The sequence below is a fragment of the Saccopteryx leptura genome, chromosome X, assembly GCF_036850995.1.
Source record: "Saccopteryx leptura isolate mSacLep1 chromosome X, mSacLep1_pri_phased_curated, whole genome shotgun sequence".
NCBI classification, from domain to species: Eukaryota; Metazoa; Chordata; class Mammalia; order Chiroptera; family Emballonuridae; genus Saccopteryx; species Saccopteryx leptura.
Window position 1 is genome coordinate 49,344,454 of NC_089516.1, and position 144,179 is coordinate 49,488,632.

The following is a 144,179-nucleotide window of genomic DNA, read 5'->3' on the forward strand; positions in this document are numbered from 1 at the left end:
TCCAATGGAGCCTTGGCTGTGGGAGGGGTAGAAAGAGACAGAGAGGAAGGAGAGGGGGAGGGGTGGAGAAGCAGATGGGCACTTCTCCTGTGTGCCCTGGCTGGAAATCGAACCCGGGACTCCTGCACACCAGGCCGACGCTCTACCACTGAGCCAACCAGCCAGGGCCTCTTTTGTCATTTAAGATGATATCAATCATTAAAACTGAGAAAAATGTCTATAATGCGCTAAATACTATTGAAGAGTTTTATATTTATTAACTTATTTAGTACTATAACTGTAACTTCTGAACCAGCTCAAAATGCTCCTGTCAATGTTTACAACAAGACACTGAGTGGCTTTTCAGAGGCAACAGACCAAAACCATATGCCATGCATGGAAGTGTTATTAGAGGAAAACACTTTGACCTCCACTTATACCTGGAACTAAAGTCTTGCACCACTCAAAGGGAACTAAAGGACCTGGACACAGAGGTGGATTAAGGTTGGTTGAGTCCCCAGGTGTAGATAAAAATATTGGGCCCCTTAAAAATAAGAGAGAGACAGGGAATATAAAAAAGTATATGTTAACCATATATTTAAATAAATAAAAATAATTTGTACTATTAATGTTAAAATTGCACATATGAAACCAAACTTGGTGTCATTAGAATAAAAAAAAAAGTATAAAGTTGGACTTTTGCAGGGCCCTTCAGAAGTCAGGGCCCAGGGCGCGTGCCCTGTTTGCCCGCCATTAAATCCACCTCTGCCTGAACATAAGCAAAACTTGAACATCGGAAATCTTTCATAAAGAAAGAGTCTGTTGTCCAGGAGAATCTGGTGCTGCAGCACCTTATCATATCTTACTATAAATGGTCAAGTCCGAAAGCTCTCCACTCAAAACATAGTTTGCTAACACTTCTTCAGGCCAGACTGTTCCCACTAATACTTTTAAAACTTTCCCTGAATCCTGGATTAGGGAGACAGATTTGAGCAGTGCATACTATCTCCTGGAAGTTGACTCAATATTAAGTAGCTCTTCCATTTCTCAAAGGCTGGTGTCATAGCTTTGACTCCTATGCACATTAGAGAGGTGGTCCTTGCTAGGTAACATAACAAACATACAAGGACAGTCTTATCCCAGTTTCACAGATGAAGATACTGGAGCACAGAGAAGTGAAGTAATTTACCCATGGTCACACAGCTAGTAAGAGGTAAAGCTGGGACTCAACACCAGCTTTCTCCAGTCTTGAGGCCATGCCACAGCAGATGTTAAATCTATTTCCTATCACACATATAAGATTATTTGTGTGTGTGTGTATATACATATGCAAAGATAAAGGCAAACTTAAGAAAAATTAAGTGTTGAAGGTTTTGGGAGTTTTTCCCCTGTAAAATTGGTATAACCAACATGGAAACAGTACTGAGAAGATAGTTGTTTAAATTTTACTCCACTTAATGTGTATAGTATTTTGATGCTGATGAGTGTGCTGCCTTAGTTTCCACATGGCCAATGAAAACTCAAAGCTTCTATGGATATATTTTTCTCTACCGCTCCCCAGACCTTGAATAGTTGTTCTTAGGCTAATGAAGCTAGATGCAAAGTATAGCTAATCAATTACAACAGCCAGAAAGAATGTACATTCATGAGTACAACACTGTTCTTTAACCCACAAAACAAGACCATTTTAGAGTATAGAAAACCAAAGCATGCAGCTCAACCTCAACTTTCACCCTGATCTTCCATCCTCAGCAGCGCTAGAAAAATCATTTTCAGCTTAGTCACTTGCTGCTAATCATCTCTGTCATGGAACTGTTCCTCGACATGCACCTTCATACTTAACTGAATGTGTTCTGAGCCTGATAACCAAGACTGCTGGGGAGCTGAGTTAATAGGGAGATTCAATTGCATTTTACCTGAAAGGGAACTGCTTACAGGTCACTGCTGAGATAATCAGCCAAGCAGTTTATGCCTAAGCCATCTGTGCTGCTGCTGCTAGTTTTCATTCTTACCCTTGAGTCTTTTCTCTTTTTTCTTTAGTGAGTGTAGCCAGTGGTTGGTCAATTTTATTACTTTTTTCAAAGAACCAGCTCTTTGTTGTATTAATTTTTCTATAGTTTTTATTCTCTATTTCATTAGTTTTGTTCTAATTTTTATATTTCCTTTCTTCTACTGACTTTGAGTTTTCTTTGTTAATTTTTTCCCCATTCTTTAAGAAGTGATATTAGATTATTTACTTGGGGTCTCTCTTGTTTCTTAATATAAACCTGTAATAATATAAACTTCTATCTTATTACTGCTTTTGCTACATCCCAGAAGTTTTGGTATGTTTTGTTGTCATTCTTAATTGTCTATATATATCTTTTGATCTCTGCTTTTATTTCTCCTTTGATTATGCCATTATTTAAAACTATGTTGTTTAATTTCCACATTTTTGTGAGTTTCTTTACTTTCTTACTGCAGTTGAATTCTCATTTTAAAGCCTTATGGTCAGAGAATATGCTTGGTATAATTTCACTGTTCTTGAATATGTTGAGTTTAGTTTTTTGGTTTTTGCCCAATATATGGTCTACCTTAAGAATGCTTCATGCACACAGGAAAAACTGTATAATCTGATGTTTTGCAATTAAATGTTCTGTAAACCTCTATTATGTTCATTTGATCTAATGTGGTAATTAAGGATGATGTTTATTCATTGATATTCTGTTTGGATGATCTATTTAAAGTGGTCAATAGGGTGTTGTGATTTCCAAGTATAATAGTAGTTCTGTCTGTTTCTATTCTCAGATCATTTAGTAGAAGTTTTATAAATTTGGTGCTCTCTGAATTAATACATATATATTAAGGAGTGTTATGTCTTTCTTGATATAGTGTCCCTTTACCATTATGAAGTGTCCATCATTGTTTCTTGTTACCTTTGTTGTCTTGAAGTCAGCATTGTCAGATGTGATTATGGCTACACTTGCTTTTCTATGGGTATTATTTGCTTTGAGAATCATTTTCCAACCTTTCACTTTGAGTCTACTTTTGTTCTTGCATCTTAGATGTATCTCTTTAAGGCAGCATAATGTTGAGATTTGCTTTTTGATCTAATCTCCTACTCTGTGCCTATGTACTGGTGAGTTCAGTCTATACATTTAGGGTGATTATTGATACATGAGGATTTCCTATAGCCATTTTATATTTTGTTTTCTGGTATCTCTGTGTCTCATTTTGTTTTTCTCTATTGTGTTTCTGTCATTAGTTTTTGTTTGGTTTTATTCCCTAGTTCTTTCCTCTATTAATTTTTAAGTGATGTGTTTCAGTAGTGGCTTTTTCATGGTTGGTTACCAGTAGTAGGTGATTAAGAGAAAAAATGTCATATATAAAAGATTTATTTTCCTTGTGAGTGCTTTTACAGTTCAACTTCATTGGCCGCTGCATATTTTTAGCCTTTCTCATTTTGTATTATTGTCATGACATATATCCTTGTTTTTATTGTAACTTTGTTGAAGCTTTTACTTGTAGTTTTGTTTTGTTTTGTTCTTTGCATCCAGTAGAATAACCCTTGAGTATTACCTGCAGTGAGTGTTTTCTGGTAATAATTTTCCTCAGTTTTTGCATGTCTAGAAAAGTTTTTATTTGAAGGATAACTTTGATAGATATACTATTCTTTGCTGGTAATTCCTCTCTTTTAATACTTTGAAAATTTGGGTCTACTTTCGTCTGTCTTGTAGAGTTTCTGCTGAGAAGTCTGATGATAACTTGATGGGCCTTTCTTCATATGCCATGTTCTCCTTTTCCCTGGCTTCCTTGAGGATTATTTCTTTTTCATTGATTTCTGAAAATTTTATTATGATGTACATTTGAGGAGGTTTCTTTGGGTTGAGGTATCTCAGCATTCTGCTTCATTCTTAGATTGGGGGATCCACCACTTTTCATATGGTTGGGAAGTTCTCATCAATTATTTGTTTGAATAAGCTCTCCATTCCATTCTCTCTCTTCTTCTTCTTCTGATATACCCATTATTTTTATATTGCTTTTTTAATGGAGTCAGATAATTCTTCTAGAACTTAATCATTTATTTTTAAATTTGTGAATCTCTTCTCTCTGTAGCATCTCTAGTTGCCTGCCTTTGATGTCACTGATGCTCTCCTCTATATAGGCTGTTCTATTAGCTTAACTTGCTAACTAATTTTTCAATTTATGTATTGAGTTTTTATGTCTGTTTGGGGTTTTTTAAAGTTTTAATATGTTTGTTGAAGTAATCATTTTGTTCATTAATTTGCTTTTTGAGATCATCAAATTGTCTATCATTGTTTTCTTTCATCTCATTGAGTATTTTCAAAACTTCAGTTTTAAATTCTTTATCATTTAACTCCAAGCTTTCCATGTGATTGAGAATGCTTTATGGAGATATTTCATTTTCTTTCTGAAGTATGTCTCTTTCTTATGTAGCCATAGTATTCATTTTCTTCTTTATGGTGGCATTTGAGAATTGTATTTTTAGGAAACCTAACCAAAAAAAAAAAAAACTACAAAAAAATTAAAAATAAGTAATAAAAATAAAATTTTAATAAAAAGTGTAATATTTTAAAAATAGTAAAATGTAAGAGAAAAACCACCATAAACCAAAGAGAAAAAAGCAAAAATAATCAAAAACAAATAAAACACCCACAAAAACTAAAGTAGAAATTTTTAAAAAATTAAAGAAAATAAAATTCAAAGCAAACAAAAAAAATTAGTTTTGAGAAGTTTATTAGTTTTCTTCTAGGAATTGATGCTGTATTACACATTTTTGCTCTGTAAAATTTCTCAGCTAACCTCTACTAAGTTGTTACTATAACAATGATAGAGGCAAGGCTGTAGTCTCATGTATCAACAGAGCAGTGGTACAGACACACAGTACCTCTGTTCTTCAGGGGAGAGAGAAGCTCTTTAGAATTAGCTATGGTGTATGTCTCTGCCACTCTCCCTATGCACAAGGTGAAGGAGGCAGGATGTTGAAGGCTGAGGGACACATGTTGTTTGTCTCTGTCTCTGTGCTGAGTGTGAGCTGTTGGCAGACTGTAGGAACACTGGTAGTGACTCCTTGTTCTGCCGCCACTTTGTTTTGATATCTACCCCACTTCTCCTCAATCTCACCACTCTTCTCAGCAGAAGAAGACCCAGTCACTACAAGTTTCTCCCCTCTCCAGAGCCCCAGAAGACAAAAAGCCACATAGTCTATGCATTTTCCCTGTCCAGAGCCAACTCTAAGTGTGTTTTATCTTCTGCCACCATTGTCAACCTTTCCCACCTTTAGTCTATTCCTCAGTGGATCTTTTCTGGCAAGTGTACAAGCTCAACTGGTGTTCTTCTGTTGTATTATAACTGTTCAATTTTTTGAAATTTCAAGAAGAGAGATTAATGGTATCTCTCATGCTGCCATTTCTCTAGCACCTATATTTAAAATAGAAAGATAACATAAATGCCCATTAATAGATGAATGGATTAACAAATTGGGATTTAACAACTTACATTTAAGTCTTTTATCCATTTTGAGTTTATTTTTGTGAATGGTGTAAGTTGTTGGTCTAGTTTCATTTTTTTGCATGTACCTGTCCAATTTTCCCAACACCATTTATTAAAGAGAATGTCTTTACTCCATTGTGTGCTTTTACTTCCTTGGTCAAATATCAATTGACCATAAAGGCATGGGTTTATTTCTAGGTTCTGGGTTCTGTTCCATTGATCTCACGTATATGTGGAATCTAATGAACAAAGTGAACTGAGGAACAAAATAGAGGCAGAGACAGGGTCACAAGGATTAGAGGGAAAGCAGTCAGAGGGAAGGGGGATGAGGAGATGGGATCAGAAAAGATAAAGGGATGAGTGAAACTATATACATGTAACACAGAGATAGAGATAACAAGACAGAAAATTCTAGAGGGAAGGGGGGAGATGGTAAGAGGGAGAGGGGCAAATGGGGTATAAATAGGGACACAGTGGTGGGGGTGAGGGAGTTATATTCCGTGGGACACTTGAATCCATGTAAACACAATAAATTCAAAATTCAAAAATTGTGATATATACATATAATGATATACTATCTAATAATAGAAAGGATTGACTATTAAAACACAAAATGTTTGAAATCTGAAAATTGTTATGTTAATGAGAGAAGCCAGAAAAAAGAGTATGTATTATATAATTTTACTTATTTACATTTCTTGAAAGTTTACTAACAGAAAGAAATCAGTGGTGGATTAGGAAAGAGCAAGAGTGAGGGGTTACTTGAGGAAATTTTAGGGCAATGGGTATGTTATTTTCTTAACTGTGGTGATGATTTTATAGTTGTATACATATGCCAAATTTTTTTAATTGTGAATTTTAGATGTTCTATTGTATGTCAATCATATCACAAAAATGCCTTCTAAGATATAAAAAGATGCATAACTAAATGAAATAACTAAGTGGAACAGGTTGATGCTTCTCCCTCTTTATTCCCATCTTTCTTTTCCTCTCTCTCTTCATCTCAAATCAAGAGAAAAGTTAAAATAAATAAGTAAATATATATATATAAAGATGTAGTCTGTAAAACTCTGTTGTCATCAGCAAAAATGGAGATTTGAAATTTGGCACATCAGTGTTGCTGAGTTGTAAGTTCCATAAATTTACTTCTAAACAAACTGTTAACATAAATAAAATTAATAATTAAAAAGCAGCCTTAGAATTAATATGAAATTATAAATAAGTGTGTAGTGGTGTTTCTGGGAATTAAAGTGTTGAGAGTCCTACAACTAGACCCCCACTATTCACTCTCTTCAATGGTTGTCAACACCATTGTTGTGGTCCGCACTAACCTAGAATGCATGAGTCTAAGAGTTGGGGTAAGTGCAACAGCATTACGGGTGCTCTTGGGCCAGGATTTTATAAGGGAGGTAGCAGTAAGTTCTAGGGTATGTGTTTTATAGGAGTTTTTGGCCAAGAATTCAAATGAGAAGAACCTTTTCTTAAAACAATGTTCCAGGTAATTATTTTTTGGTTATATAAGTAATTCTTGCTCATTGTAAAACAAGAAAGAATTAAATAATATACAGAAGAAAGGTATTTACCTTCATGCTCTTAACCCTTCCCTCCAAAGGTGACTATGGTTAATAGTTTTATTGTGTATGCATATTTTGCCAACTATTATGCATCATAAACACACTTTTCAATTTCATTTTAATTTTTACAATAATGCGATCATAAGTTTATGCTCTTTTCCAAGTTGCTTTAGTCATTAACTAATATATCAAAAAAAGCTTTCTAGCTACTCAATTAGATCTATCTCATTCTTTTAACTAGATGCTTTAAATTTATAATTTCAATATAACATAACTTCTTATCATCCCTTTACTGATATAAATTTTTGATTGTTTGAAATTTTTGTACTCATCAGTAGCTCTTTAACTATAATTCTGTTCAGTAATTTTTACTTATGCATGTATTTTGCTGGGTTAGTAGATGCATGAAATTTTATGTTGCTGTTTATTCCCAAAATGCTTCCAGAGAGGTACCTATTCACACTTTTTTCTTTCCTCCATAGCTGTGCTAATACAGGATTTTATCCATCTTTTAATTTTGTTTCCAATTTTAGAGTTATATAAAACTTCCTCAGGTTATGACAGTCTCAATATAAGATATTTTGAGTTTACAATGCTCACTTCCATAAAAACTTAAGAAAAATTGAGATGTGAGTCTTTTGGCTTATGCTGTTAGTGTTGCACTTACAGACTAGCATGGAATAATTCTTTAAAAAGTTAGAGAGTCCTGAAACAAATCCTGTACCCTCTACATCAGCTGCTTCTTGAGATGAAATACCTATAGTATGGGTAGAATCACCTCCAGTGTTTCCTGCATATTCCTTAGGTAATCCTGATTCACCTGACCCAGTATCTCCAGCACCTTCTGCAGGTTCTCCTGCCTCTCCAGCTTCCTCCTTCAAATAGGTAACTTTCTCCCACCTTGCAATGCTGCTTGCAGGGTGCAAGCCAACCACAGGAATTAATATAAGAAATTTTTACACTAATTTTTTGTCATTTTTTTCTGTTACTATACTACAGTGTTTTATGTCCTTATCCTTTTTCTGTGACTTAGTTGTGTTTTTATGTTCTAGATAATCTAGATTATAATTTTATAACTGTGTTAGGTTAGGTAAGTGACTTAGGATAGGGCATGTTTTGACTTACACCAAAATTCAGGTTATGTCACTGTAATAGAAACAGAACTGTGTCTTAACCTGAGGACACCCTGTAATTTTTTTCTAGGGCTGACATAGCATAGTACTACAAATTGAATGGTTTAAAAAAATAAATTTATTATTCTATGTTCTGCATGCCAGATATCCAAGATCAAGATGTCAGAGGGTTTGATTCTTCCCTAGAGCTCTTAGAAATACCCTACTCCATGCCTCTCCCTTAGCTTCTGGTGGTTTGCTGGCAATCTTTGGCATTTCTTGGCTTATAGAAGCATCTCCATATTTATATTCATATGGCATTTTTCTTGTGTGTGCTTGTGATCAAACTTTCTCTTCAAACTAATACAACAAGCATAAAATAATGTATTATTATTAAAATGCTATATTAGTCAGGGTTCAAAAGAGAGAAGAGAAAAATTTGTTATAAAGTATTAGCTCACACAGTTACAAAGAGAGAGAAGTTCCAAGATCTGCATCCAGCAAGCTGGATATCCAGCAGAGCCAATGGTGTAAATTACAATCTAAAAACAGGGTGGAGAATCAAGAAAAACCAAAATTGCAGTTCAAGTCCAAAAGCTAAAAAAGATAGAGATTTCCCTACAGAATAGGCATGCAGGAGAAAGTTTCTCTAACTTTTTTGTTCTACTCAGGTTTTTCATTGGATAAGGCTGACTCACATTAAAAAGGGCAGTCTGCTTCACTCACTCTACTGATTCAAATATTAAGATAATCTATAAACACTCCAAAACAGACATACCCAGAATGTTTGGCCAAATGTCTGGATACCACTGGGGAACAAAAATTTTGTTGCATCCACAAAAACACTTGCTCTTACCTAATTCGAGTGTGCTGATCTCAAACCTGACATTAGTTTTTCTCTGTAAGCTGTAGTTTTTTTGCAATTCAAGATTTTAGGTTTTCATCTTATTGTAAAATTTTCAACATTTAGTTTAATATAATGAAGTAGAATGTCTTCTTGGGCATCATCTATGTGAAAATATATATAATAATTTATATAATGCAGTAAATACATTAATACACTAAAAGATATGATTACATCAGAATTTGTCTACAATTTCAAAATAGAACATATTAAAACACTTATTTTAATCATAAAATTTGCGCAAAATTTATTTAAATTTTATTCAGGCAAAAATTTGCATTTGTAGCTCTTGCGTTTGTGTACTTGTTGAGGACAATCTCGCTTGATGGTCCAGAAGTAGTCTGCTCATCACTAACAGCTCCAAGATTTTCGGGAAACTTATAAAGGTGATTGTTCAGGAAGTGAATCTTAATGCTCGTGTTACATCCAATTTCACAGAAAGCTAACAGCATCCTTTGAACCAGAAGTTCATAGTTTTCTGCTTTTTGTTGCCAAGGAAGTACTTTGTAACTGCCACAAAAGACTGCCATGCTGCTTTCTCCTCCTTATTCATCTTCCTGGCAAATTCTTCATCACGTATGAGGGTTCAAATTTGAGGTTCATTAAATACACCTGCTTTTATCTTCTCAAAAGACAAGGCAGGAAAAGCAGAAATAATAAAATATATTGAGAGCATTCACTTTCTCTATTCAAAGCCTGAACAAACTGCTTTATTAAGCCAAGTTTGATGTGAAGTGGGGGAAAAATGATCCTGTCTCAATGAACTATGAGTTCATTCACAATATTTTGCATCCCTACTTCCAGAGCTTCATGTTTCAGCCATTCCTTCTATGTCCAGTGTTTCTCCTGAGCTCGGCTGTCCCACAAACACAGAAAGCAAGGATATTTCATGAAACCTCTCTGTTGTCCTAGCAGGAAATTTACCATTTTAAGATCCACACAAATGATCCAGTTATGCTTCTCATACTTCAGAAAGTCGAGGACAATTTTTATGTCATAATCTTCTCGCAGATGAGTTGAATAATCAATTGAAACTGCTGCATAAACATTACCGTTGTGTAGGAAAACACATTTCAGACTCCATTTAGAGCTGTCAATAAATTGCCGCCATTCTGTTGGACTGTAAGTGGTAACACCTAGCTATTTGTTTCAGTAGTGGCTTTTTTTGTGGATGGTTATCATTATGTTATTAACAGAAACATTGTCATATGTACAAGAATCCTTTGTGTGAAGACTGTTTCTGCACTCCATGTACTTTGCTACTGCAAGTCTTTAATCTCTCCCCTTTTAAGTTATTGTTGTGAAATATTATCTTTGTTTTTATTGTAACCTTGTTGAAGCTTTTAGTTGTAGCTTTGTGTTGTTTTTTTTCTTTGTATCTGGTCAAATAACTCCCTTGAGTATTTCCTGCAGTGGGCTCTTTCTGGTGATAAATTCCCTCAGCTTTTATATATCTACAAATTTTTTGTTTCTCCTTCATATTTGAATGATAACTTTGATGGATATAGTATTGTTGGCTGGTAATTTCTCTCTCAGTATTCTGAATGTTTGGACCTACTCTCTTCTCACTTTTACAGTTTCTGCTGAGAAATATGATAACTTAATTTGCCTTCCTTTATATGATATGTTCTTTTTCTTAGCTGCTTTGAGGATTTTTTCTTTGTTATTGATTTTTTTTTTCTGAAGTTGGAAACGGGGAGGCAGTCAGACAGACTCCTACATGCGCCCAACTGGGATCCACCCGGCATGCCCACCAGGGGGCGATGCTCTGCCCATCTGGGGCATTGCTCTATTGCAACCAGGGCCATTCTAGCACCTGAGGCGGAGGCCATGGAGCCATCCTCAGCTCCCGGGCCAACTTTGCTCCAAAGGAGCTTTGGCTGCAGGAGGGGAGAGAGAGATGGAGAGGGGGAGGGGTGGAGAAGCAGATGGATGCTTCTCCTGTGTGCCCTGGCCGGGAATCAAACCTGGGACTCCTGCATGCCAGGCTGATGCTCTACCACTGAGCCAACCGGCCAGGGCCTGTTATTGATTTTTGACAACTTGATTACTATGTGCCTTGGAGAATGCCTGTTTGGGTTTGGTTAATTAGGTGTTTTGTTTGCTTCTTGGATTCAGAGATCTAAACCTTTCCATAGACTAGGGAAATTTCTAGCAATTATTTCTTTGAATAGGCTTTCCATTCACTTCTCTTTCTCTTCTGATATTCTTATATTGCTCTTTCTGATGGAATAAGACAATTCTTGTAGAGCTCTCATTTTTAAAAAACTCATGAGTCTTTCTCCTCTTTACTTTGTAGCATTATTAGTTGCCTGTCTTTGATATCACAGATTCTCTCCTCTAGCTGGCCTGTTCTATTAGCTACCTTTGCTACCTCAATTTTTAATTTATGCATTGAGCTCTTCATCTCTGTATTCTTTTTTATCTTTAACAATTTTACTTTTTTGTCAGGTATTATTTAATATTTTTTCATTAATATTTTAAAACTCTCTTAGAACATAATCTAGCTTTTTGTACCTCTTTCATTCTTTTTTAATTTATTGTGTTTACATAGACTCTAGTGTTCCCTCAGATGCATTCTCTCACCCCTGTGTTCCCCAAAACATTCTCCTTTTTTCCCTACCCACAATGCCCTCCCCCTTTCCCTGCAGAATTTGCTTTTCTGCTCTCTATAACATTGTGTTATATGTGTGTAATTTCACCAATCTTTTTCCCTTTTCTGTTCCCTTCCTATCATCCCTTTTCCCTCTGTTTGCTTTCCTCTGGTCCCTTTGATCCCGCCTTTGACTTTATTCCGTTCCTCAGTTCATATTGTTCATTTGATTACTCAAATGAGTGAGGTCATATGATATTTTTCTTTCTCTACCTAGCTTATTTCACTTAACATAATAGTTTCCAGGTCCATCCACGTTGTTGCAAAAGGTAAGATTTCTTTCTTTTTCATGGCCCCATAGTATTCCATTGTGTATATGTACCATGGCTTTTTAATCCACCTGTTCACTGATGGGCACTAGGGCTGTTTTCATATCTTGGCTATTGTAAACAATGCTGCCATAAACATGGGCGTGCATATGTTCTTTTGAATCATTGATGTGGTGTTCTTGGAATATATTCCTAAAAGTAGGATGGCTGGCTCAAAGGCAGTTTCATTTTTAATTTTTTGAGGAATCTCCATACTGTTTTCCACAGTGGCTAAACCAGTCTGCATTCCCACCAGCAGTGCAGGAGGGTTCTCTTTTCTCCACATCCTCACCAGCACTTATTCTATGTTGTTTTGTTGATGGGCGCCATTTTGACTGGTGTGAGGTTATAATTTGGATTTCTCTAATGATTAGTGATGTTGAGCACTTTTTCATATGCCTATTAGCCATCTGTTTGTCCTCTTTGGAGAAGTGACTATTCATTTTTTTTGCCCATTTTTGATTAGATTGTTTGTCTTGCTGGTGTTGAGTTTTACAAGTCCTTTATAAATTTTGGTTATTAACCCCTTATCAGACGTATTGTTGAATGTATTCTGCCATTGTGTGGTTTGTCTTTTTGTTCTGTTTATATTGTCTTTAGCTGTATAAAAGCTTTTTAGTTTGATATAGTCCCATTTGTTTATACTGTCCTTATTTCCCTTAACTGTGGAGATAAATAAGCAAATATATTGCTGCCAGTGATGTCAGAGAGCTGATTGCCTATGTTTTTTTTCTAGGATGCTTATGGTTTAACGACTTACATTTAAGTCTTTTATCCATTTTGAGTTTATTTTTGTGAATGGTGTAAGTTGGTGGTCTAGTTTCATTTTTTGCAGGTAGCTGTCCAATTTTTCTAACACCATTTATTAAGGAGACTGTCTTTACTCCATTGCATGCTATTACCTCCTTTGTCAAATATCAATTGTCCATAAAGGTGTGGGTTTATTTCTGGGTTCTCTGTTCTGTTCCACTGATCTATATGCCTGGTTTTATGCCAGTACCAAGCTGTTTTGAATACAATGGCCTTGTAGTATAACTTCATATCAGGAAGTGTGATACCAGCACTTTATTCTTCTTTTTCAAGATTGCTGAAGCTATTCGTGTTCTTTTTCAGTTTCCTGTCAATTTTTGGAATATTTGTTCTATGTTTTTGAAGTATATCATCGGTATTTTAATAAGAATTGCATTGAATTTATACATTGCTTTAGGAAATACGAACATTTTAATGGTGTTTATTCTTCATAACCATGAATATGGTATATGCTTGCACTTGTTTGTATTATCCTTCATTTTTTAAATCAATGTTTTATAATTTTCTGAGTACAAGACTTTAACCTCCTTGGTTAAATTTACTCCTAGGTACTTTATTTTTTGTTGTTGTTGAAGTAGTGAAGGGAATGGCTTTCTTAATTTCTCTTTCAGACAGGTCATTGTTGTTGTTTAAAAAGGCTTCTAATTTCTGCGTATTACTTTTATATCGTGTCACCTTGCTGAATTCATTTATCAGGTCCAGTAGTTTTTAGACTGTGACTTTAGGGTTTTCAATGTACAGTATCATATCATCAGCAAATAATGACAGTTTTATTTCTTCTTTTCTAATTTGGATGACTTTTATTTCTTCTCCTTGTCTGATTGCTGTGGTTAGGACTTCCAGAACTATGTTGAAAAAGAGTGGTGAAAGGAGGCACCTCTGCCTTATTCTTGTTCTTAAGGGGATTGCTTTTAACATTTGTCCATTGAGTATGATGTTGGCTATGGGTTGTCATAAATGGCCTTTATTATGTTGAGGTTTGTTCCCTGTATTCCCACTTTGCTGAGAGTTTTGATCATAAATGGGTGCTTTATTTTATCATATGCTTTTTCTGTATCTATTGATATTATGACATGGTTTTTCTCCTTCCTTTTGTTTATGTGATGAATCACATTGATTGATTTGTGAATATTGTACCAACCTTGCCCCCTGGAATGAATCCTACTTGATCATGATGTATGACTTTTTTCATGTATTGCTGGATCCAGTTTGCTAATATTTTGTTGAGAATTTTAGTATCTAAATTAATCAAGAATGTTGGTCTATAATTTTTTCTTTCTTTGTGTTGTCTTTGCCTGGTTTTGAAATCAGAATTATGCTCTCCTCATTAAAGGAGCTTGGAAGTCTTCCCTCCTCTTGAATTTTTTGAAATAACTTGAGAAGCATAGGAGTTAGTTCTTCTTTGAATATTTGTTAGAATTCACCTGTGAAGCCATCTGTCCCAGAGCTTCTGTTTGTTGGAAGTTTTTTGGTAACTGTTTCAATCTCATTTGCTGTAATCAGTCTATTTAAGTTTCCTAATTCTTTCAGATTGATTTTTGAGAAATTATATTTTTCAAGGAATTTGTCCATTTTACCTATGTTGTGTAAGTTTTTGGCATACAGTTTTCCATAGTATTTTCTTAGAATCTTTTGTATTTCTGCTATGTCAGTTTTTACTTCTCCACTCTCATTTTAATTTTATTTATTTGAGTTCTCTCTTTTTTTTTCTTGGTGACTCTGGTTAAAATTTCATCTATTTTATTTACCTTTTCAAAGAACCAGCTCTTGGTTTCATTGATTCTCTTTATTGTTTTTTTAGACTCTATGTCATTTATTTTCGCTCTGATCTTTATTATTTTCTTCCTTCTACTTCCTCTGGGTTTTACTTGCTGTTCTTTTTTTAGTTCTTTTAGTTGCAGGCTTAGGTTGTTTACTTGAACTTTTTATAGCTTCTTAAGGTATGCCTGTAATGTTATGAACTAACTTCTTAGGACTGATTTTGCTGTGACCCATAAATTTTAAGTTGTTGTATGCTCATTTTCATTTGTTTCATTAAAATTTTTGATTTCTTCCTTGATCTCCTGGTTGACCCATTTGGTATTTAATAACATGCTGTTTAGTTTTTAAGTGTTTAAGTGTTTTTCAGTTTTCCTATTGTAGTTGATTTTTAGTTTCATGCCATTTTGGTCAGAGAAGATGCTTAATATAATTTCAATCTTCTTAAATTTATTGAAGCTTGTTTTATGCCCTAACATGTGGTCTATCCTAGAGAATGTACCATGAGCAATTAAAAAGAATGTATATTCTTTTGATTTTTGGTGAAAGATTCTGAACATATCTATTAAATCCAGTTGATCTAGTGTGTCCCTTAATTCTGCTGTTTCTTTATTAATTTTCTTTCTTGAGGATCTATCTAGTGATGTTAGGGGGTATTAAAATCCCCCACTATTATAGTATTGCAGTTGATCTCGCCCTTTATGTCCATCAAAGTCTGCTTTATATATTTAGGTGCTCCTATATTAGGTGCATAGATATTTATAATGGTTATTTTTTTCCTGTTGGATTGCTCTCTTTATTATTATGTAGTGACCTTCTTTATCCTATATTATAGTCTTTGTTTTAAAGTCTATTTTGTCAGATATAAGTATTACTAGTCCAGTTACTTTTTTCATTTCCATTTGCATGAAATATTTTTTCCATCCTTTTACTTTCAGTCTATGTGTATCTTTTGTTTTAATGGGTCTTCTGTAGACAGCACATGTACAGGTCCTGTTTGTTTTTCCATTCAGCTACCCTATGTCTTTTTATGGCAGCATTTATTCTATTTATATTTAAGGTTACTATTGATATGTAGTTGTTTATTGTTATTTTTTTCTTTAAATCTACATTCCTTTTATACTAGATTATTTTCCCACTTTGTTCTGTCTACAGCAGGCCCCTTAACTTTTCTGAAAGCATTGGTTTGTTTGTGATGAATTCCTTAAGTTTTTTTTTTTTTTTCTGGGAAGCTTTTTATTTCTTCTTCAATTTTAAAAAATAGCCTTGCTGCATAGGGGAGTCTTGGTTGTAGGTTCTTGTTCTGCATTACTTTGAATATTTTTGCCATTTCCTTCTGGCCTCAAGTGTTTCTGTTGAAAAGTTGGATGTCATCCTTATGGGGGCCCCTTAATAAATGATTGACTGTTTTTCTTTTCAGCTTTTAGTATTCTTTATTTTGTCTCTTAGCTTTGATATTTTGATTATGATGTGTCTAGTGTAGGTCTCTTTGGGTTCTTTTTTAATGGTGTTCTTTGCTTCTTGAACCTGTATGACTCTTTCCTGCATCAATTTAGGGAAATTTTCAACTATAATTTTTTCAATCAGCTTCTCTATCCCTTGTTCTTTCTCTTCTCCTTCAGGAACCTCTACTATGTGGATATTGTTTTGTTGTCACAGAGCTCTCTTAGAGTTTCCTCAGACTTTTTGATCCTCTTTTCTTTTTGTTGTTCTGGTTTCGAGCTTTCACTTATCCTGTCCTCTAAGTCACTGATTCAATTCTCTGCTTCATCCAGACTGCTTTTAATTCTTGTTAGTGTGGTCTTCATTTCTGATATTGTGTTTGTCATTTCTGTCTGTTTCTTTTTTATGATTTCAGTTTCCTTTTTGATGCTTACAATTGTTTTATTTAGGTGCTCATTAAGTCCATGCATTGTAGCTTTGATATCCTTAAGAATCCTAACAATCAGTATTTTAAACTCTGCATCCGGTAATTTGATTACTTACATTTTATCCAGTTTTTTTTCTGGAGATTTTTCTTGTTGATTCATAGGGCTTACATTCCTCTGTCTTCTCATTGTTTCTGTTTGTGGTTTGCAGGCTTGTTTGAGTTGTGGCATTCTTAACTAATATCTTCCATTTTATATATATTTACTGGGTCAGGTATGAGGAGCCTTTCCTTAAGATGTCACTCTAACAAGGGTTGTTAGGTCCTGAACTGATGTTCTGTGTATCTGGCCTCTGGATGTGCCCTCCCTGGATCTTCCTAGCCAGAGCCTGGCACAAACCAGTGGGGGTCGCTGCCTATGGCTGGCCTTTATCTATTCTTTTGGAGCAACAGGCAGTCCAGATCCTGTGGCTGACTCTGCTGAGCCCAGGTGCTGTTGTTAATATCAACTTAGGCTGGATTTTATCTACTTTTAGCCTGGAGGATGTTCATTTAAATATTCAGGTTCCCCTGAGTTCCATTTTCTGCTATCTCTTATTGGTTGCTACATGTTGGCTCAGTACTATAAATCAGGGGTTAGGTAAGGTATTGGATGTGGTTTTCCCCTTAGCCTCAGGTGTCATTCTATTCAATCTTTTTATTTTATTTTATTTTATTATATTTTATATTTTTCTTTCTTTTCTTCCCTCAGAATGGTGTGGCCACAGGAGTCAATGGGTGTGGCCTTTGTGTTCCTGAGATGTGGTCTGTCTGCTGGCCTGCCACCACCACTGTTGCCACCTTGGGCATTAAGCCATGGCCATTGCTGGTGCCGACCACCCACTGCAGTACCTGAGGCTTCTGCCTCACCTTCATGAGTGGGACTGCAAATGTGTGCCCGAACTTCAAGCCCTGGCCAGCCCCTAGCCTCTACCCCATCCCTGCAGGCAGGATTACATTCATTCATCTGAGCTGCAAGCCTTGGCCGACCCCCCACCTCTTCTTTGCCCTGTGTGCAGGACTGCTTTGACATAGCCCAGGCTTCAAGCCCGGGCAGTTTCCCCAGCTTCCGCCTTGTCCCCATGGACAGGACTGCATTCAGGTGCTTGGGCTGCAGATGTGGATAGCTTCCAGCTTCTGCCCCCACCCATGGGACCATGCTCCTGTGTTCTGCTACCACCCACCCACCCATGAGCACTCAGCAGTGTGAGGGTGGTGATGCAGCTCAGACCTTAGCACTTAATACGTATCCCCAATGGCTCCCTGTTTCTAAATGATTCTTTGCTCTGATTGCAACAGGAGAGCTTCCATTTGGCTTGTGACCTGCTTCCTTTTGCTGGTATTACTGGTTCCAGGAAAATATTCACTTTAGATTTAGGGAGTGACTCAACTCAGCATTAGGGTGGCTTTCCCTCAAAATGTTTCTCCCTGTGCCTCCTAGATTACACTCTTTTCCTGCTACTCTGGTCCTCTCAGCTCTCCCAGTCCCCTGGATCCCCAGGTGAGTGGTTGTGAAACAGGTTTTCTGTGCAGTCCCTTTCAGACAAATCCTGGGTCTGAGAAATCTGGCTCTTTCTCACAAACAGTATCCTGACTTGTTTTGTAGCTCAATACTGTCCATATGCCTCTTCTAGGCTCCGGGGCTGCAGGCTGGGGCTTCCGTCCTGGGGCCTAGGACCCACCCCTCTGGAAAACCCCACCACCACACGAGTCCCTCTGGGCTCATGCTCACTCCCAGGAGCTGTGCTTTTCCTACCAGTGTCAGAGTGGCTTCTTCAGTGATCTTTGTTTATAGATTCTTCTTGGTTTAGTCCAAAGTCGGTTTTGACCAGATGATTGTTCTTAAAATTAAGTTGTAATCCACTTTGGTTCTGGGAGGTAGAAGTTAGAACATCTGCCTACTCCATTGTTATCTTGTTGACTCCTTCTCTTCATCTCTGTTTTTAAATTTTAATCTCCTTGGTTAGGTATTTGTTTTATGTTTTGAGCTCATTAAGTTGCCTATTGCTGTTTTCTTGCATCTTATTGAATATTTTCAAAGGTTAATTTTTGAATTTTCTATTGTTAAAGTCAAAGGTTTCCATACAGTTCAGATTTTTTAAAATTTTTTGTCTGAACTATCTCTTTTTCTTGTGTAACCATGGTATTCAATTTATTCTTTCTTGATGGCATTTGAGAGTGGTATTGTTCAACACTCAAACAAAAAATAAAAGAATGAAAAATAAATATATTCTATAAAAATATAAAAAAATTAAAATAATGAAAATAGAAAAGAAAGCCCACAAAAAATTATGAGCAGAAAGCAAATGAAATAATAAAAAACACCCACAGAATTTAAAAATAAAAATATAAAATTAAAGAAAATGTACTTAAAACTGACCAGACAGTGATGTAGTTGATAGAACACTGACCTGGGATGCTAAGGACTCAGGTTCTAAACCCTAAGGTTGCTAACTTGAGCATAAGCTCAACTTGTTGTGCACAGGTTCTCCAGCTTGTGCTTGTGGTTACTGGCTTGAATATGGGATCATAGTCATGGTCTCATGGTCGCTGGTTTGAGCCCCAAAATTGCTGGTTTGTTTCCCAATATTGCTGGCTTAAGCCAATGGTCAGTTACTGGCTCAACTGGAGCCCTCTGGTCAGGGCACTTAGGAGAAAGCAATCAAGAAAAAACTGAAGTGCTGCAACTATGAGTTGATGCTTCTCATCTCTCTCCCTCTTATCTCTCTGTCCCTCTCTTTGTCTTTATCTTGCTAAGAAATAAAATAATATAAATTTCAAAGAGAATAAGAGAAAAAAAATTCAGGTTTTTGAGGTTGTTCTGTTTCTTTTCTATTTTACAAGTTTTAGCTCTGGATTTCTTGGGCTGACCTCCACTGATATGTTGCTGTCTCGATGATGTGGCCAAGGCTGCAGTCACATTGTTGGGTGGGATGTGTTATAAGGACTTACATCTTTATGGCTTTACAATGTTAGCAATGGTGACCTTAGGCCTTTAAGCACTCTTCCTCATATTTTACTAGACCAGGGAATCAGACCCAGAGCACCTCTGGTCTTCAGGGCAGAGAGTGGCTCTAAAGTGTTAACTTTCATCTGCCTCTGCTACTCTCTATACCTTGGCAGGATCTGGGAGTTAGGGAGCTGCATTTTTTTTTTGGTTTGTTTCTGCACTTAGTTTAAGCTATAGGCAGACTACAGGAACACTAATCATGAACCTTCATTTTGCCACAACTTTGGTTTAGTGTCTCCCCCTCTGCCCCTCAATATGTTTGTTCTTCCTGTCAGATGGATACCCAGTCACTCCAGACTTCTCTCCTATCTGCAGCTCTTTTAGAGAGAAATTCATTCCAGGCTTCTCCCCTCTCCATTGCTCTGGCAGAAAAACAAACAAACAAACTAACTAACAAAAAGAACCACCAAAAAATGGTCACTCTGAGTTTCTCTCCTCTCCAGAGACCCAGTAGACAAAATCCTGGACAGTTCAGGCCTCTCCTCTTGCCAGAGCCAACCACAGGTGCATTTTATTTTTCATCACCCTTCTCAAACTTTCCCACCTTTAAACCATTATGTATGTAGATCATTCAGGCAAGCCCATCTGGGATTGCTTCACTTCATGATAGTAGTTCATTTAGTTAAAGTTTCAAGGGGAGAGATCAAGAGTATCTGTCACATCACCATAATTCTGACATCATCTTAAGTAACATTTTAAAAGGCACAAACCAGAAGAATTATGCTAATAGGAAAGGACATGACAGTAACAGAATTTTAGAAGCTGGAAAGCTGATGAGCAAGCAAAGGCAAAGAATTTTAGGAGTCACAAAAACACTAATTATTAAGTCATCAGTGAAGAAGTAACACAAAGTATATCAACTCACACAAAATCCCCAATGATAGTATTATGTACCTCTATACGCAGGAAGAGTGAGGAAAAATCTAAAATAAGAAAGATGAGTTTAAAATATATTTAGGCAGCAATTAGGTCTCCAAATTCACTCCTTTACTCCTTGTAACTTCTACTGACCACAGAACACTATTGGAGATTAATTCTCCAGAAAAAGCAAAAGTAGGGTCTTTATGCCTGGTGTCCTCCAGTTTAGTAAAGATGAAAACACATGAAATGATCAAATATATAAATATTAAATGGTGAGCTCTCCCCAAACCTCTTCCCTATTCTGTTCCTAGAATACTCGTCATAATAACTTTACCTTCAAAGAAAGTTAGTGGAAAAGCCTTCTCTAAGGAACATGACCAGCATAAGTAAAAAAACAAATCAAAGTTTCCCTCAAAGAAATAGCTCAGCCAGATAACTTTACACTGACATTTATAGTTGACAAATACCACTCTTGGTACAAGCTTCCAATCAGCTATTTAGTGTCCCCCTTATAAATGTAAATGAACAACAAAGCATCACCAGATAAGCAGAAAAAAATTAAATGGAACAGGTATTTTGTCTAACTTATTTTCTTCTTAAATAAATAACCAACTTTTCAGAGAGCTAAGACGATATTGCAACCATGAAAAAAGAGTAAGACAAAGAGAAACACAGATTTTAAAGATTTTATTTTGTGACAGAAACAGAGACAGGGAGAGGGACAGATAGGGACAGACACACAGAAAAGGAGAGAGATGAGAAGTATCAATTTCTTGTTGCTGCACATTAGTTGTTCATTGATTGCTTTCTCATATGTGTCTTGACCAGGGGGCTACCGCAGACTGAGTGAACCCTTGCTGAAGCAAACGACTTTGGGATCAAGCTGGTGAGCCTTGCTCAAACCAGATGAGCCCGTGCTCAAGCTGGTGACCTCAGGGTTTTGAACCTGGGTCTACCGCATACTAGTTTGATGCTCTATCCATGGCGCCACTGCCTGGCCATGCTTAAACATTTTTAAAAATCAATTATATATGTCCATGAGTCTCAATTTTGTGTCCCACCTATGTGTGTAATCATACAGTTCTTAGATTTTTCTGATTTACTTATTTCACTCAGTATAATGTTACCAGTATTCATCCATGTTGTGGTAAATGATACTATGTCATTATTTCTTATAGCTGAGTAGTATTCCATTGTATATTTGCACCACATCTTCTTTATCCAATTCTCTATTGAAGGGTATTTCAGTTGTTTACATGTTTTGGCCATCATAAATAATGCTGCAATGAACATGGGGGTGCATGTGTCTTTATGTACCAATGTTTATGAGTTTTTGGGTTTATACCCAGTAGCAGGATTGCTGGCTCATATGGTAATTCTATTCTTAATTTTTTGAGAAACCACCATACTTTCTTTCATAATGGTTGTAGGTTGTACTAATTTACATTTCCACCAATAGTGAATGAGGGTTCCTTTTTCTTTGCAGTCTCTCCAGCACTTATTACCTGTCTTGTTGATAATAGCTAATCTAACAGGTGTGAGGTGGTATCTCATTGTAGTTTTGACTTACATTTATCTAATAGCTAGTGAAAATGAGCATCCTTTCATATATCTATTGGCCATTTGTATTTCTTCTTGGGAGAAGTAAAGTGGTTACCAGTGGTAAGGGAGGAGAGAAAGGTGGTTGGGACAAGGCGGGGCATAAAGAGAAACAAATATAGTGTGATGGAGAATGATTTGACTTTGGGTGATTGCTATACAGCATAATAAACTGTTCAAATAATGTGGAAGTTTTTTCTAAATCTATGTACTCTGAATGACCAATGTCACCCTGTTAAATTTAATTGTCTAAATAAAAAAATTAATAATATAGGTAACTGTATGTTTTGCATTATTAGTATATACATAAATCCATGTTTAATCATCCTATATACATGCAATATTTCCCTCTAATTTGTTCTTGTAGTCCATGCCCAATGACTACTGTGTGACTAATTTTTTTTGAAAAATTTTTTAAAAATTTTATTTGTTGATTTTAGAGAAGAAGGTTAGAGAGAGAGAAAGAGGGGGAATGAGGAGCGGGAAGCATCAACTAATAGTTGGTTGTTACTTCTATGTGCCATCTGTGAGCAAACCTAGTGTTTTGAAACAGCAACTTCAGCATTCCAGGTCAACACTTTATCCACTGCACTGCCACAAGTCAAGCTGTATGATTAATTTCTTTAGGCACTTCAGAAACTTTGGCTGCTTATACAAAATGCCAAGATGTAACCTGTGTATATTAAATTATACTCCATGAAAATTGTTTTCTTATAACAATTGCTATAATGTACACTATGGATTAACACATAATTTTTGACTTTCTTAAAACTTAAGTAGTCATCTCTCAGTCTCTGTAGAAGATTGATTCCAGGACCTCCAGGGCATAACAAAATTCATAGGTGCCCAAAAGCCTTATATAAAATGTCATACAACAATGTATACACTAGGCTCTTCATATCTACAGACTGAAATAATGTTTTTAATCCATGGTTGGTTTAATCTGTGGCTGTGAACCCCAGGCACACAGAAAGCCAGCTATATATTTATTAAGAAAAAAACAACAACCATATATGTAAGTGGACTCATGCAGTTCAAATCTGTGTTGTTCAAGGATCAACTGCATTTCTCTTCTCCCCCAGGGATTTCTTTTCCTCAACTGTGTCTGGATACCCACGGCTAACATGCTCTGGCATGATTTTAGAACTTAATACTTAGAGCCTAGGGTTGTCATCCTTTTTGCTTAGCTCTCTATTCTGGTTTAGTAATTGTTTGCCTTTTTAAATTGGAAAGTTGTTGTCAGAGAGACCTGGCCCTGCTGTCAGCCTTGTAGTGGAAACAGAAAGTCCAGGTTAGAATATCTGTTCTGCCAAGATAAAGGCTATTGACAATTAATGGTTAATTCAACTGAATATTTAAGACTGGTATAGTGTTCTCAATGACAAACTTCTCGCAGGCTATTAACCTACTGGTCTTCCCACCTCTTGGTTACTTCAGGAACTTAAAAAGACCTTGCTTCATTGAAGGGATGGCATCATATTCCCCACAACTTTACTAGTACAAAAACGAGTCTTTTTCAGTATACAAAGTCAGTGAGGCTTTTAGAATTTTGTCACATTGACCCATATACCAACTATCTTCTGAAGACAGACAGTGTTACCCCAGTATCTGCATACTTGTTAGCTTCTGTCACAGAAGGTTGTTTACTCCTAATTCTGAGATTAACTATGGTTTTGGACTTCTGTTTATATAGTTTCTGACTTTAGGATCTCTTTAACTTGCAAACATTTAAACTATGATTTTATCCCATTCTGTTTTGGAGAAAATTTTGGAGAAATTTTCAAAAGTTTGTTCATAGATTTCTAACATTATTACCTGGGAAGATTCGATCATAGGTCAGTGTCTATCAAAAGCAAATATTTTGATACAGGTAATTTATTTGAGATGTGAACTCAGGAAGCAAGAGTTAGGATTTAAAGAAATTAAAGGGAAAGAGGAAAAAATAACACAAGAATGCATTATCAAGTTGGGCACTGCTACTGATGATTGGTCGTTGATTTTTGAGAGATCTCTAAAGACACTAATAAAATGAAATAAGTGTCAGACTTGTTTACCTAAGGATGAAAGACAGAAGCTCTAATTCATTGGATTTCATTCCCTATTCATCAAGGGTTACCTATGAGGTGCTAATTTTTCCATAAATCTGAATATTCATGTGTCACTGCTGATTGGACATTCAATGCTATTTTGTTAGAGAAACCTGGGGCAAGAAGTATAAGATGCTGACTGGGGCTAAAATACTGTTCAAGTACACCTGCATGAAATCAGTCAAAATCTGCTTAGAACTGGTTAGCATCAGGTTACTGAAATCCAAGATAAAACCAAAATTATAATCAACAGTTCAAGAAGTTTCTAATACAGCATGTAAAAAACATCAGTTTCTGGCACAGTGGATAGAGCTTCAGACTGGGACGCAGAATACTCATGTTTGAAACACTGAGGTTGCCAGGTTGAGTGCAGGCTCATCTGGCTTGAGTTCAGGCTCAACAGCTTGAGCACGAGGTTGCTGGCTTGAGTATGGAATCATAGACATGACCCTGTAGTCACTGGCTTGAGCTCAAAGGTAGCTTGCTTGAAGCCCAAGGTTGCTGGCCTGAAGCCTAAGGTCTCTGGCTTGAGCAAAGGCTTACTTGCTGTGCTGTAGTTCCCCAGTCAAGGCACATATGAGAAAGCAATCAATGAAGAACTAAAGGGATGCAACAAAGAATTGATGCTTCTTTTCCTGCCTATCTGTTCCTATTTGTCTCTCTCTCTCTCTCTCTCTCTCTCTCTCTCTCTGTCATACACACACACACACACACACACACACACACACACAAATATCAGTTTCTGTTCATCCACCTATGATTATGGGTTGAATTGTGCCACCTTCATAATTCATATTTTGAAGTCCCAACTCCCAGTTCCTTAGAATGCCACCTAGTTGGAAAATAGGGTCATTGCAGACGTGATTAGTTAATTCTTAACTTACTTAAGTTAGTTTTTGGTGAGCCTATAATCCAATATAACTTTCACCCTTATAAAAAGGACAAATTTGGACACAAATTTGAGAGCTTGACTTGTGCAAACTATTTCCATCTATTCCTTGTCCTTTAGTTTTCAGTTAGCTTTGTCTAATGAAGACCCTTGGATGAATATGAGGAAGAAAATTAAGTGAGGTCAAGGTAATTATTTCCATATCTCCCCCCTGCCAATTTGCCTTGAGCTGGTTGGTTTCTGCAACCAAAGGCAACCTTCTCTACAAAACTCTGGATTCCAATAAGTGCTTTCTTATCTCCTTTCAGGCTGAGCAATAATAATATCTTTCCTGTTACCAACACTAAACTCTGTGATTCCTGCATAATCTTTTAGCAGGAATCCCACCCACATCTTTATAAATAGTATTTTTATTAATTCCTCCTTAAATTATTCTAATTCAAGAACATCATCTGTTTCCTGTTAGGGCCCTGACTAATACAAGAAATATTCAAATTAGCTCATTTCCAAAATAATCCCTCCAATATATGTCTTAGCCTCTGAAAATGACAGCTCATTGAAAATAGATTTATTTGAAATAACCTATGTGCAGCAGGCAAATATTTATATGAGAAGGAAGATTACGCTTTATGGAAGAAATTCTTCTGCAGATGTATCTGATGGCTCTACAAAAACAAACCATTTACCGATATTTTTGCAAACCTTTCCTTTTACATGCATGGTCAATCTATCCAAAGCATTCTACTCTGAAGAAGATCACTAACTTATAAACCTGAGAAAGATGTAAAAATCTATAATAACCTTATTTGTTCTTTGCATGGAGCCACTTGTAACATTTTTTCTTCTTGTGTCTATAATGAATATGTGGTGTTAGAGATATGAGTTGGAGAAATCGAGAAATTATTTATGCAGAATTGTTTGGTTTTGTACATGCTGAAATTAGTCTGATTATTTAATTCATCTTTTTAGAAGCATTTTAAATGAATAGAGCCTTATTTTCAGGTTCTATATCCCAGGAAACTGATTTTTTTAAAAGAACATCAGAGGGTTTACAAGCATGCGAGAAATACCGTTTCACATAACATATATCAGAAGACTGGGTTATTCCTCTGTACATGGCAGAAGCTATTCTATCTAAGCCAATTATCAGTTACAATGGCCAGGATTTAAACATTAGCTAGACCTTGAAGCAAGAATCAAGTTTATCTTGCTTTTATCTTTATGGTTAAGTGCCATATAGAAAACAATAAATATTTGTTGAAAGAATTAATTAGTCACCAAACTGTTACAGAAAGGTGATATGAAGAAACCAAACACGAGAAACATGGAGCTTCCTTTAACTAACATTTCATTTAGATGAAGACAGTTCTTTGGTTAGACCTGAAAAATTGGGCTACTAGAATTTAGTTTAGTTTTGCATGTAATTATCTACATACAAAATGTTCAGTACTAAATCATAAGAGAGAAACAAAAATCATGGCTTCTGCTTTCACAGAGATTATAAGATTTTTATAGCCTTTTATCTTGGTTTTCTCTTTTGTTTTATGGCCTTAAGATCCTTTGGAAAACTATTTGATATGCATCATAACCAGGGTTTCCATGTCTTCTATATGCACCTTGAACTACCCATTCCTCCAAAATGTGACCTGGATCAATTGTCAGATTTACCTAATGCCTTCCTTGTTTCTATCTTTTGTTTCTTATCTTTATGACTCTATTAAAATTGAGTGGTTTGCCTGACCTATTGTAATGCAATGAATAAAGCATCAACCTGGAATACTGAGGTTGCAGGTTTGAAACCCTGGGCTTTTCTGGTCAAAGCACATATGGGAAGCAATCAATGAGCAACTAATGTGAAGCAACTACACTCCCTTCCTCTCTAAATAAAATATTTTAAAAAATGAGTAGTTAATGAACACACCAAAAGTGAAAGAAAAGAGAAGCCACTGGGAAATGTGCATATCCTCCCAATGGAAAGGTGAGATGAGGTACAGTTAATAGCAACAAAAAGATATGAAGCCTGGCACAACAGCACTGTGATTGTGTACTTGAAGTGCTTCAGCTCTGGCAAAGGTCTTGACAGTTTTCTTAGCATTTCAAAAGTAATTTCAAAAAAGATTTAATAAAAGGCTGAAGCAGGGGCAGAATGTTAGAGATAACTGAAACTTAGCTTTAGTCTTGGTATTTATGTAATATTCTATTTATATTGCAACCTTTGAAATGTTGAATTACCAAATACTTACATCAATATCATTTTCAAAATCCTTGGGTCATATCCATAGTATTAAAAAGGCATATCATTCTTTCAGATTTATCATTAACATCTGAATATTTGTTTTAAATATATGTAAATAATCTATTACACAATGAAAATTGACTTAAGAAATTTATAATGTTGAAATTCTATCAGTCTATTGAAATATAAATACATATTATTTTAAGAGCAAAATGTAATATAATATTTTAAAGATTTGATTGTTATATTTTAGCTATTATTTCAGCATTCATAAAACTGAATTATCTCAAAATAAGTTGTTTTGCATAGCCACTATTTTTCTTTTTTGACAGAGACAGAGAGAGAGTCAGAGGGAGGGACTGATAGGGACAGATAGACAGGAAGGGAGATGGATGAGATGCATCAATTCTTTGTTGCAGCATCTTAGTTGTTCATTGATTGTTTGTTCATTGATTGCTTTCTCATAAGTGCTTTTTCCGGGGGCTAGAGCAAAGCAAGTGTCCGCTTGCTCAAGCCAGCGACCTTGAGCTCTACACAGTGACCTTGGGCTTCCAGCCAGTGACCTTGGACTTTAAGCCAGCAACCTTTGGGCTCAAGCTTGCAACCATGGGGTCATGTCTATAATTCCACATTCAAGCCAGCAACCCAGTGCTCAATCTGTATGAGCCCACGCTCAAGCCAAGGACCTCAGGGTTTCAAACCTGGGTCTTCTGCATCCCCATTCTATGCTCAATCCGCTGTGCTACCACCTGGTCAGGCTCACATAGACATTATTTTTTACCATTATTTTCTCATTTAAAACCTTGAAATAATAGAAAGAACCATAAGTGACTAAAAAAAGTAAAATGGGATAGAATGTTGTAATCTTAGAGAAGATCAGATTTCTGTAGATAAGAACTGAGTAAGTGTTGTACCTTGGCCTAAGCCCACTTAAAGAGTTCCAACATGAGGAAAATGAATCTCAAAGAGCATGGGGTGATAGTTCTGCAGTTATTTTATGGTGATTTAGACTAGTCTTTTTCCCCTTGGAAACAATCTAATTTGAAATTTTAAAGTCCTTTCCCATACAGACCAAGGAACAATGAGTGCAACATCACTCTCCTTTCACAAGTGACAAAATTAGATACATGTTAATTATGTGACATATTTATTGTCACAGAGCTGAATTAAAGCCAAAGTATATTACTTCAAGAAATAAAGATGAGAAAATCAAATAAGGAGAAATTGATCTCTATTATGTGAATTTACTTAACCAAAATATATTTGAATTAAATAAACATAGATGAAAGTATGTCTTACTGATATATTTAGTCAGCACACTGAGCAGGTGTTATATCAATAATACATAAACAAATATTTCCTATTAACATTGCACAACCTTCATGAATAACTAAAATCCCATGCCCTTTGAAAATACACCTTCATCTTCCATTTAGTATAGTGTTTTCACATTGTGCAACTCAGAGCCCTCTCAAGGCTACAGCATGGAGATAATGGGAATTTGGGAAACGAACTTCCTTTTGCTTCAAACAGAACATTCTCTTATCACCATTTTCATCATCTCATATAATGCAGGGATATAAAATTACTTTAGCAAACACACCAAAACACATATACACACACCACATTTTTTTTCACTGTAATATAAATACAGGTGGAAATAGCTATATAACAGGTCTCCTGACATGATGTATTAAGAAGAACATAGCATCTTCATTGGCATTCCTAACAAAAATATATAGCCTATTGTATTTGTGAGAAAACAAGCAGACAAACCCAAACTGAAGCACATTCTTTAATGTGCTAAAGTTGGCTCATGCATACAGCTCATGAGAACTGACTGCACAGTTCTTTCTTATGGCACATTCACCATTATTACATTGGTAGCTTAACCTCAGCCACTGGAATATTTATATCATGGAAATTAGCAAATGCTCTTTAAGAGATCTTTTTTCAGAAAAATATTTGTTAAACATTTACCAGATCACTGATAGATATTCTACAAAATAATTAGCCATACTCTCCAAAAATGTCAGTATCATAGAAGAAAAGTAATGCTGAAAAAAATGTTTCTTATTAAAAAAATAAACAAACAGAAATAAAACTAAAGGAACACAATAGTTAAATGCATGTATACACATGAATTGGATCTTGGACAGGAAAGAATTTTGTTCTTAAGTATATTAAAATAATCTGTAAAATTGAATATGAATTTTACATGATATTAAACTTAAACGTGTCTTTCCTAAGAATAAGGACACGTTTTTACATAACAATGGTGTAATTATCAAATTTAAGAAACATAAAATAATACAACTTTGCTAATAGATAAAGGGGTATTATATATTTAGCATATATTGAAATGGTTCATGAGAAGTATTACTTATAAATGTATATAGACCAGAAATGATTAGACATTTTGGCAAGATGTTTCCAATTGCTGCATTAGGGTAAAGGTGTACAAAAAATATTTTTATTGTACCTGCAACTTCTTGTAAAATTGTTACACACATATTCTTTTAAATTTGATTTTGAGTAAATTTCAAACATATGGAGAACCCATTAAATCTTTCCAATCCTTAAAAAAATTGTGCATGATAAAACAGTTAAGTCACATTTTACACCATTAAAATAATAAAATTATTTAAAATGATAAAACCCAATGCTAGCAAGTGAGGTGATAATGCTTGGTGGATTTTAACTTGCCATAAATATTTTGGAAAGCAATCCACCAATATATCAAAAGCTATCTAAACATTTATAACCTTTTGACCAAGTAGTTACTTTTCTCAAATTTGAGACTGCTCTGGAGTGTAAAAATTACAAACCAGTAAAATTGCTCTATAGTAATATAATTGAGTAATACATGGCACAGAAATCTATGAAACACTATAATTATCTAGACTATGTAACAACATGGAATTTTTTTTCTATAAAAGATTAAAATAGAAAATATTCTATAATTACAATTTTTTTACAGTATGTATAAGAACAGATATGGGAAGGGGACCCAGAAAATGAAAGTGTTCAATTAGTATGGTGGAAATAAGGTAGAGATAGTTTCTACTTTAAACATCTTTTAACTTATGGTTTATAATTACATGGTTATAAACAATATAGCTTTTACTTTGTGGCTTATGTTTATAAATATTATAACATTAAACTATAAAAAGTAAGTTCAGGTTGAGATTTGAACTCCTAAAACTGACTTCACCAGATTATTTTCCCATAGCCTAGAATCTGCATGGAAAAATAGGAAGTGCAGATCCTTTCAGACAACTGTTGAGCTTTTTCTCTCTTTTTGGCACCCTACTTTCTAATGTCTCACATCTCAGGTGAATGCTTAGTTTTCTCAAATATCTAAGAAAACACATGTCACATGTAGTCATTTTCCACTAAACATAAAATTCCATACTTCTACTCCTAAGCAGACTCACATTTTCAAAATAATCAGAAAGTGTTTATAGAATACAGCCACAAAGTTAAGGTTCATCCTAAGTGCTGTAAGTTTCAAAACACAATTATAGGTAAAAGAACACATAATAAAGTAATTTCTAACAGCGAATTTCAAAGATACCTGGAGGTAGCAAGAAGAGAAGATAAGATAAATTTTCCTAGGGCCTATGGAATGATGTCATAGGAATAGCCAACTTCATATAGCATTCCTGTTCTGAGGCAGTGTGTCTCACACAGACTTTTCACATACACTAGTTTTCTTCCTCCATGCTCCAGTCAGCTCAGGCACCAGCAAATTTGATATCATTCTTCATTCTGAGTTTTTTATTCTCCCAGTCACTTGTTCATAAATTTTCCTCACTGCACCATTTGATATCTGTCACAGCATTCTTGTTAAATTTCTCATACTCTTACCTCCTGTCATCCACAACATTATTTCCCTCTTTTCTAGGGATTTACTTGATATTAAGCTTCAAAAACTTCAGCCAGTGTTTCTCACTGTTTATTTTATAAATGCTAAAAAATATTTTTTTCCAGATCTCCAACTAATTGGACCATCTCTATGCATTTTTATGGAAGGGTGCAAAATGGTTAAGCATGCTTTCAATAAGTTTTCAAGACATCTCTTCAGCTGTTTTTCTAAACTTCATCCCCTTGCTCTTCCTCATTAGCTTGTATTTCTTCCCCTGAAAAGCTGAAGAGTCAGGGTTGGGAGAGAGGATGTAGGACAGGTTGTTTTAACAAGTGCAATTACAATACAAAGGAGATGTTCACTGGAGCCATAAAGTAGCTGTTTTGAAAGCTTTTCCTCTGAAATCGTTTGGGAAATGGAGAACACTTAATGCAATCATATTGCTTCCAGTTAGTTGGTAAGAAGAATGAGCATAAATATTGCTATTTAAATTATCTGATTATGCTTAAGATGAGCTTGCAAAGCAGGAAAATACAGATACCTAATCATTTGATTTGGGGAATACTCCTTATGCCATGGGATTAGCCAATGTAAAGACTGGTCAAGTGTATTCTAGTTACCAAAAAGGAGCTGACCTTAAAATAGGGCATCATCTCTTCATCAACTGTGCTGACTCATTCTCCCTAACACCCTCTTTCCTTTCACTTCCCTCTCCTAGAAGATATGATTTATGAATAGTCCAAATTCTACTAGAAGACTGAAAGACTTCTTCTCCAGTTGCCGGGAGTGTTGATGGTGGATGGTTCCCCACTTTCAGCTCCATATAGGGATTGCTTCAGCTAAAAAAGAGAGCTCTTATGCAAGGAGATTCCATCCTACCAGTTCAATAACTGATTAACATAGGAATATAAAGGCCAAGTCCACTCCCCACATCTTGGAACAAGACTGAACGACCATTTCAGCTTCAGAGCTTCATGTGGAGTTGACCAAGACTTTGGTTAAGATTGCATTGCAGCCAAACTTTTCCATCTGCCCAATACTGCTTCCATTCTTTCCCTGCATATCCTAACTATTTCTATGTATGTTAATTTCTATTTTAGCCATCTCCCATTCCCCAGTCCATGCTCACTCTGATAAATGGCTCCAAGTTCCCTGGAGGAAGATTTAGAGGCAAGTTTACAGCACATGTATAACAATGTTACACAAATTCTCCTTCTAAGAAAGACAATATCCCTTTTGTTCAAAGTGTTCTGCTTTTGTGACCTGGCTCAGTCAGGTTTGGGGACAGGGTGTGAAACTATGATTCTCACTATAATTCAAGTCAGTTCTTTCTTTAATGGACCTAGATTTTTTCCCCTAGTAATATAGATTCTATAATACTTCAGTAGGTTTTTTTGGGTACTTTGAGGCACTTCTTGAAAGCCCACCCCCAATGTTTAAGACTAGGGCACTCATTACCCTAGTTGTTGAGAGTGTTGGCAGTCAACATTTCTCAACTAAGTCCTTCTTTGAAGCTTGTCTAGGCTTGAAGACAGAGCTCCTTACCCAAGATCATGTTCCTTCTTAGGCACAGCCTATATTCAATGACTGGTCAGTGGAGGGACATAAAGGCCAGGCAGATTTTGCACCAAATCAGAACTCTCTGCTTTTGTGAATGCATTATAGTTCAGTTTATCTCTCTGTCTAATCCTGCTTCCTTTATTCTTCCAAGAGCATTCCCCAATAAATCTCAACCTGCAAATCCTGCCTCATAGTTTGGTCCTGAGGAAGTTAAACTGTGACAATAAGTTGATAACTATTTTTTCAGTCCTATCGACACTGACATATATTAGACATACCCAAAGATCCCTACATGACAAAATGTACTGACTGATACTCTGACTCTGCTGCTTATTACAACAATCACACTCATTTTGTCCCTACTAGTTAAATGACTCCCCTTGGCCTTTACCATCCTGGGATTCCATCATTCCCAATGAAATGAGAAATCCCAATTCAGTGGCAGCATCTCCCATCATCATTGCTAACCTGAAGAAGATAGGTATGAGAAAAGTTTCAAATCATGCCCATGCATGCATTTCTCAATGTCTTGAAAAGAAGGGAGTATGTGACTTTCTTCTTGCCTGGAAATAAAGTGGGTGAAGAAACACACACAATAAATTCACTCCAACATTCCTCTCTCTCTCTCTAAGCCCTTGAATTTCTTCAGGTTATGGCATCTCAGTCATATAGGCCACTTGTGTATTCAGGTTTTAGTTAACCATTACCAGCTGTTCTAGGTAGTCCATGGAGTTCAATCTATCTGGACTATTCAGACTTCTGAGATTTTGGATGAAGAACTTATGGTATAAGTATATTTAGCTAATGTTATATTTCATATTACTTGGTTTAAAACTTAGAATTCATTTTCTAATATGTATTTTCCAGATTATCACTGATACAATTGAGCAAATACTTGTTGTTTTACTAATGTTTAAGTTATTTCCTCCCCTCTCCAAGTTTACACATGTCCCTCATTCCAAGTGTGCTATGACAGGACTGCCATTATGGATCTGGATGCAATGGAGAGTGATGGCATTAGGCTTTAATGAAACTTGGCATTTTCTTGCAAGGTAACTTTCTCCATTAAGATTAATACAGGGTTTCAAGCAAGATAAGAACCATACCCACCCTGGTACAAGTTCCCCAATGTCTCTTCCCAAGGCCATATTTACAATTTGGTGATTCTCACACTGAATGCCAAATTGGGTCTCATTTCTTCTCTCCGTACTGTCCAAAGGATACCCATATATACACATATAGCATATGCTGCCTTTTATTCTTTTCTTTTTGAGACAGAGACAGAGAGAGTCAGAGAAAGGGATAGATAGGGACAGATAGGAAGGGAGAGAGATAAGAAGCATCAGTTCTTTGTTGTGGCAACTCAGTTGTTCATTGATTGCTTTCTCATATGTGCCTTGACCGGGGAGCTACAGCAGAGCAAGTGACCCCTTGCTCGAGCCAGAAACCATGGGCTCAAGCTGGTGAGCTTTGCTCAAGCTAGATGAGCCCACACTCAAGCTGGCAACCTTGGGTTCTCGAACCTGAGTCCTCCACTTCCCAGTCTGATGCTCTATCCACTGCGCCACTGCCTGGTCAGGCTCACAGTTTTTATTCTTATGCTTGTCATTAGGTGCCTTCCTTTTTAATATTTCATTTTTATCTAGATTTACTCACATTGAAAAGCATACTACACATGATCCTGGATTCTGTACCACATGGCTTCATCTGCCATGAGGCATCTAAGTTGAGTGACTAGAGCATCGGGTCAGATGCCCAGTTTCCCACATTGACCTTGGGTTGTTTTAGTCATCCATGTAAAGAAATTATGGACATACATACCTTACATCTGACTTTCTTAAGTCCTTGTTTTTTTGCCATATTAAAAAAAAAGTTGCCAAGAGCTCCTTTCTAGGACGTACAGAGCAGATTCATTAAATCCTTTATAAATCGTAATAAAACTCCATATCCGAGCCCCAAATCTTAAAGTGACTTCCCTGAGATCACACATTTAGAAGAACTGAGTTTTATACTTAAATTTGTCCCCATCTAATTTCTATTATAGACTCCTATATGGATAGAGGAGGAAATGCATCATACTTGCATTCAAAATACAATTAGGTAGAAAAATCTCAGAACATAGTAATAATAATCAAGGTGGAAATCTCCACTTAACCTCTTAAAAAATGATCAACAATTGAGAGTCAGCATGATATAGGGAATTACTAATCATTGTTTATTTTTTCAGGGGCACTTAAAATTAAACCATGTAGGTCAGCATCCCAAGACTTGATCATTTAATTAGACAGTATCTGGCTCCTCATCTGAATAAACACCCTAAGGACTTTGGAATCTGAACATATTTAACAAAATGTGTCCTGCTTTAGGAATTGAACATATATTTGTGGTAACATATTTTTCTGTTGTGAATGCTAATTTTTTAACTAAGGAATTCATTATATTCCACTTATGTGATTTAAAAAGAGACAGATCTTCCTCTATTTAATTTTCAAAGCATCTATTTAATTATCACACCACAAATATGGTAGTTCTTGTCCATGCCTCTGCTTTTAAATTGGGAATTCATTCTTAGGTTATAGTAGAAAAAAGTTTCCCTAGCCCAATGCAAAACAAAATCAAATAAAATTAGAGTTCTTTCTTCCCCCAATTTATTTGCAAGTCTAATGTTCGCTAGCATATATTTTAGGCACTGATATATGTTGAAGCTCTTTATTTTCTAGACTCAAATGCAGCATGATCATTTTTCCCCCTTTTCTTTATTCTCTCAGGGGCACTTAATATCAAATGGTCTAGTTTGCCATCCATTTAATTCTCATATTTTCTTTGCAATGATGACCAGATATTCTAAATATTAAAATTTAGTATAACAACAAGGCATTTATCACTTTTTTTTCTGGCATTAATAGTGTTAAGATATTAACAAATACAATGAAAACAATAGTTGTGTTGATGAGCTCTCATTTGTATGAAGTATAACAAAAGTATGTAAAATTCAGTTAGTTTAAGAAAATCCCAAGTCCCAATTAGTGCAGGGCTATAGTTACCATAGGTAGTACATTGTTTAAAATTGCTTTCCTACAAAATGTATAATTGAAGATGCTAAGAGTGTCATACACTCAAATATCATGAAGGACGTATATGCATTACTAAATTTTTATTGATGCGTTAAGGCTCTCTAATTATACAGCAAACAGTATGGCCTTGTATTGAAAACATCTTCATAAGTCATTTCAAAGTGATGAAGCTAATGCTATTTTGTCTGCACAAAGAATGTCATAATGGAACTCTCTACCACTTTTTTTATAACTAAAATTTTCCGAGTGACATGGGTTAATAGAATCATATAGGGTTTTTTAATTTTGTTTTGTTTTCTGGTTTGTTTTTTTTGTAACAGAGACAGAGATAGAGACAGATAGGGACAGACAGACAGGAAGGGAGAGAGATGAGAAGCATCAATTCTTTGTTGCGACACTTTAGTTGTTCATTGATTGCTTTTTCATACGTGCCTTGACAGAGGGCTATAGCAGATCGAGTGACCCTTGCTTAAGCCAGTGACCATGGGCTCAACCTGATAAGCCTTGCTCAAACCAGTTGAGTCCACGCTCAAGCTGATGATCTCAGGGTTTCGAACCTGGGTCCTCCCCATCCCAATCTGACGTGTATATTTCTGATACATGATCTGTATATCACATTGTGTGCCCACCACCCAAAGTCTAATCATCTTGTGTAACCACATATTTGACCCCTCCCACCCCCTTCCCTCTGGTAACTACCATACTGTGGTCTGTGTCTATAAGTTTCAGTTTTATATATCATATATGTGTGAAATGATATGGTTCTTAGATTTTGTTTTGTTTTGTTTTTGTATTTTTCTGAAGTGAGAAGGGGGGAGGCAGACAGACAGACTCCCCTCATGCACTGGACTGAGATCAACCCAGCAAGCCCACTAGGGGGCGATGCTTTGCCCATCTGAGATGTTGCTCCATTGCAACCAGAGCCATTCTAGCACTTGAGGCAGAGGCCAACGAGCCATCCTCAGTGCCCCGGTGAACTTTGCTCCAATGGAGCCTTGGCTCTGGGAGCAAAAGAGAAAGATAGAGAGATAGGAGAGGGGGAGGGGTGGAGAAGCAGATGGGTATTTTTCCTGTGTGCCCTGGCTAGAAGTTGAACCTCGGACTTTCACATGCCAGGCCAATGCTCTACCATGGAGCCAACCAGCCAGGGCTTGGTTCTTAGATTTTTATGACTGATTATTTTGCTTAAAATAATATTCTCAAGGTCCGTTCATGTTGTTACAAATCACAATATTTCATCTTTTCTGATGGCTGACAAGTATTTCTTAGTACATATGTACCATACCTTCTTTATTCAATCTACTATCACTTTGTTTGGAAAGACACTTTGGTTGTCTCCATATCTTGGCTATGCAATGGACATATAGGTGCCTATATCTTCAAATACAGGGGATTCTCAGGTTATGGCACAGTTCATTCATATGACAATGACATAACCCAAATTTTGGTGTAAGTCAAAACACACCCTAGCCTAAGTCACTTACTTATTTTCACACAGTTGTAAAATCATAATTTAGAATATAAAAACAGAACTAAGCCACAAAAAAAGGTAAAGGACATAAATATACTGTACTGTATACTGTACTGTAGTAACAGAAAATTGACAAAAAATGAGTGTAAAAAATTTCTTACCTTTATTCCTGTGGTTGGGTTACACACCGGAAGGGGGATTGTAAGGTGAGAGAGGGTGACCTATTGGGAGGAGGAAGGTGGAGAGGCAGGAGAACCTGCAGAAGGTGCTAGAGATACTGGGTTCGGTGAATCAAGACTGCTTAAAGAACATGCAGGAGATGTTGGAGATGATGCTACCTGCATTACAGGTATTTTATCTGGAGAAGCAGCTAATGTAGAGGGTACAGGATCTGTTACAGGCCTCTCTACCTTCTTAAAAAATTGTTTCAGGCTAGTCTGGAACTAGTTTATCCATGTAGTCTATAAGTACAAAAGTAAAGGGCATAAGCTGAAACACTCACATCTCAATTTTTTTTAAGTTTTTATGGCAGTTTGCGTTGTAAATTCAAAACATCATATGTCAAGAATGTTGTAACCCGAGGACCCCCTGCATGTGTTTAAGGAGAATAAGGAATAATTTAATATTTCTGACATTTAAGTGAAGAACTTGTTTATGTACCTTTTAAAATTGAAGATCATGGTTCATATTTCTTTGATATTTATATTATAGAATATATTTTAAAAAGTGATATGAGAGTTTTAATTTAAAGCAGTGGTCAGCAAACTGTGGCTCGCGAGCCACATGCAGCTTAATCAAATTGAGGACATTTTTAGCAAAGGTCAGCTTAGGAGTACCTTAATTAAGTTGATAACAATGCACCTACCTATATAGTTTAAGTTTTAAAAATTTGACTCAAAATAAATTTCAATCATTGTACTGTTAATATTTGGCTCTGTTGACTAATGAGTTTGCCGATCATTGAAGTAACAATATTTACAATATGTTACAAATGGTATCTTTTGTGGATATTTAAACTTGTGATGAAAAATTTAGATGTTAACTTAAAAGTACCTGAGGAGATGTGTATTTTTTAAATAACCTTTTTAATTTTTAGTACTTTGAGATTTACAGAAAAGTCACAAAGATAGTACAGAGAATTTTTGTTTTCCCTTCACCTGGTTTTCTCAAAGGTTACATATCCATGAAAATTTTTTCAAAACTAAAAATTTAACACTAGCAAAAATAATAACTAAACTCTATATATACTTTGTTCAGATTCTTAGTTTTTTTTCTTTCTCTCTTTCTCTCTCTTTCATTTCTTATTTTTTAATTTCTTCTTCTTTTTAAAAATTTACTTTCCTTTTTTCCATTCAAGGATCCCATCCAGAAATCAATATTACATTTAGTCATTATGTCTACTTAATCTCCTCTGATCTGTGACAGTTCCTCAGTCTTTTTATTTTCACGACCTTGATAGTTTTAGAGAGTATTGGTCAGATATTTTGTAGAATGCCACTCCATTTGGATTTTTCTGATGTTTTCTCATTACTATGTTGGGATTTTATATATCTATATTTTGTAGAAGACCACAGAAGTGAAGTTCCCTTCTCATTACATCATAAGAGGGGGTACACTCTATCAACATGACTTATTGCTTATGATGTTACCTTTAATCATCTGGCCAAAGTAGGGCTTGCCAACTTTCTCCACCATAAAGTTAGTGTTTCCGTTTTTGCATTGATTAGAAGCAAGCAACTAAATTCAGTCCACACTCAACAGGGAGAGGATTCCACATCTTAGAAGGAAGATTATCTACATGTGTTTTGTAAGGAAGATTTATGGTTATTTCTGCAGTTATTTTATTATGTAACATGGACTTATGTATACTGAGAGACTAAATATACAAATAGACAATGGTTAGTCCATGTATAAAGAGAACTCTGGGCTCAATTGGTTGGAACATTGTCCCAATATGCCAAGGTTTGGGGTTTGGTTCCCTGTTAGGGCACTAAATTCATTTACCAGTTCTAGTAGTTTATTGTGGAATCTTAGAGTTCTCAATACACAGTATTATGGCATCTGAAAATAATAACAGTTTTGTTTCTTTCTTTCCAAATTGAATGCCTTTTCTTTTTTCTTCTTATGTGATTGCAATGGCTAAAACTTCAAGTATTATATTGAATAAGAATAGTGATAGGGAACATCCTTTTTTTGTTCCTGATCTTAAGAAAAGCAGTAGTAGTGTTTGCTAACTGAGTATGATGTTGACTGGGTTTATCACATACCACCTTTGACTTTGCTGAGAGTATTTATTAAAAATGGGTGTATCTTTTACTAAATGTTTTTCTGCATCTATTCATATGATTATGTGACTTTTATCTTTCATTTATTTACCTGGTGTATCATATTTATTGATTTTTACATGTGGTACTACCTTTGCATCTCCAGAATAAATCCCACCTGATCATGTGTATATGACCTTTGTAATGTATTGCTAGATCCAGTTTGCCAATATTTTGTTAAGGATTTTAGCATCCATGTTTATCACGGAGATTGTCCTTTATTTCTTTATAGTATCTTTATCTGGTTTTGGAATTAAAATAATGGTGGCTTTGTAAAATAAACTTAAGAGTATTCCTCTTGAATTTTTTGAACTAGTTTAAGGATAGATATTAATTCTTCTTTGAATGTTTGGTAAAATTCACCAGTGAACCCATTCAGTGTAGAATGGATTGTTGTTTGTTAGGATTTTTTTGATTACTGCTTCAATTTTCCTGGCTGTAATCTGTCTATTCAGATACTCTGATTTTTCCTGATTTGGTTTTGAAAGATTTTTGTTCTTAGAAATGTACTCATTTCATATATATTGTCCAATTTGTGGCATATAGTTGTTTATAATAATTTTTACAATGTTTTGTATTACTTTGATGTCTGTTACTTCTCTATCATATCTGATTTTATTTATATGGGGCCTCTTTCATATTTCATGATAAATTTGGTTAAAGATTTTTCAATCTTGTTTATCTTTAAAACAAGTTATTGATTTCATTGATCTATTTTACTGTTTCTTAGTCTCTATTTATTTCTGCTATAATATTTATTATTTCCTTCCTTCTAATCATTTAAGGCTTTCTTTGTTGTTGTTTTTTTAAGTTTCTTTAAGTGTAAATTTATACTGTTCATTTGATTTTTTGTTGTTGTTGTTGTTACTTAAGGTAGGGCTGTAATGCTACAAGTTTCCTCCTTTAGACTGTTTTCTCTGTGTTTCATAGATTTGGGTTGTTGTGTATTCATTTTTATCAATTTCATGGTATGTTTTGATTTATTCTTTGATCTCATTGTTAACTCATTTATTGTTTAGTGACATGTTATTTTGCCTTCATGTGTTTGTATATGTGTTTCTTGTGGTTGATTTCAAGTTTCATACCATTATAGTCATAGAAGATGCTTGATATGATTTCCTATCTTCTTTTTTTTTTTGTATTTTTCTGAAGTTAGAAGCAGGAAGACAATCAGACAGACTCCTGCATTCTCACATGCTCCCAACCAGAATCCACCCAGCATGCCCACCAAGGAGCGATGCTCTGCCCATCCGGAGTGTTGCTCTGTTGCTGGCGTAGACATTCTAGTGCTTGAGGTGGAGGCCATGGAGCTGTCCTCAGCACCCAGGCCAAGTTTGCTCCAATGGAGCCTTGGCTTGGGGAGGGGAAGTGAGAGATATAAAGGAAGAAGAAGAGGAAGGGTGGAGAAGCAGATGAGTGCTTCTCCTGTGTGCCCTGACTGGGAATTGAACCTGGAATTTCCACACACTGGGCCAATGCTCTAACACTGAGCCAACCGGCCAGGGCTGATTTCATATCTTCTTAAATTTATTGAGACATCTTTTGTGTCCTAATGAGATCTATGCCCTCATTAATGTGTCCTTATGCCCTTGTAAAAAATGTATATTCTGCTGCTTTGGTGTGAAATTCTCTGAAGACATTAATTAAATCCAATTTATCTAATGTATCATTGAAGGCCACCCTTTTCTTATTAATTTTTTGTCTAGATGGTCTATCCATTAATTTTAATAAGGTGTTACAATATTTTACTATGACTGTATTGCTGTCAATCTCTACTTTTGTGTCCAACAAAGTTTGTTTTATAAATGTAGGTGCTCCTATTTTGGGTGTGTAAATGTTTACCAGGGTTATCTCCTGTTGTGGGACTGCTTTCTTTTTCATTACATAATTTTCCTCTTTGCCTCTTTGTTTTAAAGTCTATTTTGTCAGATATAAGTATTGCTACCCTAATTCTTTTTATCATTTCCATGTGTGAAATATCTTTTTCTATCTTCTTAATTTTAGTCTGTATACATATTTTGCTCTGAAGTGAGTCTCTCTGAGTCTCTTGTAAACAGCTTATGTATGGATGAGTCTTGCTTTCTTACTCATTCAGCTACCCTGCTTTGGTGCTAATGGCTTAAATGCTCCAATCTTTTGATTGGAGCATTTAAGCCATTTCCATTCAAAGTAATTATTGATGCATGTGTCCATTGCTATTTGTTCTTTTATCTGTTGTCCTGTGCCTTTATTTCTTTTCTTTCTTTCTTTCTTTCTTTCTTTCTTTCTTTCTTTCTTTCTTTCTTTCTTTCTTTCTTTCTTTCTTTCTTTCTTTCTTTCTTTCTTTCTTCTTTCTAAAGAAGGGTTTCTTGTACTGCTGGTTTGATGGTGATGAACTCACCTAGCTTTTTCTTGTCTGGGAAGCTCTTTATTATGCCTTTAATTTTAAATGATAGCCTTTCTGAGTAAACTAGTCTTGGCTGTAGGTTCTTGTTTTTCATCACTTTGATTATTGCTTGCCAATCTCATCTGGCCGGAAGTGTTTCTGTTGAGAAGTTAGATGTCAGCTTAATGGGGGCTCCCTTCTAAGTAATTAATTGCTTTTGTCTTGCAGCTTTTAGGATTCTTTCTTTGTCTCTTAACTTTGGCATTTTAATTATGATGTGTCTTGTTGTGGGCCTTTTTGAGTTCTTCTTGAATGGCACTCTCTGTGCTTCCTGAATTTGTGTGACTTTTTCCTTTATCAGGATATGGAAGTTTTCAGCTATGATTCCTTCAAACAAGTTCTCTGTTCCTTATATTTTTCTTCTTCTTCTTCAGAAATCCCTAAGACGTAGATGTTGTTTGGCTTGATGTTGTCACAGAGGTCTCTTAGAATTTCCTCAATCTTCTTGAGTCTCTTTTCTTTTTGTTGCTCTGCTTCTGTGCTTGTGTGTAACTTGTCCTCTAAATTGTTCATTCAGTCTTCTGCTTTATCCAATCTGCTGTTGATTCTTTCTAGTAAATTTTTCATTTCAGATATTGTATTTGCCATTTTTGACTGGGCTTTTTTATGGTTTCAATGTCCTTTTTAATGCTTACACTCTCTTTGTTTAAGTTCTCATTGAGATAATCCATTCTTACTTTAAGATCCTTGACCTTCATAATAACCATTATTTTAAACTCTGCATCTGTTTCTTTGGATGGCTCCCTTTAATTTAACTATTTTTCTGGAGATTTCTTTTGTTTTTTTGTTTACTTTGGGCTTATTCCTTTTTCTTCCCATTTTGTCTGCATATTAAGTAACTCTGCTCTGACTGCCAAATTTGTTGTGATATCTTCATAAGAAAGGTGGATTCAGTGATACTAACCTCCAGGCCATCTGATCTTTGTTGTAGTAATGTTTCTTGTATGTACCCTCTTGTTGTATGTGGGTCTTGAATGCTGTTGGTACTTTTGTGAGTGGAGTTAACCCTTCAGGTGAACTTTCTCAAAGGGTTAACCATAATAATGTGTATTAGAATCTGTACAGTGTTTGTCCTCTGGATGTAGTTATACTAAGCAGGTTCTGGTGCTTACAGGACTTTATCTTTCTCATGCCACTGGTGTGACTAGTTATCTAGCATTGGTGTGGTCCACAACACACTACTGGTTATGTCGGTCTGGGTCTTCTTGAGTGGAGTTCAGGTACTGGTTTATGTTAGATGTTGTTTATATCCAACTGTGGGTTAACTGTCTGTTCACTGTTTGTGTCTCCCTTTTCTGTGCCTGAGTTTGTGAAAGTGAGGCCCACTTGTATATAAAGTTTGACTTCCTCTTGCTTAGAGCTGAGAGCAGCTCTTTAAAAGGGCCCAAGTTTTTAAATTTTTGCCTCTACTTTTCAGCTGCTACACCTCTTCTTGCAGCTGACTGGTCCCCCCACAGAGTTTTCTGTAGATATACTGTAGAGTGTCTTCAGACTGGCCTCACCCCACCAACCCTTCTACAGTTTTCAAGCTTGGTGGATTATAACTTCTAAGTTTGAGAAAATATTAGTTGGACCCCCTACTTGGAGGAGTCTCTTGGTTAGAAGCTCAGTATGAGGAACATGACCCCTACTCAAGAGCCTAGTTCCTCAGCCACTGATGGATACTCTAACTGTATTTTTCCCTGGACAGGTGAGCAGCAGGTTCAGTGTGGGTGGGGCCAACAGTTTTCTCTGCAGAAGTTTGTTCAGATAAGGAGCCCATGATTTCAGGGACATTGATTGCAAGAGTCTTCCACTGGAGTTTATCGGGATCCTTCCTTCAGTAGATGTGTAAAGTCCTCAACTTGTCCCAAAATAGGCTCCAAGGAACTCACATTTTGAATGTCTGAGCTCTAAGCCTTTTGCCCATACCCTTGTGGAACTTAACCCAGTGAGGCTGAGTGTCCAGGACTTTGTCTGGCTAACCTTGAGGCTCTACCTCATCCAATGTATACAAGCTGCTATGCAGGTGCTGACCACAGAAAGAATAATTCATGCAGCAAAGTTTGGTACCTGATAAGTTTTCTCTTTAGATATGCTAGTCATTCTGATTGGGTTCTGCCATGATGTTGTCTATAGCCGGCTACTTGATGTGTTAGTTCTGAGCCTCTTAGGAGGGAACCTGGTACAGACCAGTGTAGACACTGCCCATGACTGGCCCTTAGCAACCTTTTTGGAACTATAAACAATCCAGAGTGTGTGGCTACCTTTCCTGGAGTTAATTGCACATGAAAAGGCCACACTGCACACCTAAGCTGGCTTTTACCAACACTGGGCCTAAAGAAAAGTCAGCAAAAGACCCAAGGTTCCCTGAGACCTACTTCCTGCTACTATGTCTGCTGGCTGTTTGTTAGGCTTTGCCCCTCCAAAAAACCTTTGGAAGAGTATAGAGGTTGAGGCTAATCAGACATTAAGAAAGATGGTGGTTGTTACCACCCCAGGGACCCCAGTGTCAATTTCTCCTGAATTTTGTACAGACCTCAGTAGAGTGTGACCACTAAGGGTCCAGTTATTATGACTTCTAAAACACAGAGATTTGTCTTATCAATAACCCAGACACTTTCTACTGAATCTCTTGAGCAGTAGAAGCACCAGTCATGTTCTCTAGAAAGTGGGAGGAACAGCTCTGGCCTCAACATTAGGTATCTGAGTTATTGCCACCACCTGAGTCTTTTTGGCTTTCTGCTTTTTAGTCAAGGCTGCTTACTTCTCAGCAGGGCCCAATCTACATGTGGTAGGAAAAGAAAGATTGCTTAGAATGAGGCAGTTGCTTTCCCCCAGGCTGATACCACATGGAGGGGTTTGCTCCACCCAAGAAATATGGTGATCCACATCCACAACTGAGATATCCTTCTGAAACCTCAGCTGCCACTTGTGGGAGGGAGACCAACCCTTTTAGTGTGTCCAATCTTCCTACTAGTCTCAATGTGGCTTCTTCTGTGAATCTTTGGCTATAGACTCCCCTTCATTTAGTCCTTAGTTGGTTTTTCAGGATGATTATTCTTAAATTTAGTTATAACTCCATTTAGTCTTGGGAGAAGGCAATAATGATGTCCACTTCTGCATCACCATCCCAGTGTGATTTTTTAAAAATTAAGTTGTAGTTCTATTGTTTTCTTGGGAGAAGGTAGGTGTAACATGTTTCTACACTGGCACTACAGTGTGTCCATAAAGTCACGGTGCACTTTTGACCAGCCACAGGAAAGCAACAAAAGAAGATAGAAATGTGAAATCTGCACCAAATAAAAAGAAAACTCTCCAAGTTTCATATCTATTCAGTGCAGTTCGATGTGGGCTCACACACAGATTTCTTAGGGTTCCTTAGGTAGCTATCCCGTATAGCCTCTACAGACTTGTCACTGACTGATGGCCTACCAGAACGGGGTTTCTCTACCAAACTGCCAATTTCTTTCAACTGCTTATCCCACTGAGTAATGTTATTCCTATGTGGTGGTGCTTCATTATAAACGTGCCGATATTCACGGTGCACTTTGGTCATAGATTTAAATTTAGCAAGCCACAGAACACAATGAACTTTCCTCTGCACCGTCCACATCTCTATTGGCATGGCCGTGGGCTGCTCCGCTGTATACACGGTGTTACGTCATCATCTGCGCATGCACACATGCTGCCACTCATCCTACAGAAACTGGGAGGTTTTTCCTTTTATTTGGTGTAGATTTCACATTTCTATTGTCTTTTTTTGCTTTCCTGTGACTGGTCAAAGTGCACCATGACTTTATGGACACACTGTATTTTGAAGAATCTCTCTTCATTCCTATTACTTTTGCCCTTTTCATAATATTATATAAGTGTAATTATGCAGTATGAATCCTCTTGAATCTCGCTTCCTTCACCTAGCTGTGTATTTAATGACTAATCTACCTTATTGCATAAATCATTAATTTATTATTTTTCATTACTGAATAGTATTCCATTGTATGGCTGTACTACAGTGTGCTTTTTCATTCAGCCATTTTAAGAAATTTGGTTGCTTAAAGTTTTTAGAATTTATGAGAAGCTGCAAAAACACTTGTGTGTAGATTTTGGCATGAACATAAATTTTCAGTTCATTTGGAAAAATACCTATAAATTCAATAGCTGAGTGAATTTATAACTTGGTGTCTGACTTTATAAGTAACTAATAAACTGTTTTCCAACATGGTTTTTTGTTTTTATTCCTACCAGTGATGAATAAGAGTACATGTTGTTTTCCAGGCTTATCTGCATCTTGTCATTTTTTAAAATCATTTATAATAAATATGTAGTAATTTCATTGTTGTTTCTTACATAGAATTTGTTAGGGTGACATTAGTTAACAAAAGTATTCAGGTTTCAGATGCACATTTTAACTTGATGTTCTAATAATTGTTTCTGTAATGACAAATCACACTGAACACTTTTTCATGTACTTACTTGCCATACTATATTTTCTTGGGTGAAATATTTGTTCAAATCTTTGTATTTATTTAACTAGTTTGTTTTTTATTATTAGTTAAGAGTCCTTTATATGTTCTAGATATATGTCCTTTATTAGACTTGTAATTTGGAAGTATTTTTTCTTAGTCAGTAGCTTGCTTTATCTTCTAATTCTCTGAAGAGTATATTTAAATTATTTTATTTATACTGATTTTTGAGAGAGCGTAATGGGTAGAGAAAGACAGAGAAAGAAAGATTGATCTTTTTGTTCTAAGTATTTATGCTTTCATTCATTAATTCTTGCATGTGACCTACCAGAATTTGAACCCACAAACTTGGTAAATAGTAATAATGTTCTAATCAACTGAATGCCAAGCCAGGCCAACATTAAATTTAAAAATAAAAAAACAGCTTTAATTGTTTAAAGTCTAATTTGTTATTTTTTTTTCTTTTATGGATAATGCTTTTGGGGTTTTAGCTAAAAATTTATTTCCATCCTGAAGGTCACACAGATTTTCTCCTAGAAATTTTATAATTTTATGATCAGTTCTGTGCTTCATTTTGAGTTAAATTTTCTATTTGTGTGATGCATTGAGGGTTGTATTTTTGTACATGTATATGTAATTTCTATAGCACAATCAGTTGAAAAGTCTACACTTTCTCCATTGAATTGCCTTTGAACTTTTGTCAAATATAAGTTGAGTATATTTGTGTGTGCCTATTTCTGGGGTCATTATTTTCTTCCATTGATTTCTATATCTATGCTTTTACTAATACAACACTTTCATGATTACTGTAGATTTAAAATAATTATTCAAATTAGTTCATGTGTGTCTTCTAACTTTGTTCTTTTTCAGTTTTTTTTACTATTTTGTTTTCTTTTCCTTTTCATATAAAAGTTAGAATCAGCATTTTTTTAAAGAGGCTGTTTATAAAAGTTTTCTGTGGACTTCTATTTAAGATGGCAGTGTAGGTAAATGTGGTCATTGTTCCCTCCTACATGCACATCATAATTAAAATTGAACTATAAAACAACCATCATTCAGAAGCATCTAAAATCTGGCTGAATGGAAATCCTACAACTGGGGAGTTAAAAAAAGAAGCCCCATCAAGACTGATAGGAACAGTAAAGGTGTGCAATGAGCTGATCCCACACCCACATGTAGCAGACAAGAATTAAAAGGTATACTTTGGCTGCAGAGGTGTTCCTTGGGGAACAAGGTGTACCAGCTCCACACTAGGCCACTGAGTATGGAGTTCCAGTATTGGGAAAAGAACTCCCCATAACTCCTGCCTTTGAAAATTAACAGGGCTTGTGGCTGAGTGAGACAGAGAGCTGTTAGAGTCTAAAGCATTCTTAAAGAGGCTGTGCATGGACTTATTTGGAACCACTCCCTCTGAGTTTTATTGTTAGGGAAGCAGGTAAAAAGGCACCAGGGACATACAGGGATGAACTGAGATGTCTCAAATCAGGACAAAAACTGAAGATGCAGCTTCCTCCAAAACATAAGTGCTAGAAGAAGACATTGTTCTTTTTCTGAGCCTTTCTTATACAAAACTGGCAGGCTTGTGCTATGTCTGATTATTTGTCATCCTGGATTACACTCTTTTCCATGCCCTAGTGATTCCCTGAGACCCCAACACCAAAGTATGTACCCATCCAAAATGCTTTCAGTGGCTTTTTCTTATGAATGACCTGTTTTAGCACATGATTTAGACTTTCCTAAACTATCTCAAGCAAGCAGCATCTGGTCTCAGCATGCCCCATACCTCTTGCTAATTGAGCCCAGACCAAGAGGTATGGGGCATGCTGAGACCAGATGCTGCTTGCTTGAGATAGTTTAGGAAAGTCTAAATGGTTCACCATTTGGAAGTTTCTTGACACAAGTAGTAACCATCTGCATATCACTTTGTAGCTCAAGCCAGAAGGCCCGAGGCAGAACATAGGAAGTGATTGACTTTGGACTTCACCTCTGGGGAGGGCCTAGAGAAAGTGCACCCTGTTTATAGCTTCAGACTACTTCAGAGCACCATCCAACCACCTTTACAAGGGATGCACACCAGAAGTGGACTCCCCAGGCACCAGCTGGGTGCTTCTCAAGCACTAGGGCCCCACTAAAATTAGTCCTACTCTGTAAGGTGGGCCCCTGCACTTCCATAGTGGTTACAACCAGTTCTTGCAGATGAAGGGCTTGGGATAAATCCCTGACATTGATGTGTCCACAGTAATCAAAGCTCTACTACAACAGGAGAATGTACACAGTCTACCCAGAAGCACACCTCAAGTGTCCAGCATGGGGGATTGTGGAGGTTGTGCTTCTGGATTCTACAGAACATTTAGTACATTTGACAACTCTACTAAGCCTGTGAGAGGTAATAGCTCTACCTGATATATAGAAAAACACACAGGGAGGCTGCCAAAATGAGGACACACACACACACACACACACACACAAAACAACAACAACATGTAAATGAAAGAACAGAACAAAGCTCTAATAAAAGAACAAAGAAAAATGAAGACAAGCAATCTACTAGATGCAGAGTTCAAAACACTGGATATAAGAATATTCAATGAACTTAGAACTTCAACTGCATAAAAAAGTATCAGTCATAAATAAAGAATACACTAATGGAAATGAAGAATAATTTAAAGAGAATGAAGAGTAAGTAGATTCAACAAAGCTGATAAACAAATCAGCAACTTGAAATATAAGGATGCAAGAAACACCCAAGCAGGAAAGCAAAAAGAAAAAAAATGAACCCAAAAAAGTGATGATAGTGGAAGAAGCCTGTGAGACAACTTTAAGTGTACGAATATTTGTATCATGGAGTTGGCAGGAGAAAAGAGAGAGTAAGAAACTGAAAACTTATTTGAAAAAGTAATGACAGAAATTTCCCTAAGTTGGCAAAGAAAATAGACATACACATCCATGAAGTGCAGAGAGTCTCAAACAAGATGAATTTTCAGAGGCCTACTCTAAGACACATCATAATTAAAATGCAAAAGGATAAGGACAAAGAGAAAATCTTAAAAGCAACAGGTAAAGCAGTTACCTATAATGGAGCTCCCATAAGACTGAGCTGATTTCTAAACAGAAACTGGGCAGGCCAGAAGGAATTGGCAAGAAATATTCAAAATGATAAAAATGGTGGCAAACAAGATTACTCTATACAGCAAATCCATAACTTAGTATTGAAGGACATATAAAGACCTTAACAGACAAGAGAAAAGCTAAAGGACATCACGACCACCAAACCAGTATTATATATAATTTTAAAGGGTTTTAGAAAAAGAAGAAGAAGAAGAAGAAGAAGAAGAAGAAGAAGAAGAAGAAGAAGAAGAAGAAGAAGAAGAAGGAGAAGAAGAAGAAGAAGGAGAAAGGGAAAGAGGAAAAGGAGAAAGAGAAAGAAGAAAAAATTAGAAATATAAACAATAAAATTTCTATTAACAATTGAATAAAAAAACAAAATAAATGAACAAGCATAACAAAAACAGTCTCATAACTTTTTGACAGTTGCCAGATGGGAAACAAGTTGGACAAATGGGTGAAAAATTTGAAGGGATTGAAAAGCACAAATTGGCTGTTAAAGAATAGTCATGGGGATAAGAAATATAGTCAATAATATTGTAATAACTATGTGCTGTGTCAGATGGCTGTGAAATTTATTGGGATGATCACTACGTTATGTAATGACTAATCACTGAGGGTGTACACCTGAAACTAATAATTATGTCAACTATAGTAGAAAAAAAATTTAAATGATTTAAAAAAAAGAGGAACAATTGCTTGTTGCGTGCTGTGATGAGGAAAAGATTGTTTTGTTATGCACATCTTTTTTTCCCTAATAAATAAGTTTTCTATATTATAATGTTCAGCTGGCAATACATGCTAAAGGCCAATATACTCTTTAAATATACTGAGTTCATACATCTTTACTAAATGAGATATTTTTAGATAATAAACAGTTTATATAATAAAATGCAAATAATTTGTTTTACTGTGACTTGTCCTATTGTTACTCAACAAATAAGCTAATAAGTAAATAAAATGAATAAGAATAAAGTTTAACTAAATGTGATTCATGCATTATAAATTATTTTATAGGAGAAAATCCACAATTATTCTATTTTTGGGATAAATAGTGATATTTCTGCTTCTTTTTTTAATTTAATTTATTGTGTTTACATAGATTGTAGTATCTGCCCAAATGCATATGCTCCTTCCCATATTCCCTCACATCGTCCTGTCCCCCCTCCCAAAAGTGCCCTCCTCTCTTCCCTTCAGGTTTAATTCCATTTCTCAGTTCACATTTTTTCTTGGATTCCTCAAATGAGGTCATATGATATTATTCTTTCCCTGCCTGGCTTATTTCACATAATATATTAGTTTCCAGGTCCATCCATGTTGTTGCAAAAGAAAATATTTCCTTCTTTTTCAAGGCCCCATTGTATTCCATTGTATATATGTACCACCACTTTTTAATCCACTCATCCACTGATGAACACTAGGGCTGTCTCTAAATCTTCGCTATTGTAAATAATGCTGCCATAAACATAGGGGTGCATTTCTTTCTTTGAATCAGTGATATGCTGTTCTTGGGATATATTTCTAAAAGTGGGATGGCTGGGTCTAAAGGAAATTCGATTTTTAATTTCTTGAGGAATCTCCATACTGTTTTCCACAGTAGCTGCACTAGTCTGCATTCCCACCAGCAGTGCAGGAGGGTTCCCCTTTCTCCTCATCTTCGCCAGCACCTATCATGTGTTGTTTTGTCAATGAGCGCCATTCTGACTGTTGTGAGGTGATATCTCATAGTGATTTTAATTTGCATTTCTCTAATGATTAGTGATGTTGAGCATTTTTTCATCTGCCTATTGGCCATCTGAATGTCCTCTTTGTAGAAGTGTCTATTCATTTATTTTGCCCATTTTTTTTTATTGGATTGTTTGTCTTCCTGTTGCTGAGTTTTACAAGTTCTTTATAAATTTTGGTTATTAACTACTTATCAGATGTATTGTCGAATATGTTCTCTCATTGTGTGGTTTCTCTTTTTATTGTGTTCATTTTTTCTTTAGCTGCACAAAACCTTTTTAGTTTGATATAGTCCCATTTGTTTATCCTGTCTTTTATTTTGCTTGCCCATGGAGATAAATCAGCAAATATATTGCTGCAAGAGATGTCAGAGAGCCTACTGCCTATGTTTTCTTCTAAGATGCTTATGGTTTCACAACTTACATTTGAGTCTTTTATCCATTTTGAGTTTATTTTTGTGAATGGTATAAGTTGGTGGTCTAGTTTCATTTTTTTGCAGGTAGCTGTCCAATTTTCCCAACACCATTTGTTAAAGAGGCTGTCTTTACTCCATTGTATGCTCTTACCTCCTTTATCAAATATCAATTGTCCATAAAGGTGTGGGTTTATTTCTGAGTTCTCTGTTCTGTTCTATTGATCTAGATGCTAGTTCTTATGCTAGTACCAAGCTGTTTAGAGTACAATGACCTTGTAGTATAACTTTATATCAGAAAATGTCTTACCTCCCACATTATTCTTCTTTTTCAAGATTGCTGAGGCTATTCGTGTTCTTTTTTGGTTCCATATAAATTTTTGGAATATATGTTTTATATCTTTGAGGTATGCCATTGGTATTTTAATTGGTATTGCATTGAATTTATAAATTGCTTTGGGTAATATACACATTTTAATGAAGTTTATTCTTCCTATTCATGAACATGGTATATGCTTCTACTTGTTTGTATCTTTCTTGATTTCTTTTATCAATGTTTTATAATTTATCTGGGTACAAGACTTCAATCTCTTTGGTTAAATTTACTCCTAGGTACTTTATTTTTTTGGTTGCAATAGTGACGGGGATTGTTTCCCTACTTTCTCTTTCTGACAGTTCATTGTTGGTATATAAAAATGCCTCTGCTTTCTGTGTATTAATTTAATACCCTGCCACTTTCCTGAATTCATTTATCAGGACCAGTATTTTTTTGACTGAGACTTTATGGTTTTCTATATACAGTATCATATATCTGCAAATAATGACTGTTTTATTTCTTCTTTTCCAAAATCTGATGCCTTTTATTGCTTTTTCTTATCTGATTGCTGTAGCTAGGACTTCCAGTACTATGTTGAATAAGAGTGGTTAAAGGGGGAACCCCTGCCTTGTTCCCAATCTTAAGAGGATTGTTTTTAATTTTTGCACATTAATTAAGATGTTAGCTGTGGGTTTATCATACATGGCCTTTATCATGTTGAGGTATGTTCCCTGTATTCCCACTTTGTTGAGAGTTTTGAACATAAATAGAGGCTGGATATTATCAAATGCTTTTTATGCATCTATTGAAATTATCATGTGGATTTTTTCCTTCCTTTTGTTTATGTGCTGAATCACAATGATTGATTGATTTATGAATAATGTACCATCCTTGCCTTTTCAGAATAAATCCCACTTAATCATGAAGTATGATTTTTTCCATGTACTGCTGGATTTGGTTTGCTAATATTTTGTTGAGGATTTTAGCATTTAAATTCGTCAAGGATATTGACCTATAATTTTCTTTCCTTGTGTTGTCTTTGACCTATTTTGGAGTCAGAATTATGCTCGACTCATAGATGGAGCTTGGAAGTCTTCCTTTCTCTTGAATTTTTGGAAATAACTTGGGAAGAATAAAAATTAGTTCTTTAATATTTGGTAGAATTCACCTGTGAAGCCATCTGGCCCTGGGCTTTGTTTGTTGGGAGTTTTTTGATAACTGTCTCAATCTCATTTGTTATAATCAGTCTGTTTAGGTTTTCTGAATCTTCCAGATTAATTTTTGAAAGATTGTATGTTTCAAGAAATTTGTCTATTTCACCCAGGTTGTTTAATTTTTTGGCATACAGTTCTTCATAGTATTTTCTTACACTATTTTGTATTTCTGCTGTGTCAGTTGTTATTTTCCACTCTCATTTCTAATTTAATTTATTTGAGTCCATTCCTTTTTTTCTTGGTGAGTCTAGTTAAAGGTTCATCGATCTTGTTTACCCTTTCAAAGAACCAGGTCTTGGTTTCATTGATCATCTATCTGTATTGTTTCTTTAGCCTCCATGTCATTTATTTTCGCTCTGATCTGTATTATTTCCTTCCTATTACTACCTCTCAGCTTAACTTGCTGTTCTTTTTTTATTTCTTTTAGATGCAGGGTTAGGTTGTTCATTTGAGCTTTTTCTAGCTTCTTAAGGTATTCCTGTAGTGCTATAAGCTTCTCTCTCAGGACTGCTTTTGCTGTGTCCCATAAATTTTGAACTGTTGTATGGTCATTATCATTTGTTTCTAGGATTTAAAAAAATTTTCTTCTTTGATCTCATTGTTAACCCATTCTTTATTTAATATCATGCTATTTAGTTTACAAGTGTTTGAGTATTTTTCAGTTTTTCTGTTGTAGTGATTTCTAGTTTCATGCCATTTTGATCAGAGAAAATGCTTGATATGATTTCAATCTTCTTAAATTTGTTGAGAGTGCTTTTGTGCCCTTACATGTGGTCTATTCTAGAGAATGTACTATAAGCACTTGAAAAGAATGTATATTCTGCTGATTTAGGGTGAAAGGTTCTGAAGATATCTATGAAATCCAGTTGATCTAGTGTATCTTTTAAGTCTGCTGTTTCTTTGTTAATTTTCTTTCTTGAGGATTTATCTAGTGATGTTAGTAAGGTATTGAAATCCCTTATTATTATAGTAATGCTGTTGAGCTTGCCCTTTATATCCCTCAAAGTCTGCTTTATATATTTAGGTGCTCCTATATTAGGTGCATAGATATTTATAATGGTTATATCTTCCGGTTGGATTGCTCCCTTTATCATTATGTAGTGACCTTCTTTATCCTTACTATAGCCCTTGTTTTAAAGTCTATTTTTTCAGATATAAGTATTGCTACCCCATCTTTATTTTCATTTTCATTTGCATAAAATATTTTTTCCATCATTTTACCTTCCATCTATGTGTATCTTTTGTCTTGAAGTGTGTCTCTTGTAGACAGCATATGTTTGGTTCCTGTTTTTTATCCATGCAGCAACCAGATGTCTTTTGATTGCAGTATTTAATCCATTTACATTTGTTTATTATTGATATGTAGTTGTTTACTGCCATTTTATTCTTTAAAGTTATATTTCTCTTTTACTATAATCTTTTACCCCTCTGTTCTGTTTACCTCAGGTCCCTTAACATTTTTTGCAGCTTTGCATTGATTTTAATAAATTTCTTGAGGGTTTTTATTTTTCTGGGAAGCTTTTTATTTCTTCATCAATTTTAAACAAAGCCTTGCTGGATAAAGTAGTCTTGGTTGTTGACTCTTACTCTGCATTACTTTGAATATTCCTTGCCATTTCCTTCTGGCCTCAAGTGTTTCTGTTGTGAAATCGGATGTCATCTTTATGGGGGCTTATTTGTAGGTGATAGCCTTTTTTCCTTTGGCAGCTTTTAATATTTTCTCTTTATTTCTTAGCTTATTAATTTAATTATGATGTATCTTAGTGGAGGTTTCTTTGATTTCTCTTTAATGAAATTCTCTGTGCTTCTTGAACTTGTGTGACTTTTTCCTGCATCAACTTTGGGAAGTTTTCAGCTATGATTTGATTGAACAAGGTCTTTATTCCTTGTTCTTTCTCTTCTTCTTCAGAAACCCTTATACTGTGGATGCTATTTTTCTTTATGTTGTCACAGAGCTGTCTTAGAGTTTCCTCAGATTTTTTTCAGCCTCTTCTTTTTGCCGCTCTGCTTCTGTGTTTTTGTTTATCTTGTCTTCTGAATCACTGATTCAATCATCTGCTTTATCCAGCCTGTTTTCAATTGCTTCTAGTGTAGTTAGTCTTCATTTTTGATATTGTATTTGTCATTTCTGACTGGTTCTTCTTTATTATTTCAATGTAATTTTTGATGCTTGTTATCTTTTTATTTATGTGCTTATTGTGTCCTGTCATTGTTCTAAGATCTTTCAGCATTCCAATAATCATTATTTTAAACTCTGCATCCCATAGTTTGCTTATTTCTATCTAATTCAATTTATTTTATAGAGTTTTCTTTTGTTGATTCATTTGGATTGCACTTCTTTGTCTTCCCATTTTGTCTGTGTATACCCTCCTCATTTGAGTGTGTTGTTTGTAGAGCTGGCTAAGTCTAGGTTTGGTGTTGTCTGTCTTCAATTTTCTTTTTTTTTTTGGGGGGATGATTTTTTTTATATAATTTTATTTTTTTAATGGGGTGACATCAATAAATCAGGATACATATATTCAAAGATAACAAGTCCAGGTTATCTTGTCGTTCAATTATGTTGCATACCCACCACCCAAAGTCAGATTGTCCTCTGTCACCTTCTATCTTGTTTTCTTTGTGCCCCTCCCCACCCCCTATCCCTCTCCCATTCCCCCCTCCCCCCCGTAACCACCACACTCTTATAAATGTCTCTTAGTTTCACTATTATGTCCCACCTACGTATAGAATAATACAGTTCCTGTTTTTTTCTGATTTACTTATTTCGCTTCGTATCATGTTATCAAGATCCCACCATTTTGCTGTAAATGTTCCGATGTCATCATTTCTTATGGCTGAGTAGTATTCCATAGTGTATATGTGCCACATCTTCTTTATCCAGTCATCTATTGATGGGCTTTTTGGTTGTTTCCATGTCCTGGCCACTGTGAACAATGCTGCAATAAACATGGGGCTGCATGTGTCTTTACGTATCAATGTTTCTGAGTTTTTGGGATATATACCCAGTAGAGGGATTGCTGGGTCATAAGGTAGTTCTATTTTCAGTTTTTTGAGGAACCACCATACTTTCTTCCATAATGGTTGTACTACTTTACATTCCCACCAACAGTGTATGAGGGTTCCTTTTTCTCCACAGCCTCTCCAACATTTGCTGTTACCTGACTTGCTAATAACAGCTAATCGAACAGGTGTGAGGTGGTATCTCATTGCCGTTTTGATTTGCATTTCTCTAATAGCTAAAGAAGATGAGCATCTTTTCATATATCTGTTGGCCATTTGTATTTCTTCCTGGGAGAAGTGTCTATTCATATCCTCTTCCTATTTTTTTATTGGATTGTTTGTTTGTTTGTTGTTGAGTTTTATGAGTTCTTTGTATATTTTGGATATTAGGCCCTTATCTGAGCTTTTGTTTGAAAAAATCATTTCCCATTTAGTTGGCTTTCTGTTTATTTTGTTATCAGTTTCTCTTGCTGAGCAAAAACTTCTTAGTCTGATGTAGTCCCATTCATTAATTTTTGCCTTCACTTCTCTTGCCTGTGGAGTCAAATTCATAAAATGCTCTTTAAAACCCAGGTCCCTGAGTTGAGTACCTATGTCTTCTTCTATGTACTTAATTGTTTCAGGTCTTATGTTTAGATCTTTGATCCATTTTGAGTTAATTTTTGTACAGGGGGAGAGACTGTAGTCCAGTTTCATTCTTTTGCATGTGGCTTTCCAGTTTTCCCAGCACCATTTATTGAAGAGGCTTTCTTTTCTCCATTGTGTGTTGTTGGCCCCTTTATCAAAAATTATTTGACTATATATATGTGGTTTTATTTCTGGACTTTCTATTCTGTTCCATTGGTCTGAGTGTCTATTTTTCTGCCAATACCATGCTGTTTTGATTGTCGTGGCCCTATAATAGAGTTTGAAGTCAGGTATTGAAATGCCCCCAGCTTCATTCTTTTTCTTTAGGATTGCTTTGGCTATTCGGGGTTTTTTATAGTTCCATATAAATCTGATGATTTTTTGCTCTATTTCTTTAAAAAATGTCATTGGAAGTTTGATGGGAATTGCATTAAATTTGTATATTGCTTTGGGTAATATAGCCATCTTGATTATATTTATTCTTCCTAGCCAAGAACAAGGTATATTCTTCCATCTCATTATATCTTTTTCGATTTCCCTTAACAATGGTTTATAGTTTTCATTATATAAGTCCTTTACATTCTTTGTTATGTTTATTCCTAAGTATTTTATTTTTTTTGTTGCAATCGTGAAGGGGATTATTCTTTTGAGTTCCTTCTCAGTTGTTTCATTGTTGGCATATAGAAAGGCTATTGACTTCTGTATGTTAATTTTGTATCCTGCGACCTTACTGTATTGGCTTATTGTTTCTAGTAGTCTTTTTGTGGATTCTTTGGGGTTTTCGATGTATAGTATCATATCATCTGCAAAAAGTGATACCTTTACTTCTTCTTTTCCGATATGGATGCCTTTTATTTCTTTGTCTTGTCTGATTGCTCTGGCTAGAACCTCTAATACCACATTAAATAAGAGTGGAGAGAGTGGACAACCCTGTCTTGTTCCTGATTTAAGGGGGAAAGCCTTCAGTTTAGTGCCATTTAATATGATGTTAGCTGATGGTTTATCATATATGGCCTTTATCATGTTGAGATATTTTCCTTCTATACCCATTTTGTTGAGAGTCTTAAACATAAAATTGTGTTGTATTTTATCGAAAGCCTTTTCTGCGTCTATTGATAAGATCATGTGGTTTTTGTTCTTTGTTTTGTTGATATGGTGTATTACATTAACCGTTTTACGTATGTTGAACCATCCTTGAGATTCTGGGATGAATCCCACTTGATCATGATGTATTATTTTTTTAATATGTTGTTGTATTCGATTTGCTAGTATTTTGTTTAGTATTTTAGCATCTGTATTCATTAGAGATATTGGTCTGTAGTTTTCTTTTTTTGAGCCATCCTTGCCTGGTTTTGGTATGAGGGTTATGATGGCTTCGTAAAATGTGTTTGGAAGTATTGCTTCTTCTTCAATCTTTTGGAAGACTTTGAGTAGAATAGGAACCAAGTCTTCTTTGAATGTTTGATAAAATTCGCTGGTATAGCCGTCAGGGCCTGGATTTTTATTTTTGGGGAGGTTTTTAATGGTTTTTTTCTATTTCTTCTCTACTGATAGGTCTGTTTAGGCTTTCTGCTTCTTCTTGACTCAGTCTAGGAAGGTTGTATTTTTCTAGGAATTTATCCATTTCTTCTAGGTTGTTGAATTTAGTGGCATAAAGTTTTTCATAGTATTCTACAATAATTCTTTGTATATCTACGGTGTCCGTGGTGATTTCTCCTCTTTCATTTTGGATTTTGTTTATATGAGTTCTTTCTCTTTTTTCCTTGGTAAGTCTTGCCAAGGGTTTGTCAATTTTGTTGATCTTTTCAAAGAACCAGCTCCTTGTTCTATTAATTTTTTCTATAGTTTTTCTGTTCTCTAATTCATTTATTTCTGCTCTGATTTTTATTATCTCCTTTCTTCAGCTGGTTTTGGGTTGTCTTTGTTCTTCTTTTTCTAGTTCCTTAAGGTGGGAAGTTAAGTGGTTCACTTGGGCTCTCTCTTGTTTGTTCATATATGCCTGAAGTGATATGAACTTCCCTCTTATCACTGCTTTTGCTGCATCCCATAGATTCTGATATGTCGTATTGTCATTTTCATTAGTCTGTATATATCTTTTGATCTCTGCACTTATTTCTTCTTTGACCCATTCATTTTTTAAAAGTATGTTGTTTAGTTTCCACATTTTTTGTGGGATATTTTTCCTCTTTTTTGCAGTTGAATTCTAGTTTCAAGGCTTTATGATCAGAAAATATGCTTGGTACAACTTCAGTTTTTCTGAATTTGCTGATGTTGTTTTTGTGGCCCAACATATGGTCAATTCTTGAGAATGATCCATGTACACTGGAGAAAAATGTATACTCAGTTACTTTGGGATGAAATGTCCTGTAGATGTCTATCATATCCAGGTGCTCTAGTGTTTTGTTTAAGGCCACTATGTCTTTGTTGATTCTCTGTTTGGATGACCGATCTAGAGCTGTCAGCGGTGTATTGAGGTCTCCAAGTATGATTGTGTTTTTGTCAGTTTTTGTTTTAAGGTCAATAAGAAGCTGTCTTATATATTTTGGTGCTCCTTGGTTTGGTGCATATATATTAAGAATTGTTATGTCTTCTTGATTCAGTGTCCCCTTAGCCATTATGAAATGGCCATTTTTGTCTCTGAGTACTTTTCCTGTCTTGTAATCAGCATTATCCGATATGAGTATTGCTACACCTGCTTTTTTTTGGATGTTATTTGCTTGGAGTATTGTTTTCCAGCCTTTCACTTTGAATTTGTTTTTATCCTTGTTACTTAGATGAGTTTCCTGTAGGCAGCATACAGTTGGATTTTCTTTTTTAATCCATTCTGCTACTCTGTGCCTTTTTATTGGTGAGTTTAATCCGTTTACATTTAGTGTAATTATTGATACTTGTGGGTTCCCTATTGCCATTTTATATCTTGCTTTCTGTTAGTTTTGTGTCTTGTTTGATCCTTCTCTTTTGTTTTTCTATCTTTTGTATTTATTTGGTTGTATTCCATACATCTTTCCACTGTTGCTATCTTTTTTATCTCATGTGCTTCTGTGGTGGTTTTTTCAATGGTGGTTACCTTTGAATAATGAAAAGGGTCCCTACCCTGTTCATTGTAGCGAACTATTTTGTGAGTAGTTTTGCACTCCATCGTCCTTTGCTACTGTTATTCTCCATCTTCTCCCCCTCTTTCTTTTTGTTGTTGTCACAGTTTAAATTTGGTTTTATTGTGTTCTTCTTGGAGCTTTTACTTGTGGCTCTGTTTTTTTTTGTTCTTTGTATCTGATTGGAGAACCCCCTTTAGTAATTCCTGGAGTGGGGGTTTTCTGATGATAAATTCCCTCATCTTTTCTGTATCTGTGAATGTTTTTATTTCTCCTTCATATTTGAAGGATAGCTTTGATGGGTATAGTATTCGTGGCTGAAAGTTCCTCTCTTTCAGGACTTTAAATATTGGGGTCCATTCTCTTCTAGCTTGTAGAGTTTCTGCTGAGAAATCTGATGATAATCTAATGGGCCTTCCTTTATATGTTGTATTCTTCTTTTCCCTGGCTGCCTTGAGAATTTTTTCTTTGCTGTTGGTTTGTGTCAATTTCATTATGATATGCCTTGGAGTAGGTTTGTTGGGGTTAAGAAAACTTGGAGTTCTGTTTGCTTCTTGAACTTGAGGCTTTAGTTCTTTCCACAGGCTTGGGAAGTTCTCATCTATTATTTGTTTGAGTATGTTCTCCATTCCATTTTCTCTCTCTTCTCCCTCTGATATACCTATTATTCTTATGTTATTCTTTTTGATGGAGTCAGATAATTCTTGTAGGGCTATCTCATTTTTTTTTAATTTTTGAGTCTCTTTCTTCTTCTCTCTGTTGTGCCTCAAGTTGCTTGTCTTCTATTTCACTAATCCTCTCTTCTATCTGACCTGTTCTATTAGCTAAGCTTGTTACTTCGTTTTTCAGCTCGTGAATTGAGTTTTTCATCTCTGTTTGATTTGTTTTTATAGTTTCAATTTCCTTGGACATATATTCTTTGTGTTCATTGAGTTGTTTTCTGAGCTCCCTAAATTGCCTTTCTGTGTTTTCTTGTATATCTCGGAGGATTTTTAGGATTTCTATCTTAAATTCTCTGTCATTTAGCTCCAAGGTTTCCAATATATTAAATTTTTTCTCCATAGATTTTTCCTCATCTAGCTGTGTTACCTCTCTTTCTTTTGTATCCATGATATTCGATTTTCTCTTCCTTAATGGCATCTGAGGGTGGTTTTGTTGATAGTATTAATGAGATTTAATAAAGAATAAAAAGTTTAAAAAAATAATTAAAAAAAAATCGAAAAAAGTTTTTTTTTAAAAAAATTAATAATGAAATAAAGAAAAATAAAATAAAATAAAAATTAAAAAAAAAAAAAAAGAAATTATTCCCCCCCTTCTTTTTTCCTCTCCTCTCCTCTCCCCTCTTTCTTGATAAAATCTTGTGGTGGACTGTGAATTATAACAAACAATGCCTGTGATGGAGGGCCTGAATTGGGGAAAAGTAATAAAGGGGCAAACAAAAAAAAAAAAAAGAAAAAGAAAAAAGAAGAAGAAGAAAAAAAAAAAAAGAGCGTATGGACCCACAAAAAGCAAATAAGGAAAAAATTTGGGTCAAGAATAAAATGATTTGCTTTTAGGTGTTGGTTGTCTAAGAGTTATGATGAGAGGATTAAGAGGAAAACGGAAAAATGGGGGGACAAATTAAAAAATTACTATTGTATTTAGTGGAACAAGAACTAGATAATATGGAGAGCCAGGGATGGGAGCACTGCTAGTGAGTTAAAAAGGTGAAGTAAAAACCCCCCAGAATGCCAGAAACATAAGTTTGAGTCCCAGATAAGATAATTTGTTTGTTATTGAGGTTTGAGTGAGAGGAGATGTAAAGGAGAAAGGAAGAAACTAATATAGAGGGTGAAAAGAAAGAGAGAGAGAGAGAGAAAAAAAGAGGGAACCACTAAAAGAAGAAAAAAGAAAGGAGAGAGAGAGAGAGAGTTAAGGGTTTTGGAGTGCAACCCTCATAGAGAGAAAGGAAGAGAAGAGAAAAGATAATGGGAGATGTAACACTTATGGGTAGTGTAGTTCAAGGAGAGGAGAGAGTAAGACCGGCAGAGAGTTAATCGGCCAAATTGGAGGAGGAAAAAAAAAAGTATCAAGAATGAAGATAAGAGAAACAAACGAACAAATATAATAAAATGGGATAGGTTATAAAGTCTGCAGATTATTCTTGATTTTGAGAAGTTATCTTCTTGCTTTTTCTTTTCTCTCCCTCTTCCTGGTCGGTGACTCTGTACCCCGGGTTTTGCCCCTTTGCCACGCTCAGGTGGAGGTTTGCAGTTGATAAGTCTCTATGGCAATGTCATGTATTGTGCTTTAGTCTCGTTGGCAGTCTAGGCTATTATCATTTATAGGCTCCGACAGTGAGAGAGTCCGTGTTCCTAGAGCCTTTCTCCTAGTCTTTCCTTCCTCAATTAGTAGCCTGATAATCCAGCTATGGGGTTGCTGCTGCCTCTGCCTGGATAGTAAGAGGCTCAAAGAGCTGGCAACTCCCCACTCTATTTCCACTCAGCACAGGGCTCTGGGTAAGGCTCAGTCAGTCAGAGCTGCTAGCATAATCAGGCGGGCTTTCCGGCCATTCAAAGACCTCTGGCTCTGCCACTCTGTCCGGTATCACAAGCGGGTGCCCACTTCCGGGGCGCTTGGAGGAAACTCTCACTCACTGGCTGCTCGCGCAGACCAGGATATCCGGCCAGCAGTCTCACGCTCTGAGTGAAACCCCCAACCGCAGGGAAAAGTTGCAGCGTTGGAATTGAGTCTCGCTCCGTCCCCGTGCGCGGCTTTTGCAAGGCGCTGGGGCGGCCCGAGATTCCGCTTTGGCCCACACAAAGGCCCCTGACTCTGCTCCTCTATGCGATAACTCGGGCGCGCACTGCCGAGGCACTCGGAGGAATCGCTCACTCCTTATCTGCGCGCGCAAACCAGGATATGAGGCCGGCCGCTTTCCCTCTGAGTGAAACACCCTCGGCAAGGAAAATCTCCACCGTTGGAATTAGTTCTCACTCCCTCCCGTGCGTGGCTTTCCCAGGGCGCTGGGGCTGCCCAGAGACTCTGCCCTCGGCCCACAGAAAGGCCTCTGACCCTGCCTCTCCGTGAGGCAACACGGGCACTGACTCCCGGGGCCTAGGAAGAAATCTCTCACCCACTAACTGCGCACCAGCCAGGAGACCGGGTAAAATGGCCGCGCCGCTTGTCTTTCTTTGTTTGGGTTTGGCGCGAGTGTTAGCTTGTATTGCCCGGGTTGCCACGGGATCAGATTTTCCTTGGCTTGGATCTCCGTGCCACAGCCTGGTTCGGCCGTTTGTATTCACCCCCTTTGCCCGCCTCAGTTTCTATATTCACAGTTACCAGAGAAAGCCGCCCTGTTTAGGTTAGTGAGGAAGGCGGAGCATTTCTTACTCCCTATTTCCTTCGGGGTTTGGTTATATATTTAGCCAATTTTTCACTCAATCATACCTTTGGGTGTATTGCGAAGCATCTGGAAGCTCCAAGTATAGGTTTTTCTGTTTCTAGTTGAAGATCTTGTTGAGTTTTGGGGGAGATTTATCGGTATCGCTTCCTACCCCGCCATTACTCTGACGTCATCTCCTTCAATTTTCAATTGTGTTATTTCTCGGTTTTCTTGAGTTGGCATCAGCTGTTGTGTGTAATTTGCTGTGGGCTACTTATCTGTTATCACTGTTCTTTTTGCTGTTTGTGTAGATTTTTCTATGTCTTAGCTGGGACTGGTGTGAGGTACCCTTCATTAAGCTTCTACTCTAACAAGGATTGTTAGGTCTTGAACTGGAGCTTTCTGTGTCTGGTCATTGAATGTGCCTGCCCTGGAGCTCCTTGGCTGGGGCCTGGTGCCAATCAGTGGGGGTTACTGCCTATGACTGGTTCTTATCCAGTCATAGGGAGCTACAAGTTATCCAGATCTTGTGGCTGCCTCTGCAGGGTCCAGGTGCCATTATAAATATCAGCTGCACTCTTAGGCTTGCTTTTTTCTACTTTTGGCCTGGGAGAAGTTCCTTTAAAAGTTCAAGTTCTCCTAAAATCCTCTTTCTGTTGCCTCTTATTGCTGGCTACTTGTTGGGCTCAGTACTGTAATTCAGTGATTAGATATGATATTAGATGTGGCCACTCCTTAGCCTCGTGTGTCATTCTATCCAGACATTTTATTTACTTTTTTTTCTTTTATTTTTTTCAGCACTCAGTAGTGTGTAGTCACAGGGGTCCAGTGTGTGTGGCCCCTATGCTTCTGTTGTGTGGTCTGTTTACCAGGCCACTGCCACTGTTGCTGCTTGGGGATTTTGGGCTCAAGTGCTGCTGGCGCCTGCCTGCCTGGCAGCTGCTGCTGCCTTGCTTGGGCTCACACATGTGTTCATGCCTGTTTGGACTGCTTCTGTGGTCACCCCAGCCTCTGCAGCCTCTGAGAGCCAGTCTGCACTGTGGGCACTTTTGCTTAAGGGCTTGGGCTTCTTCCCTGGCTTTCACTCCCATGGGTGGAGCTGTGCACGCCTGTTTGGACCACTTCCAGGGCTTCCTCTGCCTCCGCTGTTGTGGAGGGTTCACCAGAATTCTGCATGTTGGCTCAGACCTCAGCAGTCCTGGCAGGGGGACTGCGCACACTGGATCAGATCACCACCAAGGTTTCCTCTGCTTTTGCTGCCACTGAGGGTGTGCCTGCGCCCGAGCAGGTTTGGACCCGGATCCATGCAGCAGCGGTTGCTACTTCTGCCCTTGCTGGTGGGCTCACACATGCATGTGGTACCCCCTCCACTGATGCTAGGGCTTCTGCCCCACCAAGGGCAGGCCCATTCAGTGAAAAGGACTGTATGTGAGCCTGGACCACTGCAACAGCAGTGGTGGTTCTCGGCTCTGCAGGCCAGCTTAGGTATGCTTGCTCGAACTTCTGCAGCTGCACCCTGCTGCCTCTGGCCTGCCTGCCTAGGCAAGCACTCAGCAGTGTGTGGGGGGTGTAGCTTAGACCTCTGCACTCCTTATTTTGTGTCCTTAGCATGCTGTCTGGCTCCAAGCACCTTTGTTCTAGTGAGGGTAGGGGAGCCTCTGGTGGATGGGGCACTTTCTTTCCTTTGCTGGTGATACTGTTCCCAGGAAAAATTTTCACTTTAAATTTGAAGAGTGACTCAGCCTAGGGGTTAGGGTGTCCTCCTGGAGTTCCAGGAAAGTGGTTTTTACATAAAAACTAGTTTGTTCTTCTTTGCACATACAAATTGTTCTTTCTATTTAAGAATGAGTTTTCTTACAGAGAGAAAGTCACAACAAAGTCACATTATGTGCATAAAGCTTCTGTATTCAAAGTTAAGAATCATAAGTTTAGAAATAAGGGCAGATGTAGGGTTAGACCTCATGATTTGTAAGCTGTTTAACTACTCTGGACCTTCAAAAAAGACAGGGATTTTTTTTTGCCCTCTCTGCCCTCAGGGTTATGGGAACACGATCAAGGGAACTTTGGAGACTTAAATACTCTACAAATTCAAGTTATGAGAATAGCCAGTTGTGCAGGTTGAAAGAAATTCCATCTCAGAATAAAACCAATTTCAAGCAAGTGGACACCAAATATTAAGCATTCTTTTAGTTATCACTGAACCTGACAGCAAACAGAATATAGAAGCAAGGCCTTCCATGAAAATATTGAGCTAAATCAATGATTTATTAGAAGATATAAATGAAATGTTTGATTTTGAGTTAGTGATGGGTAGATCTCAAGAATGCCAAGGCAGAAGGATACTTTACCTCAGTAGGATGTGAAGGTGAGTTGTTTGAAAAGAAAGATGTATGTACAGGGGCTAAGAATTCAGTAAGACCCAAAGGAAATTAGGAAGAGGTGCTAAGCTACATTTATAATGTATTTTTAACCATTCAACAGTCACAGTGCTACAGGTTGAGGTCATAAAAATAAATGAGATGAAATATTTGCCTGACAAGTATATGTTCACAATTTATTGATTTCTATACCACAAGAACTCCAACATATGAGTTTTCTAATATAAAACTGCATGTTTAAATCTATGCCTTAAAAGTAATAGTTTATGAAAAAATAGTCTTGAAGCTTATCACTCACAAATAATGGCAAGTACTAATGTGTATGTGTGTGTGTGTGTGTGTGTGTGTGTGTGTGTGTGTGTGTGTGTGACCGAGAGAGATAGAGAGAGGGACAGATAGGGACAGACAGACTGGAAGGGAGAGAGATGAGAAGCATCAATTATTTGTTATGGCACTTTAGATGTTCATTGATTGCTTTCTCATATGTGCCTTGACTAGGGGGGCTATACCAGAGTGATGACCCCTTGCTCAAGCCAGGAATGTTTGGGCTCAAGCCAATGACCATGGGGTCTTGTCTATGATCTCACGCTCTAACTGGTGAGCCCGTGCTCAAGTTAGCGACCTTGGGGTTTAGAACCAGGGTCCTTTGCATCCCAGTCTGACACTCTACTGCACCACTGCCTGTTCAGCCCTTATGGCAAGTATTAACTAGAGAACCATCAAAACAAGTATGTGACAATAATAAAATACTGGCATGGAGAAATCTTCATTGATATTTGTACTGAACATAACAGTCAGTCAATATTTTGCATCCAAAAATATTGGAGTTTCTGTTTTCTCCTCCAAAATAGATTCCAGAAAGTTGTTTCATTAAAACTATATTTCATCAAAATTAAACATTTCATCTAAGGTGTAGCTTTCTTCAATATTTTATATCAACAGAAAGGGAAATGTCTGCAGCTTTTGCACATAACCTTGCATCTGCCCTAAATAGTTTCCATTTATGGACATTAGAGGAATTCTCAAAGCCACTAAACCTCTAGCACCAAAATAATTTATTTCTCAAGGGTTTTCAGGTTTTTTATTTTCTTCATTTATTGCTAGGTCTTCCCCTTTTATGTGAAAGCAACTTGTCCCCAATCACCTCAAATCATTACATATTGCAAAAAGCATATATAAACCATAACTTTTATTAGGGGCAGCTTTGTGTTTTGTGGATTCAGAAGTTCATATAATTTGGAGGACTTCTCTACAAGAAGAATATTAAATTTTATACAGAATTAGATAAAAAAATTTTATTAAGAAAAATGTGCTGATCTAAGTAACTCTGGAACTGAGTGAAATTTGTAAGACAAAAAGTAGAAGGAATTGTATGTAAATACTATATTATACTTAATACAGAATTTCCTATTTCAGAAACACAATCTGTGGTTTGGGGGTTTATACAGGGCATATGGAGATGGTTGGTCTCTGCCATGCCATATCTGGGCCATCCACTGGAAAATTTGTATACTGGGAGTGAACTGAATGGCTGAGGCTGCAATTATCTGGAAGACTTTTTTTCATATGTGTGGCACTTAGATTTAAATGACTCAGAAACCTAGGTCCTCTGGGTTTATCATCTGGAACAGTACACTTGGCGTTTCCATATGGCTGTACCTTAGTGGTTCAGTTCAAAAGGCAAAATTTTAAGAGGAATGTCCAGGAACTGGGCATTTAAAGAGAATTTGTGGAAGAAGCATGACCTTTTATGATCCAGGACTGGAAGTTACATTGCATCATTTCAACCATGTCCTCCTGGTTGAAGAATTCAGAAGTCTACTCAAATTGGAAAAGACTATCACACCTCTTAATGAGAGTTGTGATAAAGAATTTGGAGTAGTGTTTTAAAACTACTACCCCCACCCCTTAGTAATATGTATGTTGTCAAGAATTTTGAAACATTACTATTTAGTATTCATTCCTTTGAGTCAAACTTTGTTACCAATCAAAAGACAAGTAGTCTTAGAAGCCAATATTTTATCAGTATATTGTAAATTTGCCCAGGTGTCTTTGAATGTGGTAACCAGACTAGAACAGGTCACAATAGACTGAAGTTTACAGAAAACATAAAAGACCTAGGAAAAGGTTATAAGAGGTGTGAAATTTTACTTCTTAAATTTGCATGTTACTAGCTCTGATTATTGGCTTCATAAGGAAGTGTTTAAAATGTGTGAAAAAGTTACCCATCCCTCAGAAGACCTCAGAAAATGAAGACAGACTCCCTATAGCCTTAATAACTAGTCTAATGTTTGTCTCTTATCTGTTCATGTCTCAGATTCTGAGCTAGGTTATAGGATATACTGACAATAAGAAAAAACACACTCCCTATTTTCCAGAAAATTTCCTCAAGTGGAAAAACTAGTAAAAAAAAATGGCATGTCTGATGATGTGATACACATGAGAATCAAATAAAAATAAAACCAAAATGTTCTGGGACCACAGGGGAGGGGCAGTTAACCAAATATGGGAAATTAGAAATAATCATGAGGATCAGGTGAGGTAGACTTGTAGGGTGATAAGGAGCTTCCTAAGTAAAATATTGTAGGGAAGGGAACCTGGGCAGAGGGAAGTGTGCTGCCTAGCTACAGGAAAGTGACTTTCTCATATTGCAAAACTGCTAGAGCCTTCAGTACAACATAAGCTAATGTGATAGAAGTTTGAAGATTGAAAACTAAAAAAAAAGTTTGAATCATGTAAGTTAAGCTGAGCTGTATAAACTCTATCCTGTAGGATATGGCAAGTCATTTATGCATTGTATGGTTTTATGGTTTAGTATTATACATAAGAATTTTCATTTCACAGAGATAACACTGGCAAAAGTATGGCAAATGGTTTGGAGTGGGAAAGTTATAAAAGTAGAGAAACTAGTTATAAGACCATTTATTATAACAAAGTTTATACATAATTATATTACTACAGTAATAGAGGTAATGGTGGTATAAAGACAAAATGGATTCAAGATATATCATAGAAGTGCAATGTTCTGGTCTTAGTGACTTATTAAATTTAGGTAATTTAAACAAAAGAAGAATATCAGATTGCTGTAGATTAGATGCCATTGTTTTTCAAAGAAATAAGCAATACAAGTGTTGGAGGGAGAAAGGTGGATGAGGTAGAAATAGTGAGAAATAAATGTAACTCTAGATATAATACACTTGACTAGCTTGTGAGAAAACCAGATGAAATATATTTAGGTAGAGGTCTGGAGTGACAGACTTAAGAATCATCAATATATAACCACAAGGTAAATGAATCCACAGAAATTGATGAATTTGCCTAAGATGGGTAGAGTGAAAATAGAAGGGGTTCAAAAACAGAACCACAGAGAGTAGTGATTTTAAGGAATGAACAAAGGGATAATGAATGCAAAAGAAATCAAGAGATTGAGCAGGCATAACCAGAGGAGAGGAAGAAAATCAGGAAGGAATAAATTTGAGAAAGTTTCCTTTGGGAAATTAAGGATTTGAGAATAACTAAGGAAACAGTCTTCTTCCTCTTAGGAAAAAAAGGAGGATCTGTGAAAAACCCCTTGTGAGAAAAAAGCTGTCCTTGGGGAATTAGTAACTAAAGGAATAAGTAAATAAAGTAACTACAACACTACGATTGTTGAATATCCTAAATTTTCAAGTGCACACATTTTATATAATTTATAGATTAGGTAAATTGCATGGCTCCATTTCCTTTTTTTTATTTTTATTTAACCATGCACCATATATCACTATACATAACAATGATAATAGTAATAATAATAAAGCAAATCATCCATAATCACATATTTTACAAATAAATTGCTTTCAAAATCTATTTGCTTATAAGATCCTTTGTCTGCAAGTAATTCTTCTAGGTCTAATAAGTACAAATTACATTTTATTTCATTGTCTGAATCAACAACTTAAGAGTCCAAAATAGAGACCTGAAGATGGCAGTAGAGTAGGAAGACACATGGACTCCCAGGTCACACCACTTACTGGATTACAAACTAATTTAGGAACAATCAATGTGAAAAACCAACTCTGGACTACACGAACACCTCTCAAAAACCAAGGAGCAAAGAAGAAGCCACACCAAGCCTGGTAGGGAGTGCAGAGGAGCAGTGAGTCTCTCCCTGTTTACAGAAATGGAGGGAGGGGTGATCCCCTTCTGGGCTCTCACTCCAAAGAAAAGAGCAGAAAATATTGCTCACAGCCACTGCCTGGGGACAGGGGAATAAGGTGTGTTGAATCTCAGAGGCATTGATACATAAAGACACATGTAGCCCCATGTTCATTGCAGCATTGTTTACAGTGGCCATGACATAGAAACAACCAAAAAACCCTTCAATAGATGACTGGATAAAAAAGATGTGGCACATATACACTATGGAATACTACTCAGCCATAAGAAATGATGACATTGAATCATTTACAACAAAATGGTTGAATCTTGATAACATTATATGGAGTGAAATAAGTAAATCAGAAAAAACTAAGAACTGCATGATTCCATATATAGGTGTGAAATAAAAACGAGATTAAGAGACATGGACAAGAGTGTGGTGGTTATGGGGGGGACAAGGGAGGGAGAGGGAAAGGAGGAGGGGGAAGGGCACAAAAGAAACCAGATAGAAGATGATGAAGGGATATCTGACTTTGGGTGATAGGCTGCAGCTTAATTGAAAGAAAAGATACCTGTAGATGTTTTCTTTGAATATATGCACCCTGACTTATTGATGTCACTCCATTAAAATTAATAAAAATTTATATATAAAAATGAAAGGGCCAGCTTGTCTTCCAAAAAGAAAAGGGAGAGAGAGAGACAGACGATGAGGGGCAGAGAACTGCATGGGATGACCTGAGAAGCTGACTCATCCAGTGCTGGGGGCAGCCATAGCAAAGGGAGGGGTTGATCCTTCCACATAACACAAGACTAAAGTGCATCTGGATCATACATCTCCAGACATTGCTCCAGCTTCAATCAGCACAAAAATAAACAATTGAAAACAAGAAATGGGGAGGAGGGGCAGTAACTCATGTCTCAATGGAGATCTGAGATACACCTCCCCCTACTGAAGCTGAGAAAACACCCCGCCTCCAGAGAGAGTAACAGGCAGATCAGGCATTCAGATTCTCAGGTTACACCCACTGCATTTCTGAATACAGTTTCAAATAAACCACCTGCTGAGATCAGTAAACAAGACTACAACTAAGAAAAAAAAAACAAAAAAATCTAGACTTCAAAGAGGCCAAAATCCAAAAGTGGATTACAAATAACAGCTAATGCCAACGCAAGAAGACCTAGAAATAACACAACTGAAAACTGGAGGCAGACAACACCAAGCCTCGACTCAACCAGCTCTACAAACAATATACCCAAACACACAGACATAATGAGAAGACAGAGAAGTGCAATCCAAATGAAACCACAAGAGGAACCTCCAGGAAATGAACTGAGTGATATGGAAATAACCAAACTTCCAGATACAGAGTTTAAAATAATGATTGTAAAGATACTTAAGGATCTTAGAACAAAAACGGATGGTCATTGTGGACACTTAAGTAAACAAATAGCAAGTATAAAGAAGGACATTGGAATATTAAATAAGAATCAGTCAGAGATGACAAAAACAATATCAGAAATGAAGACCACAATGGGAGGAATTAAAAACAGGATGAATAAATCTGAGGATCAAATCAACGAGTTGGAGGACAAGTTGAATGAAGGCATGCAAGCAGAGAAGAACAAGAAAAGAGACTCAAAAACTCTAAGAAACTCTTAGAGAATTCTGTGACAACATGAAGAGAAATAACATCCACATAATAGGGATTCATGAAGAAGAAGTGAAAGAACAAGGAATAGAGACTTTGTTCAATCATATCATAGCTGAAAACTTCCCTAAATTAATGCAGGAAAAACTCTCATGAGTTCAAGAAGCAAAGAGAACTTCATTAAAGAGAAACCCAAAGAAATCTACACCAAGACACATCATAATTAAAATACCAAAGCTAAGTGGTAAACACAAAATATTAAAAGCTGCTAGAAAAAAAGGCTATCACCTACCCCATAAGGATGACATCTGACTTCTCAACAGAAACACTTGAGGCCAGAAGGGAATGGCAAGAAATATTCAAAGTAATGCAGAACAAGAACCTACAACCAAGACAACTTCATCCAGCAAGGCTATCATTTAAAATTGAAGGAGAAATAAAAAGATTTCAAGAAAAAAAAACTCAAGGAGTTCATTACAACCAAACCGATGCTGCAGGAAATGTTAAGGGGACTATTGTAAACAGATCAAAGTGAGAAAAGTTTAGAGCAAAAGAGGAATACAGCTTTAAAGAATAAAATGGCAATAAACAACTACATATCAATAACATTGAATGTAAATGGATTAAATGATCTGATCCAAAGACATAGGGTAGCTGCATGGATAAGAAAACAGGACCTTTACATATGCTGTCTACAAGAGACACACCTTAAAACAAAAGATGTACATAGACTGAAGGTAAAAGGATGGAAAAAATATTTCATGCAAATGGAAATGGAAAATAAGGCTGGGGTAGCAATACTTATATCAGACAAAATTGACTTTCAAACAAAGGCTATACAAAGAGATAAAAAAAGGCCACTACATAATGATAAAAGGAGCAATCCAACAGGAAGATATAACTATTATAAATATCTACACACCTAACATAGGAGCACTTAAATATATAAAGCAGGCTTTAATGAATATAAAGGGCGAGATCAACAGCAATACTATAATAGTAGGGGATTTCAATACTCCACTAACATCACTAGATAGATCCTCAAGAAAGAAAATTAACAAAGAAATAGCAGACTTGAAGGACACACTAGATGAACTGGATTTAACAGATATCTTCAGAACCTTTCACCCTAAAGCAGCAGAATATACATTCTTTTCAAGTGCTCATGGTACATTCTCTAGGATAGACCAGATGTTTGGGCACAAAAGTGGTATCAACAAATTTAAGAAGATTGAAAGCATATCAAGCACTTACTCTGGTCAGAATGGCATAAAACTAGAAATCAACTTCAACAGAAAAGCTCAAAAATTCTCAAACACATGAAAACTAAGTAGCAGGTTGTTAAATAACGAATGGATTAAGAATGAGATCAAAGAAGAAATAAAAGAAATTATTAGAAACGAATGATAATGAGCACACAACAGCTAAAAATTTATGAGACACAACAAAAGCAGTAATGAGAGGGAAGTTTATAGCACTACAGGCATACTTTAAGAAGCTAGAAAAAGCTCAAGTAGACAATTTAACCCTGCATCTTAAAGAACTAGTTAAAGAACAGCAAGTAAAGCCGAAATGTAATAGATGGAAGGAAATGAAAAAGGATCAGAGCAGAAATAAATGACATAGAGGCTAAAGAAACAATACTGAGGATCAGTGAAACCAGGATTTGGTTCTTTGAAAAGGTAAATATGATCGATGAACCTTTAACTAGACTCACCAAGAAAACAAGAGAGAGGACTCAGATAAATAAAATTAGAAATGAGAATGGAGAAATAACAACCGACACAATAGAAATACAGAATATTGTAAGAAAATACTATGAAGAACTGTATGCCAAAAACTAGACAAGCTAGATGAAATAGAGAAATTACTTGAAACATACAATCTTCCAAAAATCAATCTGGAAGAATCAGAAAACCTGAACAGACTGATTACAAGAAATAAGATCGAAATAGTTTTCAAAAAACTCCCAACAAAGAAACGTCCTGGACCTGATGGCTTCACAAGTGAATTTTACCAAATATTCAAAGAAGAACTATCTCCTATCCTTCTCAAGCAATTTAAAAAAATTCAAGAGGAAGGAAGACTTCCAAGTTCCTTTTATCAGGCAAGCATAATGCTGATTCCAAAACCATGCAAAGACAACTCAAATTAAGAAAATTATAGGCCAATATCACTTATGAATATAGATGCTAAAATCCTCAACAAAATATTAGGAAACTGCATCCAACAATATATGAAAAAATGATACACCATTATCAAGTGGGATTTATTCTGGGGAGGCAAGACTCTTACAATATTCACTAATCAGTCAATGTCATTCATCACATAAACAGAAGGAAGGAGAAAAACTACATGATAATTTCAATAGATGCAGAAAAAACACTTGATAAAATCCAGCACCCATTCATGATAAAAACTGTCAGCAAAGTGGGAAGTCAGGTAACATACCTCAACATGATAAAGGCCATCTATAACAAACTCACTGCCAACATCATTCTCAATGGGAAAAAATTAAAAGCAATCCCCTTAAGATCAGGAACAAGGCAGAGGTGCCCCCTTTCACCACTCTTATTCAATATAGTCCTGGAAGTCCTAGCCACAGCAATCAGACAAGAAGAAGAAATAAAAGGCATCCAAATTAGAAATGAAGTAGTAAAACTATCATTATTTGCAGATGATATGATACCGTATATAGAAAACCCTAAAGTCTCAGTCAAAAAACTACTTGACCTGATAAATGAATTCAGCAAGGTGGCAGGATATAAAATTAATACTCAGAAATCAAGGGCATTTTTATACATCAACAATGAACTGTCAGAACAAGATAGTAAGGAAACAATCCCCGTCACTATTGCAACCAAAAAAATAAAGTACCTAGGAGTAAATTGAACCAAGGAGATTAAATATTTTTACTGGGAATATTATAAAACATTGATAAAAGAAGGCAAGAAAGATACAAACAAGTGGAAGCATATACCATTCTCATGATTAGGAAGGATAAACATCATTAAAATGTCTATATTACCCAAAGCAATTTATAAATTCAATGCAATACCAATTAAAATACCTATGACATACTTCAAAGATATAGAACACATATTCCCAAAATTTATATGGAATCAGTAAAGAACACCAATAGCCTCAGCAATTTTGCAAAGGAGTAATAAAGCGGGAGGTATCACACTTCCCTATATGAAGTTATACTACAAGGCCAAAACAGCTTGGTAATGGCATAAGAACAGGTATATAGATCAATGAAACAGAACAGAGAACCCAGAAATTAACCTACAGCTCTACGGACAACTGATATTTGACATAGGAGGTAAGAGCATACAATGGAGTTTAGACAGCCTCTTTAATAAATGGTGTTGGGAAAATTGGTCATCTACCTGCACAAAAATGAAACTAGACCACCAACTTACACCATTCACAAAAATAAAATCAAAATGGAAAAAAATACTTAAATGTAAGCCGTGAAACCATAAGCATCTTAGAAGAAAACATAGGCAGTAAACGCTCCGACATCACTCGAAGCAATATATTTGCCAACTTATCTCCATGGGCAAGTGAAATAAAAGACAGGATAAACAAATGGGACTATATCAAACTAAAGAGCTTTTGCATAGCTAAAGACAATAAGAACAGAATAAAAAGACAAACTACACCATGAGAGAACATATTTGACAATACGTTTGATAAGGGTTAATAACCAAAATTTATAAAGAACTTGTAAAACTCAACACCAGGAAGACAAAAAAATCTAATAAAAAATGGGCAAAATAAATGAATTTACACTTCTCCAGAGAGGACATACAGATGGCCAATAGGCATATGAAAAAAGGCTCAACATCACTAATCATTAGAGCAGCGGTTCTCAACCTGTGGGTCGCGACCCCGGCGGGGGTCGAACCACCAAAACACGGGGGTCGCCTAAAGCCATTGGAAAGTACATATTTATTATACAATTCCTTTTTTAAATAAAATATGTATTTCTGATGGCTTTAGGCGACCCCCGTGTTTTGGTAGTTCGACCCCTGCCGGGGTCACAACCCACAGGTTGAGAACCGCTGCATTAAAGAAATGTAAATTAAAACCACAATGAGATATCACCTCACACCAGTCAGAATGGCACTCATCAACAAAACAACACAGAATAAGAGCTGGCGAGGATGTGGAGAAAAGGGAACCCTCCTGCACTGCATGTGGGAAGGTAGACTGGTGCAGTCACTGTGGAAAACAGTATGGAGATTCCTCAAAAAATTAAAAATCAAACTGCCTTTTGACCCAGCTATCCCACTTTTAGAAATATGCCCTAAGAACACCATAGAACTGTTCCAAAAGGAGAAATGCACCCTCATGTTTATGGCAGCATTGTTCACAATAGCAAAGATCTGGAAACAGCCCAAGTGTCCATCAGAGGACAAGTGGATTAAAAAGCTTTGGTACATATATACTATGGAATACTACTCAGCCATAAGAAATGATGACATTGGATCATTTACAATAACATGGATGGACCTTGATAACATTATACTGAGTGAAATAAGTAAATCAGAAAAAACTAAGAACTATATAAATCCATACACAGATGGGACATAAAAATTAGACTCAGAGACATGGACAAGAATGTGATGGTAATGGGGGGAGAGGGGGTGAGGTAGGAGAGAGGGGGGAAGGAATAGGGAGGGGCACAAAGAAAACCAGATAGAAGGTGATGGAGACAATTTGACTTTGGGTGAGGGGATATGCAACATAATCAAATGTCAAAATAATCTGGAGTTGTTTTCTCTGAAAATATGTACCCTGATTTATCATTTTCACCACATAAAAATTAATAAATTAAAATTTAAAAAGAGTGCAAAATATTTTCATTTTGTTTAAATAGACTCTACTATCTGTCACTTTACACCTTTTTTATTTGTTGACATAAAAATATCACTTTTTTTGAGAGAGAGAAGAGGCAGGAAGAGAGAGACAGGAACATTGAGCTTCTCTTGTACATGCTCTTACTGGGGAATTTAACAAGCAACCTCTGCATTCTGGGACAACACTCCATCCAACCAAGCTATCCAAATAAGGCTTACTTTTTTTAAATGTATTGATTGATTTTTAGAGAGACAGAGAGAGGAAGGGAGAGAGGGGGACAGGGAAGTAAAGCATTCATTTGTTGTTCCACTTGGGTGTGCATTCATCGGTTGCTTCCCCTGTGTGCCCTGATGGGGATTGAACCCACAAACATGTCATTTCCAGATGACATTCTTAATTGACTAAGCTAACTGGTCAGGGCCTAAATTTTTACATAATTCAAAAGTTTTCTAGTGACTTGGCCGTTATTAAATACATTAAACATCAAAAGCAAATCCTGAGTTTTCCTCTTTATTTTAGGTATGAAATGTGCTATATACCTTTTTGGAAAATAATTTTCTGATATTGACAATGTGAAATAAGTGTGATCTTTGTCATTTTGAAACTGGAAATATTGATGTTCATGTTACCTGTCACCACTAAGCCATCTCATCTCAACCAATCCTTTTAAAAGGGGCAGAAAAGGGTAGGAACAGAGTATGGAATTCAAGGGCTAATTTAATTCCAAATGACTAAATTAATTGGATTATAGTCAGCAGCCATTTCATCTTTGGAGAACAAGGGCTTTATGTGAGGACCCCTGTGGCACAACAATGGATTTCTTGCAGTCCCTTGGGGCACAACAGTGGATTTCTTGCAGTCCCCTAGGGCACAACAGTGAATTGCCTGCAGATATTATGAAATCCTCTAGGCCTATTCAGGTATTGCATTTCAAGCATTTCTGGAACAATGTTTTTACTTGCATTAACTATCAAGCCTATTGATTATAACTAAAGATACTATTATTCAAGCTAAAATAATAACTTTTAAGTTTTCTCTATCAATTTGGCATGATTATTGTAAATTCATTGAATATTTGGTTACTATATATGCAAGATACATATGTATATGTGTGTGTATATATATATATATATATATATATATATATATATATATATATATATATATATATATATATATAATACTTTTTTCTAATAAACCACATACCTTGAGTATTTATACTGCCCTGTATTTTTTTTTTCCTACAAGGAGCCTTGTTAATCAACATGTTACAGGACTAGTGACAAGATCTTGATTCTTGCCTTTTTGAGAGAAATAATTTAATCACAAGACCAAATGCAGGAAGCAAAGGAAGACATTATTGTTCATACAGAAAAAAAAGTCAGAGAAAAGAGGGCCTTGGAGACAAGTTCAGGGGGTTAACCAGGATGAGTTGCCACTGCCCACTGGTCCCCTGGTTGTCTCATGAGGTCTACTAGAGCTTAGAAGGAACAGGGGGACAAGAAAAATGCAACTGAGGGGGATCAAAGAGAGAAGAAAGTGGGAGAGGAGGAAGAGGGCTCAGTCATGCTCCAGGGAGGGAGAGTGTCTTGGGACCTCAGTATTAAAGGATTTAAGGGTGAGAATTTTAAGGGGAACCTGGGGGAGGCTCTCAAGAGAATGCTCATCAGTTCTCCAAGTGTAATCTTTTAGGGTTGTGGTTTTCATTGATTGGTCAGTGCCAAGGCAAGGGGGTTATTAGTTAATACAACTGGTCCTGAGGTCAGCCATGGCTTACCTTTGTCTGGTTTTGCTGCTTTTCTTGGCCTGGAATTGAAACACAATTGAGGTCTAAATGTTATTTCTAGGGATTAATGCTTAAATGCTATTCTCTGGATTTCTTATTTGTTCCTACTCTAAGGGCAGGTTGTCTAAAACCACGTGATTAGTGATATGCCAGAGGAGGAAAGGTCAGGGGAGAACACAAATCCCATGACCAGTGATATAAAATCAGGGGGTTTAATAAACCACATGATCAGCTAAGGGGGGAAAGGTCACCATGGGAAGTGAGATTCTTGTTATCCAAGTTTTTCCCTTTGCTAAGTATCTGGGGCTTTTTGCCCTGGTGGCCTTCTCTGTGCCTGGTCTATAGTCTTTTTTTTTTTTTTTTTTTTGGTATTTTTCTTAAGTTGGAAATGAGGAGGCAGTCAGACAGACTCCTGCATGCACCCGACCGGGATCCACCTGGCATGCCCACCAGAGGGTGATGCTCTGCCCATCTGGGGCATTGCACTGTTGCAACCTGAGCCATTCTAGCACATGAGGCAGAGGCCACAGAGCCATCCTCAGCGCCCGGGCCAACTTTGCTCCAATGGAGCCTTGGCTGCGGGAGGGGAAGAGAGAGACAGAGAGGAAGGAGAGGGAGAGGGGTGGAGAAGCAGATGGGCACTTTTCCTGTGTGCCCTGGCTGGGAATAGAACCCGGGACTCCCGCACGCCAGGCCGATGCTCTACCACTGAGCTAACTGGCCAGAGCCTGGTCTATAGTCTTTAACTCTCCTCATGTCTGTCTAACTGCCTACCACAAATGAGTTCTCGAAATCAGTCTTCTTTATTTCCCCCTCTAAGAACCTGCTCTATTCAAGGGGTCTGCTGAATGTTCAGGGCCATTTGTAAACCAATGGGATGGGATAGTCCTTGGCAAAAATTCAATACCAAAAAAATTTTCCAATTTAGGGTGCAGTGAAGAAGGAAACTTTATTCAGGATGAAACAACTTAACTATGATACAGTATGGCTGTGAGACAGTCCTGGGGCCAGGAGACCATGGAGCCAGGCTCCTCTTTGACTAGACAACTCTGGTCTGCTCTGCTCCTCATTGCTCTGCTCCTCACTGCTCTGCTCCACTCTTGTCTGTTTTGTTCTGTGCTAGTCTCTTCTGCCCTGCACTGGTCTGATCTGCTGTGCTCCATTGAGACACCTCTGGTCAGGGAAACACAGTCTTTGGTGGAAAGGGAAAGTATGCTTGTAGAGCCAAAGGGGCACTGACTTATATAGATAGAAGTACTTGCCCCTGGCCCCTGATTGTCCTTAAGTAAATGAGTACTCCAATTTCTTGCAATTTAATTTGTCTAAAAGGCACTTTCCTGATTGGTCAGAGAAAAGAGCCACTTAGATTGGTCAGTGAAGATATTGATGGCGGTATAGCTTTGCAGTTCCAATTGGACAGGGAAAGCCTCAGTTCTATTGGTTGAAATAGAATTCTGGGGAACTCTTTTATAAGGGCTGGGTCAGATGGCAGAAACAGTGCAGAGAATCAGTTCAGTGCAGAGGCAAGTAAATCAGTACAGGCCATCTCCCAGACATACAGTTTGAATGAGATATTCTGTGTTGAAATGCCTATTAGGTTCATTTTTTTTAGCCCAGTTAGCCACTAGGATCTATTTTTGTAGGTATCTTCTTCCTCAAGGTTCACACACATACAGGAACAAGATGCATTGCCTACTTTCCCCAAGTGACTGCTCCATTTTTTATTTTATTTATTTATTTATTATTATTATTATTTTTTTTGTATTTTTCTGAAGCTGGAAATGGGGAGAGACAGTCAGACTCCCGCATGCGCCTGACCGGGATCCACCCGGCACGCCCACCAGGGGTGAAGCTCTGCCCACCAGGGGGCGATGCTCTGCCCCTCCGGGGCGTCGCTCTGTCGAGACCAGAGCGACTCTAGTGCCTGGGGCAGAGGCCAAGGAGCCATCCCCAGTGCCCGGGCCATCTTTGCTCCAATGGAGCCTTGGCTGCGGGAGGGGAAGAGAGAGACAGAGAGGAAGGGGAGGGGTGGAGAAGCAGATGGGCGCTTCTCCTGTGTGCCCTGGCCTGGAATCGAACTCAGGACTTCTGCACGCCAGGTTGATGCTCTACCACTGAGCCAACTGGCCAGGGCGTCTGCTCCATTTTTTAGAAGTTTATTTATGTTTATATGTGTAAATACTATATAATAGATGTGTAAATAAGTTCTGAGAGGCAGTTATACTTAGTTTTGAATTAAGGAAAATTAGGGAAATCATAGAAAATGGTTATATGTTGAATATATTTTAACAGAGAGGAAAGTGATCTTTAAGTAGGAAGTAAGGATGGAATTCCAAGCAGAGGTAAAAGTATGAGGAAGGGTCAAAAGTTTCTAAACTAGTATCTGGTTATAACTTATATGGCAAGTTTAGGCTGTGTTATACTGAATTATATATCAATACAAAAGGCCTGACCTGTGGTGGTGCAGTGGATAAAGCATCAACCTGGAAACACTGAGGTTGCTGGTTTAAAACCCTGGCTTACCTGGTCAAGGCACATATATGGGAGTTGATGCTTCCTGCTCCTCCCCCTTCTCTCTCTCTCTCTCTCTCTCTCTCTTCTCCCTTCTCCTCTCTAAAATGAATAAATAAATAAATAAAAATAAAAAAATATATCAATACAAAAACTTTAAAACATTACAGCAGTTGTGTTTTATATCAGTGGATTTGTGGGAGAGAAGAATAAAGTGGATCAAAGTTTTGCCATCTCAAGACATGCCTTTTGAGATATTGGTTTTAAGCTAATTATTAAGAAACAAAAGTTCAGAAATAACCTTTGATCCTCCCTTTTGCTGCCTAAAGGAATTCAGATAGAAAAACCTACTTAAGGAAAGAAATCATCATGTTAGCATATTTGCTTATCACATATGAACTAAATATAGCAGACAAGAAGAAATCTAGCAATGCCTATTTGTTGAACTTCCTTCTGCATACCATTATTACCCTGTTTCCTAGCAAAAATTTGTTAACCATTTCCTCCTACATGTGAATTATCTACCTTTCTTCCAAAATCCCAGACCCCTGCTCCTGTCATCTTTTTCCAAAATGGTAAATAAATGTCAACTTCCCAATGCATTTGAATCCAATATCTATGGCACCCTTAGTATGTACATCTTTAATAAACTTTGTACATGTTTTTTACAGAAACAGAGAGAGAGTCAGAGAGAGGGATAGACAGGGACAGACAGACAGAAACAGAGAGATGAGAAGCATCAATCATTAGTTTTTTGTTGCGCATTGCGACACCTTAGTTATTCATTGATTGCTTTCTCATATGTGCCTTGACCGCAAGCCTTCAGCAGACCGAGTAACCCCTTGCTTGAGCCAGCGACCTTGGGTTCAAGCTGGTGATATTTTGCTCAAACCAGAAGAGCCCGTGCTCAAGCTGGAGACCTTGGGATCTCGAACCTGGATCCTCAGCATCTCAGTCTGACACTCTATCCACTGCGCCACCACCTGGTCAGGCAACTTTGTACATTTTTTATTGTTAATTTGTCCATTTAATTATTAGAACAGCTAGAAGAACTTAGAAAATGGGAGAAAGTTTTTTTTTTCAGGCCCCACAAGACTTTAGTTCAAATGTTAGATCTCAGCCAAGTATCTTATGAGATGTGTTTTAAATGTTTAGCATGAAAATTCTCACACATATGTGCGCATGAAATTTTATGCATGCACAGATACCAACTATGTCTTTGTTCCTTTGCATGTCTATTCTGTTCTCTACCAATATAAGCCTCCATTTTTAATCAAGAAAACTAATTAAGAAATTTCCCATTATATCATTGGATGTAGTAATACAGCTAATCATTTAAATACTTCTCATTTTGTATATCACATACATTGTCAGATGATAAGGATTTTAACCACGTTTTCAATGAGATAGTATTAACTACAGACTTTGCTGGATTTCAGGTGTCCCTTATGTTAAAGAGGAAACCACGGGCCCAAAATGGCATAACTTTTTGTACTAAAATCCATGATACCAAACCTAGATTTAATACCTGACTTAGCCTGACAAGGCAGTGGCACAGTAGATAGAGCATTGGCCTAAGATGCTGAGGACCCAGGTTCAAAACCCTGAGGTTTCTGGCTTGAGCATGGGCTCATCCAGCTTGAGTGTGGGCTCACCAGCTTGAGTGCAGGGTTGCTGGCTTGAGTGTGGGATCATAGACATGACCCCATGGTTGTTGGCTTAAGCCCAAGGTCGCTGGCTGGAGCAAGGTATCACTGGCTAGGCTAAATCCCCCAGATCAAGGCTCATATTAGAAAGAAATCAATGAACAACTAAGGTGCTGAAACTGTGAGTTTATGCTTCTCATTTCTCTACCTCCTTGTTTATCTGTCCCTGTCTCTCTTTCTCTCTTACTAAAATAAAAATAATAAAAATTATACCTGACTTGATTGCTGTTCTAATCTCTCCCAGAAATATAATCTTAATCACCCAGTGTAGAATTTTCTGCTCAATAACAATGAGGTAATCTGTCACATGGAAATTCTTCAACTCCCATAGAAAGAAGCAGCAATCTGCACAATTAAAACTCTTTCTCACAAAAAATTTCCTTATGTAAAAATAATATTTTAAAATTTTTTTGTTGCTAAATATTTATGTCCCACCCTTCTTTTCTATAAAAACCTTCAATTTATACAATTCTTGGGACCATCTTTTTTTTTTAATTTTTATTTTACAGAGACAGAGAGTGAGTCAGAGAGAGGGATAGACAGGGACAGACAGACAGGAACGGAGAGAGATGAGAAGCATCAATCGTTAGTTTTTCGTTGTGCGTTGCAACACCTTAGTTGTACATTGATTGCTTTCTCATATGTGCCTTGACCATGGGCCTTCAGCAGACCGAGTAACCCCTTGCTTGAGCTAGCGACCTTGGATTCAAGCTGGTGGGCTTTCACTCAAACCAGATGAGCCCGCGCTCAAGTCGGCGACCTCAGGGTCTCGAACCTGGATCCTCTGCATCCCAGTCCGATGCTCTATCCACTGTGCCACCGCCTGGTCAGGCGGGACCATCTTTTAGTTGCTAGTTATTGTGCTGCCCAATTTATGAACTGCCTGTAATGCTGGCGGTTGAGACCAGTCAGGTTCTCACTGAATTCAGGGAGATGATGGAGGAACTGCAGAGCCGGAAAGCATTGGGTCATACCTTTTTATTGGAGGCTTGTAAAGGCAGGCGAGCAAATAAACAACAAAATAAAAGAGCTAATAACAAAGGAATATCTGCTTTTCACACTGAAAGGCATGGGATCAGGGAAACTTGTACCTTACACTGGTGGGAGAATGATCTGGGAGAATTGCCATGGAGAGAAAGCACCTGTAGCCTCACATAAACCACACACACATGGTGCTGCCACATGCCCATGGATCAATCAGGCAAAGTACTTGCAGCTGGTAAACCTGTGAGCAAGCCTAACACAGCTATTTTTCCCCATCTGCTTAATCAATTCAATTAGCTGATTTTAACATACTTTTCTATCTTTATGGTGTGAGTTCAGAGAAACAACTTTGCCACCTCCTCAAGATAAGAGGAGACTTATATCCATTCTCCAAAATGACCAAAACGAATCTCTGCTTCTTGATGTTCACACACTTGTGTAGTAGCCTCCTAGTACTGCATGAAGTTTATTTGGTAATCAACAGAAAACAATAGAAATTACATTATGTAACTTATAAGATTAAGTTATAAAGACTGTGGCTACCATCTTGGGTTCTTTCTCTATGTCTCTTGGATCACTTACTGTCAAGGAAGCAATGACCATGTTGTAGAGACAGGCAGTCATACTATGGATAGGCCCATGTGGCAAGGAACCGAAGTCTCTAGAAAATGACCAGTGAGGAACTGAGTTCTACTAACAGCCATGTAAGTGAGCTTGGAAGCAGATTCTCCAACCTTGAAATGACTGCAGCTCTGGTTGACAGTTTGACTGTAACCTCATGAAAGTCTCTGAGGTACAACTACTAGTAAAAGTGCTCTTGGATTCCTGACCCACAGAAATTGTGAGACAATAAATGTTTATTGTTTTAGGCTGCTAAAGTTTTGGATAATTTGTTAAACAACGATAAAAAACTAATGCAAGAACCATCTGAGTGATAGTTTTTTGTTGTGCAGAAACCACAAAGCATACTCTAAGTCTCCTTTTGAAACTGCTAGGAATGGGGAGAGCTGATCTTGTGTCACCTCAACAATGAGGCATGATCTCTGAGCACCATTTTGGGACCTGTGCTTCAGAGAATGTACTACACAATAGAATTAGAAGAGAGAATCTTCAGAGGCATGAATCCTTATGTCTGGGAGCACAATTCTCCCTGGAACATGCAGCATATCTGTTATATTTGATCCTGTCTTATTTTTTTAAATAGGTGGTTTATACCCTACCTTTTGCTTTTGGTAAAACTATAAAAAGTCAAAGTCAATCCTCATGGTTGAAAGTGAGGAAACAAATTAGGATGGCACAGCAGTAATGACAGGAGTATTAGACTTATGAATAGAGACCTCTCTGTGGGGTACAAAAATTATTCTGAGTCTCTTGAAAGCATTTGCACTTATTAAATATCATTTAAAAATATTCTCTAAGGTACAGTGCATTGGCTTAAAGAGACATATTTATTCATAGAAGAAGATGCCTCAATCTATAGAGTAAACATTATCTGAACACTTACTAGGTGCCAGACACTGTGCTAGGATGTGGATTATAATAATGAGTAAAAGAAACCTAGTCTTTGCTCTCAAAGAATTTACAGTCCAGTGGGGGAAGTAGTATTTAAGCAAATAACCTCACAAGTTAAAACAAATTTCAGCCTGGCCTGTGGTGACACAAGTGTGGACCTGGAACACAGGTCACCAATTCAAAACCCTGGCTTGCCTGGTCAAGGCAAATATGAGAGTTGATGTTTTCTGCTCCTCCCCCTTCTCTCTCTCTCTCTCTTTTTCTTGCTCTCTCTCCTATTTCTCTAAAAATAAATAAGTACAAATCTATTTAAAAATCATTAAAAAACAAATTTCACCTGTGACTAGTAAAAAGGTACAGAAACTATGAGAGCACAAGTAAAGGGAAATTTGACCTATTGAGAAAAATATATATAAAGTGCTTCTCCAGGAAGTGATACAAGCTAAGATCCGAAGGAGATATAGGTATTAAGATGGGTTCAGGAAACAGCAGATTCAAATACCTAATGGTAGAGGATAATGTGTTGAACAGGAGGAACCAAAAAAATTAGTGAGGCTGGAAGACCAAAAGTGTGAACCGTTTTTCTAGTTAATGTGTCTACTAAGGTCAGTAATTGCCCAATGAATGGAATACCTTCATGTTCAGTTCAGTTCAGTACCTGATAGTGAGGGTGATCTTGTTCTTAGGACTTCTCATAACATAACAAAAGCATAATTAAGAGAAATAAAAATGTTTGAGGGTTATCCATTGAAAGATGCAAAAATTATACATTACTCATTAACCAATGTCACATAAATAAATTTTAAAAAGGAAAATAAATAATTAAATTTAGAAAAAAAATGTACTTTCTCTGAGTGTTTATTGTTGTTGTTGTTTTTTAATCTCATTTTTTATCTTTCTGTATCAGCAAAGCCTAAAGACTGGACCAATGGAAATTAGATCCTCAAAAAGACATTTATTTTCTTCTGAGTTTTGGTATGGAACCATTTGTCAGTATTGAAAAGCTAAGGATCCTTGTGAAAATGGTGAACTGGGAAGAATCCCAACAGTGTGAGACAGAGGACTAATATTCTTAATATTTAAAGAAAGCTGAGAAATCATTATGGGCATATGTATATGTTTATCCCAAAGGAAGCATAGGTTACCTGATCAGGCGGTGGGCCAGTGAATAGAGCATTGGACTGGGATGCAGAGGACCCAGGTTCGAAATCTGAGGTTGCTGGCTTGAGCACAGGCTCATCCGACTCGAGCATGAGCTCATAAGCTTGAGGGCGTAGTCACTGGCTTGAGTGTGGGATCATAGACATGACCCCATGGTTGCTGGCTTGACCCTAAAGGTCTCTGACTTGAAGCCCAAAGGTCACTGGCTTGAGCAAGGGGTCACTTGCTGTGCTGTAGCCCCTCAGTCAAGGCACATATGAGAAAGCAATCAATGAAAAACTAAGAAGGCTAAGGAGCCACAATGAAGAATTTATGTTTCTCATCTTTCTCCCTTCCTGTCTGTGTGTCCCTACCTGTCTCTCTCTCTCTGTCTCTCTCTATCTCTGTCACCAAAAAGGAAAATAAAAAAAGGAAGCATGGGTCAAGGACATGAACAGAAACAGATACTTTTCAGAATATGCAGTACAAATGGCTAATAAACATGTGAACAAATGTTCAAACTCAATAGCTGAATATCATGTGAAATGATACCAGTAATTTCTCTTGAATTCATTGATTTTTAGTAATGTTAAAACCCATTGTTGCTCATACAGTTTTGTTTTTTTTTGTACTTTTTTTTTTTTCTGAAGCTGGAAATGGGGAGAGACAGTCAGACAGACTCCCACATGCGCCCGACCGGGATCCACCTGGCACGCCCACCAGGGGGCGATGCTCTGCCCCTCCGGGGCGTCACTCTGCCGCGACCAGAGCCACTCTAGCGCCTGGGGCAGAGGCCAAGGAGCCATCCCTAGCGCCCGGGCCATGTTTGCTCCAATGGAGCCTTGGCTGCGGGAGGGGAAGAGAGAGACAGAGAGGAAAGAGGGGGTGGGGGTGGAGAAGCAAATGGGCGCTTCTCCTATGTGCCCTGGCCGGGAATAGAACCCGGGTCCCCCGCACGCCAGGCTGACGCTCTACCGCTGAGCTAACCAGCCAGGGCCTGCTCATACAGTTTTTTACAAGTTTATTGAGACATTGTGTCAGGGTCTGTAAGACCACCAGAAGTTTTGATGATTTGCTAGGAGTTAAAGGACTCAGCATACACTCATGGCTATGATTTATTTTACCAAAAAGATACAAAGTATAATCACCAAAGGGAAAAGTCACATGGGAGGAAGTCCAGGGGAGACCAGGACTTCCAAGCTTCCATGAGTCCTCTCCCAGTGAAGGACACACTTAATTATTCCAAAAACAAATTGTGATAACACATGAAATGTTGTCTGTCAGAGAAGCAGTTAGAAACTCAATTCCCAAGATTTTTATTGGAGACTGATCACATAGGTACTCTTTGCCTAGTATGCACCCAAATGCCTTAGTTCCGGAAGGAAAGCAGATGTTCAGCATAAACTACATTGTTCCATCTGAAAACAGTTTTAGACAGCTGTGATGTTAATAATTCCATCTGATTGTTATTGTTTTCAGTCACACTCTGGGAAGAGGTCTTGTTTCACATAGCTGAGTTGTCAGTCAGATCAAATAACACCAATGCCATGAAATTGGAGCTTTTACAGAGAGCTGTGGGTCTCAATGAAAAGACTGACTATACTCTGGGAAAGGGCTTTTAACAGAGCTCCAGAAGAGGTCACGTCTCTCTTTTGGATGTAAGACTGTCAGCTTTTTATGGCTGCCATGCCAAATGAGCTGGGGCTGGGGGAATAGGAGAAGACTCAAATTAAAATGCCATAGACCTCATTGTTATTATCGAAATTCAATATTTTTTTGAATAAACTATTTTTAGTTTGTTCTGTGCCTTTTGTTAATTTTCAGAGTTCATAAATAGTTGTTTTGGATTGTTTTGTCAGTATGTCTTTGCTTTTATGGGAGATTAGATTTACCAAGGTTTTCACCCTGCCACTTGGAAGTCAAGTTAATTTCTCATACATTTTTAAATGAGTAGAAATTGGTATCACTTTCCCAGAGGATAGATTATGAACGTGAATAAAATTTATAAAAATGGCTTTTTTATAATTTTTGATTCTACCTAGTTTATTATTTTTTGAGCAGCTGGTCATAAGGAAATAATCAGAATTTAATAAAATTATTATGTATACTTTTATTCATAATAGAAAAAATATATACATACATATTCAGTCATATCACTTTAGTGAAATACATTTTAACATAATTTTCAATGACTACAGCCTGATCTGTGGTGGCGCAGTGGGTAAAGCATTGACCTGGACCTCTGAGGTTGCCTGTTTGAAACCCTGGGCTTGGCCGGTCAAGGCACATATGAGAGTTGATGCTTCCTACTCTTCCCTCACTTCTCTCTCTCTCTCTCTCTTTCCCTCTAAATATGAAGAAATAAAAAAGTATAGGGCCCTGGCCGGTTTGTTCAGTGGTAGAGCGTCGGCCTGGCATGCAGGAGTCCAGGGTTCAATTCCCGGCCAGGGCACACAGGAGAGGCGCCCATCTGCTTCTTCACCCCCCCTCCTTCCTCTCTGTCTCTCTCTTCCCCTCCCGCAGCCAAGGCTCCACTGGAGCAAAGTTTGCCCTGGAACTGAGGATGGCTCTGTGGCCTCTGCCTCAGGCGCCAGAATGGCTCTGATTGCAGCAGAGCGATGCCCCAAGATGGGCAGAGCATCGCCCCCTGGTGGGCATGCCGGGTGGATCCCAGTCCGGCGCATGCGGGAGTCTGTCTGACTGCCTCCCCGTTTCCAACTTCGGAAAAATTCAAAAACAAAAAAAACCATCCTTGAGATTCTGGGATGAATCCCACTTGATCATAATGTATTATTTTTTTAATATGTTGTTGTATTTGATTTCCTAGTATTTTGTTTAGTATTTTAGCATCTGTATTCATTAGAGAGATTGGTCTGTAGTTTTCTTTTTTTTTTTGTGCCATCCTTGCCTGGTTTTGGTATGAGGGTTATGTTGGCCTCATAAAATGTGTTTGGAAGTATTGCTTCTTCTTTAATTTTTTGGAAGACTTTCAGTAGAATAGGAACCAAGTCTTCTTTGAATGTTTGATAAAATTCGCTGGTATAGCCGTCAGGGCCTGTACTTTTATTTTTGGAGAGGTTTTTAATGTTTTTTTTCTATTTCTTCTCTACTAATAGGTCTGTTTAGGCTTTCTGCTTCTTCTTGACTCAGTCTAGGAAGGTTGTATTGTTCTAGGAATTTATCCATTTCTTCTAGGTTGTTGAATTTAGTGGCATAAAGTTTTTCATAGTATTCTACAATAATTCTTTGTATATCTTCGGTGTCCGTGGTGATTTCTCCTCTTTCATTTTGGATTTTGTTTATATGAGTTCTTTCTCTTTTTTCCTTGGTAAGTCTTGCCAAGGGTTTGTCAATTTTGTTGATCTTTTCAAAGAACCAGTTCCTTGTTCTATTAATTTTTTCTATAGTTTTATTTATTACCATTAGAGTATTATATATTCTGGAAAAGACAAAACTACAGAGACAAAACTACAGATATCAGTGGTTTCCATGGACTTGGGGAAAAAGTAAATCAGGATTGACAGGTAAAGTGCAATGCTTTTTCAAATGAGTGAGAAAGTATTTTTTATGTTTTTATTTTCTGGAAGAGATTGTGAAAAATTGTTATCATTTCCTCCTTAAATATTTGGTCTATTTCACCAATGAAATTATTTGGGTCTGGTGCATTCTATTTTGGAAATATATTAACTATTCATTCAATATTCTTAATAGTTTAAAAGCTATTCAGGTTGACTATTTCTCTTTTATGAGTTTTGGTATTTATGGCTTTCAAGGAATTGGTTCAATTCCTCTAGTTATCAATCATAGATATATTCTGAGTATTCTTTTTTTATCCTTCAAATATTTGTGTGCTTATTTGTTATGAAGTTTCTTTCATTTCGGATATTGGTATTTCGGGTCTTCCCTCGTTTTTTCTTGGTTCGCTGACTGTGGGTTTATCAACTGTATTGATGTTTTAGTCTCACTGATTTTCTCTATTGTTTTATTGTTTTCAATTTTACAAATTTCTACTATGGTTTTTATTATTTTTTCTACCTTTTGCTAAATTGCCTTTTTTCCCTATTATTCTAAAGTTTAAACTTACCTTATTTATGTAAACTTTCTTTCTTTCTTTCTTTCTTTCTTTCTTTCTTTCTTTCTTTCTTTCTTTCTTTCTTTCTTTCTTTCTTTCAGAGAGGAGGAAAGATAGATTCCTCCAGGCATCCTGACCAGGATCTACCCTGCAACCCTCATTTGGGGCTGCTCCTTGAATCAACCCAGCTATCCTCAGTGCTCTAGGCCAATACTCAAATGAATGAAGCCACTGGCTGAGGGAAGGGAAGAGAAAGGGGGAAAGAGGGAGAGGAAGAGAAAGGAGGAGAGATGGAGGGGAAGAGAAGTAGATGGTTGCTTCTCATGTGTGCCCTGACTGGGGATCAAACCTGGGATGTCCACCCACTAGGTTGATGCACTATCCACTGAGCCAGCAGGCCAGGGCCTCTCCTTTTTTAATATAAGTATTTAATGCTATAAATTTCCTTCTAAGCTCTATTTCCTCTGCATTTCACAAATTTTGGTAAGTTGCATTTTTGAAATATTTTTATATTATGTTCTTGAGATTCTTCTTTGACCTGTCGGTTATTACAAATGTGTTGCTTAATCTCCAACTATGTTGAGACTTTTCAGATTTCTTTTGTTGTTGATTTTTTCAAATTTCACTGCTGTCTAAGAACATACTTTGTATGATTTTCATCATTTTAAACATGTTAAGATGTATCTTCTGGTCTAGAATGTGATCTATTTGGGGGAATTGTCCCATGCAAGTATGAGGAGAATATATATTCTGATTTTGGATAGAGTATTCCATTAAAGTCAATTAGATCAAGTTGATTGATATTGCTGTTGAAGTCAACTATGTTTTAATTGATTTTCTACCTGCTTGATCCATCAATTACTGACAGAGGTATTGAAGTCTCTAAATATAATACTAGATTATTTCTTTTTTTACATTAATTAATATTGGTCTTATATATTTTGTCACTCTGTTAAGTTCAAGTATGCTTGGGATTGTTAAGTTTTTTGAAAAATTGACACCTTCATTTTTATATAGAACCTCTCTTGATCCTTGATAAATTTCTTTGCTCTTAAGTCTACTTGGCTTCATATTAATATAGCTGCACTAGCTTTCTTTGATTAGTGTTAGCAAGGTATATTTTTCTCTTTACTTTTAAGCTGTAAGTTTTAATATTTAAAGCAGATGTCTTATGCACGTTTTTCTTTCAAGAACAGTCATTATTGTTTAGTGTGCTCAAATTTTTCTTGTTGTAAAGACTGGATTGATGACTTACAAGTTGTTTATATGTCAGAGCTAAACCAGAAGTCTTACTAATCTTTAAAAAAATCAACATTTTCTTGCTCTCTTCTTTCTTTCCAGGCAGTATGTAAACCTTTCTTTATTTTGCTTGCAACTTATTTCAGAGGATTAGCTCAGCAGAGCTGTTTGACTTCTGAGAATACTGTTTTCTTTTTTATATCATAACTATCTGACTCTTAAATTTTACAGAGGGCTGTACAACTTGTCTACCTAGAAATTCTGCTACTTCTGACACTTGTTCTCAATGATAAAGTTAGCTTCTTTCATGTATTTGTGAAACATTTATATGCACTGCCTTGAAGAGATTTTACTGATTGTATTTCCTTCTATTTTTGCTTCTTTGGAAGTCTTCCAGAATATCAGCCAAGTTGCATGAATCCCAACGAGAATTTAATTTAAATTCCTTCTGGTCTCCTGAAGCCCTTAAAAGTAAAGTTAAAAAAATGGGGTACCTTGAGCAGGCAAACCAGGTTAGAATTAGTTACTCTGAAAAATTTTAGTAGGTTTTAAGGTGCAGAGTTTACTTAATGACTGGCTCTGGGGTAGTTAAGGCAGGAAAATAGTGTCTCAGAATTGTAAGAACAGACATAAAACTGGCAAGCAGTTGGGGGATTTCGGTTTTGGATTGGTTCGCATATAAAAAGCAGGCTCCTGGGAAAGTACTTTGCAGTCTCTAAGAATCTACAAACCATTAAGCAATCATAGGAGGGGCAGTACATCCTAAGGAGCAAGTCCTCATATGTCAAAATATCATATACAGGAAGTAGAAAACGTGGTAAATATAAAGTTTTTGTAAACTTAAGTTTTCACTTCTCTGGGTTAAATGCTCAGAACTGCAGTTGCTGGATCCTCTTAGGAACTGTGAGTAATAAATTATCTTTTCAATGAAAAAAAATGTATTATTTGAGAATCTGATTTAAATGTTTCTAATAGGATATGTTGTACTGCCCAGATCATAGTAGATGGCAAATAACAATATAGATTATCACATAACCAAAAGTATGGTGAGAGGCAGTCTAGAGTTGTACAGGCAAGGGTTGAACAACATTTCAAGAACACAGCTTTGAAATTATATATATATTTAAGACAGTCCTGATGTATGATGTTTTGAGTTTATGATGCTCATACCCATAAAAACTTAAATTGAAACATGAGTGTTTCAGCTTACACTGTTAGCATCGTATTTACAGACTATGTGGGTGAACTAGTTTGGCTGAGTGCAGCAGAAGAATATACAGTAATGTCGCGTATGAGTGAGGGAGTTAGTGTCCCTCAGTATGCTTACCTATGCCATTTTGGACTGTTAAAAGAGCAAGTCTGTCCTGACCTATGGTGGTGCAGTGGATAAAGCGTCAACCTGGAAATGCTGAGGTCGCTGGTTCAAAATCCTGGGCTTGCCTGGTCAAGGCACATATGGGAGTTGATGTTTCCAGCTCCTCCCCCCTTCTCTCTCTCTGTCTCTCTGTCATCTCTCTCCCTCTCTCTCTCTCTCTCTCCCCCTTTCTCTCCTCTCTAAAAAATGAATAAATTAAATTAAATTAAATTAAAATCTTAAAAAAAAGAGCAAGTGTATTAGGATAGGTTAGTGACTATCGGTTAGGCTAAGGTGTGTTTTGACTTACACCAAAATTCGGGTTATATTACTGTCATAAGAACAAAGCCATGATGTAACTTGAGGATACCCTGTTTATTTATCTTTCAACTCTATCAAACTTAGTGTATTGGATCTTTATATCTTGATTTCAAGATGGCTGCCTCATCTACATCTATCTGTTTTATCAGAGAATAATAAATATGTCTTTATAAGTTTTTTGTTTATATAAATTTATATTACACAGGTAAATGTAGTGGAAGAGAGACTGGGAAAGTGAGTGTTTAACTTCTTCAGCCTCTGTAAAATTTGTTAGCAGGGAGTTGAAGATAAGTTTAAGGTAATGAATGCATAGTGACAGCCTCTGCTGACTGGCTCACTCAGGTTTCAGAAACAGTGTACTCTCTCATTTGATCTTAACCATAACTTTCTGACATAGAAAAGGAGGCTGGACAATCTCATGTGGATTGAGGGACAGATGCTCTGGTTTTGACAACACAATTTTTCTTTCTTCTTATTTTTAAGACCTATTTCACAGTTCTGTAAAACTAAGCCACTTTAGTTTTTTTTCATAAAGAAGCTTTTATTTTCTAAATGACTTAGTAAGTATGTATGCATGTCACTTTAGGTTCACTGGTAAGCAGATAGTTAGACTGGTTAGAAGTGTAAGTGGTTTATTGAGGGATAATGTTTATGAGAGATAAAAGAACATAAGGCAGAAATGGAGATAAAAAGCCTCAGACTATGGAGCAGATCTAAGTTTTAGCCAATCCAATAAGAAACTCTTGAAAAAGATTGCTCATATTAGAGTCTTATAATAAGCAGGAATAGCCAGTCCCTAATATTCCCACCATGATTATTCATTGACTTGAAGATGCTTGGGAAAACCATGAATTTGATTAAAATGTTGCAACAAATTTTGAAGACTCTACAGATAATGACTGTCAGCTAAGTGCTCTTTTCACACCTGAATGGTAAGTTCTCTCTTGAAGGGAACCCTGGATGCTATACCTCCATGAATGCCATTAAATGATTTTTCAGTCATATTAACTATCAAACTGTCCACAAACTCTTGTTGATGTTCCATTATCTATAAACTGAACTTTGTTGTATTGGTCATCTCCTGTTTTCTCTAGATTCACTCTATACCCGTCTTAACATTGCTCTGAGCTTCTGGAGACTGATCTTTATGAAATGTATCACAGAGTTCCAGTGGTCTTTAGTTTTCAGATGGTTATAACTAATGAGGAGCCTCAGCAACAGATTAAAGGGAGGCAGAGGATGAGCAGAGAATATCTTCCTCTGGATTTATTTTTTTGAGGTCATTTTGGATTGGTTGTGTCCCTTGCTCTGAATTCACTGTTCATTTTAAGATTCTTTATGTACTTTTTTTCTTTCAAGTTTCAATAACTTCTATTTTTACTTATCCTTTCATTTCCTCAGGCATAAGGGTAGTCAGAGGCAGTTTTAATGGCGGGAGCACCAGGCACATGCCCTGGGCCCCGACTTACAAAGGGACCTGCAAAATCGCAACTTTACACCATTTTCTAATGACAAGTGGCCCTATATTTTCTTCTATGCCCAGGGCTTCAACAGACCTTAATCCGCCTCTGAGGGTAGTAATATCTACAGCTATCTGTAACAGTACAAATAAGTTTCTACACTATTCTTTGAAATTTCCTTATACTCTGTTATCAGACCATTTGTAAATCAAATCTTCTGAAATTATCTTAATTGGAGATCACCATCTGTTTTCAGCTGGAACCCTGACTCATGCACTTGCTATTTTTAAAATTCACATATGCCAGCCTGACCTGTTGTAGTGCAGTGGATAAAGTGTTGACCTGGAACACTGAGGTCGCCAGTTCAAAACCCTGGGCTTGCCTGGTCAAGGCATATATGGGAGTTGATTGTTCCTGCTCCTCCCCCATTCTCTCTCTCTCTCTCTCTCTCTCTCTCTCTCTCTCTTCTCTAAAATGAATAAATAAATAAAAAAAATTTAAAATTTACATATGCCATTTCTACCTAATTAGTTTGATAGAAGCAAATTGAGGTAGAAGCTTACCATGGATTCTTAATAAATAAATGTCTTCTATCCAACAATTTCTGTCATTAATACTTGTTTATTTCTTCATTTAGCCATTCAGTTCAATAAAACTGTATTTAGTGCCAACTGTGTGCCATGTATTATGTTAGATACTGTACACAGAGATATTGGTTCTGTTCTCAAAGAGGAGCCTAGAAGACAGGAAACCTATAAAGTATAGTCAAATAACAGAGGAGCTGAGATTAAATATACCTAGTTGAATATGAACACTTGGAGGACAGTGTGATCATATTTTTGAGTTGGTTTTTAAGACATTTGTTTATTTATTTTAAAATTTATTTTTATTTTATTGACTACTAGGGTGACATTGGTTAATAAAACTATATAGGTTTCAGGTATACAATTTTATAATACATCATCTATATATTGTATTCTGTGTTCACCACCACAAGTCAAGTCTCTTTTCATCACTATTTATTTTCTCTATACCATCCTCTAACACCATTGGCATTGTGATAATTTTTAACCAGGAAATTAGAAAAGGATTTGACAAAAAAGTAACTCCTGAATGAATTTTGAGAAAGAGAGAGATCATCAAGTAGACAGGATAAAAAAGGTATAACCAGAGGCTCAGTTTCCATGTGGCTAAGGAATAGGAAGAAGAGAAAGAGAAACTGAAGAAAACTTCCAGAGGCTATATCACAAAGTCATAAAGAATATTACTGGCTGTGGCCAAATGGATCAGTGGTAGAGCATCAGACCAGAGTGTGTATGTCTTGGATTTAATTTCCAGTCAGGGCACACAAGAGAAACAACCATCTGTTTCCTACCCTTTCTCTTTCCCTTCTCTTTCTATATCTATCTTTTCCCCTCCCAAATACATGGCTCAGTTGGAGCACGTTGGCCTTGGGCACTGAGGATAGATCCATGGCCTCACTTCAGAAGCTAAAATAGATCAGTTGCCAAACAACAGAGCAACAGCATCAGATGGGCAGAGCATTCCCTAGAAGGAAGCTTGCTGAGTGGATCCCAGTCTGGGTGCATGCCTCTCCACTTCTCAATTAAGAAAAATTAAAAAGGGATACTACTCTGGCCTGACCAGGTGGTGGCACAGTGGATAGAGAGTCCGACTGGGACACAGAGGACCCAGGTTTGAAACCCTGAGGTTTCCACTTGAGCGTGGGCTCTTCTGGCTTAAGCAAGGCTCACCAACTTGAGACCAAGGTCGCTGGCTTGAGCAAGGAGTCACTCACTCTGCTGTAGCCCCTTGGTCAAAGCACATATGAGAAAGCAATCAATGAACAACTAAGTTGCCACAACAAAGAAATTGATGCTTCTCATCTCTCTCTCTTTCTGTCTGTCTGTCCCTATCTCTCCCCCTTTTTTTCTCTGTCACACAAAAAATACTACATTGCATGCTAAAGATCTTTTATTTTATTCTGGAGACAGTGGAGAGCTATTGAACGATCATATTCAAGGGAGTGAGAATGGCCAGATTTATATTTTAGAAATTTGATCAATCTAGGCATATAAATTAGAGAAAAGTGAGACTCACAGTGAGCTCAGTTTAAGAAGCTCAAGTGAAAATGGAGGAGACACTGAACTAAAATAATAGAAAATAATAATAATGATACTCTTATTCTTATTATTACTAATTATTGATGATGATGATAGTAATAATATAGAAAACTGGAGAACGATTTGAAGATGCTCTTGATTGAGTCATCAGAGTAACAAGAAGTTACTACTTTGGGAAGGAAAAGTAATTCTTGAATTATATTTGAATATTGAGAGGAGTATGGGCTTATTTTCAATTATTTATAATAATCTGGAAATAAATACCTCTGCCTTGATGGAGACTAAACACCTATGTGTTGGTGTTTATTATCACTTTAAAATGGAAAGAATGGGTTATCTTTCTTTCAAATTTTCTGTGTAGTTGTGTAGTGAAATCATTTTTTAAAAGAATATCCTATGAAAAAAGAAACTTCATGTAAATTATATGCATATAGACTATTACTTTGTAACTTTTCTTATTTCAATTTTCCATCACATGATTACAAATTTGTCTCTACCAGAAAATATTTTTTTCTTTTTTATTATTGGTAGCTTAGATTTTTTTCCTTTTTATAAAAACAAAGAGTTATATAGCCTGGGGAAAAAATTAAAATAGTAGTACTTCTTGTTAAAACTTACTGCATTTAAAAGCTTAACTTTTTTTTTTAAAGCTCAACATTTTAAATAGCAATGTGTTGTAAGTTTTATATTCACTCAAAAAGATTTTTTTATAACTTATGCATGCAATTCCTGGTGATGTTTATGATAATTATTGGGTACTTTTCAGGAAGAGAATAGAATTTTCCCTAAAGTAATTCTGGAAAATATCTCTTATCTAGTCCTTCAGAAATCCTACACTGAAAAAAAATTCACTGTGTCCCTTATTTTTTGTCAGTGCTCTTTTGTCTTCAAAAATATTGACAAGGTGAAACTTTAAGTAGACAAAAAGGGTTTAGCTAAATTATTACATTTTCAGTGTTATTGATAGCAAAAAAAGTTTAGTGTGTGTGTTTGTGTGTGCGTGTGTTGGAGACTAAATAACCCACAATAGAAGTTTGTTTAACACTATTTATCTAAAATTATTATGTTATAGATATGGAATTAGACCTGGTCTCCAGAGGAAACCAAGATGGTACATTTGAAATAGAATAATTTGTGAAGGGTTATTTACATGCAGGAATACAGGATTAGTAGCAAAAGCAAACAAGATAACTTGATTCTAGCATTGAAAGCATAAGAAAAAGGGGTAAGAATGTTGTGTAGAGTTGGTGACTTTACAAGGAGCAGGAGATGACCTTTCATTAGGAAAAATAGCCAGCCACAGGAAATCTATCAGGGAGAGAACTAAAGGAGTCAATGCCTTGTTTCACACTCCTCCTTTCCCTACAATCTACTGCCTGGGATCTCTACCCACCAAAACCAATAGCAATTCCCTTTGTATGGACCACACAATGAGATGCTGGTAGAGAGAAGAGTCTTCCAGTGGAAGGGGTGAATAAGATAAGATTAGAGAGTAGTGGAAAATGAATGGAGGGGAAGTCAAACAGAAGTCATCTCATACAATTCTTTTCTTCTCATTTGCAGCATCCATTCTTATATTTCATTAGGATAAAACCTTATTTTTCTGGCAAAATAGTAAATGAACTTCCATCAACTAACTTATCATGGCAAGATGATAAAACCCCATCATATGTTCACTTAAAATATAAAGCATTAGAAAACAACAGAATTTGTATAATACAGTGTGGGATAAGGAATTAGTTATACAGAATATAACTGTGTTAGACCCTGTTTTGTAGCTGGTTATGAAGACTAAGTTGATTATTATAGCTACCTTCTTTTACCACACATTATATGCACTTTTATCCTTTCCTGGAGTGTCAGTTTGATGGTAATTTTTATTGGAAAGAGAGCTAAACTTTAATCCATAATCAATTTGAGTCTTTGATGTCTGGTTTTTATTGCAGTAATTCAATTTTTTATGGATCAGGAATACTGAGTATAATAAACTAAAATGTGCTGTAGGAAATGCCCAGAGTGTCAGCACAGTCTTTCTAGCACTTATTGTGTAGCAACAACCAAGTTTTAACTTCTGGAAATCAGAAATATTATTTACTCAGTAGAATAATCCTCTTCTATTGTATTGGTTTTGTGCCATGAACAGCTAAAAGCATCCAGGTAGCAGTCTCAGTTTCCATTCCTTGGACCATTACCTATATTATCTGGTACATTACCTATATTATCTGGTGCATTATTTGGACCATTACCTATATTATTCCTCTCTTGGCCACTAGGATATTCATACCCATGGAGTCAAAGTTTATAGTAACTGGAACAAAAATACTTCTAGTGGGTTAAAAGACACAATAGTTACATCTTTGATTTCTAGACTCATGCATTATAATGATAAGGAATTGTCACATTTTGAAAGTTGCAGTGTTTTTTATTTCTCAGCTGGCACTGTACTTGAAGCTTCAGCAATTCGCTACATTCTACATAAAGCCAGGTGCTTCTGCATGGAATAGCACCTATTAACATCAGTAAAATCTAAGCATTGTAAGACATTACTGCACTCAGACTGGTCATAAGAAGGGAACGAAACTCTGCATAGTAAGGTGAAACTCCAGTCCTTTACTCTCTGCACTAGATCCTCAATCTCTACATCAGAACAAAGGCAGTCAGCCTCAGGATTTCCTGACAAAGGACTGGAAGATTATTTGCTAAATGAAACTGAACTTCCATAGAGAAAAAATCCATAAATGCTGACATTTGGTGGTTTTCAATGAAAAACCTGTTTAGCCATTTGATTATTTAATTGTGAAGTCCTTTTTTAACAGGGCCCACCCATGGACATAGAACTTCTAATAAAATTTTTGTGAATTGGCCATCAAGAATCACCAAATGGCCTGACCTATGGTGGCGCAGTGGATCAAGCGTCGGCCTGGAACACTGAGGTCACTGGTTCAAGACTCTGGGCTTGCCTGGTTAAGGCACATATGGGAGTTGATGCTTCCTGCTTCTCCCTCCTTCTCTCTCTCTCTCTCTCTCTCTCTCTCTCTCTTCTCTAAAATGAATAAATAAATAAAAATAATTTTTAAAAAAATCACCAAATGTTTGGGGAAACACATACACAAACACAAAGATTTTTAGAAATTAAACTGTACAGAACAGAGGAATTTAACTGGTATCATTATAGATTAAGAATGAGTTATTAAAATATGATTAAAATAAAAAATATAAATTACAAATTGAATAATTTAATCACAGAAATATTCTAGAAATTAGAAACAAATGACAAAAAGATTTACAATAAAGACAAAGAAGTTTATATAAAAGGTACAACAGGCAAATAAGAGTTTCAGAAAGTGATAATTTTCTCCAGAATTATTTTCTGTATTATGTAATAAATAATACAAAAAAATTCACCAGAATTGATTGACTCAAGCCTCCAAACTGTAAGAGCACTTAATAGCTCAATATAATAAGTAGAATAGTCTACCCCAATGCACTTTTGAACCTAAATACCCCAGAGATAAAAAGATCCTAAATTATTTCAAAGAAAACACTTAGATCACTTATAAAGTATATAAAATAAAGATAGCATTTGACTTCTCTGCAACATTAGAAGTTAGAAAAAATGAAACCATATCTACAACAGATAAGAAAAATAGAGTATAGGCATATATATATATGCCTATACTAATATTTATTAGAAACATGGACATTAACATCAACAAAAAAATATCTAAAAGTCCTCTGGGAAATAGAATACAAAGGAGATTGCATTTATGATTATGAATATGATTATGATTTCTAATAGATCTATTTAACTTTTAAAACTATCTGAAATATACATGAGAATTGTTTTTAAAAATCATATATGGATGCTGGATTGGATAAATTTGAAATTACTGCTAATTTACTCTTCAGAGTTTGAGTTTGTTAGTTGTCTTGCATTTGACCAAATATAACCTCTAGCCTCCTTGCAGAGAGGTGTGGAAACTATAGGGACATTAATACAGGAAGTCCCCAGGTTATGAACGTGATAGATTCTGTAGGTTAAGTTAAAATGGTAGGTAAGTTGGAACAGGTACATTTACATATTAAATGCAACTTAGATGAATATTTGTCTTCACATAGTTTTTATTTTTATCTTTCTGTGCTTATAAATACTTAAACATTTTTAAATACACCCTTAAATAATCTTGGATGGTGCAGAAGATAATGGACTTGTTGGAGGGTATGGGACTGGTGTTAGAGTCAGGGTTTGATTCTGCTGCTGTAGTCGACTTTTTGAAGTAGGCATCAAGGGAGATTTGTACAGAGCTTTTCTTTTTTTCTTCATAAATGGCCCTGTAGCTTCTCATCCCTTCAGAAATTTTATGATAAACTTTGGTGAACCTCTCTGTATCTGGATCTTGCTCCTTTAACTTTGTCATTCCTGATTCAATGAGATGAAAAACATCAGCTAATTTCTTTAGAGAAAATTTTTTCAGTTCTGGAGTTAGGTTCCTGTTTTCTTCCCTAAATGCTATCATCTGCTGCTCTAGTTCCATAAAGCCTTCATTGGTTGTTTTTTTTTTTTGTTTGTTTGTTTTGTTTGTTTGTTTGTTTTTTGCCATGGTAGTCAAGTAACTCTATGATATCATTTTCAGTGATGTCCAACTGCAGTTGATGACCAATAGCCCTTATGGTGCTCCATTCATAAGTATGACTTGTACGTAAGTTAGATGTTTGTAACTCAGGGACTTACCATAGTAAGTATAATTCTCCTCCAAAAGGGCAAAATGGAATCATAATAAAAATACTCTCAATTTATTGATTATTGACTAAGTGCCAGGCATTTTACCTAACTGGTAAATTATTATCACTATAATCTTGCATGTTAGGGTTTACATATTGAGATTTGGCATGATCAAGCTACTTACCCATTGTCACAATTAATTAATGGCAGAGAAAGGATATAAAAGAGATTAATCTGACTACAAAATATAGAGCACTCACTATTGTAGAATGCCATTTGACCTTGAAATTCAAACAGACCCAAAGCTATTTAGGCTTTGCACATATGAAAGATTGAGAAAAACATAACTCTAGTGGGTACAGTTTCTAACTTCATAATCTTTTTTTAAAATTTAATTTATTGAGGTGACACTGGTTAATATTATTATTCAGGTTTCAGGTGCCAAATTCTACAACACATCTCCATATACCATACTGAATACTCATCCTTCAAGTCAAATTTTTGACCATCACCACTTATCCACCTTGTACCACCCCCCCGAGAATCATCACACTATTGTTCATGTTCATGAATTTTTTCTTTTTCATTTTTTTGCTCAATCTCTCCACTCCTTTCATCCAGCACTGCAGTCCCCACCACCCCAATAGCTGTCAGCCTGCTCTCTATGTAAGAGTCTGTATCTATTTTGCTTGTTAGTTCATTTTGTTCATCAGATGCCACAAATGGATGAAATTATATGGTTTTTGTCTTTTTCTGACTGATTTATTTTATAAGCATAATGCTCTCCAGGTCCATTCATGCTGTTGAAAAAGGAAATTTTCCTTTCTTTTTATATTGTGTAAATGTACCACTGCTTTTTTATCCACTCATCTATTGATAGGCACTTGGGCAGCTACCAGATCTTGGATATTGCTGCAGTGAACATAGGGGTGTAAATATTCTTTGAAATTAGTGTTTCAGTCTTCTTAGAATATATTCTCAGAAGTAGGATCAATGGGTCAAAAAGCAGTTCCATTTTTAATTTTTTGAGGTCAGTCCATACTGCTTTCCATAGTGGCTGCACCAATCTGCCTTTCCAGCAGCAATGCAGAAGGGTTCCCTCTTCTCCATACCTGTCCTAACACTTGTTCTTTTCTGATTTATTGATGATAGCCATTCTGAGAAGTGTGAGGTTATATCTAACAGTGGTTTTAATTTGCATTTCTCTGGTGATTTGTGACACTGAGCATCATTTCATATATCTATTCACCATCTGTATGTCTTCTTTAGAAAAGTATCTATTCAGGCGTTTTGCCCATTATTTAACTGGATTGGTGTGTGTGTGTGTGTGTGTGTGTGTGTGTGTGTGTATGTGTGTGCATGCTGAGTTTTATAAGTTCTTTATAAATTTTGGATATTATTTTTTTATCACATGTATTGGCAAATCTGTCCTCCCATTCAGTGAGTTGTCTTTTCATTTTGTTGATTGTTTCCTTTGCTGTGTAAAACCTTTTTAGTTTAATGTCATCCTATTTGTTTATTCTTTCTTTTGTTTCCCTTGCTCAAGAAGATGTATAAGAAAAAAATATTGTTAGGATAAATGCCTGAAATTTTACTGCTTATGTTTTTAATAGGTTTGTATAGTTTTGAGTCTAATATTTAAGTCTTTGACCCACTTTGAGTTTATTCTTGTGTGATTTAGTTTCATTTTTTCATTTTTGTCCAGTTTTCCCAATACTATTTAATGAATAGATTGTCTTTACCCCATTATATGTTCTTGCCTTCTTTGTCAAATATTAGTTGACTATATAGCTGTGGGTTGATTTTTGGGCTCTCTGTTCTGTTCCATTAATTTATATGTCTGGTTTTATTCCCATACCATGCTGTTTTGATTACTATGGCACAAACTTTACAATCCTATACATGACATTAAAAATATCAAAGTGAAGAAAGGAAGGAAAAAAGTGCACATACAAAGTTAAAACACACACATACACATACACTCATAAAAACACTGAAGAAGTATTTAAATGAAAATGTCAAAACAGCCCTGGTCATATAGCTCGATTGGTTAGAGTATCATCCTGAAGTGCAAAGATGCCAGTTTGATCCTTGGTCAGGGCACATACAGGAACAGATGAATGTTCCTGTCTCTCTCTTTCTCTTTCTCTTCCTTCCTCTCTCACTAAAACCAATAAATAATTTAAAAAACTTAAGAAAATGTCAAAGCAATAAATACTTAATATTGTCAACTACCTATAGCACATGTAAAAATATATTTATAATTATAAATGATCTCTCCATCCATTTAGTATAGGATATTTGGTAAATCTTATCTATTCAGGGAAATTAAGTAAGCTTGGAATTTATTATTTTGTAACTGTAAATTTTGCTGCGATTTCAGATTTAAATTAACAAAATAGTACAAAACTTTTACATATTCTTAACCTATATTTGATAAATATTAATATTCAGATTTATTTCTCTCACCCCCTCTAACATTTTTTTGAATCCTTTGCAAGTATACTGCAGATATAATTTCCTTTTATCCCTCCATCCTACAGTAGAAAAATAATTCAGTTACCTCGAAACTGAGAATAAAGCCATTTTCTTTCCCTTTTTTTGATAAAGACAGAGAGGAGTCAGAGAGAGGGACAGATAGGGATAGACAGATAAGAAGGGAGAGAGATGAGAAGCAACAATTCTTTGTTGCAGCACCTTAGTTGTTCACTGATTGCATTGTCATATGTGGCTTGACAGAGGGGCTACAGTAGAGCGAGTGAACCCTTCCTCAAGCCAGTGAACTTGGGTTCAAGCCACTGACCATTGGGCTCAAGCTATCCACTGTAGGGTGATGTCTGTGATTCCACATTCAAGCCAGCAATCCAGAACTCAAGCTGATGAGACTTTGCTCAAGCTGGATGAGCTCACAGCTAAGCCAGTGACTGCAGAATTTTGAAACTGGGTCCTCTGTGTCCCAGTCCAACACTTTATCCACTGTGCCACCACTTGGTCAGACTAAAGATATTTTCTTATATGACTATAGTACAGTAAACAGTATTAGAAAATTTACATTAATAATTGACTATTATTTAATCAATGGTTTATATTATATTTGATTTTTTGAATAACAACTTTTAATGGGATATATATAACACCTATTATTAAATCCTGGATCACCTATAAAATTTAATCTATTTAAGTCTCTATCTGAAATATTCCCCAGTTTTTTTCTTTTATGATCTTGACGATTTTTTAAAAGTAATTATTTTTTAAAATTCTTTTTAATTAAGATTTTCCTGATGATTTCTCACTATTAAATGCAGATTATATAATTTTGGAATAAATACTACAGAAGTCAGGTTGTGTTTTCTCAGTACATCAAATAAAAACTCACATCACACATTTTTAAATTAGTTTTATGGTATGACTTTAAACAATTGATTCAGGAAATGTTCAATAGGTCTTTTACCATAAAATATCTTTTGAGGGGACAGAGATAGAGAAAGACAGAGAGAGGGACAGAAAAACAGGAAGGGAGAGAGATGAGAAGCATCAATTCTTCATTGTGGCACTTTAGTTCAGTGGTTTTCAAACTTTTTGAAGTCGGGGCACATTTAAAATCCTACAAATAATTGTAGGCGCACTATATACAAATTTCTGAAAAATACATTATAATAAGTCAAATATTAAAGAAAAAATATAAAATCCAAGCATGTTTTATGGTATTTAAACAAAATAAATATGACAAAATTAAATTTATTCTGATATATTTTTTTTTGTATTTTTCTGAAGCTGGAAATGGGGAGAGACAGTCAGACAGACTCCCGCATGCACCCGACCGGGATCCACCTGGCACGCCCACCAGGGAGCAACGCTCTGCCCACCAGGGGGCGATGCTCTGCCCCTCCAGGGCATCGCTCTGTCGCGACCAGAGCCACTCTAGCGCCTGGGGCAGAGGCCAAGGAGCCATCCCCAGCGCCTGGGCCGTCTTTGCTCCAATGGAGCCTCGCTGCAGGAGGGGAAGAGAGAGACAGAGAAGAAGGAGAGGAAGAGGGATGGAGAAGCAGATGGGCACTTCTCCTGTGTGCCCTGGCCGGGAATCAAACCTAGGACTTCCGCACGCCAGGCCGACGCTCTACCATTGAGCAAACCAGCCAGGGCCTCTGATAGTACTTTTTTTTTTTTTTTGTATTTTTCTGAAGTTGGAAATGGGGAGGCAGTCAGACAGATTGCCACATGTGCCGGACTGGTATCCACCTGGCATGCCCACCGGGGGTGATACTCTGCCCATCTGGGCCATTACTCTGTTGCAACCAGAGCCATTCTAGCACCTGAGGCAGAGGCCATAGAGTCATCCTCAGCGCCCGGGCCAACTTTGCTCCAATGGAGCCTTGGCTGCGGGAAGGGAAGAAAGAGACAGAGAGGAAGGAGAGGGGGAGGGGTGGAGAAGCAGATGGGCGCTTCTCCTGTGTGCCCTGGCCAGGATCAAACCCGGGACTCCTGAACGCCAGGCCAATGCTCTACCACTGAGCCAACTGGCCAGGGCCTTATTCTGATATTAAAAAACATTTTTGTTACATTTTTTGAGTTATGCCTTTTAGAATTTGTAAAAAAGAGGGGTTAAAAAACAAACAAACAAATAAGTATTCTTTTTATATAAATAAATATATTCTTAGTAAGATTTAGTAAATTTTTCAGGTCCTGGCACAAATGTGTTAAGTTTTTTCATTCTTGTGTTTATGAGAAACATGAACCTGATGTGTCCTAATGATTTCTACAATGTTTGGGCATATATTTGAAAGGAAAACTCTCATTTTCTTGTCAATACATTGAAGAATTCCTCTCTTTTTACTCTTAATTGTGTTGAGTACAGAAAACTCCCATCATACATATCATCTTAACTTTACACCAAACAAAGGATAGAACAAACTTGCCTCCAGTCTTTCTAAAGAACATGGAAGTTAGTGTAAACAATCCAGCACCACAACTCAGCAGCCTTTTGCAACCTAATCAGGCAAGTGAGGGGGGGGTTGGGCAAACTTTCAGCTTACATCCAATTCCCGAAACCTCTATCCCCCCAAAATTTAAACTCCAAAATACCTGTTAGTTTTTTGGTCCCCAACAGGCACATATTTCTCTGGAATATCATAGGGCACACCTGGAAATCTAGGGTGCACCAGTGTGCCCTTGTGTGCACTTTGAGAACCACTGCCTTAGTTGTTCATTGATTGCTTTCTCATTAGTGCCTTGATTGGGGGACTAGAACAGAGCAAACAACCCTTTGCTCAAGCCAGAGACCTTGGACTCAAGCTGGTGAGCCTTGTTCAAACCAAATGAGCCTGTGCTCAAGCTGGTGATCTTGGGGTCTCAAACCTGGGTCCTCCCCATTGCACTCCAATGTTCTGTCCACTGTGCCACTGTCTGGTCAAGGATACCATAAAATTTTTGTAGTTGATAAATAATTTTTCAGAAGACAGTTTGAGACTATGTGACTATTTCATTGCAAATCAAACTTTCATCCACAGTTTACTTACCAGTTTTAGCCAATAGTGATGATTCTAGCCTGAATCAATTATTAATATGATTATTATCAAAAGGTGATATTTCTTACTCTATTACTTCCTTGATATTATTAATTAACATTATAATCTAATAAATATACTTATTCTCATGTACTATTTATATATTTGTATATATGAATTTTTGGATTATTGTTTTATTCATTAGATTATAATATGTTACTGTCATTATTACTTATTTTTATGCTCAAATTTCTTTAGTTTGGGCTTTTGGGAAATCTTTCAGGTTTGCCATGCTCTTAAATTAGCCATTTTTCTAAGGGAACCTGGTTCTTTTAATGGAAAATAATATTTAGAAACTAAGATATGGCCCTGGCTGGTTGGCTCAGCGGTAGAGCGTCGGCCTGGCATGCGGGGGACCCGGGTTCGATTCCCGGCCAGGGCACATAGGAGAAGCGCCCATCTGCTTCTCCACCCCTCCCCTCCTTCCTCTCTGTCTCTCTCTTCCCCTCCCACAGCCAAGGCTCCATTGGAGCAAAGATGGCCCCAGGTGCTGGGGATGGCTCCTTGGCCTCTCCCCCAGGCACTAGAGTGGCTCTGGTCGTGGCAGAGTGATGCCCCAGAGGGGCAGAGCATCGTCCCCTGGTGGGCAGAGCGTCGCCCCTGGTGGGCGTGCCGGGTGGATCCCGGTCGGGCGCATGCGGGAGTCTGTCTGACTGTCTCTCCCCGTTTCCAGCTTCAGAAAAATACAAAAAAAAAAAGAAACTAAGATAAGAGTTATAAGTGCGCTCATAACTACTAGAGTGTCATTGCTTCTATGCTTCTTCAGTGAACAAAAATAAGATATATGTGTTTAAATGTATGTAGTTATACATGTATACACTTACACATACACATACTTTACACATCTTTTGCTATACATATGCATGTGTGCATGCACACACACACATACACACAGCTATGGATAGATAATACAGTACTGACATTTCCAATACTTATTCAAGACCACAAATTTTATTCAATAATGCCCATTCCCATGTTATTATCTAACTTCTCTACAGTGAGAATCCTGGGTCTTAATATGCCCAATATATATAGTTATTTATATATTTTATAATACACTGTTTTTTCACTATCTTCACTAATATTCTGGCCTTCTCAGGGAAAGGGAGTTAGGAAAACAACCCTTCAATGTCTGCAGCCTTTTTTAGGCTCCCAAATTTTTGTCTGCCTCTTTCAATTTTAAAAGTCCCTTCTCTAAAGAACATGAGACATGTTTCAGGGACTGCCAAAAAATATCCAGTGGTTACACCCAGAGCTATCCTTAGAAGTAAAATCACTATCCAAAGAAAAATCTAGTTATTAGGTGGAAAACTATCAGCCCATAACAGTGAAAATATCTTTGTCTCTCTTCCTTATTTGGGAGTATTAATTCTTTGGAAGATCACCTATAATAGATACCTGAAATATGACAAGGGACACCTAAAGCCATAAGATAAAAACAATAACTCATTATTTTAGAGCCCTAATTTTATTTCATGGAAAATATTTGAAGGTATTATTTTATATGAAAACAAATAGGTTATGGAATGGTTTATAACATTTTTTCAAATTAAAAAAAAATTCAAGACTTCAAGCCCGGGCCAGTTAGCTTAATGGTAGAGTGTTGGACCGGCATGTGGATGTCTCAGGTTTGATTCCCAGTCAGAGCACACAGAAGAAGGAACCATCTGCTTTTTCACCCTTCCCTTTATCCCTTCTCTTTATATCTCTTTTCCTCTCCAGCAGTCAAGGCTTCATTGGGGCAAGTTGGCCTGGTGCTGATGATTGATACATGGCCTCGCCTTAGGTGCTAGAATGGCTTAGGTTGCATCAGAACAATGGCCCAAATGGGCAGAGAATAGATGTGAAAGTTAATATTAAAGTCAACAACATTTTTATTTTCCTATATTTCTTAACCTTTTTAACCTAATTATGGTAATTCTACCTATATAAAGATTTAGTAGAGTTGCACTTTCCTTTTTCTTTTCTTCATACTCTTGAAGCTGATAATGAATAAAGAAATGTCCTGACTTTAGAAAGCAGGATATTAAAAAATATCAAGCCGTCTGGTCAATCTATTGGCCAGTCAAGAAGTTCTTGCATTAGGAATTGGCTGTATAATTCCCATTTGAAGAAATTTAATTATATATTTCTTGGAACAGAGGTTCAATTTGGAATACTCTCATTAAATTGCATCTCAAACTCTTCTGGCTTTGTGACTCACCACAGTGGTAAGATTCAGCTGCTTTGCACTGCTTTGGCAGAACCAATACCTAATATTTTGTTTGGTTCAGCAAACTGGTTGTTAAAATGGCTCTTATAATCAAGGTTCTCTCTAAAGTGGGCACCTGGGAAGCCACCCAATGTGGAATCACAAATTTTCATTCCTTACTCATGTTTAACATTCATCAGCACAACTGTATAATCTAAGTGCCTGTAATAATGTTCATTCTGTACATAGGTGAAAAAAATTGCAAGTGAGAATGACAATCAAAAAGCAATATGAAAATACTTTAAATAACAGTTTTATTGCTTTTTGTCAGGTATTATTTAATATTTTTTTATTAATATGTTAAAACTTTCTTATAACAATCTACTTTTGTGTACCTCTTTTATTCTTTTTTTTTTTTACAGAGACAGAGAGAGAGTCAGAGAGAGGAATAGATAGGGACAGACAGACAGGAACGGACAGAGATGAGAAGCATCAATTATTAGTTTTTTGTTGTGACACCTTAGTTGTTAATTGATTGCTTTCTCATATGTGCCTTGACCATGGGCCTTCAGCAGACTGAGTAACCCCTTGCTCAAGCCAGAGACCTTGGGTCAAAGTTGGTGAGCTTTGCTCAAACTAGATGAGCCCCATTCAAACTGGCAACCTCGGGGTCTTGAACCTGGATCCTATGCATCCCAGTCCGATGCTCTATCCACTGCGCCATCACCCAGTCAGGTATCTCTTTTATTCTCATTTAAGTATTAAAGAAACAAAATAATAAATTAACTTTTGGTATATCATTTTTAATATACTTAAAACTATCATTAAGGCAAAGGACTGTTTATTAACTTATTTAAATCCCACCACCGACTCACCAGCATATCTGATATCTAGAAAACTTTGGGTATATTCTAAATTTAGGGAGAGCAACAAAAACACCATAACAAACAGACAAACAAACCCCAATACCTATATTTCTTTGACAGTCAAGTAGAAAAGAGCATAGATTCAAAAGCAGCCCTTAAAAAAACATTAGACATAAAAATGTGTATTTCTGTTTTGAAGGTATTTAAAATAAATCAGAGAATGAATCTTAGCATTTATTTTGTTTATTGTCATAGCTTATATGTAGTGACTAAATGTTGCACAACTATTAGATTACCTGAAGGACTGAGTTTAAAACATTAGGGTGACAGTCTATTCTTTAAAGGGAACTGGATGAATGTTGGTCATCACAAGAAAATATAGAATATAGCTCTATCTTTTGATATTAGTACTTAAGAAAATATCTTAGTTTTTGAACTATTTATAAAACTATAATTTCTACCTGAACAGGCAGTGGCACAGTGGATAGTGGAGTGGATGTGGAGGACCCAGGTTAGAGACCTCGAGGTCGCCAGCTTAAGCGTGGGCTCATTTGGTTTGAGCAAAGCTCACCAGCTTGGACCCAAGGTCACTGGTTCGAGCAAGGGGTTACTTGGTCTGCTGTAGCCCCATAGTCAAGGCACATATGATAGGGCAATCAATTAACAACTAAGGTGTCACAAAAAAACTAATGATTGACGCTTCTCATCTCTCTCTGTTCCTTTCTGTCTGTCTCTATCTATCCCTCTCTCTGACTCTCTCTCTGTCTCTGTAAAAAAACAAAACAAAACAAAACAAAAACTATAATTTGGCTTAACTTAATCTAGACATTATGAACAATAACTGGAAAAAAATAAGAAATCTTTTCACAAAATATTTTAAGATAAAATGCTGTACCCGCATGTGTCAAAGTTAATTTCTCACAGAGAAAAATAAAAACGATCAAAATATTTTATTTAGTTTTATTGTTGATGCCCAGGAAGCTATTTTGAGAATGCGAGGACTGGAAGGGTTATAAGTAAAATATTACTCTAAGCACAAATAAGTTTTCTTCTTATCATAAAACTGTCTTTTATGAGTCCCCTGTTTTTTTATTTAAAAATGCTATTTTTTTTCCACAGAAATCACTTTTGTGGTTTAAAAAAACGAATTAGAGCCTAACAAGATGGTGGCACAGTGGATAGAGCATCGGACTGGGATGCAGATGACCCAGATTCAAAACCCAGATGTTGCCAGCTTGAGCGTGGGCTTATCTGGTTTGAGCAAAGCTCACCAGCTTGAGCCCAAGGTTGATTACTTGAGCAAAGGGTCATTCAATCTGCTGTAGCCCCCCATCAAGGCACATATGAGAAAGTAGCCAATGAACAAGTAAGTTGCTATAACAAAGATCTGATGCTTCTCAACTCTCTCCCTTCCTGTCTGTCTGTCCCTATTTGTCCCTCTCTCTGTCTCTGTCACACACACACAAAAAAATCTAATTAGACAGAATATACTGATGAAAGTTTTATACTAGTTTGTTTTCTGCTTTATTTTTCAGTCATTTATTGCACAAGTAATCACAGTGTATCAACTACTTATGCTAAAAACTGTGGGACTTAAAAAAATCTAAATTGCAATGACCTCTCTTGCAGAAACTCACATTCATTTGGTAATCATATATTTTTTAAATATTTATAACATTATTATTTTATTGTTAAAACTCATGTCAAAATATCAAATTAGTCCATTTTAGTCTGTATTGTTTTCTTCTTTGACTGTATTAAAAAGTTCCTATTGGAATCATAACCGTCATGCTGACAAATTATTGTTTGGCTCATAAAAAACACAAAAAATGTGTATTGAACATTTTTTATTGGATTTAGCTGTATATTTAAATAAATTTTAACAATTAAGCAATAAACTAAACTTTTCTGATTCTTCTCTATTGACTTCATTGATTCAACAAATATTCCTAAATTTCTATTGAATGAGAGGTGCTGTCACATGTCACTTTGTGATCTAAAGAGCATACTTGCATTTGTTTGAACACCAGACAAGAATTATATAAATGTAGAGAAAATTTCCATTTGATATGTTATGCTTGCCTTCCTTGAATCCACTGGTTAAAAACTGGATTATATGTCAAAATTCTTTAAAAAACTAAATTTGTGATGGCATCAGAATAATGGCACCATGAGAAATACTCCTGATCTCTCTTGTTGAAATTTCAACAAATTGAACAACTATAACACAGTGAAGGAACACCAGTTAGGCTTGCAGGCATGCATGAAAGATCCATTCACTGAATGGAATAAAGGTGGGACTGGTTGAAAAGGGGAAAAAAACATAAAATGATCTTGTGGTGAGCTTTAAACCCAGAGAGATAAACCCAGAGTGACTGGGTGCTTTCTTTTTTTTTTTTTTTTTTTTTCTGGACTATGGAGAGGGTACAAGCTTGGGCTGTTTGGGTTTTGTCTGAGAAGCATGGAAAAAAAAAACCTTGAGTTACTGGTTCTCCTTCTGCCAGGAGAAGCTGTGAGATAGAGGGTCAGAAAGAGACACAGACCAAAGAGGTGGCAGAAAGTGGGGTCATGACAAGTGTTCCCATGATCTGCCAGTAGCCTATGCTAAACCGAAAAGGAGCAAACTAAAGTGAGACCTCACAGCCTCCCAGATCCTGCCTCCCTCATATTGTGGATATTGAGAATAGCACAGACAAACCCCAGAGCTAGCTCTCCAGAGCCACTTTCTCCCCTGAAGAATAGAGGTGTTGTACATCTGGTCCCCTGGTTTTTTGAGACATGAGGAAGAGGGCTCTGAGGCCTGAGATCACCATGACTAGAGACATAGAGCCAGAAATCCAATGCCATGAAGCCCTTATATGAGGCCCAGCCTACAGGTCTGACTGTGGCCCCAACTATATCATTGCAGCAACAAAATTTAAACAGAGGACAACCCAGGAATTTCATAGAGCTAAAATTTGTAATACACTGATATCTACTGGAAAAAAAGAGTAAACTCTCAAAAGAAATTTATTTTTTCTTTTTTAAAATTATTTTCTTCCTCCTTTTTTTTCTTCTTATCCCTTTTTGCTTTTTAAATTTTCTTTTATTTTTTATTCTTATATTTTGGGGCATTTTGTTTTTTATTTTTTGGTTTTTAATCTTTGTTTTTTGTGGTTTTTTATTTTCTTGTTAAAAGTTTTTTTTTAATTTTTATTGTATTTTTTATTTTTAGTTTTCTTTATTAAGGTTTTTAACAATACCACTCTCAAATGTCATCAAAGAAGAAAGTATAAAATACCATGGCTACACAAGACAGAGACATAGTTTAGAAAGAAAATAAAAAATCTCCAGAAAAGAAATCCCAATCTCATGAAAATTTAGCAGTTAAATGATAGAGAATTTAAAATTGAAGTTCTGAAAATACTCAAAAAGATGTCAGAAAACATCAATAGGCAACTTGATGAGGTCAGCAAGAAGATTGAAAGTTTGAAAACAGAGATGAACTGAATAAATTGAAAACTGAAGTAACAAGTTTAGTTAATTGAACAACCTAGATAGAGAAAAGAATAAATGTTTTACAAACAGAAAATTAATAAAGAAATATTGACCTTTAAGACACATTACATCAAATGGATGTAATAGACATTTATAGAACATTTAATCCCAAACATTAGATTATACATTATTTTCCAGTATGTATGGAACATTCTCAAAGATAGATTATATATTGGGCCACAAAACTAACATCAATAAAGTCAGAAAGATTAAAATTATACCAATCATATTTTCTGACCACAAGCCTTTGAAATTAGAATTCAACTGCAAAAAAGAAGTAAATTCCCCCAAAATGTATAAATTAAACAATATAATTCTAAAACATGACTGAGTCAAAGAAAAAATATGAGTATATCAAAAGATGTATACAGACAAATGAAAACAACACAACATATCAAAATTTCTGGAATGCATGGAAAGCAGTAGTAAGAGGAAAGTTTATATAATTACAGGCTTATATCAAGAAAAAAGAGATATCCCAAGTAAACAACCTAACATCACATCTTAAGAAAATAGAAAAAAAAGAATAAAGGCAACCCAAAGTCAGCAAAATAAATGAAAGAGTAAAAATTAGAGTGGAACTAAATGAAATAGAGAACAAAAAACTATAGGAGGGCACTGTAGGGAGGGGGGCAAGGGAGATGTTGAGGGGAATAGGGGGGAGGGGGATGCATTCGGGATGACTCTAGAATCTATTTAAACACAATTAGTTAAATAAAAAAATTAATACAGCAAAAGCTAGTTCTTTGAAAAGATCAATAAAACTGACAATCCTCTGGTTAGACTCACAAAGGAGAAAAAAGGAAGGACATATATAAACAAAATTTAAAATGAAGGAGGAGAAATTACCAGACATCATATATATACAAAGGATCATAGAAGAATACTATGAAAGATTACATGCCATTAAATTTAACAGCCAAAAAGATACGGACAAATTCCTAGAACTATACAATCTTCTTAGACTGAATCATGAAGAAGTGAAAAACCAAAATAGATGTATAGGCAAGGATAAAAAGACCCAGCTATCAAAAACCTCCCCAAAATAAAAATCCAGGACCAGATGGCTACATTAGTGAATTCTACCAACATTCAAAGAAGATTTGCTATCTATTCTCAAAGCCTTCCAAAAAAGGAAGAAGGAATAATAATTCCTAACACATTTTATGAGACAAACATAACTCTCCTACAAAAACATGTCAAGGACAACACACAAACAGTCACAAAAACTACAGAACAGTATCTCTAATAAACGCATATGCAAAAATCCTTAACATAATACTTGCAAATTGAAGACAACACATTAAAATAATAATACATCACAATCCAGAGGGATTTATTCTAGGAACACATGAGTAGTTTAAGAAACATAAAACGATCAACATAATATACCACATCAAAAATCAAAGAACAAATATTATAAGATTTTATCAATAGATGGAGAAAAGGAATTCAATAAGATACAACATCCAAGGGTTATATTCAGTGGGACACTTGAATCCATGTATACATAATAAATTAAAATTAATAAAATTTTAAGAAGATACAAAATTCATTTGCTTTAGACACTCAATATAATCAAAATATAATAAAGGCCATATATGATCAATCATCCACTAATATCATATTAAAGGTGAAAAGAATGAAGGCTTTTACACTAAAATTAGAAAGAAGACAAAGTTGCCCACTCTCTCCACCATTATTTAACATTAATCTGGAAGTTTTAGCCAGAACAATCAGACAAAAAAAAAAAAAAAAAAAAAAAAAAAAAAGAAATAAAAGACATCCTTCTAGGGAAAGAAAAAACAAAGGTATCACTTTTTGGAGATGACAAAATTCTGTATATAGAAAACGCCTAAGATTACACACACACACACAAACTAGAAACAATAAAACAAAATTAATAACAAAAGTCTGTTGCTTTTCTAAATGCTAATGATGAAACTTTGGAAAGTGAAAAAAAAAGCAATTCCTCTACAAATGCAACAGAAAACAATAAAATAACAATATACCTAGAAATAAACTTAACAAAGTAAGTGAAGGACCTATATACTGAAAACTATAAAACATACATATTGAAAAAGAAAAAATGGAATGGAAAAATATTCCCTGTTCATGAATTGGAAGAATCAACATAGTTAAAATGGCCATATTGCTCAAAGCAATATACAAATGTAATGCAATTCCCATCAAAATCCCAATGTCATTTTGCAAAAAAATAAAACAAAAAATCTCCAGGTTTGTATGAAACCACAGAAAAACCCAAATAGCCAAAGCAATCCTCTACCTAACTTCAAATTATACTATAAAGCCAAAATAATCAGAACAACATGGTATTGGCAGAAAAACAGACATTCAAACCAATGGAACAGAACTGAGAGCCAGAAATAAAACCATATATATATATATATATATATATATATATATATATATATATACACACACACACACACACACACACACACACACACACGCACACACACACACACACACTATATATATATATATACACACAGACAAATAATCATCAACAAAGGAGCCAAAAACACACAATTGAGAAAAGAAAGTCTTTTCAATAAATGGTGCTGGAAAAACCACATGCAAAAGAATGAAACCTGACTACCATTTCTCCCCCTGCACAAAAATTAATTCAAAATGGATCTAAGACCTAAATATAAGATTTGAAACAATAAATTACATACCAGAAAACATAGGTACTAAACTTATGGACCTATAGAGAAAAATTTATGAATTTAATTCCAAAGCCAAGGAAAGTAAAGGCAAAAACAAATAAATGGGACTATGCCAAACTAAAAAGCTTCTGCACTACAAAATATACTGACAACAAAACAAGTAGGGAGCCAACTAAAAGGGGAATAATATTTGCAAACAATAGCTCTGATAAGTGGTTCATATCCAAAATACATAAAGAACTCAGTTCAGCAACAAACAAGCAAATGATCCAATTAAAAAATGGGAAGAGGACCTGAATGGTTTTCCCAGGAGGACACACAAATGGCCAACAGATATGTGGAAAGATGTTCATCTTCACTAGCTATTTGAAAAATGCAAATTAAAACTACTATAATATACTACCTCAAACATGTTTGATAGGCTAGTATCAATAAGACAGGTAGTAACTAATGTTAGATAAGATGTGGAGAAAAAGAGACCCTCATTCACTGCTGGTAGGAATACAAATTTTACAGCCATCATAGAAGAAAGTGTGGTGGTTCCTCAAAAAATTAAGAATAGAATTATCGTGTGACCCAGCAAATCCTCTGCTGGGTATCTATACCAACAATTCAAAACCATTGGTACATAAAGACATATGCACCCACATGTTCATTACAGCATTATTCACAGTGACCAACACATGGAAATAACCAAAATATCCCTCGATAGACAATTGGATAAAACAAAGATGTGTTACATATGTACAAGAAAATACTACTCAGCCATAAGAAAGGATGATATATTGCCATTTACAACAACATGGATGAAATTTGAGAACATTATATTGAGTGAAATACGTAAATCAGAAAAAGCTAAGAGCTATATGATTTCACACAGAGGTGAGATATAAAACTGAGACTCATAGACATAGATAAAAGGGAAGTGGTTACCATGTAGAAGTGGACCTGTGGGAGGGTATGGGGGAAAAGTGTAAAAAGTAACAAATATGTATATGGTTACGGAAAGTGATTTAACTTTGGGTGATAGGTATACAACATAATCAACAGTTCAAAGGCTATAGAAATGTTTACCTGAAACATATGTGCTCTTATTTATCAATGTTTTCTTTTTAAATTGAATTTTCTAGATAAAATTGTAAAAAATAAATGAAAAATATTTGGTAAAGTGAGAAAGATATATAAATATATATATGCCTGACCAGGAGGTGGCACAGTGGATAGAGGGTCAAACTGGAACATAGAAGACCCAGGTTTGAAACCCTGATGTCACCAGCTTGAGCATGAGCTCATCCAGCTTGAGCATGGGTTCACCAGCTTGAGTGCTGGGTTGCTGACTTGAGCATGGAATTATAGAGATGACCCCATAGTCACTGGCTTGAGTCCAAAGGTTGCTGACTTGAAGTCCAAAGTTGCTGGCTTGAGACCAAAGTCTCTGGCTGAACCCAAGTTTGCTGGCTTGTGCACTTTGCTGTAGCCCCCAGCTCAAGAAACATATGAGAAGGCAATCAATGAACAACTGAGGTGCTGCAACAAAGAATTGATGCTTCTCTCTCTCCCTTTCTGTCTGTCTTGCCTTATCTCTTCCTTTCTCTCTCTCTGTTACTGTAAAAAAAGAAAAAGATATGTATATATTTGACCTTCCATAGCTCATGAAAGTATAAATTGGTACAACCATTTCCAGATATTGTTTGGCTGTATCTTGTAAATCTAAATATACATATATTTTATAATCCAGCATTAACTCCTATCTCTATACCCAACAGAAATACAAACATTTTTAACAAATGCCCACTCCAGGATTCTCATAGCAATTTTATTAAGAATAAGTAAACAGTTGAAACTACTCATATACCCATAAATATTGTAATGAATAAATAAAATGTGTCATATTCGCACATTTTAATTGAATTCTATGTAATAATAAGATTAAAAATTTACAACTTTATGTAGCAGCATGGATGACTCTCACAAGTCAATGTTATATAAAGGAAACTGGATGCAAATACATACTGTATGATTACATTCATATAAAATTCTGAAACAGGAAAAACTAATCTTATGAGAAGTCAATATAGTAGTTTTTCTTGGATGGGAAATAATTAGACAAGAGCATGAGTATTGAGCTTATGGTGTGCTGTTAATTTTCATTTCTTCATCTTGGTGATAATTACATGGGCTGATAGTTTGAGAAATTCATCATCATACTTTCATTTATGTAAAGTTTACTTCAATATAAAGTTTTTTTTAAAAGACTCTAAAATATTCTTTTGTGTGTGAGTGTGTGTGTGTGGAAGAGACAGAGAGTCAGAGAGAGGGACAGAAAGGAATGGGGAGAGAGAAAAAAAACATCAATTATTCATTGCAGTTCTTTAGTTATTCATTGATTGATTTCTCAGATGTGCCTTTGACGGGGGGAGGGGCTACAGTAGACTGAGTGACCCCTTGCTTGAGCCAGCGAACCTGGGCTCAAAATGGTGAGCTTTGCTCAAACCAGATGAGCTCGTGCTCAAGCTGGAGACCTCTGGGGTCTCAAACCTGGGTCCTCCACATCCTAGTCTGACGCTTTATCCACTGTGCCACCACCTGGTCAGGCAAAAACGTCCCTAAAATATTCTTAAAAATCAGAAGGCTACATTAAAATGTACATTTTCCCTTAATTTATCTTACCTTTTTGACTACTTTTATTGTCATTTTTGGTTTATTGTTATTTAGTTTTATTCTTGTATGAGATGGAAGTGGTATTTTGTACCACATTCTTTTTGTGGTTATGAGGTCACTTAAATGTTGTGGCTTAATCTGTACTGGGTATTTTTATTTTCTTTTATCAAGGATTTTTATGTATTGTTTTAAAATGCCAATGTTTTGCACAAGCAATCTTATTATTACTCAATGATATGCAAAACTGTAAAAGTGAAGAATCAGTTGTGAGTCTGTAACTTTGACAAATGTCTTTGAAGACCAGTTCCCTGATAATCACAGTTATGGATACCTCATTGAGAAATAGTGGTTGAAAAATTAATTAAGTCTTGTTATAGAGACTAAAATGAATATAAAAGTGTTGGGCAGATAAAATATATTATGCTCACTTTGTTAAAGATGGTGCTGCTCACGTGGAAACCTATCTCCCAGATGATTGCTTGGGATGGGTGTGATTATATTAATGTTTGTTGGGGATGGCCTGTGGGCTGGCAGAATCCTTGTATCTTGGGGCTTGGTTTTAGGACTAATCCTTTCCCAGCCTTTTTGATGTAGGGTGGTGCACACTTATGAGGAATCCCATCATGCCTCAGATAAATGACTTTGTATCAGAGACTTCCCTATTTGTATATTGGGTTAAAGGTTTGGATTTCTGTTGGACAGATAAAATGTATTATGCTCACTTTGTTAAAGAGGCCGTTGCCCAGGTGATATTAATGTGTGTTGGGGTGGGCTAAAGGCAGGCAGAATCCTTGTAGCCTGGGGCTTGGTTTTGGGATTAAGCCTTTCCTACCCTTTTTGGTGTAAGGTGGTACAATCCTATCATGCCTCAGAGAAGTGACTTTGTATTAAGAGACTTCCCTATTATGTATATTGGATTAAGGGTTTGGATTTCTACACTATAAAATGGGAACGGAGCAGGAGTTTGGCTCTTGGTTCCTGAGGTTAGCATGAGAGAGCGGAGAGAGTAGAGCCAGCAGAAGGAGGCCACGTGGAGTAGGCCAGGAGAAGCAGCCAAGATGGCGGAGTACTGAGTGAGATGCCAGTCTGTGTAGAGTTTGTATGTGGGATAAGGAAGGAGATGGGGAACTGAGGAGAATAAGGTTGGTGAGCTAGAAACCTTTGATTCTAGGAAACTCGGATAAGTCAGTGGCTTTGTGAGCACTGAGTGTGACTGGGTTTTGGAGCCCAGTGTGTATTTTTACTTGCCCGCCGGGTGCAAGCTAGATTAAAGGTTATGGCCCACCAGTTTTTGGCTCCATGGTTTCTTTACCGACTGTCCGAATCCAATGCGAACCTGCACTGGCCGGGTGGTTGCTCTGATGCTGGCCCTGGCCCTGCCTCCTGGCTCCACATTTGGCATAGTCTGTGGCAGGATTCGATACAGATCGGCAAGGAGACTTTGAGCGGTGGAGTAGAGGACTAGCTAGTGTTAGGGTTCCCCATGGCTGTCCTTTTGGGGATCGTAGGCTGGCTGACTTTTATAGCCATGCATGAGGAAACTAAGAACCCTGCGGAAGAGGCTGCCTGGGACCTGCAAACCGAGCAGCAGAAGGAGCTGGAGCAAACGCAGGAGAAACCGATGCTGACCCTGGAGCTGGAGGAAATGCTGGAGGAGGAGGCTGACCAGGTGTTCGAGATTCGCCTGGAAATGGAGCAAACACTGGAGGAGGATTCAGAGGTTCGTGAGTTGCAGCTTGCCCTGGATGTTGCGGAGAGCCAGCAGCGGCAGGAGGCTGGGGCTGAAGCTGAGGCTGAGGCTGAGGCTGAGGCTGAGGCTGAGGCTGAAGCTGAAGCTGAGGCCGAGGCCGGGTCCGGAGCTGCAAGGTCTGTGGAGCAGAAGGCTGCGGCAGACGGAGGCTCGAGCCCGGCAGCCGGAGCTGGTGTTTTCAGTCCCTCTTTGGAGGATGAGGAGAATCGGACTGGAGTTGCAATCCGCAGTTTCCAGAAGGTGAAAGCACAGCTGGAAGGAGCACCTACTTTGGCCCTGGTAGGTCTGCGATTTTGGGAAATAGGGCTGGACATGCTTTCCGGAGCAGAGATGGAAATGCTGACTGCCATTGCCACGTGCCCCTCTTTGGGACAGTGTAACACCTGCCAGGATGGCAGGAATGAGGGGGGTGGCTGATGACCCACGTGAGTGGACTGATTTCCTGGACTACGACCGGAGTGGGCATTGGCTCCTTTGTTGGATGGACTTTCGGATTACGGATTTTGGACAATGTAAAATACCCTGATGGGGGTGGGGGATGGCTTTGCTGGAAGCACTCCCCTACCCCGGGAAGCTTTTCCCGTGGCTAGAAAGAAGACCGAGGACATTTTGCGCTTAGGGCTAAGTGCTCAGAGACTGGTGAAATGTACCTTTGTAATTGTTGAAACTATGATTTTTGCTGTTGTAATCTGTGTAATGTTCTAAATTCCTTGCACAGGAATGCTGGTGATGTAAATTGTGGGTAGTAAAGTGAGCATAGGGGTGGATTGTTGGGCAGATAAAATGTATTATGCTCACTTTGTTAAAGAGGCCATTGCCCAGGTGATATTAATGTGTGTTGGGGTGGGCTAAAGGCAGGCAGAATCCTTGTAGCCTGGGGCTTGGTTTTGGGATTAAGCCTTTCCTACCCTTTTTGGTGTAAGGTGGTACAATCCTATCATGCCTCAGAGAAGTGACTTTGTATTAAGAGACTTCCCTATTATGTATATTGGATTAAGGGTTTGGATTTCTACACTATAAAATGGGAACGGAGCAGGAGTTTGGCTCTTGGTTCCTGAGGTTAGCATGAGAGAGCGGAGAGAGTAGAGCCAGCAGAAGGAGGCCACGTGGAGTAGGCCAGGAGAAGCAGCCAAGATGGCGGAGTACTGAGTGAGATGCCAGTCTGTGTAGTTTGTATGTGGGATAAGGAAGGAGATGGGGAACTGAGGAGAATAAGGTTGGTGAGCTAGAAACCTTTGATTCTAGGAAACTCGGATAAGTCAGTGGCTTTGTGAGCACTGAGTGTGACTGGGTTTTGGAGCCCAGTGTGTATTTTTACTTGCCCGCCGGGTGCAAGCTAGATTAAAGGTTATGGCCCACCAGTTTTTGGCTCCATGGTTTCTTTACCGACTGTCCGAATCCAATGCGAACCTGCATGGGCCGGGCTGCTGTGATAGTGGCCCTGGCCTTGCCTGCTGGCTTTACATTTCTAAACTATAAAGTGGGGCAGACCTGGAGCTTGCTCTCTCTCGGTTCCTGAGATTAGCATTAGAGAGAAGAGCAGAGAAGGCCACGTGGAGGAAGTCAGAAGAAGTAGCCAAGATGGTGGAATGCTGAGGGAGAAGCCCGTTTGTGCAAAGTTTGTGCAAGGAGAAGGAGATGGGAAACAGAGGTGAACAAGTCTGGTGAGCTAGAAATCTTTGTTTCTAGGAAACCTAGATAAGTCAGTAGCTTTGTGAGCACTGAATGAGTGGGTTTTGGAACCCAGTGTGTGTTTTTACTTGCCTGCCGGGTGCAGGCTAGGATTAAAAATGATGGCCCACCAGTTCTTGGCTCTGTTGTTTCATTACTAACTGTCCGAATCCAGTGCAAACCTGCATGGGCCACGTGGCTGTGAAGATGGCCGTGGATACTGGCTTTTCAAAAAGGCATGGAGTAAAAAGTAAAACAAGAAGGGAATGACAATCAGCAGTTTATTGAAAAGATCTCTTGTGATGTAAACAGAGAGATAATTAAATGCATCAAGGAGACAAAATTGGGAATTATTGTCTTGACCAGGAAGGAATAAGAAATCATTCTGTTGGACTTGAGAAAGTTAAAATCAGGGCTTAAAATATAATGAAATTCAACCATAGGACAATAGAAACTGCCATGCTCAGAATGTGATAAGGTACCAAAGAACTGTAAAACTTAGTATTGGCAATGCCGTTTTAAAGAGGGAAAGTCAGGCTTCTTTCTCCCTCTTTTCTTTAGAGAGTGGAGGGAGAAGGATGTGGGAGATTTCTGGCTTACAAGGATGACTGGGTCATTTAGTTTTACTATAGTTCTCTGAAAGAATAAAGGTTATCTGAAGAACTTCCTTTCCCTTTCAATAAGAGACAATATTTACATATCCTAAACTGATTATAACTCTTCCTCTTTTCCTGGAATCCTGAGAGTAACATATACCTCTAGACAAAGGAATGGGAGGTAGATGCTAAAAGATTTTTGAATGTCTTTGATATGTAAAATGACATCACTCTTGTGTTACCTTGTAAGTTTTAATATGTAGAAATGATTTTATAAATCCTATAGACAAATGTTGCAAGCTTACTGTGTCCTGCTCCCCCTCCTTTTCATCCAACCTATATGTGATCAGGTTTATATAACTAGCTTCAGGGCTATTTTGCACACACACAATTTGGGTTAGCTATACCCCATGTAAGTCAGATGTAGCCAGCTGTAAAGCCAGTAGTCACGGCCAGGGCCACCATCAGAGCAGCCTGGCCCATGCAGGTTCGCATTGGATTCGGACAGTCGGTAAAGAAACAATGGAGCCAAAAACTGATAGGCCATTTTCTTTAATTCTAGCTTGCACCCAGTGGGCAAGTAAAAATACACACTGGGCTCCAAAACCCACTCACATTCAGTGCTCACAAAGCCACTGACTTATCCGAGTTTCCTAGAATCAAAGGTTTCTAGCTCACCAGCCTTATTCTCCTCAGTTCCCCATCTCCTTCCTTATCCCAGATACAAACTCTACACCAACTGGCATCTCACTCAGCACTCCGCCATCTTGGCTGCTTCTCCTGGCCTCCTCCACGTGGCCTCCTTCTGCTCTCTGCTCTGCTCTCTCTTCTAATCATCCCAGGAATCAAGAGGCCAACTCTCGTTCTGCCCCATTTTATATTGTAGCTTCACAATCTCTAATCCAATATACAAAATAGGGAAGTCTCTAATACAAAGTCACTTCTCTGAGGCATGATTGGATTGTACCACCCCACATCAAAAAGGGTGGGAAAGGCTTAATCTCAAAACCAAGCCCCAGGCTACAAGGATTCTCAACACACATTAATATCACCTGGGCAACGGCCTCACGTGGGCAGTACCATCTTTAACAAAGTGAGCATAATACATTTTATCTGCCCAACACCAGCTTAATAATAAATCTCCTCCTAAAAATTCTTCTGTATACTGCCTTGGTGTCTCTATAAACCCGCAGAATTAAGGTACCATACTTTACAATAATGAAAAGTAATCTGAAACATAAATATTATTGAGAGAGAGAGAAGCTGGTAAAGGCTAGTATCCCAAGAGAGGCTGGGGAGACCTAAATCATAAACCAATAGGTACAAAGATCTATAAGAACTGGAAAGAAAGATCACTGAAAATTCTCAACTCTAAGGGTTCAACTTTGTTTTCTTTCCCCTCTAAACTATTTTGGAGCTTCCTTCAAAGTTAATAATAGTTTGGTAAGGCCAAAGAAATGTAGAAATAAAAAATGTTATGAAGAAATAACATGAAATAGAGTTGAATTTAGGGGAGACAATTGTTTCTCTAATTCTTGCACTGTTACTTTAGCAGAAAACCAAAGCTCTTCTTAAAAAATTCTTGCACCCATATGTTCACACATTTGTGTGTATGCACATGTTTGTGTGTGTTTATTACTTGAATTGTGTTGTACCATTATGCTTATAGCATAATTAATAAATTTAGTTAAGAAGAGGCTAAGGTGCCGATAACTATAGTTTGGTCTTGTCCCACTGTTGGTCAAATAAGTTTTTAAATAGTTTGCAGCAGGATTTGGAAATCGATATGGGGCCGTGTTGGGCAGATAAAATGTATTATGCTCACTTTGTTAAAGATAACACGAGGAAGCCATTGCCCAGGTGATATTAATGTGTGTTGGGGTGGGCTAAAGGCAGGCGGAATCCTTGTAGCCTGGGGCTTGGTTTTGGGATTAAGCCTTTCCTACCCTTTTTGATGTGGGGTGGTGCAATCCAATCATGCCTCAGAAGGTGACTTTGGGTTGGAGACTTCCCTACTTTGTATATTGGATTAAAGGTTGTGAAGCTACACTATAAAATGGGGGCAAAAACGGGACTTGGCGCTTGGTTCCTGAGGTTAGCATGAGAGAGCAGAGAAAGGAGAACCAGCCGCAGAAGGAGGCCACTTGGAGTAGGCCAGGAGAAGCAGCCAAGATGGCGGAGTGCTGAGTGAGATGCCAGTTTGTGTAGAGTTTGTATATAGGATAAGGAAGTAGATGGGGAACTGAGGAGAATAATCAGTAGCTTTGTGAGCATAGATGGGGAACTGAGGAGAATAAGGTTGGTGAGCTAGAAACCTTTGATTCTAGGGAACTCGGATAAGTCAGTGGCTTTGTGAGCACTGAGTGTGACTGGGTTTTGGAGTCCAGTGTGTATTTTTACTTGCCCGCCGGGTGCAAGGTAGGATTAAAGGTTATGGCCCACCAGTTTTTGGCTCCATGGTTTCCTTACCGACTGTCCAAATCCAATGCGAACCTGCATGGGCCAGAAGGCTGCTGTGATGGTGGCCCTGGCCCTGGCTGCTGGCTTTACAGGCCGTAACACTTGATGGGTGGGGTAGAGGACTAGTTGCTGCTCTGGCTCCTCATGGCTGTCCAATTAGGGACCATGGACTATGGGTTTTATACTCAAGAGGAAACTAGGAGTTCTGTGTAAAAAGCTGTCCAAGGTCTAAAGCTTCAATATGAATTGCAAATTGAACAGCAGAAAATGCTGGAATTGAAGCAAGCACTGGAGAAGAAATTACAGGTTTGCAAGTTGCAGTCTTCCCTGGAAGCTGAACATGAGCTCTGACAGTTGTTGGAGAAACAACTGCGGATTCAAGATTTTGAGTCTCAGCTTCTGGCCAAAAGCCAGCAGCCACAGGAGCCTAAACGGTTGCCAAAGGAGGAGCAGCATCCGTGCTGGTGGATTGGTTTTGAGTCAGCGGGAGCAGGCACTTGCAACTCCTCTTCTGAGGAAGAGAAAGCACAGGCTGAAGCTGCCATAGGCACACTGAGAACCCAACCAGTGGTTGCCAAGAAGGTAAAAACCCAGCAGCAAAGAGTCCTTCAGGGGCAGCCACCACCTCCTGTCCAGGTAATGGAACACTCTGTGGTCTGGCCCTATACCCAGGCAAAACTGATGGAGTTGGGGGCACAATTTAGGCAGAAATCTACTGAATCCATGATAGCCTGGTTACTACGATTATGGGACATAGGGGTGGATGGCATTATGCTCTCTGGAACAGAGATGGAGAAATTTGTTGCCATTACCATACACTTCTCCTTGAGGGACAGCATCTTCAGAACTACCATGGCAACCCAGGAGACCATACCCTATAAGAATGGGTGATGGCCGCCATTCATATGGTCTGGCAGAATGCTGGAGAATTGCCAGGGGAGATTAGTAGGTGGCAGTGCTACAGTGAGTTAGTAAAGGCCCTTCGGGAACTAGGTATGTAGAATGCTGTTTTCAACCCTGGCTCCCATGGGCTAGATGTGGAAGTGTTTACAGCAAAAATGAGCGAATTTGTCCATGCTAGCTCCCCGTCAGCCCTTTTGGGGCCACTTGTGGCTGCCTTGGGCCCCTATGTGGAGCAGCCCATCAATGCAGTTACACAGATTGTAGCAGATTTGGGAGAGCTGGAGGTCGCTCGAGATCATAAAGCAATGAGGGCTGCTGCCTATGTTGCCCCCCTCCAACTTACAAGGGAAATGGGCCTATAAAGGTTACCCAAATACAGATGTGGGTAGATTTGATTGCGGCTGGAGCAGATAAGGGGAAATTGGATGGCCAGTCTAATAAAATTCTTTTGGAGCTTTGGCGGCAGCTTAAAACAAAACAGAAGTTCAAGCCACTGAGACAAAAGGCCCCAGCAGCTACCAATAAAACGTTTGGTGCGCGGACAGCTCGGTTACAAGATTATATGATAGAGATGGCTGAGGGAGAGAAGAATTACCAAGACCCATTTTACCAGTTTGAATAGGAAAAGGGCCGAGGGACCTGTCTAATGCAGATGGGCGGGGACCGGAAGCCACACGTGGAACTGGCTATTCACTGGTCCCCTTTCAATGTATAACAGGTGTTGGCCTTGGTGGATACGAGTGCAGAATGTTCCCTCTTCTCTGGGAACCCACAGCGTTTACTGGGACCCTAGTGGCCATTGACAGTTATGGGGGCCAAACTGTTCAAATGAAGCCAATAACTATTCCATTGGGGATAAGAAGACTGCCTCTTAAGCCATATAACGTGTCTGAATCTCCTATTCCTGAATATATTTTGGGGGCAGATGTCTTGCAAGGACTGTGGTTGGAAACTACAGCTGGGGAGTTCCAGTTGTGAACCAGGGTTGTGAAAGCAGTGTTGTGGGGACAGGCATCATATACCCCTTTGCAATTAGCCATCGCTCAGCATGTGACTAACACCAAGCAGTACCACCTTCCAGGTGGTTATGAAGAAGTCACAGAGACAGTCCACGAATGAGAAAAGGTGGGGATTCTTCAGCCAGCACACAATCCTTACAACTCCCCAGTATGGCCTGTGTGCAAACCAGATGGAACCTGGAGAATGACAGTAGATTACAGAGAATTTAACAAAGTTGTTCCCCCTTTGCATGCTGCTGTTCCCTCGATAGCTAACATGATGGATAGGCTAAGACATGAGTTGGGTACATACCACTTTGTGGCAGACTTGGCTAATGCTTTTTTCTCTATTGATATATCTGCAGAGAATCAAGACCAATTTGCCTTCAGTTGGGAAGGGAGACAATGGACCTTTACAGTGTTACCTCAGGGCTATTTGCATAGACCCACCTGGTGCCATGGGCTGGTGGCTGCAGACCTGGCTAAATGGAAACAGCCAGAGGCAATTTGCATTTACCACTATATTGATGATATTATGCTAACTAGTGATTCTATTCCAGAATTGGAGCAAGCAGTCCCTACCCTGCTATCCCATTTGAAAGCATGTGGCTGGGCAGTCAACGAGTACAAAATATAAGGACCTGGGTTATCTGTTAAATTCTTGGAAGTTGTCTTGTCATGTAAGACAAAAGTTATCCCTGATGGAGTTATAGATAAGATTCAGCATACCCAATGCCCACTACGGTAAAACAGTTACTGAAATTCTTAGGTTTTTTGGGGTATTGGTGAGCATTTATACCTCATTTGGCTCAGTTACTCTGCCCCTTGTACAATCTTATTCGGAAGGGGATTCATTGGGATTGGACTGAGCAGGAACAAGGTTCATTTGCAGCAGCTAAGAGAGCTGTCCAGGTGGCACAGGCCTTGAATGTGTTTGATCCTGCCAGGCCCTGTGAGCTGGATGTTCATGTAACCTCGGAGGGGTTTGGATGAGGCTTGTGGCAGTGGATAGAGCACTTATGGCAAACTATTGGGTTTTGGTCCCAATTGTGGAAAGGTGCTAAAGTTCGTTACTCACTAGTGGAGAAGCTCCTGGCAGCTGTGTATTCTGCCCTCCTGGCCACTGAGAGTATTACAACCACAACATCAGTTACAGTCAAGGGAACATACCCTATTGCAGGACAGGTGAGAGATTGGGCAACCAAACCACATAGTGGTATGGCTCAAATGTCCACCCTGGCCAAGTGGAGTGCCTACCTGTAACAATGCTGTGCTCTTACACTAGCCCTTTGAGGGCAGAACCGTAGGAAATCTTGTGTCCAGTCACCTATGTGACCTTAGAGTTAGGTGCAGCTGGAACTCAGGAGGCAGAACCTGAAGTAAGTTCCTACCAGGAGGGGCCAGTGCCGATCCCCGAGGATGCCTGGTATACTGATGATTCCAGCAGGGGCCAACCTGCCAAATAGATGGCTATATCCTTCCATCCGGCCACTGCGACTATTTGGATGGACACGGGTACAGGCCAAAGCAGCCAGTGGGCAGAATTAAGAGTTGTTTGTCTAGTTGGCCACAATGAAACTTTACCTCTGGTGATCAGCACTGACAGCTGGGCTGTCTATCGTGGACTGACCCTTTGGATTGCTACTTAGCACATTAACCAGTGGATGGTAATGCACCATCCACTATGGGGTCAGGCAATGTGGGAGGACTTATGGGAAAATAGGACACCAGAAGCAGGTGATGGGATATTATGTCACAGGGCATGCCCCTTTAGCCCATCCTGAGAATGATGAGGCAGACATGTTGGCAAGGGTGCGATGATTGGAGACTGCACCCGCAGGTGATGTGGCGCAGTGGCTCCACCGGCGCCTGCCCCATGCAGGGAAGAAAACTCTGTGGGCTACGGTTAAGGCTTGGAACTTGCCTGTGTCCTATGTAGAGGTACTTGCAGCCTGTGAGCAATGTGAAGTATGCTCCAAGGAGCACCCTCTGAGACCACTGGTGTCACCTGGACAGATCCAGAGGGGTCATGTTCCACTGACACAATGGAAGATAGACATCATTGGACGCTTACCAAAGTCAGAAGGGTACCAGTATGCAGTCAATTGTGTAGATACTGCCACTGGGTTGCTTATTGCTTACCCCACCCATAACCCTGATCAGAAGGCAGTCATAAAGGCTCTGGACCACCTGAGTGCTGCATACGGGCAACCACTGGTCCTAGAAAGTGACAATGGTACACAGTTCACTGGTTTAATGGTGAGGCAATGGGTTCAAAATCTGGGGGTGAACTGGAAGTGCCATGTTCCCTACCACCTACAGGCCACTGGTATCATTGAGTGGTATAATGGACTCTTAAAGCAGGGACTGTGACAGGAGAGGGGCACTGGCTCCCTTACTGGATGGACACACTGATTATGGACAGTACTCTAGATTTTGAATAAGAGACCTTGACGTTGGAGTCCAGCTCCAGCTGAGGCCCTTCTGCATCAGGCAGCTGCCTCCATTCAGTTGCAGATATGCACCAAGGACGTCGTACTCAAGCCAATTTTGGACAGCAGGGCAATGTGTTCTTGCCTGCCCCAACAGCCCTTCTTAAAGTCCAACGGCTTTGATGGACTTGGCTCTGGACTATACAGAACCTTTATCTGAGATGGGTGACCTTGTTGGAACCATGGGGAAAGGGGCTAGAGCTGGACCTCCAATTAACTCTTTGGGCAACCAGCACCTGGCCACGTAAGGTAGAAGTGTATTATCCCTTGAGTGCTCAGGGGGACAGCATTATGAAAGGCACCTTTGTAATTTCTTTATTGTTAATAATGAGTTCTCCTATTTTACTACACATAGAACCAGCAGATGCTGGTGTATTGGCCAATAAGGTTTGGTATGCCCGCTCAGGGTGACATCTGGTACCTGCTGTGGTGCTGTCTGCAGACAAAACTCTGGCCTGTATTCTGCCAGATGGATAAAATTTGCCTTTCTCCATGCCACTGAGAGCTCTCTCATTCTGCCCATAGCTTTTGATTTGTTAATCCTATTGCTGTAGTTAGTACCGTTTCTGTTTATGCAAAGTATCCCACTTCTTGCACGGTGACCATCATGGAAGATACCTGTGGTTTAGATTGTGAAGAGAGCAAAAGGAGTGGAATGTTGGTCAAATAAGTTTATAAATATGATATATATGTTTGCTCGTTTATGGTTTGTATTGGGTGTGGGGAACAAGCTGTAAGCAGGCCAGATCATTATAGCCTAAGGCTTAGTTATAAGACTATGCTTTTCTCCACACCCTTGACTGATTGCATGATGTGGGTGGTGCACTCTCATGAGGAATCCCATTATGCCTCAGATAAGTGACTTTTTATCAGAGACTTCTTTATTTGTATATTGTATTAAAGGTTTTTGGTTTCTACACTATAAAGTGGGGCAGATCAGGAGCTTGCTTGCTCAGTTCCTGCTATTATTATTGTGGGGGTCTCCTTGATCTCTTTCCTTTCATGGGAAAAGCTGGTTTTCTAATTTTTCCTTGTCTTCTCTTGTGGTTTGCCTGTCTTGGTGAGACACCAATAAACAGGATGGCCTACCATCCTCCGACTCCTTCATTTCTTTATTGTATGCCCAATTCTAATGGGAACCTGCATGTGAATGTCCATGATGATGGCTCCTGACCTTACATCCACCTTGACCTCTAGCACCTCAAATATAAAAGTCAATATTTGGTTTTTTGAATTTAGTCCTCTTTTTTTTTACTGTATCTTTTGATTACTATACTTACTGAAATATGGATAATATAAACAACTGCTGGATGCATGTTGTATATATAATAAATAATTTGTAGATACATTACATGCTCTATTTTGTGGTAAACTATTTTTTCATTTACTGATGAAAACTCCAGTACAAGCAAGATATCAATAAAATGACAACATACACATTTTAGAAAAAAGCACTCAGAGAGAAGGAGATGAGAAACAGAGGTGAATAAGGCTAGTGAGCTAGAAACCTTTGATTCTAGGAACTCGGATAAGTCAGTAGCTTTGTGAGCACCGAATGAGTGGGTTTTTGAGCCTAGTGTGCGTTTTTACTTGCCCGCTGGGTGCAAGCTAGGATTAAATGGAATAGCCTACCAGTTCTTGGCTCCATTGTTTCATTATTGTCTGTACAAATCCTATGTGAACCTACACAAGCCAGGTGGCTATGATGGTGGCCGTGGCTACTGGTTTACATTTGGCTGTGGCAGGATTCGATACAGATTAGTATGGAGCCACCACCACCCTTGAGCAGTGGAGTAGAGGACTGGCTACTGTTATGGTTCCCCATGGCTGTCTTTTGGGGATCGTAGGCTGGCTGATTTTTACAGCCATGCATAAAGAAACAAAGAGCTCTGTGGAAGAGGCTGCCTGTGATCTGCAAACCAAGCAGTGGAAGGAGCTGGAGCAAATGTAGAAGAAAGAGATGCCAACCTTACAGCTGAAGCAAACACTGGAGAAAGCTAACCAGGTTTGCAAGATTTGCTTGGAAGAGGAGTAGCTGCTGGAGAAGGAATTACAGATTTGTGAGTTGCAGCATGCCCTGGACGTTGTGGAGAGCCAGCAGCTGCGGGAGGTCGGGGCTGAGACTGGAGCTGGGGCTGCAAGACCTTCCGAGCAGAAGGCAGCGGCAGCCCGGAGCTTGAGCCCAGCAGCAAGAGCTGGTATTTTCAGTTCCTATTTGGAAGTTGAGGAGAATCGAGCAATCCGCAATCTCCAGAAGATGAGAGCCCAGCAGCAAGGAGTACCTGCTATGCCCCTGGAAGGTCTGTGATTTTGGGACATAGGGGTGAATGCCATAATGCTCTCCTAAGCAGAGATGGAAATGCTGACTGCCATTGCCATGTGCTCCTCTTTGGGACAGTGTAAGACATGCCAGAATGGCAGGGATAAGGGGAGTGGCTGAGGCCCCATGTGCTTGGACTGATTCTGGGACTATGACTGGAGTGAGCACTGGCTACTTTGTTGGATGGACTTATGGATTTTGGACAATGTGAAATACCCTATTGGGGGTAGGGGGTAGCTTTACTGGAGGCCCTCCCCTGCCCTGAGAAGCCTTTCAAAAAGCTAGAAAGAAGGCCGAGGACATTTTGCACTTTTGGCAAAGTGCCCAGAGACTGGTGAAATATACCTTTGTAATTGTTGAAATTATATGATTTGTCATGTTGCTGTAATTTGTATAATGTGCCTAATTTTCCTGCACAGGGATGCCAGTGGTGTAGATTGTGTGTAGTAAAGTGAGCATAGGGATGGATTGTTGGGCAGATAAAATATATTATGCTCACTTTGTTAAAGATGGCACTGCCCACGTGAAAGCCTGTCACCCAGATGATAATATCAGTTGCCCTTCTTGCTTGGGATGGGCATGATTATGTTAATATGTGTTGGAGGACTTTTGTGCCAAAAGGTTTTAAAGGAAGAGAGATCACGTTGTTCCAGAGGAAGAGTGATTAAGTTCTAGGAGGAGCCCATGATGTAGGAGAGAAGAGAAAGGTCACGTGAATGAGGCCAGGAGAAGCAGCCAAGATGGTGGAATGCTGAGGGAGAAGCCAGTTTGTGCAGAGAAAAGGAGATAGGGAACAGAAGTAAATAAGTCTAGTGAGCTAGAAATCTTTGATTCTAGGAAACTCAGATAAGTCAGTAGCTTTATGAGCACTGAATGAGTGGGTTTTGGAGCCCAGTGTGTGTTTTTACAAGCTAGGATTAAAGGTAATGGTCCACCAGTTCTTGGCTTTATTGTTTCATTACCATCTGTCCGAATCCTATGTGAACCTGTATGGGCCAGGCTGCTGTGATGGTGGCCGTGGCTACTGGCCATACATCTGACTAAAAAGGAATTGTATAATTTTAGTAACTAAAAGTATAGGGTATAAAAACAATTTTTGAAAGAGAAAGGAAGAAAATTTATAAAGTTAAGAATTTGTATAAATTACAGAAAATTTATTCAAGTTGTAAGAAATAAATCAATAGCATTTGTTTCTTCAATAGATTGTATTACTATTAATAAAAACATCAAGTCTACCTGAAAAATATCTGTTACATGTTATAGGCTGATATTTCTACTCAACAGCTTTATGCACCTTGTTAAAAATGAGTCAATTTGGGGCATGTAAGGCCAGGAGCCGCCATCGTGGCCATTCACATGCAGGTTCCCATTGGATTCGGGCAGACGATAAAGAAATGGCGGAGTCAGAGGATGGGGGGCCATCCTATTTATTGGTGTCTCACCAAGACAGGCAAACCACAAAAGAAGACAAGGGAAAAGCAGAAAACCAGCTCTTCCCATGAAGGGCAAGGGATCAGGGAAGCCCCTGCAATTGTGATAGCAGGAACTGTGTGTCCAAGCTCCTGGTCTGTCCCACTTTATAGTGTAGAAAACCAAAATCCCTTAATCCAATATACAAACAAGGAAGTCTCTGATACAAAGTCACTTATCCAAGGCATAATTGGATTCCTCATGAGAGTGCACCACCCAGATCATACAATCAGTCAAGGGTGTGGGGAAAAGCTTAGTCCCAAAACCAAACCTTAGGCTACAATGACCTGGCCTGCTTTTAGCCTGTCCCCCACACCCAATATAAGTCACAAGCGAGCAAACATATATATCATATTTACAAACTTATTTGACCAACAGGGCAGATAAAATATATTATGCTCACTTCGTTAAAGATGGCACTGCCCACATGTAAGCCCGTCGCCCAGGTGATATTAATGTGTGTTGGGGTCAAGCTGTTGGCAGGCAGGATTATTGTAGCCTGGGGATTGGTTTTAGGACTAAGCCTTTCCCACCTTTTTTTATGTGGGGTGCTACAGTCCCATCATGCCTCAGATAAGTGACTTTATATTAGAGACTTTCCTATTTTGTATATTGGATTAAAGGTTTCGATTTATGCACTATAAAGTGGGGCAGACCGGGAGCTTGCTCTCTTGGTTCCTGAGATTAGCATTAGACGAGAGAGCATAGAAGGAGAACTGAGAATGGCCACGTGGAGGAGGCTGGGAGATGCAGCCAAGATGGTGGAGTGCTGAAGGAAAAACCAGTTTGTGCAGAGTTTGTGCAGGGAGAAGGAAGGAGTTGGGGAACAGAGGTCAATAAGTCTGGTGAGCTAGAAAACTTTGATTCTAGGAGAACTCGGATAAATCAGTAGCTTTGTGAGTACTGAATGAGTGGGTTTTGGAGCCCAATGTGTGTTTTTACTTGCCCGCCGGGTGCAAGGTAGAATTAAAGATGATGGCCCACCAGTTCTTGGCTCCATAGTTTTATTACCTTCTGTCTGAATCCAATGCAAACCTGCATGGGCCAGGCAGCTGTGATAGTGGCCCTGGCCACTGGTCTTACAGTCAAGGATTTGACTCAGAATATAAAACCAGTAGACAATGTGGTAAGGTGCCCAAGAACTGTAAAACTTAGTATTGGCAAGGCCATTTTAAAGAGGAAAACTCAGGCTTTTTGTCCCATCTTGTCTTTGAAAAAAGGATATAGAAATCTCCTGACTTTTACGGACAACTGGGTCATTTAATTTTAGTTCTCTGAAAGGATTAAGGTGATCTGAAGAACTTCTTTCCCTTTAAATAAGAGACAAAATTTACATTCCACCCTGCACTATTATTGCTCTCCCTCCCTTCCTGGAATTCTGAGATTAATGTGTACCTCTAGGCAAAAAGGGAGAGATAAACACTAAATGGTTTATGAATATATTTTGATATGTAAAATGACACCACCATTGTGTTACCTTGAAAGTTTTAATATTTTTTAAATCCCTTTTGGTCAAAAAAGTTTGTAAATATGATATATATATTTGCTCACTCTAAGGCCAGGAGCCGCCATTGTAGCCATTCACATGAAGGTTACCACTGGATTCGGGCAAACGGTAAAGAAATGGCAGACGGAGGATGTTAGGCCATTCTGTTTATTGGTGTCTCACCAAGACAGGCAAGCCAGAAGAGAAGACAAGAAAAAAGCAGAAAACCTGCTTTTCCCATGAAGGGCAAGGAATCAGGGAGTACCCTGCAATGGTGATAGTAGAAACCGAGAGAACAATCTCTAGCTCTGCCCCACTTTATAGTATAGGAATCAAAACCTTTAGTCCAATATACAAACAAGGAAGTCTCTGATACAAAGTCACTTATCTGAGGCATAATGGGATTCCTCATGAGAGTGCACCACCCTACATTATGCAGTCAGTCAAGGTTGTGGGGAAAAGCTTAGTCTTAAAACTAAGCCTAAGTCTATAATGACCCGGCCTGCTTACAGCCTCTCCCCCACACCCAATACAAACTATGTGAGCAAACATATATATCATATCTACAAACTTATTTGACCAACATTCCACCTCTTTTCCTGCTTCACAATCTAAACCACAGGTATCTTCCATGATGGTCACTGTGCAAGGAGTGGGATTCATTGCATAAACAGAAACAATACAAACTACAGCAACAGGATTAACAAATCAAAACTATGGGCAAAATGAGAGAGCTATCAGCGGCACCAAGAGAGGCAAATCTTCTACCTCTGGCAGAACACAGGCCAGAGTTTTGTCTGCAGACAGCACCATAGCTGGTACCAGAGGCCACCCTGAGCAGGCATACCAAACCTTATTGGCCAGTACACCAGCATCTGCTGGTTCTATGTGTAGTAAAATAGGAGAACTCATTATTGGCCATAATGAAATTACAAAGGTGCCTTTCATAATGCTGTCCCCGGCCCTGGCTGGTTGGCTCAGCGGTAGAGCGTCGGCCTAGCGTGCGGAGGACCCAGGTTCGATTCCCGGCCAGGGAACACAGGAGAAGCGCCCATTTGCTTCTCCACCCCTCCGCTGCGCCTTCCTCTCTGTCTCTCTCTTCCCCTCCTGCAGCCAAGGCTCCACTGGAGCAAAGATGGCCCGGGCACTGGGGATGGCTCTGTGGCCTCTGCCTCAGGCGCTAGAGTGGCTCTGGTCGCAACATGGCGACGCTCAGGATGGGCAGAGCATCGCCCCCTGGTGGGCAGAGCGTCGCCCCCTGGTGGGTGTGCCAGGTGGATCCCGGTCGGGCGCATGCGGGAGTCTGTCTGACTGTTTCTCCCTGTTTCCAGCTTCAGAAAAAATGCAAAAAAAAAAAAAAATGCATAATGCTGTCCCCCTGACCACTTATAGGATAATACACTTCTACCTTAGGTGGCCATGTACTGGTTGCCCAAGGAATTAGCTGAAGGTCTACCTCTAACCACCTTCCCTATGGTGCCAAGAAGCCACTCATCTCAGATGGGGGCCTGTACAGTCCAGGGTCAAGTTTATCAAAGCTGTTGGCCTATAAGTAGGGCTATTGGGGCAGGCAGGAGCACTTTGCCCTGCTGTCCAAAACCTGGCTTGAGTAAAATGTCCTTGGTGCATATCTGCAACTGAATGGTGGCAGCTGCCTGATGCAGGAGGGCTTCCACTGGAGCTGGGCTCTCCCGTCGAGGTCTCTCATTCAAAATCCAGAATACTCTCCATAAACAGTGTGTTCATCCAGTAAGGGAGCCGGTGTCCCCCTCCTGTTGCAGTCCCTGCTTTAAGAGTCCATTAAACTGCTCAGTGATACCAGCAGCCTGCGGGTGGTAGGGAACATGGTACTTCCAGTCCACCCCCACCTCTTGAGCCCATTGCTTCACCATTGAACCAGTGAGGTGGGTACCATTGTCACTTTCAAGGACAAGCGGTCACCCATATGCAGCATTCAGGTGATACAGAGCATGCATGACTGTCCTTCGGTCAGGGTTACGAGCAGGGTAAGCAGCAAGCAGACCAGTGGCAGTATCTACATAAGTGACTGCATACTGGTACCCTTCTGACTTTGGTAAGGGTTCAATGATGTCTCTCTTCCATTGTGTCAGTGGAACATGACCTCTTTAGATCTGTCCAGGTGACACCAGTGATCTCTGAAGGGGCTCCTTGGAACATAGTGCACATTGCTCACAGGCTGCAAGTACCTCTGCATAGAACACAGGTAGGTTCCACACCTTAATCATAGCCCACATAGTTTTCTGTTCTGCATGGCGCAGGCACCCATGGAGCCACTGCGCCACATTACCTGCACGTGTAGTCTCCAATCATCGCACCCTTGCCAACATATCTGTCTCATCATTTCTAGAATGGGCTAGAGGGGTATGCCTTGTGACATGATATCCTGTCACCTGCTTCTTGTTGGACTCCATGGGAGTCCGAAAGACCAAAGTAACAGGTTTTATTGAAAGGAAGAAAGGAACCCTGCCGGGCACTTCTCCAGGGGAGAAGAGCACCAGTTACAGACCAGAGGTGAGTTATATAGTGTTTGGGAGAGCCTGAGGAGATACTGAGGCAAAAGTCCTGATATGTCCGGAATGCTCCTTCTTGGGGGGCTTCGAGAATGTAGATGTTGAATCAAAACTCCTGGTATGTCTGCAGCCCCTCCTTGGGGTGGCTTGTCAGCTTTTTGGAATTCCTCTGTCTCAGGGGCAATAGTCCAGTAAGGGTGAGGTCTGACAGATAAGCAGAACATCAAGAGGGCAGTTTGGAATACACATATCTATCACTTCTGGTGTCCTATTTCCCATAAGTCTTCCCACATGGCCTGACCCCATAGTGGATGGTGCATTACCATCCACTGGTTAATGTGCCAAGTAGCAATCCAAAGGGTCAGTCCATGATAGACAGCCCAGCTGTCAGTACAAATCACCAGAAGTGAAGTTTCACTGTGGCCAACTAGACAAACAGCTCTTAATTCTGCCCATTGGCTGCTTTGGCCTGTACCCATGTCCATCCAAATAGTCTCAGTAGCTGAATGGAAGGCTACAGCCATCCATTTGGCAGGCTGGCCCCCGCTGGAACCATCAGCATACCAGGCATCCTCGGGGATCAGCACTGGCCCCTCCTGGTAGGGACTGACTTCAGGTTCTGCCTCCTGAGTTCCAGCTGCACCTGACTCTAAGGTTGCATGGGTGACTGGACCCAAGAATTCTTGTGGTCCTGCCCTCAGTTGGCTGGTGCTAAGAGCACAGTGTTGTTGCAAGTAGGCACCCCACTTGGCCAGGGTGGACATTTGAGCCATACCACTCTGTGGTTTGGTTGCCCAATCTCTCACCCATCTTGCTATAGGGCATGTTGTCTTGACTATAACTGGTATTGTGGTTGTAATATTCTCAGTGGCTAGGAGGTCAGCATACACAGCTGCCAACTTTTTCTCCACTAATGTGTAACAAACTTTAGCACCTTTCCACAATTGGGACCAAAACCCAATAGGTTGCCATAAGCCCTCTGTCCGTTGCCACAAACCCCATAAAAAACCTTTCCGAGGTTATATGAACATCCAGCTCACAGGGCCTGGCAGGATCAAACACATTCAAGGCCTGTGTCACCTTCACAGTTTTCTTAGCTGCTGCAAATGAACCTTGTGCCTACTCAATCCAATCCCAATGAGTCACCTTCCAAATAAGGTTATACAAGAGGTGTAGTAACTGAGCCAAATGGAGTATAAATGCTTGCCAATACCCCAACAAATCTAAGAATTCCTTTAACTGTTTTACCATAGTGAGCATGGGGTATGCTTCGATCTTATCTATAACTGCATCAGGGATAACTTGTCTTACCTGACCAGACAACTCCCAAGAATTTAACAGATAACCCAGATCCTTGTAATTTGTTCTCATTGACTGCCCAGCCACATGCTTTCAAATGGGATAGCAGGGTAGGGACTGCTTGCTCCAATTCTGGAAGATAATCACTAGTTAGCATAATATCATCAATATAATGGTAAATGCAAACTGCCTCTGGCTGATTCCATTTAACCAGGTCAGCAGCCACCAACCCATGGCACTAGGTGGGGCTATGCAAATAGCCCTGGGGTTAACACTGTAAAAGTCCATTGTCTCCCTTCCCAACTGAAGGCAAATTGGTCTTGACTCTCTGCAGCTATATCAGTAGAGAAAAAAGCATTGGCCAAGTCTGCCACAAAGTGGTATGTCCCCATTTCATGGCTTAGCTGATTCATCATGTTAGCTATTGAGGGAACAGCAGCATGCAAAGGGGGAACAACTTTATTAAATTCTCTGTAATCTACTGTCATTTTCCAGGTTCCATCTGGTTTGTGCACTGGCCATTCTGGGGAGTTGTAAGGACTGTGTGCTGGCCGGATGATCCCCACCTTTTCTAGTTCGAGGACTGTCTCTGTGATTTCTTCATAACCACCTGGTAGGTGGTACTGCTTAGTGTTAGTCACATGCTGAGGGATGGGTAATTGCAAAGCAGAATATGATGCGTGTCCACACAACACTGCCTTCACAACCCTGATCCACAGTGGAAACTCCCCAGCTGTAGTTTCCAACCACAGTCCTTGCAAGACATCTACCTCCAAAATATATTCAGGGATAGGAGATACATACACCTTATATGGCTTAGGAGGCAGTCTTCCTATGCTCAGTGGAATAGTTATTGGCTTCACTCAAACAGTTTGGCCCCCATAACTGTCAATGGCCACTAGGGTCCCAGCAAACTGCTCTGGGTTCCCATAGAGGAGGGAACATTCTGCATCTGTTTCCACCAAGTCCAACACCCATTATATGTTGGAAGGTGACCAGTGGATAGCCAGTTCCACGTGTGGGCTCCTGTCCCCACCCATTCTCATTAGACGGGTCCCTCGGCCCTTTTCCTATTCAAACTTGTACAATGGGTCTTGGAAGCTCTCCTCTCCCTCGACCATCTCTATCATATAATTTGTAACCGAGCTGCCTGCACACCAAAGTTTTTATTGGTAGCTGCTGGGGCCTTTCGTCTCAGTGGCTGGAACTTCTGTTCTGTTTTAAGCTGCCACCAAAGCTCCAAAAGAATTTTATTAAATTGGCCATCCAATTTCCCCTTATCTGCTCCAGCCACAATCAAATCTAGGCACATCTTCGGGTAACCTTTATAGGCCTGTTTCCATTGTTAGTTGAGGGGCAACATAGGCAGGAGCCCTCACTGCTTTATGATCCCGAGCGGCCTCCAGCTCTCACAAATCTGCTCCCATCTGTGTAACTACATTGATGGGCTGCCCCACATAGGGGCCCAGGATAGCCATAGGTGACCCAAAAAATGCTGATGGGGCGCTAGCAAGGACAAATTCCCTCATTTTTTCTGTAAACACTTCCTTGTCTGGCCCACGACACCCAGGGTTGAATACAACATTCTTCATACCTAGTTCCCAAAGGACCTTTACTAACTCACCTTAGCACTGCCACTGACTCATTGCCTGTTGCAATTCTCCAGCATTCTGCCAGACCATACTGTTGGAATCCATAGGAGTCCAAAAAGACCAGAGTAACAAGCATTATTGAAAGGAAGAAAGGAACCCTGCCGGGCACTTCTCCTGGGGGAGAAGGATACTGGTTACAGACTATGAGGCAAATTTTATAGGGCTTGGGAGATCCTGAGGGGGTACTTATTCAAAAGTTCTGGTATGTTCCCTTTTATGGTTTTAGGATTTCAGCTTTCTGGATTGCTCCTCCTTGGGCGTTTGATCAGCTTTCTGGAATTCTTCTGCCTCAGGGGCAATTGTCCAGTAAGTAAGGGTGAGGTCAGGCAGCCAGGTGGGACAACAAAAGGGCAGTTGGAAGTTCTGGTAAATTCATATATCTATCACATATGAATAGCAGCCATCACCCATTCTAATAGTGTATGGTCTCCTGGGTTGCCATGGCAGTTCTGAAGACGCTGCCTCAAGGAAGAGTGTGTGGAAATGGCGGCCAATTTCTCCATCTCTGTTCCGGAGAGCATGATGCCATCTACTCCTATGTCCCATAATCATAGTAACCAGGCTACCAGGGATTCAGTAGCTTTCTGCCTAAGTTGTGCTCTCAACTCCATCAGCTCTGCCTGGGTATAGAGCCAGACCACAGAGTGTTCCATCACCTGTGCAGGAGGCTGTGGCTGCCCCTGAGGGCTCTTTGTTGCTGGGTTTTTACCTTCTTGGCTACCACTTGTCAGGCTCTCAGTGTGCATATGGCAGCTTCAGCCTGAGCCTTCTCATCCTCAGAAGAGGAGTTGCAAGTGCCTGCTCCCAATGATGCAAAGCTAATTTATTGGCATGGATGTTTCTGCTCCTTTGTTGACCATTTAGGCTCCTGTGGCTACTGGCTTTTGGCCAGAAGCTGAGACTTTAGCTCTTGAATCCGCAGTTGTTTCTCCAACAACTGCTGGTGCAAACATTCAGGTTCTAGGGCAAACTGCAACTCGCAAACCCATAATTCCTTCTCCAGTGCTCACTCCAATTCCAGCATTTTCTGCCATTTGATTTGCAATTCATACTGAAGCTTTTGACTTCAGGCAGCTTCTCTCATAGAACTCCTGGTTTCCTCTTGAGTAAAAATCCTGTTGTAGCCCATGATTCCTAAAAGGACAGCCATGGGGAGCCAGAGTAGCAACCAGTCCTCTACCCCACCAGTCATTGGTGGCAGCCCCATACTGATCTCCAAATCCTGTCACAAACTATGCCAGTTTTAAGGCCAGGAACTGCCATTGTGACCATTCATGTGCAGTTTTCCATTGGATTCAGGCAGACAGTAACAAAATGGCCAAGTTGGAGGATGGTAGGCCATTCTGTTTATTGGTGTCTCACCAAGACAGGCAAGCCAGAAGATAAGACAAGGGCTTTTATGCTCAAAGTATGTGAGCAAACATATATATCATATTTACAAACTTATTTGACCAGCACTCACTTATAGTTTGCATTGGGTGTGGAAGATAAGCTAAGCAGGCAGGGTCCTTATAGCCTAAGGCTTAGTTTTAAGACTAAGGTTTTCCACACACCCTTGACTATTGTATAATAGGGGGTGGTGCACTCTTATGAGGAATCCAATTTTTGCCTCAGATAAGTGACTTTGTATCTGAGACTTCCTTATTTGTATATTGGACTAAAGGTTTTTATTTCTAGACTATAAAATGGGGTAGAGGAACCCATGCAGGAGAGAGCAGAGAAAGGCCACATGGAGGAGAGAAGAAGCAGCCAAGATGGTAGAGTGCTGAAGGATAATCCAGTTAGTGCAGAGTTTGTGCAGAGAGGAGATGGGGAAGAAGGGAGAATGAGGCTGGTGAGGTAGACACCTTTGATTCTAGGAAACTTGGATAAGTCAGTAGCTTTGTGAGCACTGAATGAGTGGGTTTTGGAGCCCAGTGTATGTTTTTACTTGCCCGCTGGGTACAAGCTAGAATTAAAGATGATGGCCCACCAGTTTTTGTCTCCGTTGTTTTTTTACCAACTGTCCGAATCCAATGCAAATGTACATGGGCCAGGAGGCTGTGATGGTGGCTGTGTCTACTGGCTTTACAGTCTCTAAACCAGGAGGCAGGCCTTCACCAGACACTGGTTCTGCCAGTTTCATGTTTGTACTTCCAAACTCTAAAACTGTGAGAAATAAAATTCTATTGTTAATAAGTCAGTCAGTTTTTGGTATTTTGTTATAGCAGCCCAAACTGATGGACCACTTTGTGATCCTAATGACTTTGAATCAATAGACAGATTGATCCTGACTCTCAAGGGAAATTGGACTATTACTTCACAGTGGAGATAAGAAAGAGCATGTCTGGAGTACACAAAATCACTTAGGGCAGTGGTTTTCAACTACTGGTCTGCAGAAATTTCCTGCCCATCCACGAAAGAGTTAACCATAAAATTTCTGACGGACTGGCACTGGTCCAGAGGCCATTGTTAAAAACAACTGCCTTAGGGCATGTTTTAGCATTATGGTGCCTTGTGGTTGAGTCAACTGAAAACTACAACTCAATCCAGTCAGGACTACTAATGGCTAAGACCCTTCATTGAATAAAGGTTTGGGTCACCCTATCAGGTAGAGAATCACAACCAGCTGGGGTGCTTGATGAAGGCAAAGGGAATATGTACAGGGTAATGGAAGAAGATAGTTATAAGTATCAGCTGTAACCATATGATCAGTTACAGAAACAGGGACTATAATTTTCATGATTATTTCCTCTTTATTTTGTTATGAATGTTTGTGAATATATAAACATAAATTAAGCAAATACCTTAGTTTTTCTTTACTTTCTTATTCCCTTGTCATGTGATATAAGATGTATTGACTTTATATCACTTTGAAATACTGTTAATTTTACATCATAACATTTAAATTACAGGATATCAGAAGAATAAACTTTATTCAAGAACTTGACTTCCACTGCTGAGGAAGGGATTAGTGTATTTTTTAGTGTATTTTTTGTTATAAACAGGATTGTTGTATCACATTAGGCAGAATTATAACCTCACTATTGTATTTATTTTGAGATTAAATATGGTTTAAGGAGATGCATAGAGATGTTAAGGGGACAAGAAACAGGCTTGGGGTGGTTAACTTTATGTGTCAACTTGACTGGGTAAAGAGAAGCCCAGGCAGCTGGTAAAGCATGTTTTGTAGGTATGTCTTTAAGGTTGTTTCTGGAAGAGATTAGCAATTGAAATAATAAACTAAACAAAACAGATGAAACTCTCCAATGTGAGTGAGCATTGTTAAATCCACTGAAGGACTGAGTATAAACAAAAAGTAAAGAAAAGGTAAATTCTCTTTCTCTTTCTCTGCTTAGCTGACACATATATTTTCCCATGTTCTTGTACATAAGCACTCTTGCTTCTCAGTCTTTTCATACTCCTATGGGGACTTAGATGATCAGGCCTTTGGATTTGGACAGAATCAAGCCACTGACTGTTCTGGTTCTCCAGCTTTCAGATGGCAGATTGTAAGACCTCTCAGCTTCCATGACCATGTGAACCAATTTCTATGTATCTAATTTGTTCTATATCTTTTCTGGAGTATCCTGACTAATACAATACCCTTGTTTTACTTTATAGATGTATATAGTTCAGGCTTCTATAACAAAATGCCATAAACTGTTTGATTTATAAACAATAGAGATTTGTTTCTTACAGTCTTGGAGGTTCAAGTCAGAGATCAGGGGTCCAATATGGTTGAATGCTGGTAAGAGCGCTCTTCTGGCTTGTAGACTGCTGACTTTTTATTTTATTGTTACATGGTAGAGAACAGAAAAAACAAGCTCCCTTGTGACTCTTAGGAGGGCATAAATCCCGTTTATGAGTGTTTCACTCTTATGACTTTATCTAA